The 142,450-nt window shown below is 40.1% G+C and overlaps 11 protein-coding genes across 22 annotated transcripts; 3 read left to right on the forward strand and 8 right to left on the reverse strand.

Annotated features, from left to right (window-relative positions):
• Window positions 1–14,265: 14,265 nt before the first annotated feature.
• LOC124379284 (butyrophilin-like protein 2) lies at window positions 14,266–21,200 on the reverse strand. 2 transcript variants are annotated; one of them, XM_046839540.1, is made up of 8 exons: window positions 21,010–21,200; window positions 20,796–20,846; window positions 20,322–20,642; window positions 19,867–19,871; window positions 18,623–18,641; window positions 17,448–17,452; window positions 16,207–16,222; window positions 14,266–15,145 (listed from the first exon to the last, which is right to left on the reverse strand). In XM_046839540.1, the coding sequence occupies exons 2-8, from the start codon at window positions 20,812–20,814 to the stop codon at window positions 15,141–15,143; spliced, it is 390 nt and encodes a 129-aa protein (XP_046695496.1). In that variant the 5' UTR covers window positions 20,815–20,846; window positions 21,010–21,200; the 3' UTR covers window positions 14,266–15,140. The 2 variants fall into 2 exon arrangements, with proteins under 2 accessions (XP_046695496.1, XP_046695495.1); XM_046839539.1 differs by lacking the exons at window positions 14,266–15,145; window positions 16,207–16,222; window positions 17,448–17,452 and having other exon boundaries at window positions 17,461–18,641.
• A 2,757-nt stretch (window positions 21,201–23,957) lies between these two features.
• LOC124379287 (immune-associated nucleotide-binding protein 13-like) lies at window positions 23,958–28,080 on the reverse strand. The gene is given in 4 exon segments (XM_046839544.1): window positions 23,958–25,910; window positions 25,913–26,862; window positions 27,378–27,449; window positions 27,714–28,080. Coding segments are annotated over 4 exon segments (1,776 nt in total). The 3' UTR covers window positions 23,958–25,523.
• A 40-nt stretch (window positions 28,081–28,120) lies between these two features.
• LOC124379239 (interaptin-like) lies at window positions 28,121–32,611 on the reverse strand. 3 transcript variants are annotated; one of them, XM_046839471.1, is made up of 5 exons: window positions 31,772–32,611; window positions 30,969–30,984; window positions 30,570–30,604; window positions 30,059–30,119; window positions 28,121–29,430 (listed from the first exon to the last, which is right to left on the reverse strand). In XM_046839471.1, the coding sequence occupies exons 4-5, from the start codon at window positions 30,081–30,083 to the stop codon at window positions 28,121–28,123; spliced, it is 1,335 nt and encodes a 444-aa protein (XP_046695427.1). In that variant the 5' UTR covers window positions 30,084–30,119; window positions 30,570–30,604; window positions 30,969–30,984; window positions 31,772–32,611. The 3 variants fall into 3 exon arrangements, with proteins under 3 accessions (XP_046695427.1, XP_046695426.1, XP_046695425.1); XM_046839470.1 differs by lacking the exon at window positions 31,772–32,611 and having other exon boundaries at window positions 30,969–31,695; XM_046839469.1 differs by lacking the exons at window positions 30,969–30,984; window positions 31,772–32,611 and having other exon boundaries at window positions 30,570–30,772.
• Window positions 32,612–32,845: 234 nt separating this feature from the next.
• LOC124379282 (butyrophilin-like protein 1) lies at window positions 32,846–46,037 on the reverse strand. Of its 5 annotated transcripts, none has more exons than XM_046839534.1 (7): window positions 45,845–46,037; window positions 45,631–45,681; window positions 45,163–45,483; window positions 44,706–44,719; window positions 43,468–43,483; window positions 34,324–34,328; window positions 32,846–33,022 (listed from the first exon to the last, which is right to left on the reverse strand). In XM_046839534.1, the coding sequence occupies exons 2-7, from the start codon at window positions 45,647–45,649 to the stop codon at window positions 32,993–32,995; spliced, it is 405 nt and encodes a 134-aa protein (XP_046695490.1). In that variant the 5' UTR covers window positions 45,650–45,681; window positions 45,845–46,037; the 3' UTR covers window positions 32,846–32,992. The 5 variants fall into 5 exon arrangements, with proteins under 5 accessions (XP_046695490.1, XP_046695491.1, XP_046695493.1 ...); XM_046839537.1 differs by lacking the exons at window positions 32,846–33,022; window positions 34,324–34,328 and adding exons at window positions 36,478–36,732; window positions 38,687–38,691; XM_046839535.1 differs by lacking the exons at window positions 32,846–33,022; window positions 43,468–43,483 and adding an exon at window positions 41,206–41,221 and having other exon boundaries at window positions 34,049–34,328.
• Window positions 46,038–46,795: 758 nt separating this feature from the next.
• Window positions 46,796–50,250, reverse strand: armh3 (armadillo like helical domain containing 3). Its single transcript, XM_046839453.1, has one exon. It carries the CDS (start codon window positions 50,110–50,112, stop codon window positions 48,046–48,048), a length of 2,067 nt encoding a protein of 688 aa, XP_046695409.1. The 5' UTR covers window positions 50,113–50,250; the 3' UTR covers window positions 46,796–48,045.
• Window positions 50,251–50,319: 69 nt separating this feature from the next.
• Window positions 50,320–60,609, forward strand: zgc:163098 (uncharacterized protein LOC100037380 homolog). 2 transcript variants are annotated; one of them, XM_046839425.1, is made up of 24 exons: window positions 50,320–50,458; window positions 51,333–51,421; window positions 51,542–51,653; window positions 52,204–52,310; window positions 52,786–52,853; window positions 53,409–53,503; window positions 53,602–53,666; window positions 53,809–53,974; window positions 54,156–54,361; window positions 54,889–54,932; window positions 56,480–56,584; window positions 56,897–56,963; window positions 57,212–57,378; window positions 57,474–57,636; window positions 57,799–57,878; window positions 57,961–58,048; window positions 58,136–58,264; window positions 58,659–58,854; window positions 58,950–59,027; window positions 59,111–59,144; window positions 59,253–59,409; window positions 59,507–59,617; window positions 59,760–59,980; window positions 60,187–60,609. In XM_046839425.1, exons 2-24 carry the CDS (start codon window positions 51,344–51,346, stop codon window positions 60,311–60,313), a joined length of 2,664 nt encoding a protein of 887 aa, XP_046695381.1. In that variant the 5' UTR covers window positions 50,320–50,458; window positions 51,333–51,343; the 3' UTR covers window positions 60,314–60,609. The 2 variants fall into 2 exon arrangements, with proteins under 2 accessions (XP_046695381.1, XP_046695384.1); XM_046839428.1 differs by lacking the exon at window positions 50,320–50,458 and adding an exon at window positions 50,575–50,914.
• Window positions 60,610–61,227: 618 nt separating this feature from the next.
• Window positions 61,228–71,279, reverse strand: wdr44 (WD repeat domain 44). The gene is made up of 19 exons (XM_046839440.1): window positions 70,956–71,279; window positions 70,050–70,083; window positions 69,308–69,373; window positions 68,086–68,605; window positions 67,827–67,960; window positions 67,606–67,698; window positions 67,389–67,525; window positions 66,578–66,661; window positions 66,130–66,388; window positions 65,863–66,001; window positions 65,700–65,764; window positions 64,783–64,902; window positions 64,579–64,701; window positions 64,298–64,489; window positions 63,730–63,831; window positions 63,519–63,634; window positions 63,291–63,418; window positions 62,689–62,823; window positions 61,228–62,593 (listed from the first exon to the last, which is right to left on the reverse strand). The coding sequence occupies exons 1-19, from the start codon at window positions 71,030–71,032 to the stop codon at window positions 62,505–62,507; spliced, it is 2,613 nt and encodes an 870-aa protein (XP_046695396.1). The 5' UTR covers window positions 71,033–71,279; the 3' UTR covers window positions 61,228–62,504.
• A 1,655-nt stretch (window positions 71,280–72,934) lies between these two features.
• klhl13 (kelch-like family member 13) lies at window positions 72,935–111,441 on the forward strand. 3 transcript variants are annotated; one of them, XM_046839455.1, is made up of 8 exons: window positions 72,935–73,040; window positions 81,787–81,878; window positions 98,300–98,441; window positions 101,679–101,811; window positions 102,560–102,756; window positions 103,975–104,770; window positions 107,529–107,642; window positions 110,006–111,441. In XM_046839455.1, exons 2-8 carry the CDS (start codon window positions 81,814–81,816, stop codon window positions 110,497–110,499), a joined length of 1,941 nt encoding a protein of 646 aa, XP_046695411.1. In that variant the 5' UTR covers window positions 72,935–73,040; window positions 81,787–81,813; the 3' UTR covers window positions 110,500–111,441. The 3 variants fall into 3 exon arrangements, with proteins under 3 accessions (XP_046695411.1, XP_046695412.1, XP_046695410.1); XM_046839456.1 differs by having other exon boundaries at window positions 72,968–73,040; window positions 81,787–81,866; XM_046839454.1 differs by lacking the exons at window positions 72,935–73,040; window positions 81,787–81,878 and adding an exon at window positions 87,639–88,230.
• An 18,403-nt stretch (window positions 111,442–129,844) lies between these two features.
• LOC124379267 (leucine-rich repeat neuronal protein 4) lies at window positions 129,845–135,219 on the forward strand. Of its 2 annotated transcripts, XR_006924394.1 has the most exons (3): window positions 129,845–129,992; window positions 131,529–132,321; window positions 134,285–135,219. XR_006924394.1 is itself a non-coding variant. In XM_046839512.1 (2 exons), exon 2 carries the CDS (start codon window positions 131,534–131,536, stop codon window positions 132,251–132,253), a length of 720 nt encoding a protein of 239 aa, XP_046695468.1. In that variant the 5' UTR covers window positions 129,845–129,992; window positions 131,529–131,533; the 3' UTR covers window positions 132,254–132,930. The 2 variants fall into 2 exon arrangements, 1 of the variants encoding a protein (XP_046695468.1); XM_046839512.1 differs by lacking the exon at window positions 134,285–135,219 and having other exon boundaries at window positions 131,529–132,930.
• A 2,607-nt stretch (window positions 135,220–137,826) lies between these two features.
• LOC124379490 (ribonuclease-like 3) lies at window positions 137,827–138,261 on the reverse strand. The gene has a single exon (XM_046839856.1). The coding sequence runs from the start codon at window positions 138,259–138,261 to the stop codon at window positions 137,827–137,829; it is 435 nt and encodes a 144-aa protein (XP_046695812.1).
• A 2,639-nt stretch (window positions 138,262–140,900) lies between these two features.
• LOC124379278 (ribonuclease-like 3) lies at window positions 140,901–142,311 on the reverse strand. The gene is made up of 2 exons (XM_046839527.1): window positions 142,176–142,311; window positions 140,901–141,755 (listed from the first exon to the last, which is right to left on the reverse strand). Exons 1-2 carry the CDS (start codon window positions 142,283–142,285, stop codon window positions 141,308–141,310), a joined length of 558 nt encoding a protein of 185 aa, XP_046695483.1. The 5' UTR covers window positions 142,286–142,311; the 3' UTR covers window positions 140,901–141,307.
• Window positions 142,312–142,450: the final 139 nt, after the last annotated feature.

Raw genomic sequence — 142,450 nt, forward strand, 5'->3', positions numbered from 1 at the left:
AAACTTCTATGGGTTTGTGAAACACTGAAGAAAGAAAGAGCTCACTAATTAGATTTATGATGACCTTATTGACCCTCCAGAAGCTTTGAGATCAGCAGTATTTTCATGACAGCATTAATAATGACAAAGTTTCAAACAACATGAAGTCAAGAGGACAGCACAGCTGACTTTTCTAATAAATCTCTGGTGGTTTAAATAGGCAATTCATTGAGACTAGACAACATAACATGTTCAATTTTTAGCAAGCCTACATATTGTGTATATTGTTGAAAAGGTTAATTGTTTTGGGTTAAAATGGATTGCACCTGTGGGAGAACCTTGAGACTTTTGAAAATGTTTTGATTGGAACCATCGATTGAATGTGCATTAACTTGATTATCCATAAAATCTATCTATCTATCTATCTATCTATCTATCTATCTATCTATCTATCTATCTATCTATCTATCTATCCTTCTCTTGTATTTTTTATTCCATCTGTGTCATTTATTTATCTATCGATGTAGTCATTCATACACATCGAGATTTAAATAATAATGTTCTACTACAGTATGAGTCTAGTGGCCACTATTCGAGGTAAAGCTGTTGAACTGTTCTGCTCTGTACAAGTGCAAATGCTGCTCCCTTGTGGACGACCTAAGTTTGGGCATCATAATGTTTAATGATTGTTATATTACGTACAGCCAAGTGGTTATTTATGATTTGTTTTTCAATGTGAAAAGTTTTACTTAAATATTTTCTAAGTTTGTGTTTTCTCTTTAGTTCGAAATCGAATTCTCAAACCTACAATGTCTTACAACTGAGTACAAATTTCTCTCTTTTAGCAAACAATAATTTGATAAGTAAATCGTATAGTAAATAATAATTTAATATCGATCATTAATGTCTAATTTTCTAGTAGAATATATAAAGAGCTAGCATACAAACCTATCTATCTTATAATTTATTTTCTAAAACGTTGAACAGTCTTCTTCTATCGCTGTAGTTCTGCTCTGTACATGTGCAGGTGCTGCCCCCTTCTGGAGGATCTAAGTTTAGTTAGTGTTATTTTGTTACAATTGTGTATTATTAACCATACAGTGTGTATTTATTTTTGTCTTTATAATTAGGAGATGTTTTATATTATTGTAAAAGAGCGTCGCTTTTTTAAAATTACGATTCAAATTCACAACATTGTGTGGTATTAAACCTGAGCTTAGAAACCCAATGCCCACCTTATTTACAGAGACTTTCACTTCGAAACTCACGCGAGATTTCACGAGAGGCATGCTCCGAGACGTCGGTGCGGTTGCCACCTGCTGGTGCATAGTTGAATTGCAGAAACAATAACTGTTAAGAATACATACGTATTACTTCTACCTGTTTTAGTGTCACACTGGTAACTGGACCTCACACATATATTGATTGATTGATTGATTGATTGATTGATAGATAGATAGATAGATAGATAGATAGATAGATAGATAGATAGATAGATAGATAGATAGATAGATAGATAGACAGACAGACAGACAGACAGACAGACAGACAGACAGACAGACAGACAGACCCAGCCATTAGGGAGGCACAAGCCAGTGCATTCTCAGTGCCAGTCCCAAGCCCGGATAAATGGGGAGGGTTGCGTTAGGAAGGGCATACAGCGTAAAACGTGCCAAATCGAATATGTGGACTACAAATCAGAATTTCATACCGGACCGGTCGAGGCCCGGGTTAACAACGACCGCCACAGATATCATTAGCCGACAGGGTACGGGTGGAAATTGGGCTACTTATTATTTATCAAGTCAAGTCAAGTTTATTTGTATAGCGCTTTTCACAACAGACATTGTCTCAAAGCAGCTTTACACAAATCAACAGTGATGGTGAATGGTGTGCATTTGTCCCTGATGAGCAAGCCGTGGCGACTGTGGCAAGGAAAAACTCCCTTAGATGTTATGAGGAAGAAACCTTGAGAGGAACCAGACTCAAAAGGGGAACCCATCCTCATCTGGGTGACATCAAGAGTTTGATCATAAATCTTTCAACAATACAGAACACTGGAGAGTGAGAACTAACATGATTACTGGAGTATAAGATTATAAGTAATGTTCTTTCTGCAGTCTTAAACAGTCTATATGGTTAGTAGCTCCGAGTTTTATAAGCTCAGCATTTGTGATCACCACAGATCCAGCATCAGCTTCTCCATGCCAGAGCCTTTAAACACTCCAGGAGGTCCAATGTCAAAACTCCACACATGTAGCGGGATCCAAATGGCACTGGTACGTCTCTAGATGGTTCAGGATGTTTGTGAGTTCGGCATCTACTTCTTTAAAGGTCCGTAATCATCACGAGGTGGGAGGTGACTGGAGCTGGAGCAACCTCAGGATGCCTCGGGATGGGGAGAGAAAGAGAAGCAGTGGAGAGGAATTAGCGTAGCTGCTGTTCATGATATTAACAGCACAAGTTGATAATGTGCATGTGATCAGATGTTCTGGAGCACAAGGTTATGATGTGATGTGTGTTATGTGTAGGCTTTGCTAAAAGATACGTTTTAATCTACACTTAAATTGGGTGAGTGTGTCTGAGCCCCGAACACCGTCAGGAAGACTATTCCAGAGTTTAGGAGCTAAATGTGAAAATGCTCTACCACCTTTAGTGGACTTTGCTATTCTAGGAACTACTAGAAGCCCAGAGTTTTGAGATCTCAGGGAGCGTGGCGGATTGTAGCGTGTTAAAAGACTGGATAGATACACGGGAGCCAAACCATTTAGTGCTTTATAAGTGAGAAGTAATAGTTTGTAGTCTATTCGAAACTTAACAGGAAGCCAATGTAGGGACGATAAGATCGGGGTTATGTGATCATATTTTTTTGACCTTGTAAGAACTCTGGCTGCTGCATTCTGGACTAACTGAAGCTTGTTTATTAATGAAGCAGGACATCCACCTAGTAACGCATTACAGTAGTCTATTCTGGAGGTCATAAATGCATGGACGAGCTTCTCTGCATCGGATATAGACAACATATTTCTTAGCTTAGAAATATTTCTAAGGTGAAAGAAGGCTGTTTTGTAACCTGATTGATGTGATTTTTGAAAGACAAGTCGCTGTCTAAAATAACACCCAGGTCTTTTACCGTTGAACTAGTGGTTACAGAACATCCGTCTAAATGCAGGTTGAGATGCTGGAGCGTCTGTATACCAGTTTTTGGGCGATGAGCAAAATCTCAGTCTTATCAGAATTTAAAAGTAGAAAGTTATGGGTCATCCAATCTCTTAGTTCCTTAACACACTCAGTCATCCGGGTTAATTGAGCTGTATCGCCTGGTTTAGATGAAATATATAGCTGAGTATCATCAGCATAACAATGGAAGCTAATTCCATGCCTTCTAATAATATTTCCTAACGGAAGCATGTATATTGTGAAGAGCAGGGGTCCTAGAACTGAACCTTGCGGCACGCCATAATTTACTTGCATTAGCCTGGATAGCTCTCCATTCAAATCTACGAAATGGTAACGATCGGACAGGTAGGATTTAAACCAGCTTAATGCCTGTCCCTGAATGCCGATGTAATTTTGTAAGCGATCTAGGAGGAGATCATGGTCTATAGTGTCGAATGCAGCACTAAGATCTAGTAAAACCAACAGCGAGATGAAGCCTTGGTCTGAAGCTAAAAACAGGTCATTAGTTATTTTAACTAGAGCAGTTTCTGTGCTATGATGGGGCCTAAAACCTGACTGAAATTCTTCAAAGATATTGTTCTCTTGCAGGTAGGAACATAACTGTGCAGCGACAATCTTTTCTAAAATCTTAGACATAAATGGGAGATTTGAAATTGGTCTGTAATTTGATAACGTGTTTGGATCCAGATTAGGTTTTTAATGAGGGGCTTAATAACTGCTAACTTGAGGGATTTAGGACGTGACCTAAAGATAGTGAGGAGTTAATAATATTTAGAAGAGGCTCACCAGTTGTATATAACACTTCCTTCAGTAATTTAGTAGGAATTGGATCTAACTGACATGTTGTCGATTTAGCTTTGGCAATAACATTATACAGCTCTTCCTGTCCTATACATGTAAAACAGTGGAGTTGTGGAGTTGAAGGTAACACTGTCTCAGGAGATGCTGTAAGAGGTTGAACTGCCACAATTGTTTTTCTAATGTTATCTATTTTTCAGTGAAGAAAATCATAAAGTCCTCACTACTAAACTGTGATGGAACACAATTTTCAGAGCCCTGATTTGTAGTTAGTTTAGCTACTGTACTGAAAAGGAACCTGGGATTGTTTTTGTTGTTTTCTATAAGTTTGCTCAGGTGTTCAGCTCTAGCAGCTTTTAGCGCCCGTCTGTAGCTGAGCATACTGTCTTTATCTGTGATTCTAAATACCTCCAATTTAGTTTTCCTCCATTTTCTCTCCAGATTACGTGCTGTTCTCTTGAGGGCATGTGTATGACTATTATACCAAGATGCAGGTGCTTGGTCTCTAACCTTTTAACCGGATGGGGCAACGGTGTCTAATGTGCTAGTGAGGATAAGGTCTATGTTCTTAGTTATCTCATCAAGATTAATAGTAGTTATGGGTTTAGTGAGAAATTGAGATAAATCAGGCAGGTTATTTACGAATCTGTCCTTAGTGGTTGGAACAATAGTCCTACCAGGTCGATAACGTGGTGCAACACGGCTAATCTGCTCTACCGGTAGTGTGTACAGTATGAGGTAATGGTCTGTGATGTCATCACTCTGAGGTAAAATATCTATATCAGTGACGTCTGCTCCGTGTGATATTATTAAGTCTAGTGTGTGGTTAAAGCGATGAGTTGGTCTGGTGACGTTTTGTTTAACCCCAAAAGAGTTTAATAAGTCAACAAATGATAATCCTAGAGCATCGTTTACATCATCTACATGAATATTAAAGTCTCCTACAAGCAGCACTTTATCAAAATTGATCAAGAGATCTGATAGAAAACAAGCAAACTCTTGAAGAAAATCAGCGTAGGGTCCTGGGGGTCTGTACACGGTGACCAGAGCGAGTTTACTATGTATGTCCGAAAGTACAACTTTAAGAACGAGCACTTCAAATGATTTAAAGCTGAATCCTAACATCTGACTAACATTAAGAGAAGCAGTATAAATGGTTCCTACACCCCCACGACCAGTCTGACGGGCTCATGCTTATAAACATATCCTGACGGTGTCGACTGCTTAGACCCATATAATCACCTGGTTTAATCCAGGTCTCAGTGAGACAGAGTGCATCGAGATTATTCTCTGTGATCATCTCATTTATAATCAGTGCTTTGGGTGCAAGTGATCTAATGTTTAAAAGACCAAACTTTAAAACTTTTTGGTGTTTGTTTATCTGGCATTTTCAGTTTTAACTTCAATGAGATTGTTTCTGGATCTTGTGTATTTACTTCTTGGTTTTGCTACACGAGGGATAGATACGGTTTCTATAAACTGGGCTGTGTGTGAACTTGTAACTATTTGGTCTGTTGTATGCGTGTTCTCATTGTCGAAGATTTCCTGATGTCTTACCAGTCAGATGGTGTGAAGTATCCTAGAGATGTTATCTGATAGCACTGCTGCTCCAACTCTGCTGGGGTGCAGGCCATCAGGGCGGAAGAACCTAGGACGCCCCAGAAACAGTTCCAGTTATTAACAAAGAGAAGTTTATGTTCTCGACACCATGACTGTAACCATTCATTTAGAGCTAAAGTCTACTAAACTTCTCAGCCCCTCGCTGGTAAGTGGGAAGAGGTCCTGACACTATGATCCTCGTTGTGGGTGATGTGCTGCGTACCGTCTCCACCAGGATCCTGAAATCCTCTTTAATACCTCCGTTTGTCTCAGCCTGGTGTCGTTCGTTCCGCATGAAGAACAACCGCTCCGAAGTTCTCCTTCAGGACCGCGGGTACCTGCGCAGCGACATCAAGAACACGAGCACCAGGAAAACAGCGAGTGTGCACCTTACCTTTAGCTCCGTAGCGCGGACATGCCGGACGATGGAATCTCCGAGAATCACAGTGTCGCGTTCCGTCTCGCGGAGAGGGGCGGCGGTTCTCGGTCGAGATCTCGAAGGCCTGTAGTGGTGGCGGGGAGACGTCCTCGACCGGGCTTTGCTTGTCTCTTCCGCTGCTGCCGCATCCAGGGTCCATGTTGCACCTTTGCCGGAGTTGTAGGTGCGCTGGGTCTGGGCAGAGAAACACGCGGAGTTGAGGTGCTGGGAGCGTTAGGTTCAACCCGGAATTTACCTTGGACGAGTGCATGTCCGCCGGGATGTTTCCAGCGCCGCTTTCCGCTCTCGCAGCCGGGCATGCTTTTCATGCAGCTCATGAATCTGTTTCTCCAAAACCTCCATCTCCAACGCCACCGTTTGCAAATCGAACGAGTCCTCACCTGTGCTCAAAGTCAGACACACAGCCGGCATAGTGCTCATAATCACGAACAGATTTCGGATACACAAATAAGATAAAGTGAGAGAAGATATAGTGGTAGTCGAGTTTAACTGACTACAGGCACAAGTCAGGAAGACAAACAATTTAGGATTATTAAAAGAGAAAAACACAAACAAACGAATATAAACACATTTATGCCTTATTTGCTTTGAGAATGTTGATGGAGAAGTATAGAGAAGGACAGAAGGAATTGCATTGTGTATTTGTGGATTTATAGAAAACGTATGACAGAGTGCCAAGAGAGGAGTTGTGGTATTGTATGAGGAAGTCAGGTGTGTCAGAGAAGTATGTGAGGGTGGTGCAGGACATGTATGAGGACAGTGTGACAGCAGTGAAGTGTGCAGTAGGAAAGACAGACTGGTTCAGGGTGAAGGTTGGACTGCATCAAGGATCGGCCCTAAACCCTTTTCTGTTTGCAGTGTTGATGGACAGGTTGACAGACGAGGTCAGACAGGAGTCTCCCTGGACTTTGATGTTTGCGGATGATATTGTGATTTGTGGTGAGAGTAGGGAGCAATTGGAGAAAAGCCTAGAGAGGTGGAGATATGCGCTGGGGAGAAGGGGAATGAAAGTCAGTAGGAATAAGACAGTACATGTGTGAATGAAAACGAGGGCAGTGGAGTGGTGCGGTTACAGGGAGAAGAGGTGGAGGAGTTCAGGTACCTCGGGTCAACAGTGCAAAGTAATGGAGAGTGTGTTAGAGAAGTAAAGAAAAGAGTGCAGGCAGGGTGGAGTGGGTGGAGAAGAGTGACAGGAGTGATTTGTGATATTAGGGTATCTGCAAGAATGAAAGTTTATAGGACTGTGGTGAGACCTGTGATGTATGGATTGGAGACTGTGGCATTGAGTAAAAGACAGGAGGCAGAGTTTGGGATAGTAGAGCTGAAGATGTTAAGGTTTTCATTGGGAGTGACGAGGATGGACAGGATTAGAAATGAGTTCATTAGAGAGACAGCCCATGTAGGATGTTTTGGTGACAAGGTGAGGGAGGCGAGATTGAGATAGTTTGGACATGTGCAGAGGAGGGACTTGAGGTATATTTGTAGAAGAATGCTGAGGATGGAGCCACCAGGTAGTAGGAAAAGAGGAAGGCAGAGGAGGAGGTTCATGGATGTTTGAGGAAAGACATGCAGGTAGTTGGTATGGAGACAGATGATCCGCTGTGGTAACCCAGTCTAGGGTGAGGCCGGACAGAGTATTTAGCTCGGGATTCAAAAAAATGGATCTTATAAATTGACAACCAAAACACCCCACAAACACACAAAAAGGTTTGCTACACAGGTGTTGGTTTATTGTAACACAAATATATGTACACAGACTTACAGGCTTGTCTTCAGGGTGGGCCAAAGCAATAAACAAAAAGGACTATTTTGGGGAAGCTACCTTTCCTTAAAACAAAGAAAAGGAAAATACAAACAGCTTCCCTAACTCCCTGCTTCAAAAACAAAGACAAAACAATCCCTCACCCAAAGTAAATGGCAGCCACACCCCTAATGCCAGTGAAATAAATATGTACAGTGCCCAAAGATATTACAATATAATACAAAAGAAATATATACAAACAACAGTAGTCCTAGGGGCTAAACAGGCTCAAAGTCAGTAAACAGGCAGGGGTCAAAATCACAAACATCAACAACCAAGCTATACCCTGAACACCAAAAAACAAACGGTATACATCAATGTGAAATGTTGGGCAGAATGTACAGTAAGTATATAAATATATAAATATACATATAGCTGAAAATAGTGCAGATGTAATAAGGAGTAATAAAGATATACTATGTAATATGTACATTGTATGTACAATTGTACAGTGGTTGTCAATCAAATTAAATATTTAATCGCAACGTAATCGCTAAATGTACCATATATTAATACTTCCTGTTTTTAATTCTTTGAGCAACATGGACATGGAGAAATATGGATGCAAAATAGAGCATGAAGACAAAAAAATTATTGTAAATGTTTTAAAGTAATAATGGTGGTTTAAATTACGTAAATCATCAGGACACCAAACGGAACCTTTGCTATTTTTCCACACGGACAGTTAATGAGGTGATACCAGAGAAACTGCACCTCTTCAAGTCAAGAAGCTTTTTTCATAATCATAGACATTTTACAGAATTATGTATTGTTCTCATCTGTACGATCAATAAAGACAGTAATTTAAGTTCGTTTTGCCATTATGAGGGAAAAGCCCACAAAACGCCACCCAGATGGTTAATTGTGTGAATCATGGCGGATTTGGTGTTTGATTTGAGACTTGGTGCAGAAATGTTTACTGATTAAAAATATTTTTCTGTAAAGTTTATTTATTAATTTTATATCTAAGTAAAGAAAGGATGTTGTAAATAAATGTATGTTTTAAGGTTTTAATTTTGCCTCTTTTATATTTATTTAATTATTTATGTATTTATATTTTTTATAAAAATGGTAAAAAGAGAAATGCTCGCTGAATTGATAGCGTGTTAATAAAATGTAGAGGCATTTAAATGAATTTTTATTTATATATATATATATTTATATTAGGCTGTCAAAATAAAAATTCATCTGCATGCCTCTACATTTTATTAACACGCTATCAATTCAGCAAGCATTTCTCTTTTTACCATTTTTATAAAAAATATAAATCGACATAACCGGGTTCCTCTGTATATATATATATATAAATATATATATATATATAAATATATATATATATACAGTGGAACCCGGTTATGTCGATGTCGAGGGGTCGCCAAAAGCATCGAGGTAACCGATGATCGAGATAAATGAAAACAAAATGGCGGCAGTATATTAACGTGCTTGAAATTTCTTTATGTACATGATGTGCGTTAATAAATGAGAATGTGCATGCACGTGTTTTTGGAGGGGTTTTTACACAACAGCGTTGCCGCGATTTGTTTGATGTAGGCATGCTATAAAAATGTACATACGTTTGTTAACAACAAAAGGCATAAGTGCACCTACTAACAGCAAACATTTTCCAATATACAATACAAACCACCGTCCATTCTCCATACAAACCTTTATTATATTCTCCAACATTATAAACACACAGATCGCTCAAAAAAAAAAAAAAAAACAGCGGCTGCACAGTGCCATCTCACATTTAGTCCACATGTGGAAAGAAAAGAAAAAAAAACAGTAACTAAGTTTCTGAAAACTTATGACCATCAGGCTGAAGTAATCCGCACAAACACACAAAGCAAAGTGTCCGAAAAAACTTACGTCCGCGATGCCAAAGGGGGAGATAAGCCGAGCGAGAGAGAGAGAGAGAGAGAGAGAGAGAGAGAGAGTTTGTGAATGGAAAAATAGGGAAATTAAAAAATACCGGGACCGTTGTTACCTAATGTGTCCAGGCTGAACATCCACATATAGAACACAAGCAGAGAAAAATGATGATGATGATGATGATCAGGTGATCAGGAATGTTTACATCACTGACTCCCTCTGTGTCATCCACATTAGCTTTACTTTTTGTTGCGTTTTGCCTGCTCATTCTTAGCTTCGTAAACTAGTCTATATCTGTGATGAGTGAGAGACAGGTCATTATACACCAGTGGATTAAAAAAGACGCGCAATGACAGGTTGGTAGGCTGAAATCGGCCCGCAGTGAAAAAAAAAATATTGAAATTTCACCAAATCAATGGAATAAAACAAAAGTAATGAGCCGGTTTTGAAAATGTAAGAAATAAAAATTACAGATATTTGTGTAAAAATGTAAGGCGTAAAAGTAAAAAGCAGAGGCGGACAGAGTACACAGCTTCAGTACTCAAATAAAAGTAAAAGTACCCCTTGCTAAATTTTACTCAAGTACAAGTAAAAGTACTACAGTCAGATGTCTACTTAAGTAAAAGTACATAAGTACTTGTTTTTAAAAGTACTTGAGTATAAAGAGTACAAGAGTACATTTTTTAAATATTGCTTTACTACTGCCACAGTGCTTACATTTATGTACAGAAACGTCCTACATGGAGTTATGAAAAATGTTAATGTTAATACCTTGGAGAATGTAAAAGGAATTCAAAGTAAAATCAAGTCATTTTCATTTTTTGATCATGTTGCTTTATTTAACATTTCTCACTTGCACACAAGGCAATAGAACAATGGCAACGCTCCGACAAACCTCGGCTAGAGTTTTAATGGATTTTTTGCACCCACATTTGAACCTGACTGTGTAAAACCGACCGCTTACTCAAGAACATCAAAGCAAATGCTCAGCTTACATTAATGTGTAATATCAGAAAAGAAAATGTGAGTTTCTCTGATGAAAAAACAATCAAATCAATAAACCTAAACTAGCAAAGAAGGCAATATAGCAATGTTGTAACACACCTCTGAACCTGACCGTGTTATACACGGAGCATAATGATTAAAGAAAATCAGCGAATTAGCTGTGTTTAGGTCAACAAACAAAGAAGGAAAAATAAAATTCAGCTCATTTGAGTGACAGTATTAAGCCCCTTCCTCTCACATTGACTTACAGGCAAAGGCAGGAGAAAAAACTTTCAGCTGAATAACACCATTCTCACACACACAATCTATGTGTGACAACTCTGTGTGTGTGTGTGTACTGCACTTCAATTTAATTAAATATCATGAAGTCCCTGTTCAACTTAAAGAGAAGTTGGTTCTCAAAATTCTGTGAATGAATTGATCCCCTTCTTGGGGTGAAAAGCTGAAGCAAACCTGCTATGCTAAAAAGCCTTTCACACGCTGCTGAAGCTGGCAGGGCTGTGTTGAGCTTTAGTGAGAGATTACGCACAGCTGGATAGGGGGCCAGTGTATTCACTCCTTCAGCTGTAGCGGCTAGGTATCCATCAAGTTGTTTACTTATCTCATGGGAATGCATCTGCTTGACATAAACCGGAGAAGACGAGAATTAATATTTTATGAGAGATGTTTTCTATTCAAAATAACGAACGTTTTTTCGTAATTATTTTGCACTCCTGGCATACATTTAGAAATTAATGTTACTGCAAACCAGTTTAATCATAAACAATCAAAATCAAATATCGAAGCTGGAGTCTTAAACCTTTCTTGTGATGCTGAGTTTGTCCAGATCAAGTAGGAGTGTGATGTTTTGACGAGTAATTAATTTTGATCAACAATAATCCGGTAACACCAGTGATCGCTGCCGCTCAAGGGGTTAAGCCTCAACAAACACTATTTTTTTAAAAAGCCAAATAGGGCTAGCTCTAGTTATTCGCTCTGGTAAAATAAGTGAACTGAAAATGCCCTGCTTGCAACTAGCATAGAACTAATTAGGCTTTAACATTATTGTATGGTAAAAAGGACGTTTCGTACTCGAGCTCAGACTAGAAAAGATATGCTCTCTCTATTTGTCAGGGGCATGTCAAAACATGAATCTGAAAGGACTTCAGTTGATTTGATTATTATCTATGTTACACCACGATTAGGCTCTGGTAAAAAGTTGAAAAATAAATAGTGGAGTAAAGTACTGATACCAAAGAAATCTACTTAAGTATAGTAACGAAGTACTTCGTTAATTCCCACCGTAACGCATCCGTACCTGACCTCTGCAGAAGCATCCAATTGCACCAAGTCTTGCTTGACAGACAGGAGCGTGTGCCCAATGGCAGGTAAGGGACCGCCCCTTACCCGAGTGCATAAGGCACCTGCACGCGCTACCTTTCCTCAGTGAGCATATTCGCTTCTCATGCAGCAAGTGGGGCAAACTTGGTGGATCTCCCCACTTGATGTTTCAGAGAACAAAAGGTTAATTTTCTAACCCCGGTTCTCTGAAACATCAAGTGGGCAAGCTTGGTGGATCTCCCCACTTGATGTTTCAGAGAACCAGGGTTAGAAAAGTAACCTATTGTTCTCTTTTATCATCTCATGTTCGAGATCCACCTATGGGAGATATAGACAATTACCCGGTTGCCCAGGGCACAAAGCATTTATCCTCTGGTCCTCCGCAGAGGAAAAAGGAGGAGGGTGAAAAGCGGAGAGTTCAATCACACCACCAGTGTAAGCTGGGAAGCATTTAGGCATGAAGGCCGGGTTAGGCCTAAGCAAAACATTAATTAAATGAGAATTTGGTGCACAAGGAATAAACCGAGAGTGCATGCAAATCACTGACACATTTGGCGAAAGCCAAAGCCAGAAGCAGAGGCGTCTTGAAGGACAGCAGTTTGAGGGAGATATCCCCCAGGGGCTTAAAAGGCCATTGGGCCAGCACCTCCAGCACCATATAGAGATCCCAATCTGGTACTACACTTCTGGTGACTTGTAAGAAGCGGCGAGCACCCTTCATAAATCTATGGATAAGGGGGTGCTGCCCCATCGTAGTGATGCCAAACCCGGTGTTACATGCAGCGATAGCTGCCAAATTGACATTAATCATCAAAAATGTTCTGCCACGATCGATAAGGTCCTGCAAGAAGCCCAGAATATCAGCAACTGAGCACAGATATGAAACGAGCTGGTGCTTCTCGCACCACTCCTCAAAGCACCCTCTGTTGACACGTTTGGCTGAGGCCTGAGACGTGACCCAGAGTGCCTGTCTGGGACTTTGAGGCCCTGGCCGAAGTGGCCCTTAGGTACCTGTCGGTCAAGACCACCTTTCTCTTGGCAATTTCCTCCCTGAAGAGGATCTGGGATCTGCAGGCTCTGTCAGTGGCCCCGTCGTGCCTGAATTTGCCCCTGGCATGGCCAGAGTGTTTCTGTATACAAAACCTGGGTATGTACCTAAGGTGCCTACGGCTCCCACACAACTTGTCATGTTACAGGCATTCTGCCTTTCTCTGTTTCTAGCGCCTGGCCAGGAGAAACAAAACCGACTGTATCCAGTGCGAGCACTGGACACTTAACTCCACAGGATAAGTCCATGGGGGAGGTCGGAGCAGCTGTTCATCTGCTATTGCCCCAATAGGAAAGGTTTCCTAGCCAATAAGCGGATGTTAAGCAGGTGGGTAGTGGATGCCATCCTTTCAGCTTACAAGTCCTCTGGTCTCCCTGCTTCGCTCGGGGTCACTCCACTCAGAGTGTGGCGGCCTCTACGGCCTGGTCCACTGGAGTGTCTCTCCAGGACATTGCGACGCTGCGGGCTGGTCCACCCAGCTGACCTTTGTTGGGTTTAATGGCCTTGACCTGAGAGCCACTCCAGGTTTCTCTGTCCTGTGTGCAGGTGCCGAGGCCCTCACACATTGGCAGGGTCTGGTCAGTGTGGTGTGATTGGACACTCGTTCCCAAAGCGTTTCGATGCAGCTCGAAGTTCCCGAATGGGGAATGTCTCTAGGTTACGTATGTAACCCTAGTTCCCTGAGGGAACGAGACGCTGCGTCTCCGTGCCACATTCCCTGCATCCCTCTCTTTGCAGACGCTAATGTCGGTACCACTGCAGAGCCAGAGAGTGTCTCTCCAGGACATTGCGACGCTGCGAGCTGGTCCACCCCGCAGCGTCGCAATGTCCTGGAGACACTCCAGCAGACCAGTCCGTAGAGGCAGCCACACTCCGGGTGGAGTGACCCCGAGCGGAGCGGGGAGACCAGAGGACTTGTAAGCTGAAAGGATGGGATCCACTACCCACCTGCTTAACATCTGCTTATTGGCTAGGAAACCTTTCCTATTGGGGCCATAGCAGATGAACAGCTGCTCCGACCTCCCCCATGGACTTATCCTGTGGAGTTAAGTGGTTCGGTTCTGCTTCTCCTGGCCGGGGGCTAGAAACAGAGGAAGGCAGAATGCCTGTAACATGACAGGTTGTGTCGGAGCCGTTACACACAGGTGCAAAAAACACCAAAAAAACAAATCAATGCTCCATAAAACCCAACACAAATGATATAGTGATGATGTGCAGACACATTCAGGTCGCGGTGTTAGACCATGACTCAGAAAAGAACCGCTCCTGAAAATCAGTAGTCACATGACTGATGTTCTTGTTGTCATGGTTATTCTATTGAGCAGAATCCATTGAAAAAGATCAACCAGGCTTTTGACGCAAATCCACTTCTGTAAGAAAAAATTTTTTTTTAGTTAAAACAGGAAATGATGCACCGGATGTTTCTGAGGATCAGCATTGAGACATCGACATGGATCCGAGCACCAAGTGATAAAGATCTGACCTCATTCTATCTATCGTTCTTCTACCAGTAGATCAGCCTTTCGAAAAGTCCTTCGTCATGTGACTGATTATCGCAGAGGGTGTGAAGACTTACACGAGAAGCAGGGCAAAGATGTTTTCTTCTCAGGATTCTGTCTTCAGCAGGTCTCCAGGTTGATTATTACATCATCATGATCATGTCTAGAGAAGGTCCCAAGCAGGACAGTAGGTGTAATTGTGGTGGAAAGTTCACATCTTTTAAATCATAATACCTCAAACACTGGGGAATTTTAATTGGAGATTTGTTGAAAAAATGTAGAGCAATACAATTTAAAAAAAAATGTATCACAGCAGGATCAAGCAACGGTGTCTGGTATTACATTTATTGGATTATTATTAAATACACTGATGGCAGAAGAAACAAAAATCAGATTAACCTTTAATAAAAAACAAGAGCAATGTCAACAACCAAACCCTCAAACTGAAGAAGAAAAGAAAAAAAACACTTTTAGTGCCGGGTTTCATCCATGGTGTGATTTCCAGCAAAACATGAAGGACAGACTTGAAGACCAGTAATCACTTGTGACGTGTTGCACTTTGATGGTGTGAAGGTTTCAGGATATAGAAGAGAACAATCTTCACTCTGTGTTTTCAGTACAAAAATGTTTAGCTACAATTTTTATAAAATACAATAACAGACAGTGAATCATTATAAATAGTTTATATGTAAATAATGAAATACTTGATGGAGTGTTTTTTTTCAGTGCAGTAACACAAATCTTTGATCAGCTGTTGAATAAAACAGTCCATATGAAGTGAAAATGCTGAGCAGCACCATATTTGAATCACATTTCTATCTGTATCTGGGAGAAATAAACACAAGTTCTTCTGTCTTCCAGAAATGTCCATGTCTCCATGTTTCACAGAAGTGCTGCTTTGATTTGGATCATTAACAGTTTTCTTTTTCTTCACACTTTCCTCTTTTCATCACTCTGCTACAGCTTAGTCTTTGTCTCATCTGTCCATCATCTACTTTTTATCTAACTGTAATCTGCTCCTTTGTTCTTGAAGTGTATCTGTGTGTTTATCTATTGGATAAAACCTCTGAGCTCATGCTGGTGGACTTTTATTCTTTCTCTCAGAACTCTACACACTTTCACTAATGTTTATGATGAATTGTTCTACATGTTGTATTTTCATTGTGTTAATTATGTATATTAGAGTTGATTTGTCATCAGTGTGACTGTAACAGTTACTGAGTACAAAGTAAAAGAGCAAAACATCTCACTTTCAACAGGAGCTTGTGTTTTAGTTAGCGTTAGCTGTTAGCTCACACTGTAGCTCTGTCTGATTGGATGTGGCAGTGTAACTGTGTTCATTCTGACTGTGTTCATTCACACACAGCACACAGTCTACAGAACAAACCAGCTGCCCAACATTAGTGATCATTGTGTGTTGTTTTGTTTCTCAGTGTTTTAGTGTAATTACTATAACACTAATGATAAACTAGACAACAGCATGATGAATGTTCTGTCAGCGATCACAATCTGTTGTGTTACTACACTATGCTCATGATGCTCATATATCTATGTGCTATTGCAGTCTGAACACACAGCACAGTGTAATCTATTTCATCTGCACAATACATCTATTATTCATGCAGCATCAAGACATCACTATCAGAGAAAAGTCTCTTATACTCACGCGTCAACCTCTCCTCCTGTGAAAGTAAATAAAAGAGAGTGAAGATTTGATGAATGATTATAAATGTGAATTGTTCCAAGTGAAAATGGGAAAGTAACTGTTACTCTGGTTAAAACACAGCTGATGTGTGTCTTAATAAAAAAGAGGAAAACTACACAACAATCAGTCATCACACACAGTAAATCTGTAGAATGTAGCATTGTGCTAATATACCGCTAGTTACCCTTAAAGAACACAAATATCTTGTGATTTATTGAAAATATTAGTTTCTGATATTTGCATGTAATTACCAATATACAGTATGTCAGTATGTGTGCATTTCCCCCTGTGTATTTTACATCTAAACTTAAATATTCTGTAATAGATCTGTGTGTTATTGTAGAACAGCAAGGAATAGACAGAAGACCAGATTCCTTTCATTAAAAACACAGACATTTATCAGTGTAAAAACTGAACAGGTAACAGAATGATGTGCTTTGCTGCTGCCTCGTCTATATATTGGGTACGACAGCATATGATGTCGCAGTAGACTTGGGAAGACGCGTGATCTCGTTCTGTTTTTCTCTCTTTCACTCCTGAATCCCTCTCTCCTATTATAGAAGATTTATAAATGAAGGTAAAGACTTCTGTTCTCAGGTCAGTCAGGTTCTTTATACTGTGTGTATTTACATGGATTACTACAGTTAGCTTAAAGATGCTAAATGCTAAACCGAGTCGACTCTTCAATACTTTTACAGAATATGGTGTGATTGTTATTCAGAGTAAATGATGGTAATTATTCTGTCTACAAACACTGAAACCTGTTACAGCTACGATTTATGTTTATTGTGAAGTGACAGTAAATGTGATGTTACTTTTCATTTCAGGAAGAAAACCGAAGGCTGTAGAATTTTCACTAATCTATAAGATGTGAATAAAAGTGTATAAGATAAGAGAGATTGTGATGGAGTGTGTCATTGGTGTGTGTTATATGTTACATGTTTGTTGTGTCTTTTACTCGACATGGTAAACGTCTCTGCTACATTATTGCAGTACAGTGGGGTTACACACAGGTGCATTGTGGGAAAGAAGCTGACTGATGGAAGTGGAATCTCACTTACTGATCAGATTCCTTCACGTAAACATGATTTGAAAATACTTTTTATCTTTCTATTTGATCACTGGATAAAAATGTAATATATGTGATAAGTTTATAAAATATCAGTTTTTAACATTAGTGTGAAGTCGATTTATTTACTTACCGATACTGAAGATGTCGTGTAGAACAACAGAGAGAGAAATGTAATGTTAGATACAATACAAAGAGAAAAACTTATGATTTACACTCAGAGAAGCTGCTCAACAATCTTCACTCTGTGTTTTCACTACAAAGATGTTCAGCTACAATTTTTATAAAATATAATAACAGACAGTGAATCATTATAAATAGTTTATATGTAAATAATGAAATACTTGATGGAGTGTTTTTTTCTCAGTGCAGTAACACAAATCTGTGATCAGCTGTTGAATAAAACACTTCATATGAAGTGGAAATGCTGAGCAGCACCATATTTGAATCACATTTCTATCTGTATCTGGGAAAAATAAAGACAAGTTCTTCTGTCTTCCAGAAATGTCCATGTCTCCATGTTTCACAGAAGTGCTGCTTTGATTTGGATCATGAACAGTTTTCTTTTTACTTCACACTTTCCTCTTTTCATCACTCTGCTACAGCTTAGTTTTTGTCTCATCTGTCTATCATCTACTTTTTATCTAACTGTAATCGGCTCCTTTGTTCTTGAAGTGTATCTGTGTGTTTATCTATTGGATAAAACCTCTGAGCTCATGCTGGTGGACTTTTATTCTTTCTCTCAGAACTCTACACACTTTCACTAATGTTTATGATGAATTGTTCTACATGTTGTATTTTCATTGTGTCAAATACGTATATTGGAGTTGATTTGTCATCAGTGTGACTGTAACAGTTACTGAGTACAAAGTAAAAGAGCAAAACGTCTCATTTTCAACAAGAGCTTGTGTTTTAGTTAGCGTTAGCTGTTAGCTCACACTGTAGCTCTGTCTGATTGGATGTGGCAGTGTAACTGTGTTCATTCTGACTGTGTTCATTCACACACAGCACACAGTCTACAGAACAAACCAGCTGCCCAACATTAGTGATTATTGTGTGTTGTTTTGGTTCTCAGTGTTTAAGTGTCATTACTATAACACTAATGATAAACTAGACAACAGCATGATGAATGTTCTGTCAGTGATCACAGTCTGTTGTGTTACTACACTATGCTCATGATGCTCATATATCTATGTGCTATTGCAGTCTGAACACACAGCACAGTCTAATCTATTTCATCTGCACAATACATCTATTATTCATGCAGCATCAAGACATCACTATCAGAGAAAAGTCTCTTATACTCACGTCTCATCATCATCTCCTCCTGTGAAAGTAAATAAAACAGAGTGAAGATTTGATGAATGATTATAAATGTGAATTGTTCCATGTGAAAATGGGAAAGTAACTGTTACTCTGATTAAAACATAGCTGATGTGTGTCTTAATAAAAAAGAGGAAAACTACACAACAATCAGTCATCACACACAGTAAATCTGTAGAATGTAGCATTGTGCTAATATACCGCTAGTTACCCTTAAAGAACACAAATATCTTGTGATTTATTGAAAATTTTAGTTTATGATATTTGCATGTAATTACCAATATACAGTATGTCAGTATATGTGCATTTCCCCCTGTGTATTTTACATCTAGACTTAAATATTGTGTAATAGATCTGTGTGTTATTGTAGAACAGAAAGGAATAGACAGAAGATCAGATTCCTTTCATTAAAAACACAGACATTTATCAGTGTAAAAACTGAACAGGTAACAGAATGATGTGCTTTGCTGCTGCCTCGTCTATATATTGGGTATGACAGCATATGATGTCGCAGTAGACTTGGGAAGACGCGTGATCTCATTCTGTTTCTCTCTCTTTCACTCCTGAATCCCTCTCTCCTATTATAGAAGATTTATAAATGAAGGTAAAGACTTCTGTTCTCAGGTCAGTCAGGTTCTTTATACTGTGTGTATTTACATGGATTACTACTGTTAGCTTAAAGATGCTAAATGCTAAACCGAGTCGACTCTTCAATACGTTTATAGAATATGGTGTGATTGTTATTCAGAGTAAATGATGGTAATTATTCTGTCCACAAACACTGAAACCTGTTACAGCTACGATTTATGTTTATTGTGAAGTGACAGTAAATGTGATGTTTCTCTTCATTTCAGGAGGAAAACTGAAGGCTGTAGTATTTTCACAAATACATAAGATATTAATAAACGTGTATAAGATGAAAGAGATTGTGATGGAGTGTGTCATTGGTGTGTGTTTTATGTTACATGTTTGTTGTGTCTTTTACTCGACATGGTAAACGTCTCTGCTACATTATTGCAGTGCAGTGGGGTTACACACAGGTGCATTGTGGGAAAGAAGCTGACTGATGGAAGTGGAATCTCACTTACTGATCAGATTCCTTCACGTAAACATGATCTGAAAATACTTTTTATCTTTCTATTTGATCACTGGATTAAAATGTAATATATGTGATAAGTTTATAAAATATCAGTTTTTAACATTAGTGTGAAGTCGATTTATTTACTTACCCGTCCTGAAGATGTCGTGTAGAACAACAGAGAGAAATGTAATGTTAGATACAATACAAAGAGAAAAACTTATGATTTACACTCAGAAAAGCTGCTCAACAATCTTCACTCTGTGTTTTTACTACAAAGATGTTCAGCTACAATTTTTAATATTTAAAAAATAATTTACATTTAAAAAATGAATACTTAGTTTATTAAAGTGATAGATCACATGAAAGTATTAATTTCTCTTTAATGTATATTTCCACAAGCTGCTGCTTTTAGGTTCTTGTGCAGGTGTGTATCAGAGTGAAAACACAGTTTCTGTTTTATGAGACTAAAATGAACTTCACTCCACATTAGCAGCCAGTTTACTGAACCTCATACTGAATACTGAGTGTGTGTTTCATGTACTGAGATGAGAAGCACAGATGATGATGTTGAGTTTATGCAGTGTGGAGTTCAGGAACACTTACTCATCTGTACTGTAATCTCCTCTGTTCTGTCTCCATCAGTGACCTGACACAGATAATTTCCTCTATCTGAACTTTTACAGTCTCTCAGCTGTAAGGAGACGTTTCCTCTCTCCAACTCCTGAGTGAACAGATTCACTCTGCCCTCGTATCCTCTCCCCTCTGTCACCTGTCTGTTCTTATAGACACAAACACAGTCTGTCTCCTTAAACCACCGGATCTCCATGTTAACAGCACTGATTTCAGGAGACAGACGACATGAGAGAGTGACTTCAGAGGAATTATACTTCTCTCTATCACCGGGACCAATGAGTTTAAACTCATCTGTGAAGGAAACACACACACACACACACACACACACACACACACACACACACACACACACACACAGATTAGATAACTCCACAATAAATACATTGGTAAATATATTAATAAATTGACAATTTGATTACATTTATCCCTGGAAATGTAACTTACTGCTTGCTGCAGTGGCCATCTTTTTCTCTTTCTGTAGAAACTAATAAACTCCTAAACACACACAGAAAGAGAGAATCATCCTTCTACACAACTTAACTCACACAAATCCATGATTATAAATCACAATTCCACAGTGTATTTTGGAGGATTGGTGTTACAGGGTATTGAGTTCGGTGAGTAACATGTACTTTAGCATGATGCTAACTCCTCTTACCTTTTCTGTTCCTCATATAAACATCTCAGCTGCTTTAGCTGAAGTGTGCCCACATTTCACTGCTCCTCATATTCACTATTTACCGCATTACAGATTAAACACTGTGTATAAAATGTTTCCTGTACACAAACACATAAATTGCTTCCGTTATAGTGAGTTACAGCAGGAAGTGTAAAGGAGCAGAGTCTCTGTTTCCGAGTGAAAATTACTTTCACTTTCATCTTCATTACAGAGAACTGAGTCACAGAGCCCCGCCCCTTTACCTCTGATAACCACGCCCCTTTACTCAGCCTTACATTATATTCACACATTTATGTCCTGATTAATAATAATAATAATAATAATAATAATAATAATAATAATAATAATAATAATAATAGAGTCTGGAATCACATTTATACATTTAGGAATCATGTTTTGCGTTCACCCTTTAATGTCTTGTATTTTATATTTCTTCTCTCAAACCTCAAACATTAATACACATTTATCTATTATTTATTACTAATTAAATATTGGGTCTTTGTACATTTACTTGTCATTTAATAAATCTGTCCATTTGAATGAGCACAAGTTTTATAGTTAATAAACTTATTGCATTAATTGTACACTGAGTTTCCCTTAATAAAGATGTAAAATGTGTTAATCTTGATTAATAATCTGCTCGCTGGTATGAAGGAGAAAAATGTTGGTCCTCATCACTATGAAAGTTGCCCATCGCTGCTAGAGATGGTGAAGTGTTTATTCATCATTGTGTTCCCTCTGTCTACTAACATATTAAACTCATCCAGTGCAGGTCTACAGTCCCACAATAATGTGTGTAATTTAGTTTATTTCATTAGTGTGTTCTGGTCTTTTCTTCCATTACACAGTTTATTCCTTCATCTACAAGGATCCTTTGAAACATTTTAAGATCATCGTTAAACATCTGGATGAACAATAAAAACGATCACTGACAGTCTCTTCTTCCTGTTTGAGTTTTTATTTATTTTCTATGACAGTGTAGTGATGATAGTAATGAAACAAGAACATTGTAAGTAGAAGGTTTAAGAAATAAAAACAAATCTATTAGATGATGTTCAGGACAGTAGCTCATTGTGCACATTTGGAGTTAATGTTTAGATTTGAGTTTTACATAAAAAATAAAATCACTTTTCACTGAAATCTGATTTTAAACATTATAGCCAGGAAACTCTGAAATCAAACAGGAAACAGCAACATGATTTATGATGAACAGAATCAGAGAAGGAAAGAAAAAACACCAAAAAAATAACAATGCTCCATAAAACCCAACAGATATAGTGATGATAAGCAGACACATTCAGGTCAGGGTGTTAGACCATGACTCCGAGAAGAACCGCTGCTGAAAATCAGTAGCTCCAAATGTTCTTGTTGTCATGGTTATTCTATCGAGCAGAATCCATTGGAAAAGATCAACCAGGCTTTCAACACAAATCCACTCCTATAAGGGATTACATTTTTTTTTTTCTAGTTAAAACAGAAAATGATGCACCGGATGTTACTGAGGATCAGCACTGAGATGTCTGCGTGGATCCGAGCACCAAGTGATAAAGATCTGACCTCATTCTGCATTTCTTCTACCAGTAGATTTTGAAGACAGGTTTTTATTACTGTACATGTGCAGGTGCTGCCCCCTTGTGGAAGATCTAAGTTTAATCAGTATTATTGTGTTACAGTTGTGTATTATAAACCATACAGGGGATATTATTGTCTTCATGATTGTGAGAAGTTGCATTGTCTCAAACCTGAAATCAGAAATCCAATGCAGTAACTTCTCACAGAAGTCTCTCGTTTTGAAATTCACGTGTGAGTTCACAAGAGGATAAGATTTTTATTGCGTGAATATTAAATATTCCTTAATTTTTTTTCAAACAAAATTTAACTTCAACACTGACAAATGAATTAAAATAAAAACATTAATATTTGCTTGTTCAATAAAGCATGTCTGTACATTAAATCCAGTTAATAAACTTTTCTGACATCCAGATAAAATAAAATAAAAAGATGAATAAAAAAGTTTAAATAAATAAATAAATAAAATAATAATAATATTAATAATAATAATAAAGAGCTCGATTCCTCCACACTCCTAATAACAGGCACTACGGGGTTTCCGACTCAACCCCTGACACTCACTGCATGGGATTAATTTCTAATTAATACAATTACAGAGCGCAAAATCTAATACATTTGAAACAATATATTTACATGACAGTTTTAGAGATTTAGTATCAAACTTTAATACCCAGTTTTCCTGTAAAATAGAGCGCACAAGCAACCATCTTATTTATTTTCTAAAACTTTCTTTAACTGTTTCTTCTTCTACACCTGTTGTTCTGCTCTGTAAATATACAAGTGCTGCCCCCTTGTGGACAATCTAAGTTTAGTCAGCATTGCGTGCTTACAGTTGTGAATTTCTCTACATAAATGCAGGCTCTGCCCCCTTGTGGAAGATCTAAGTTTAGTCAGCATTATTGTACTACAGGTTTTTATTACTGTACATGTGCAGGTGCCGCCCCCTTGTGGAAGATCTAAGTTTAATCAGTTTTATTGTGTTACAGTTGTGTATTATAAACCATACAGTGAATATTATAGTGAGAAGTTGCATTGTCTCAAACCGGAGATCAGAAATCCAATGCAGTGACTTCTCACAGAAGACTCTCTTTTCGTAACGCACGCGAGAGTTCACGAGTGGACTCTTTTTTTAATTTTAACTTCGACACTGACAATTTGAAATGAGAAATTATTTAGATTTATTTCTGAACCTTTATTCAGTCCTTCAAATAAATTAAAATAAAAACTTCAATATTTGCTTGTTCACTAAAACACTCTGTACATTAAATCCACTTAATGAACTTTTCTGACATTCAGATAAAATCAAGCAGTTCACAAGGAACCTAAACATGATTTATAATGAACATTGTCAGGGTGGAAAAGAGGGGAGAAAAACAAAAACAGAACACAAATAAATCTCTTCATAAACTATAAAACAGTTCTTTAAAGCTTCAGAGTCCTGACTCACATTTCCACATCACTGTGATTTGGTACACAGCAGTTTAGACTTTTACACTGAGCTCATAATGAACCTTTCAGACTCGATGTGTACGGAAGTGTAATACAGAGCTGCCAATCAGAACCCAACATTTTACATAAAATGTACAGTAAAAACACCATCCTTTAACTCTAAGAGAAAAAGAGCTTTAAGACAATCGTCATGTAAACATGAATTCTGATTTTATTTGTGATAAATAAAAGTCAGAATTACAGCAGTAAAAAAGTGCAAGACAAATAAACTCCTAATGAGCTGATACAAAATTCAATAGTGTTTAATATTTACATCAATTATTGATAAAGATCTTTTTCTTTGTCTTTTAAAAAAATAATCAGCTCTTAATTTACAGTCTGAGATTCTGTAGCTGGATATTGATATCTATATACAGACATATAAACATAATTACATATACAAATACATTATTCATAAACATATTTACATTTTAAAATATAAATCTTTAGTGAGGTCAAAGTGCATGAAACGACACACAACATCATGACAATAAATTACGGAGTAATAAAAAGAGTTTTTCCACGTGGATGCACTCAGGGAGATTTTGTAAAAATGAGTGAATTTGAACACATTTCTCTTGTATATCAGGGAGGAAGTATGAATGAAATGTCTACTTTAAGATGCTGTTTTGATCAGTAATGTAAAATAGTTTATAGAAAAGATGTATTACAAATATACCAGGATTTATATTTTTCAGACTGTTTTCAGACTTGTACTGTACAGACGGCGCAACACATTATATTTATAAATCTAATAAAAAAGTACAAAAGTACCAGAACAAAACACGGACCAAAACAATCTGTAACAAATCATCAAGCCGTCAGCGCTCACATTTACAATCAACACACTTTCTAACACGTCTCTTCTTTTCAAAAGGAAGAAGAAAAGAATAGGGTAAGGTAAAAAGTGCTAGTTGTTATTACACCAATGTTTAGTTTGAAGATGCACCACATATGTACAGAGTATGTAACTATAAATGGATAAAAAGTATAAAATGTCCTTCTTTAATGAATAAAAATGTGTTTGTTGGTAAAAGAAGAATAAAACACCCTGGTGTGTGATGTGATTTCTTCACAGTGTAAAATGTCCTAAATGATCCCCTCACTATATTTCTCATGTTGTAAATGAAAAGCAGCAGCAGTAATGAGTTTACAGTAAAATGTTCATTTTCTCTGCAGCTCACAGGATTTGTGTGTGTTTACTACATACTTGTAGCCAAAGTAGAAATAAAAAGCTGATTATTAACGCTGCTGATTGAACAGTCTTTTCCCCTGCAGGGTTTCCTGAGCAGATCAGATCAGAACAGTTCAGATCAGTTCATGAGCTTCTCTCTTTAGGTTTACGCTTCTCTCTTGCTCTGTGGTCCACCATCACTGACTGGTGAAGCTCATTTCTGACTGGATGAGAATCTGTGGCTTTAACATTCTGATACTCAGTGAAAAAACTCTTTAAATCTCTGAGAGATTCCCCTCGATGTCTCTCCTGCTCCTGCTGCTCTCTCAGGTTCTGCAGTTCTTCTCACAGTTTTCTCATAAACCTCTTCAAGCACATTGTGAGTCTGTGAGAGCTCTAAAAGTTTCTGTTTAAGAAGCTCCAGCTCTCTGTGCTTCTCCTCCATCTGTCTGCTGAACTCTTCCTGCATCTCTGCTTTTGATGCCAAAATGTTTTTCTGGAGTTCAGGCATTATGATCTTCATGAGTTTTCTCTCTACCTCCATCCTCACCTCTCCTTCACACTCCTCCCTGATCACCTCCATCTCCTGTTTGTGTCTCTCCTCCATCTCTTTTCTCTCCCTCTCTCTCTTTACTTTTAGTTTATTCACCTTCTTCCATTTCTCTTCTTCTCTACCTCTCGTTGCAGCTCCATCTCAAGTTCTTTCTTTTTCACTTCATCCATCTCTTCTTTCATCTTTCTCTCCAGTTCAGATGTTCGGTCATTGAGTTGTGTAATGTCTCCTTCATGCTCCTGGATCACTCCCTCTATCTTTCTCAGAGACTCCTGCACCTCCTTATCTATTTTCTCCTTCATTTCCTTCTCCCCCTCCATCCTTTTCTCTTCTATTTCCTTCAGGATTTTAGTTTCCATTGCTCTGATCTGAGATTCTGTCTCCAGGTAGATCTCACTGCTGTAGAATTTCTCTCTGTTTTCTTCCACCATCTTCTCTATCTTCTCCAGCAGTTCTGAAACCTGAGATCCATCTCCACTCTCCTTAAGGTTGAGACACTGAAACCTGTTCCCACATTTCTCTACAAGTCTCTGGACCTCCTGGTCTCCTGATTGGATAAACTCCTCAATGTTCTTCTTCTGAAGTTCATCAGTGACACTAAATATGATCATGGTGGTTCTCCAAAATCTCTCTCCAAAAATCTCCTCTATCTTCTCCAGCATCCTCTTCTGCTCTCCTGTAGGCTGCTTTACAGGTATGAGCAGGAGGAAGGCGTGGGGTCCTGGAGCAGACAGATGAACACAGAGTTCTACATCTTGTCTCAGCTTCTCCAGAGAGAGTCCAGGAGAGAACCAGTCAGGAGTGTCCACCACAGTCACCTTCCTCCCAGCCACCTCCCCCTGTGTGCTCTCACTCTGCTGGGTCGATGTAGATGTAGATGTAGATGTATATGTAGCTGTAGATGTTGAATCCTGGTTCATCTCCTCTCTGCCCAGGATGATGTTTCCAGCTGCACTCTTCCCAGACCCCGTCCCTCCCAGCAGCACCACCCTCAGTTCTGCTACAGGAACCGACACTGGAGAATGTGGAGTAAATTCTCCACCCACTGAAAATAAACAAGAAAAAAAAATAATTTAACACACAATCACTTACTGCATTATGGTGATTACACTGTGCTCTGGAGTACACTGGTGAACTGATGATCTATTAATGATGAAATCTAGATCACCAGCATCCTTTATATAACTCAAATTATAAAAACGTTCCCACACATTAAGTAACGTTTTGAATTTAACAATGTTTGATGAGCTGAAAGAGATGCAGGAAGTATATAAAGGCCATGATTGGTGAGTGTCACTGTGATGGCAGAAGAGGGTAATGCCATCGATCCCCCCAAAAACAACAGCAAACACACAATAGACTAAATTTTTGTCTCAGTATCCCCAGATATATAAATTATTATTGTACCTGATTTATTTGAGATTTATTATACTGATATTTACATTGTAATCTCATTATAAATTACAGCATCTAAATCTGCCTCACTTTATATTCACTTTTAACTGCTAACTATTGCTACATTACACACTAAACATACAACAAGAAACATTAATCACTTACATAATGGACGAACTTCCTCCATACTGCTTCTTCTCCTGATTGGTGTTTCTGAGTCCTGAGTCTCTCCACTCACTAGAAAACACCAGAAGCATTCAGAATGAGAACGACATTCTACAGAAGGTATGAAGATACAAATGAAATTAAAATTCTTTTATACAATATAAATAATCATTTTCACAGTTTACATTAAACTCACAATATCTGAACAGTTGCACCATTAAGTATCATTACAATATATTTTATGTTCTTACATGTGATTTATTAATGTTTATTCACCTTCTAGAAGTTCTGACCTTTTAAAAAGCTTTTAAGTGATTAATTTAACAAGTTACTCACTAAATGGAGGTAAAACATCCATGCTATTTCTTCTCCTGATGGGGGCTGATGATTCTGGATCTGTCTGTTCCTGCAGCTGTTTAGTTTTCTCCTCTAGTAATCTGTCTTTCTCCTGAAGCTGTTTATCTCTTTCCATTAGTTTGTTTTTACTGGTTTCCAGTTCTTTTAAAATGTTCTCAAGTTTTCTCTCATTGTCTTTTATCTGTTTCTGATTCTCTTCTAAAGTCCTTTTTGATTTTTCACATTCTTCTGTTATCTCTCTGAGCAGCGTGTTCTTCTCTTCCAGTGTTTTCTCCTTCATCTGAAGTCTTTGTGTATTTTCTGTCAGAAGTTTGTCTTTCTCCTGAATCTGTTTGTCTCTTTCCATTAGTTGTTTGTCTCTCTCAGTTAGAAGTCTCTCTTTCTCTTCAGTATGTTTGTTTTTCTGCTAACTCAGATTTCTGTTGCCCCTGTACCATCATTGTCTCCTGTAATTGTCTCTTTGTGTCCTGCAGCTCCTGTTCCAGTGTCTCCAGTTTATTGTTACTGGTTTTCAGTTCTTTATCTGTGTTTTTCAGCTGGGTTTCTTTCTTACTCAGCAGTTTGTTCATATCCTCCAGTTGTGTGTTTTTCTCCTCGGTGTCTCGATGGCTTTTTTCTAATTCCTTAATTATTTTGTGCAGTTCAGTTTGTGTCTCTGTGAGCAGCGTCTCATTCTCTTTCAGTGCCTCTTCTTTTATCTGCAGTGTTTTTACACTTTCATCCACAAGTCTGTCTTTCTCTTGAAGCTGTTTATCTGTTTCCAGTAGTTTGTTTTTACTGGTTTCCAGTTCTTTCACCATGTTCTCCAGTTGCCTCTCTGATTTTTCCAATTTTTCTTTCACCTCTCTGAGCAGCGTGTCCTTCTCTTCCAGCATCTTCTCCTTTATCTGAAGTGTTTGTGTATTTGCTGAAAGATCTCTGCTTTTCTCCTGAAGCTGCTTGTCTCTTTTCAATAGCTGTGTCTCTTTCTCTGTGAGAAGTCTCTCTTTCTCTTCAAGTTGTTTGTTTTTTTCTGCTAACTCAGTTTCCTGATGTCTCTTCAGGTCCTTCAGTTCTTGTCCCAGCGTCTCCAGGTTATTTTGACTGGTTTCCAGTTCTTTATCTGTGTTCTTCAGCTGGGTTTCTTTCTCACTCAGCATCTTGTTCATGTTCTCCAGTTGTGTGTTTTTCTCTTTAATCTGTTCAGTGGCATTTTGAAGTTTTTCATTTGTTTCCATTAAAACTGCATCTCTCTCAGAAAGACTTTTCTCATTCATCTCTAATTGTTCTTTTAGAACCTTCAGCTGTTCATTTCGATCATTTAAGTCTTCATCCTTCTCCACAAGTCTTTTCTCCATTTCCTCCACTTGTATTTGTGTCTCCTGTATCTGTGTGTCTTTCAGGTTCAGTTGTTGATCTCTCTCATGTAGAACTCTTTCTTTCTTCTGTAGATCTTTAGTCGTCTTCTCTAATGTTGTATTTGTATCTTTGAGTTGTGCGTCTTTCTCCTCGATGATTTTCTCTCTGTTTTTCACTTCGGTATCTTTATTTTCTATTTGTCCTTTACAGTTGTCTAACTGTTTGTCTTTATATTGCAGTGATTTATACACGCTGTCTAGTTCCATCTTTGTATTTTTTAGCTCTTCTTCAGTTTCTTCCAGTTTTCTGTTTTTTGTTTTAAATTCACTATAAATAGTTTCATCATCTTTTTTATATTCTGAAAAAAAAGGTATTTAATTGTGATTAACGGTGTTGTAGAATAAATACTATTTCTCTGAAAATAGCAATAAGTAAAACACAATAAAGGTAAAGCAAAATAAAATGTATAATATTTTAAGGGTTACTTCCTTCACTAAGAAATATGATAAAAGAATAAAAAATACATTCAAGCACTGCAAAATCACAGCCGTGTGTTTTCTCGAGTAACTTTAGGATTCTACATATTTGATCTGAATTGTATGTTGTTTTTAAACATTATGACACCCAAATATTTTCCTCTGCGTCTGAGTCCCTGTAACACGAGAGCTGAGTGTGAGGGTGTGAGCGCTTCAGACTCTTCATCTGTATCTCTAACAGCTGCTGTTTGATACTATTGAGCAGAATTACCTGAATTTAATTACAGAAATACTTAATATGTTTTATTCTCAATTACTGATTAATTTTTCACAACCAATATTCTGATTATTCATTATCGGACAATCGTTACAAATAACTGTAGATCATTTTTAAAAAATATATTTATAGAGAATATAAAGAATGAAGCAAGTTAACAAGCTCATTATTGTGTACATCAGGATGCAAAAATTAACAGGTGTGTTTACTTTTGTAGCTCCTTCCATACTCACCAGTCTGTAGAGCAGATTTCTCCATTTTCAGTCTCTCATCTTCTGTCCATTCTCTCTCGCTCTGTTGAAATTAATAAAACATTAAATGAATCCTTACTGTATGTAAAAAAAGTGTAATGTAAACATGACTGTCTGTGTGTGTGTGTGTGTGTGTGTGTGTGTGTGTGTGTGTGTGTGTTTATTTTGGGGTCACATTCATTTTGCCACATAGATTTGAAGAAAAAATGTTTTTATGTAAATTCATTATGTTATTGTAGGGTTCCTGATCTTTAACTTAAACTGAATACATGTTCAACCTTTTCTATAAAACTTTAAATAGAATAGAAGATTTCAATGTGGTGAAGGTGTTTTTATTTCTTTATGTAGTTGTTTGTTTGTTTATTGAAAATATTTGCTTTAACCTTTAATTTGTTTGAATTCCCACTGTGTTTAAACTTACAGCAATAATAATAACAATAATAAAGACAAGAATAACAATTAATTTTCATGTTTTATAACAGTTTATACTCACCTGACAAACACAGACATTCTTCCTTAGAGGAGGATCTGAGAATAAAAAAAAAACATACAACAGAAATGAATTATTTAAAAAAAATAATTTTATTTTATTAGTTATAAACATTCTATAAACACTGTAGCTGTTCTCAAGAAGTCTGTGTTTATCCTCTATGGGCTTCTTTCTCTCCTCTTTCTGACAAAAATGTGAGTGTGTGTGTGTGTGTGTGTGTGTGTGTGTGTGTGTGTGTGTGTGTGTGTGTGTGTGTGTGTGTGTGTGTTCTGTCAGTGATCACAGTCTGTTGTGTTACTACACTATGCTCATGATACTCAGTGGTACGTGTTTGTAAACACATAACTACAAATCATAATTCACAGATTAAATACAGTAACTTTTCATGAATCTCTTTCTCACCTGGTTCTTCTATACCCTGTAGGTGTGAATAATAAACAGTAAATGTTTTGCACATGATGACAGAGTGGAATAATTAATTATAAAATGTAAAATAAAAGTGTTAATCTGATCATAACACAGTTTGTGACTTTTCATAAAAAAAGGTAAAATAATGAAGGTTTTAAAATTAACATCACACACAGTAAATCTACACAACATTCTGTTACACTGTGCTGTTAATCATCTGCTCCTACTGGAGATATTTATAAGTTACAGAAACACAACTGTGGAGGGAAAAGTCATGCAGCCAGAAAAACATTAAACATTAACTTTTTAATTCTATATATTTTAATTCCATCATTTCTAAACAAATAGTAAATTATTCTGTTATTAGAATGTGTAATTATATAAACTTTTATGTGGAGATCATTAATGATTTATTAGTAAATTTAGATCTCCACATACTGAGTTAAAGCTCATTATCAGTGCAGGAGAAAATAAACTGTATAAGATGAGAGAGAGTGTGATGGAGTGTGTCAGTGGTGTGTGTTATATGTTACATGTTTGTTGTGTCTTTTACTCGACATGGTAAACGTCTCTGCTACATTATTGCAGTACAGTGGGGTTACACACAGGTGCATTGTGGGAAAGAAGCTGACTGATGGAAGTGGAATCTCACTTACTGATCAGATTCCTTCACGTAAACATGATCTGAAAATACTTTTTATCTCTCTATTTGATTACTGGATTAAAATGTAATATATGTGATAAGTTTATAAAATATCAGTTTTTAACATTAGTGTGAAGTCGATTTATTTACTTACCGGTACTGAAGATGTCGTGTAGAACAACAGAGAGAGAAATGTAATGTTAGATACAATACAAAGAGAAAAACTTATGATTTACACTCAGAAAAGCTGCTCAACAATCTTCACTCTGTGTTTTCACTACAAAGATGTTCAGCTACAATTTTTATAAAATATAATAACAGACAGTGAATCATTATAAATAGTTTATATGTAAATAATGAAATACTTGATGGAGTGTTTTTTCTCAGTGCAGTAACACAAATCTGTGATCAGCTGTTGCATAAAACACTCCATATGAAGTGAAAATGCTGAGCAGCACAATATAAGTGATCATTGTGTGTTGTTTTGGTTTTCAGTGTTTTAGTGTCATTACTATAACACTAATGATAAACTAGACAACAGCATGATGAATGTTCTGTCAGTGATCACAGTCTGTTGTGTTACTACACTATGCTCATGATGCTCATATATCTATGTGCTATTGCAGTCTGAACACACAGCACAGTCTAATCTATTTCATCTGCACAATTATTTTATTATTCATGCAGCATCAATACATCACTATCAGAGAAAATTCTCTTATACTCACCTCTCCTTATCACCTGTGAAAGTAAATAAAACAGAGAGAAGATGTGATGAATGATTATGAATGTGAATTGTTTCATGTGAAAAAGGGAAAGTAACTGTTACTCTGATTAAAACACAGCTGATGTATGTCTTAAAAAAATAGAGGAAAACTACACAACAATCAGTCATCACACACAGTAAATCTGTAGAATGTGGCATTGTGCTAATATACCGCTAGTTACAGTGGAACCTGGTTATGTCGAAGGCCTAGGGGGTTGCCAAAAAGCATGGAGAAAAACCAATGATCGAGATAAACGAAAACCAATATGGCGGCAATATATTAACGTGCTTGAAATTTCTTTATGTACATGATGTGCGTTTATAAATGAGAATGTGCATGCACGTGTTTTTGGAGGTTTTTTTTACACAACAGCATTGCCGCAATTTGTTTGATGAAGGCATGCTATAAAAATGTACATACATGTTTGTTAACTGTCAGGAATCCACCTGCCACGCCCCCTTCGGCGTAATAGGTGCTTTCTCGGCTGCTTTCTCTGAAGCTCCCGGCTTCAATCGCGCACACCTGGGGCTCGTTTATCATCATCACCAGCTCCTATTTACACCCCTCACTTCCACACTCTCACAAAGTGAAAATTTGGTGGTTTCACTTCAAAAATGTCCAAGGGTTCGACTGTACATCTAGACTTAAATATAGTGTAATAGATCTGTGTGTTATTGTAGTACAGAAAGGAATAGACAGAAGATCAGATTCCTTTCATTAAAAACACAGACATTTATCAGTGTAAAAACTGAACAGGTAACAGAATGATGTGCTTTGCTGCTGCCTCGTCTATATATTGGGTACGACAGCATATGATGTCGCAGTAGACTTGGGAAGACGCGTGATCTCGTTCTGTTTTTCTCTCTTTCACTCCTGAATCCCTCTCTCCTATTATGGAAGATTTATAAATGAAGGTAAAGACTTCTGTTCTCAGGTCAGTCAGGTTCTTTATACTGTGTGTATTTACATGGATTACTACTGTTAGCTTAAAGATGCTAAATGCTAAACCGAGTCGACTCTTCAATACTTTTACAGAATATGGTGTGATTGTTATTCAGAGTAAATGATGGTAATTATTCTGTCTTCAAGCACTGAAACCTGTTACAACTACAATTTATGTTAATTGTTAAATATTAAGGAGCATTTAAATCAATCCAAGTTATTTAATTTGAAATAATTAAAATGTAATTGAATTATACTAGTGTTTGAGAATATCTTCATGTTATTGGGAACAGATAAAGAGAAGTGGTAGATCAGATTGTATGATGTTGGACTTCTGATAAAAAGGTTAGGAGTTCACATCCTATCACTGCCAAACTGCTGAACCTGTGACTTTAACCCTCCACTGTTTAGTTATATAAATCACATCATATAAAGTTCCTCTGTATGAGAGTGTTAATGTTATTCACATGTCAAAATAAGTTACTAGCTGCATATTGAAATGTATTGTAATTATATAGTGTTTCAGTAACGACTGCAGCACTATTAATATTCATGTAATGAAAAAGCAGGAGGGTGAAAGTGACCACAAATTATGTAGATGCAGAAACCAAGAGAATTTTTATTTGTAAAAAAAAAAGAAAAGAAAAGTCAGTCTGATGCAGTTTGTGAATAAAAGTGTATAAGATGAGAGAGATTGTGATGGAGTGTGTCAGTGGTGTGTGTTATATGTTACATGTTTGTTGTGTCTTTTACTCGACATGGTAAACGTCTCTGCTACATTATTGCAGTACAGTGGGGATACACACAGGTGCATTGTGGGAAAGAAGCTGACTGATGGAAGTGGAATCTCATTTACTGATCAGATTCCTTCACGTAAACATGATCTGAAAATACTTTTTATCTTTCTATTTGATCACTGGATTAAAATGTAATAAATGTGATAAGTTTATAAAATATCAGTTTTTAACATTAGTGTGAAGTCGATTTATTTACTTACCAAATCTGAAGATGTCGTGTAGAACAACAGAGAGAGAAATGTAATGTTAGATACAATACAAAGAGAAAAACTTATGATTTAGACTCAGAAAAGCTGCTCAACAATCTTCACTCTGTGTTTTCACTACAAAAATGTTCAACTACAATTTTTATAAAATATAATAACAGACAGTGAATTATTATAAATAGTTTATATGTAAATAATTAAAAACTTGATGGAGTGATTTTTCTCAGTGCAGTAACACAAATCTGTGATCAGCTGTTAAATAAAACACTGCATATGAAGTGAAAATGCTGAGCAGCACCATATTTAAATCACATTTCTATCTGTATCTGGGAAAAATAAACACAAGTTATACTGTCTTCCAGAAATGTCCATGTCTTCATGTTTCACAGAAGTGCTGCTTTGATTTGGATCATGAACAGTTTTCTTTTTACTTCACACTTTCCTCTTTTCATCACTCTGCTACAGCTTAGTCTTTGTCTCATCTGTCCATCATCTACTTTTTATCTAACTGTAATCTGCTCCTTTGTTCTTGAAGTGTATCTGTGTGTTTATCTATTGGATAAAACCTCTGAGCTCATGCTGGTGGACTTTTATTCTTTCTCTCAGAACTCTACACACTTTCACTAATGTTTATGATGAATTGTTCTACATGTTGTATTTTCATTGTGTCAAATACGTATATTGGAGTTGATTTGTCATCAGTGTGACTGTAACAGTTACTGAGTACAAAGTAAAAGAGCAAAACGTCTCACTTTCAACTCGAGCTTGTGTTTTAGTTAGCGTTAGCTGTTAGCTCACACTGTAGCTCTGTCTGATTGGATGTGGCAGTGTAACTGTGTTCATTCTGACTGTGTTCATTCACACACAGCACACAGTCTACAGAACAAACCAGCTGCCCAACATTAGTGATCATTGTGTGTTGTTTTGGTTCTCAGTGTTTTAGTGTCATTACTATAACACTAATGATAAACTAGACAACAGCATGATGAATGTTCTGTCAGTGATCACAGTCTGTTGTGTTCCTACACTATGCTCATGATGCTCATATATCTAGGTGCTATTGCAGTCTGAACACACAGCACAGTCTAATCTATTTCATCTGCACAATACATCTATTATTCATGCAGCATCAAGACATCACTATCAGAGAAAATTCTTCTTTACTCACGTCTCATCTCCTCCTGTGAAAGTAAATAAAACAGAGAGAAGATTTGATAAATGATTATAAATGTGAATTGTTTCATGTGAAAAAGGGAAAGTAACTGTTACTCTGGTTAAAACACAGCTGATGTGTCTTAATAAAAAAGAGGAAAACTACACAACAATCAGTCATCACACACAGTAAATCTGTAGAATGTAGCATTGTGCTGATATACCGCTAGTTACCCTTAAGAACACAAATATCTTGTGATTTATTAAAAATATTAGTTTCTGATATTTGCATGTAATTACCAATATACAGTATGTCAGTATATGTGCATTTCCCCCTGTGTATTTTACATATAGACTTAAATATTCTGTAATAGATCTGTGTGTTATTGTAGTACAGAAAGGAATAGACAGAAGATCAGATTTCTTTCATTAAAAACACAGACATTTATCAGTGTAAAAACTGAACAGGTAACAGAATGATGTGCTTTGCTGCTGCCTCGTCTATATATTGGGTACGACAGCATATGATGTCGCAGTAGACTTGGGAAGACGCGTGATCTCGTTCTGTTTTTCTCTCTTTCACTCCTGAATCCCTCTCTCCTATTATAGAAGATTTATAAATGAAGGTAAAGACTTCTGTTCTCAGTTCAGTCAGGTTCTTTATACTGTGTGTATTTACATGGATTACTACTGTTAGCTTAAAGATGCTAAATGCTAAACCGAGTCGACTCTTCAATACTTTTACAGAATATAGTGTGATTGTAATTCAGAGTAAATGATGGTAATTATTCTGTCTACAAACACTGAAACCTGTTACAGCTTCGATTTATGTTTATTGTGAAGTGACAGTAAATGTGATGTTTCTGTTCATTTCAGGAAGAAAACTGAAGACTGTAGTATTTTCACAAATATATAAGATGTGAATAAAAGTGTATAAGATGAAAGAGATTGTGATGGAGTGTGTCAGTGGTGTGTGTTATATGTTACATGTTTGTTGTGTCTTTTAGTCAACATGGTAAACGTCTCTGCTACATTATTGCAGTACAGTGGGGATACACACAGGTGCATTGTGGGAAAGAAGCTGACTGATGGAAGTGGAATCTCATTTACTGATCAGATTCCTTCACGTAAACATGATCTGAAAATACTTTTTATCTTTCTATTCGATCACTGGATTAAAATGTAATATATGTGATAAGTTTATAAAATATCAGTTTTTAACATTAGTGTGAAGTCGATTTATTTACTTACCGGTACTGAAGATGTCGTGTAGAACAACAGAGAGAGAAATGTAATGTTAGATACAATACAAAGAGAAAAACTTATGATTTACACTCAGAAAAGCTGCTCAACAATCTTCACTCTGTGTTTTTACTACAAAGATGTTCAGCTACAATTTTTATAAAATATAATAACAGACAGTGAATCATTATAAATAGTTTATATGTAAATAATGAAATACTTGATGGAGTGTTTTTTCTCAGTGCAGTAACACAAATCTGTGATCAGCTGTTGAATAAAACACTCCATATGAAGTGAAAATGCTGAGCAGCACCATATTTAAATCACATTTCTATTTGTATCTGGGAAAAATAAACACAAGATCTTCTGTCTTCCAGAAATGTCCATGTCTCTATGTTTCACAGAAGTGCTGCTTTGATTTGGATCATGAACAGTTTTCTTTTTACTTCACACTTTCCTCTTTTCATCACTCTGCTACAGCTTAGTCTTAGTCTCATCTGTCCATCATCTACTTTTTATCTAACTGTAATCTGCTCATTTGTTCTTGAAGTGTATCTGTGTGTTTATCTATTGGATAAAACCTCTGAGCTCATGCTGGTGGACTTTTATTCTTTCTCTCAGAACTCTACACACTTTCACTAATGTTTATGATGAATTGTTCTACATGTTGTATTTTCATTGTGTCAAATACGTATATTGGAGTTGATTTGTCATCAGTGTGACTGTAACAGTTACTGAGAACAAAGTAAAAGAGCAAAACGTCTCACTTTTAACAAGAGCTTGTGTTTTAGTTAGCGTTAGCTGTTAGTTCACACTGTAGCTCTGTCTGATTGGATGTGGCAGTGTAACTGTGTTCATTCTGACTGTGTTCATTCACACACAGCACACAGTCTACAGAACAAACCAGCTGCACAATATTAGTGATCATTGTGTGTTGTTTTGGTTCTCAGTGTTTTAGTGTCATTACTATAACACTAATGATAAACTAGACAACAGCATGATGAATGTTCTGTCAGTGATCACAGTCTGTTGTGTTACTACACTATGCTCATGATGCTCATATATCTAGGTGCTATTGCAGTCTGAACACACAGCACAGTGTAATCTATTTCATCTGCACAATACATCTATTATTCATGCAACATCAAGACATCACTATCAGAGAAAAGTCTCTTATACTCACGTCTTATCTTCTCCTGTAAAAGTAAATAAAACAGAGAGACGATGTGATGAATGATTATAAATGTGAATTGTTTCATGTGAAAATGGGAAATTAACTGTTACTCTGGTTAAAACACAGCTGATGTGTGTCTTAAAAAAATAGAGGAAAACTACACAACAATCAGTCTTCACACACAGTAAATCTGTAGAATGTAGCATTGTGCTAATATACCGCTAGTTACAGTGGAACCTGGTTATGTCGAAGGCCTAGGGGGTTGCCAAAAAGCATAGAGATAACCGATGATCGAGATAAACGAAAACCAATATGGCGGCAATATATTAACGTGCTTGAAATTTCTTTATGTACATGATGTGCGTTAATAAATGAGAATGTGCATGCACGTGTTTTTGAAGGTTTTTTTACACAACAGCATTGCCGCAATTTGTTTGATGAAGGCATGCTATAAAAATGTACATACATGTTTGTTAACTGTCAGGAATCCACCTGCCACGCCCCCTTCGGCGTAATAGGTGCTTTCTCGGCTGCTTTCTCTGAAGCTCCCGGCTTCAATTGCGCACACCTGGGGCTCGTTTATCATCATCACCAGCTCCTATTTACACCCCTCACTTCCACACTCTCACCATCCGTTATTGTTGGTATATGTTGGTTCATGGCGGTCGTTGTTATCGCGCATGCGTATCCCAGTACGTGCCTTCCCACCGGCACTCTCTCAACGGCTGCGCTTTTCGTACCAAAGCGCATCCCGGATTCCCCGCGATCCTGCCGTTGTTAATTCTATGCTTTTGCTGCTCATCCCACGTTCTCCCGTGTGCTGTTCAGCGCCGTGCTTCTACCGAGCGCCGCTTTCGCCTCCCGTTCATCAAATAACATTTAACAACAAAAGGCATATGTGCACCAACTAACAGCAGAGATTCACCAGTATACAATACAAACTGCCGTTAATTCTCAAAACAAACCTTTATTATATTCTCCAACATTATAAACACAAAGATCGCTCACAAAATCACTAAATACGTGCGGGGTGTAGTTCGTTTTTACAAAAAGCTAACCAGTGTCAAAATTAAATTCTCGAGTCATTTCACTGTGACACACAGCTCTGAAAAGTATCCTACAACTGTAGCATCTGTAAGGCTGAATTTTTCCGCCACATTCGCGAGTTCTTGTGCGGCTGCACAGTGCCGATCGAGATAACCGACGTTAGGTGGCAAATTTGCCCCCCTTGTGCTTGAGGTATTAGGGTTCGGCGACATAAATAAATCGACAAAACCATTAAAAAATGCTAAGACAAAGTGAGAATTTGGCGGTTTCACTTCAAACATCGACTTAATAGGGTTGGCAAATTAACCAAGGTCGAGATAAGTGGGTTCCACTGTACATCTAGACTTAAATATTTTGTAACAGATCTGTGTGTTATTGTAGAACAGAAAGGAATAGACAGAAGATCAGATTTCTTTCATTAAAAACACAGACATTTATCAGTGTAAAAACTGAACAGGTAACAGAATGATGTGCTTTGCTGCTGCCTCGTCTATATATTGGGTACGACAGCATATGATGTCGCAGTAGACATGGGAAGACGCGTGATCTCGTTCTGTTTTTCTCTCTTTCACTCCTGAATCCCTCTCTCCTATTATAGAAGATTTATAAATGAAGGTAAAGACTTCTGTTCTCAGGTCAGTCAGGATCTTTATACTGTGTGTATTTACATGGATTACTACTGTTAGCTTAAAGATGCTAAATGCTAAACCGAGTCGACTCTTCAATACGTTTACAGAATATGGTGTGATTGTTATTCAGAGTAAATGATGGTAATTATTCTGTCTACAAACACTGAAACCTGTTACAGCTTCGATTTATGTTTATTGTGAAGTGACAGTAAATGTGATGTTACTGTTCAACTCAGGAAGGAAAACTGAAGGCTGTAGTATTTTCACAAATCTATAAGATGTGAATAAAAGTGTATAAGATGAGAGAGATTGTGATGGAGTGTGTTAGTGGTGTGTGTTATATGTTACATGTTTGTTGTGTCTTTTACTTGACATGGTAAACGTCTCTGCTACATTATTGCAGTGCAGTGGGGTTACACACAGGTGCATTGTGGGAAAGAAGCTGAAGATTTATTTACTTACCCATACTGAAGATGTCGTGTAGAACAACAGAGAGAGAAATGTAATGTTAGATACAATACAAAGAGAAAACTTATGATTTACACTCAGAAAAGCTGCTCAACAATCTTCACTCTGTGTTTTCACTACAAAGATGTTCAGCTACAATTTTTATAAAATATAATAACAGACAGTGAATCATTATAAATAGTTTATATGTAAATAATAAAATACTTGATGAAGTGTTTTTTCTCAGTGCAGTAACACAAATCTGTGATCAGCTGTTGAATAAAACACTCCATATGAAGTGAAAATGCTGAGCAGCACCATATTTGAATCACATTTCTATCTGTATCTGGAAAAAATAAACACAAGTTCTTCTGTCTTCCAGAAATGTCCATGTCTCTATGTTTCACAGAAGTGCTGCTTTGATTTGGATCATGAACAGTTTTCTTTTACTTCACACTTTCCTCTTTTCATCACTCTGCTACAGCTTAGTCTTTGTCTCATCTGTCCATCATCTACTTTTTATCTAACTGTAATCTGCTCCTTTGTTCTTGAAGTGTATCTGTGTGTTTATCTATTGGATAAAACCTCTGAGCTCATGCTGGTGGACTTTTATTCTTTCTCTCAGAACTCTACACACTTTCACTAATGTTTATGATGAATTGTTCTACATGTTGTATTTTCATTGTGTTAAATACGTATATTGGAGTTGATTTGTCATCAGTGTGACTGTAACAGTTACTGAGCACAAAGTAAAAGAGCAAAACATCTCACTTTCAACAAGAGCTTGTGTTTTAGTTAGCGTTAGCTGTTAGCTCACACTGTAGCTCTGTCTGATTGGATGTGGCAGTGTAACTGTGTTCATTCTGACTGTGTTCATTCACACAGCACACAGTCTACAGAACAAACCAGCTGCACAATATTAGTGATCATTGTGTGTTGTTTTGGTTCTCAGTGTTTTAGTGTCATTACTATAACACTAATGATAAACTAGACAACAGCATGATGAATGTTCTGTCAGTGATCACAGTCTGTTGTGTTACTACACTATGCTCATGATGCTCATATATCTATGTGCTATTGCAGTCTGAACACACAGCACAGTGTAATCTATTTCATCTGCACAATACATCTATTATTCATGCAGCATCAAGACATCACTATCAGAGAAAAGTCTCTTATACTCACGTCTCATCATCTCCTCCTGTGAAAGTAAATAAAACAGAGAGACGATGTGATGAATGATTATAAATGTGAATTGTTTCATGTGAAAAAGGGAAAGTAACTGTTACTCTGGTTAAAACACAACGGATGTGTGTCTTAAAAATAGAGGAAAACTACACAACAATCAGTCATCACACACAGTAAATCTGTAGAATGTAGCATTGTGCTAATATACCGCTAGTTACCCTTAAGAACACAAATATCTTGTGATTTATTGAAAATTTTAGTTTCTGATATTTGCATGTAATTACCAATATACAGTATGTCAGTATATGTGCATTTCCCCCTGTGTATTTTACATCTAGACTTAAATATTCTGTAATAGATCTGTGTGTTATTGTAGTACAGAAAGGAATAGACAGAAGATCAGATTTCTTTCATTAAAAACACAGACATTTATCAGTGTAAAAACTGAACAGGTAACAGAATGATGTGCTTTGCTGCTGCCTCGTCTATATATTGGGTACGACAGCATATGATGTCGCAGTAGACATGGGAAGACGCGTGATCTCGTTCTGTTTTTCTCTCTTTCACTCCTGAATCCCTCTCTCCTATTATAGAAGATTTATAAATGAAGGTAAAGACTTCTGTTCTCAGGTCAGTCAGGATCTTTATACTGTGTGTATTTACATGGATTACTACTGTTAGCTTAAAGATGCTAAATGCTAAACCGAGTCGACTCTTCAATACGTTTACAGAATATGGTGTGATTGTTATTCAGAGTAAATGATGGTAATTATTCTGTCTACAAACACTGAAACCTGTTACAGCTTCGATTTATGTTTATTGTGAAGTGACAGTAAATGTGATGTTACTGTTCAACTCAGGAAGGAAAACTGAAGGCTGTAGTATTTTCACAAATCTATAAGATGTGAATAAAAGTGTATAAGATGAGAGAGATTGTGATGGAGTGTGTTAGTGGTGTGTGTTATATGTTACATGTTTGTTGTGTCTTTTACTTGACATGGTAAACGTCTCTGCTACATTATTGCAGTGCAGTGGGGTTACACACAGGTGCATTGTGGGAAAGAAGCTGAAGATTTATTTACTTACCCATACTGAAGATGTCGTGTAGAACAACAGAGAGAGAAATGTAATGTTAGATACAATACAAAGAGAAAAACTTATGATTTACACTCAGAAAAGCTGCTCAACAATCTTCACTCTGTGTTTTCACTACAAAGATGTTCAGCTACAATTTTTATAAAATATAATAACAGACAGTGAATCATTATAAATAGTTTATATGTAAATAATAAAATACTTGATGAAGTGTTTTTTCTCAGTGCAGTAACACAAATCTGTGATCAGCTGTTGAATAAAACACTCCATATGAAGTGAAAATGCTGAGCAGCACCATATTTGAATCACATTTCTATCTGTATCTGGAAAAAATAAACACAAGTTCTTCTGTCTTCCAGAAATGTCCATGTCTCTATGTTTCACAGAAGTGCTGCTTTGATTTGGATCATGAACAGTTTTCTTTTACTTCACACTTTCCTCTTTTCATCACTCTGCTACAGCTTAGTCTTTGTCTCATCTGTCCATCATCTACTTTTTATCTAACTGTAATCTGCTCCTTTGTTCTTGAAGTGTATCTGTGTGTTTATCTATTGGATAAAACCTCTGAGCTCATGCTGGTGGACTTTTATTCTTTCTCTCAGAACTCTACACACTTTCACTAATGTTTATGATGAATTGTTCTACATGTTGTATTTTCATTGTGTTAAATACGTATATTGGAGTTGATTTGTCATCAGTGTGACTGTAACAGTTACTGAGCACAAAGTAAAAGAGCAAAACATCTCACTTTCAACAAGAGCTTGTGTTTTAGTTAGCGTTAGCTGTTAGCTCACACTGTAGCTCTGTCTGATTGGATGTGGCAGTGTAACTGTGTTCATTCTGACTGTGTTCATTCACACACAGCACACAGTCTACAGAACAAACCAGCTGCACAATATTAGTGATCATTGTGTGTTGTTTTGGTTCTCAGTGTTTTAGTGTCATTACTATAACACTAATGATAAACTAGACAACAGCATGATGAATGTTCTGTCAGTGATCACAGTCTGTTGTGTTACTACACTATGCTCATGATGCTCATATATCTATGTGCTATTGCAGTCTGAACACACAGCACAGTGTAATCTATTTCATCTGCACAATACATCTATTATTCATGCAGCATCAAGACATCACTATCAGAGAAAAGTCTCTTATACTCACGTCTCATCATCTCCTCCTGTGAAAGTAAATAAAACAGAGGCGATGTGATGAATGATTATAAATGTGAATTGTTTCATGTGAAAAAGGGAAAGTAACTGTTACTCTGGTTAAAACACAACGGATGTGTGTCTTAAAAAAATAGAGGAAAACTACACAACAATCAGTCATCACACACAGTAAATCTGTAGAATGTAGCATTGTGCTAATATACCGCTAGTTACCCTTAAGAACACAAATATCTTGTGATTTATTGAAAATTTTAGTTTCTGATATTTGCATGTAATTACCAATATACAGTATGTCAGTATATGTGCATTTCCCCCTGTGTATTTTACATCTAGACTTAAATATTCTGTAATAGATCTGTGTGTTATTGTAGTACAGAAAGGAATAGACAGAAGATCAGATTTCTTTCATTAAAAACACAGACATTTATCAGTGTAAAAACTGAACAGGTAACAGAATGATGTGCTTTGCTGCTGCCTCGTCTATATATTGGGTACGACAGCATATGATGTCGCAGTAGACTTGGGAAGACGCGTGATCTCGTTCTGTTTTTCTCTCTTTCACTCCTGAATCCCTCTCTCCTATTATAGAAGATTTATAAATGAAGGTAAAGACTTCTGTTCCCAGTTCAGTCAGGTTCTTTATACTGTGTGTATTTACATGAATTACTACTGTTAGCTTAAAGATGCTAAATGCTAAACCGAGTCGACTCTTCAATACTTTTACAGAATATGGTGTGATTGTTATTCAGAGTAAATGATGGTAATTATTCTGTCTACAAACACTGAAACCTGTTACAGCTACGATTTATGTTTATTGTGAAGTGACAGTAAATGTGATGTTTCTGTTCATTTCAGGAAGAAAACTGAAGACTGTAGTATTTTCACAAATCTATAAGATGTGAATAAAAGTGTATAAGATGAAAGAGATTGTGATGGAGTGTGTCAGTGGTGTGTGTTATATGTTACATGTATGTTGTGTCTTTTACTCGACATGGTAAACATCTCTGCTACATTATTGCAGTACAGTGGGGATACACACAGGTGCATTGTGGGAAAGAAGCTGACTGATGGAAGTGGAATCTCATTTACTGATCAGATTCCTTCACGTAAACATGATCTGAAAATACTTTTTATCTTTCTATTTGATCACTGGATTAAAATGTAATATATGTGATAAGTTTATAAAATATCAGTTTTTAACATTAGTGTGAAGTCGATTTATTTACTTACCGATTCTGAAATCCCTGTGGAGAACAACAGAGAGAGAAATGTAATGTTAGATACAATACAAAGAGAAAAACTTATGATTTACACTCAGAAAAGCTGCACAACAATCTTCACTCTGTGTTTTTACTACAAAGATGTTCAGCTACAATTTTTTATGTTCAAAAAATAGTTTATATTAAAAAAATAAATACTTAGTTTATTAAATTAATAGATTACATAAAATTATAAATTTCTCTTTAATATATATTTGTACAAGCTGCTGCTTTTAGGTTCTTGTGCAGGTGTGTATCAGAGTGAAAAACACAGTTTCTGTTTATGAGACTAAAATGAACTTCACTCCACATTAGCAGCCAGTTTACTGAACCTCATACTGAATACTGAGTGTGTGTTTCATGTACTGAGATGAGAAGCACAGATGATGATGTTGAGTTTATGCAGTGTGGAGTTCAGGAACACTTACTCATCTGTACTGTAATCTCCTCTGTTCTGTCTCCATCAGTGACCTGACACAGATAATTTCCTCTATCTGAACTTTTACAGTCTCTCAGCTGTAAGGAGACGTTTCCTCTCTCCAACTCCTGAGTGAACAGATTCACTCTGCCCTCGTATCCTCTCCCCTCTGTCACCTGTCTGTTCTTATAGACACAAACACAGTCTGTCTCCTTAAACCACCGGATCTCCATGTTAACAGCACTGATTTCAGGAGACAGACGACATGAGAGAGTGACAGCAGAAGGATTATACTTCTCTCTATCACCGGGACCAATGAGTTTAAACTCATCTGTGTAGGAAACACACACACACACACACACACACACACACACACACACACACACACATATATTAGATAACTCCACAATAAATACATTGGTAAATAAATTAATAAATCGACAATTTGAATAAATGTATCCCTGGAAATGTAACTTACTGCTTGCTGCAGCGGCCATCTTTATCTCTTTCTGTAGAAACTAATAAACTCCTAAACACACACAGAAAGAGAGAATCATCCTTCTACACAACTTAACTCACACAAAGCCATGATTAGAAAGCACAATTCCACAGTGTATTTTGGAGGATTGGTGTTACAGGGTATTGAGTTCGGTGAGTAACATGTACTTTAGCATGATGCTAACTCCTCTTACCTTTTCTGTTCTTCATATAAACATCTCAGCTGCTTTAGCTGAAGTGTGTCCACATTTCACTGCTCCTCATATTCACTATTTACCGCATTACAGATTAAACACTGTGTATAAAATGTTTCCTGTACACAAACACATAAATTGCTCCTGTTATAGTGAGTTACAGCAGGAAGTGTAAAGGAGCAGAGTCTCTGTTTCCGAGTGAAAATTACTTTCACTTTCATCTTCATTACAGAGACCTGAGTCACAGAGCCCCGCCCCTTTACCTCTGATAACCACGCCCCTTTACTCAGCCTTACATTATATTCACACATTTATGTCCTGATTAATAATAATAATAATAATAATAATAATAATAATAATAATAATAATAGAGTCTGGAATCACATTTATACATTTAGGAATCATGTTTTGCGTTCACCCTTTAATGTCTTGTATTTTATATTTCTTCTCTCAAACCTCAAACATTAATACACATTTATCTATTATTTATTACTAATTAAATATTGGGTCTTTGTACATTTACTTGTCATTTAATAAATCTGTCCATTTGAATGAGCACAAGTTTTATAGTTAATAAACTTATTGCATTAATTGTACACTGAGTTTCCCTTAATAAAGATGTAAAATGTGTTAATCTGGATTAATAATCTGCTCTCTGGTATGAAGGAGAAAAATGTTGCTCCTCATCACTATGAAAGTTGCCCATCACTGCTAGAGATGGTGAAGTGTTTATTCATCATTGTGTACCCTCTGTCTACTAACATATTAAACTCATCCAGTGCAGGTCTACAGTCCCACAATAATGTGTGTAATTTAGTTTATTTCATTAGTGTGTTCTGGTCTTTTCTTCCATTCCACAGTTTATTGCTTCATCTAAAAGGATCATTTGAAACATTTTAAGATCTCCATTAAACATCTGGACGAACAATAAAACCGGTCACTGACAGTCTCTTCTTCCTGTTTGAGTTTTTATTTATTTTCTATGACAGTGTAGTGATGATAGTAATCAAACAAGAACAATGTGAGTAGGAGGTTTAAGAAATAAAAACAAATCTATTAGATGATGTTCAGGACAGTAGCTCATTGTGCACATTTGGAGTTAATGTTTAGATTTGAGTTTTACATAAAAAATAAAATAATTTTCCACTGAAATCTGATTTTAAACATTATAGCTGGGAAACACTGACATTAAACAAATCAAACAGAAAACCGCAAGATGATTTATGATAAACAGAATCAGAGAAGGAAAGAAAAAACAAAAAAATAAAACACCAAAAAAAAAAAAAAAACAATGCTCCATAAAACCCAACACAAATGATAGTGATGATGTGCAGACACATTTAGGTCGGGGTGTTAGACCATGACTCCGAGAGAAAACCACTCCTGAAAATCAGTAGTCACATGACTGATGTTCTTGTTATGGTTATTCTATCGAGCAGAATCCACTGAAAAAGATCAACCAGGCTTTCGACACAAATTCACTCCTATAAGGGATTAAATTTTTTTAGTTCAAACATTAAATGATGCACCGGATGTTACCGAGGAACAGCATTGAGATGTCAGCATGGATCCGAGCACCAAGTGATAAAGATCTGACCTCATTCTGCATTTCTTCTACCAGTAAATCAGCCTTTCGAAAAGTCCTTCATCATGTGACTGATTATCGATGTGTGAGCAAAGACTTACACGAGAAGCAGAGCAGAGATGTTTTCATCTCAGGATTCTGTCTTCAGCAGGTCTCCAGGTTGATTATTACATTATCATGATCATGTCTAGAGAAGGTCCCAAGCAGGACAGTAGGTGTAATTGTGGTGGAAAGTTCACATCTTTCATATAGTAATACCTTCGAGTGAACACTGGAGAATTTTAATTGGAGATTCATTAAAAAAAATTAAAGCAATAAAATAAAAAAAAAAAGAATCACAGCAGGATCAAGCAACGGTGTCTGGTATTACATTGATTGGATTTTAATTAAATACACTGATGGAAGAAGAAACAGAATTCAGATGAACTTTTAATAAAAAAAACATGAGCAATGACAACAACCAAACCCTCAAACTGAAGAAGAAAAGAAATAACAAAAACAAAAACACTTTTAGTGCTGGGTTTCAACCATGGTGTGATTTCCAGCAAATCATGTAGGAAAGACTTGAAAACCAGTAATCGAGTGTGACGTGTTGCACTGCGATGGTGTGCAGGTTTCAAGATATAGAAGAGAACTCCTTCAAGAGAACATCCTGACTCAGAGTGTTGAGGGAAACATTCTTCCTGACGTTCAGACTGATGGATCGCACCAGATCCTTAAAGAAAGCCGTCTCCTTGGGCTGCTCCGAATATCTCTCGTACTGGTCCAACCCATCCTGCAGCTTCAGGGTCAGCGTGTCGTAGTTGGAGCGCACCACCTCCAGGACCTGATCTTCAGAAAGCTGGGAGATGTGGTTCACGACGGCGTAGGATTCGATCTTCGGGTTGAAGTGGTTGATGATGGCTCGGACGTTAACCAGCGCGTGGGTGACTTTGCTCGCCGGCTCCTTCCACTGGCCCGCGTTGGTGGAGACCCGAAGCACCATGCAGTAGAGGTTATCGAAGACCTGGTGCATGCGTATAATCTCGTAATACAACTCGTCGTAGCTGCTCGGCGTCGGCAGGAACGTGTCTCCGTACGTGATGAACATGTTGAAGAGATGGACCACCTGCAGCACCAGGTAGAAGATGTTGTGTTTGGACAACAGGCTGGTTTCGTTCGACAGCAGGAACTTAAGCAAGTTGATGAGCGCCGACCAAAGTTCCCTCCAGGTGTAGTGCAGGCGAATCCGGCACTTCTTCTGATAGCAGATTAGTTTGTGAATAATCTGAACACAGCGCATGTAGAGATCCATGGGAAAGTCCTTCATCATGTGAGTGATGATGAACTCGACCATCAGATCCAAGACGGCGCAGGCGAGAGGCCGGGACGGGATGTTCTTGTCCGCCGCTTTCTTCCTGTGCCTCATGGGCATGCGGTGCAAGTTGACGCGGAAGTTCATGTTGTCGTCGTGGAGGAAGGCGTCGGCGTACTGGTCCTCGGCGATGCACGTGAGGATGATGAGGCACAATCGGGCGCTGTTGAGACGGTGCTCGTCCTTGGTGTCTTGCATGACGATGGAGGAGTATTTCAGAAACGTGATCAGCAGGTTGCTCGTTTGGAGGTTGGGGTCCAGCGGCAGCTCGGGGTTCTGCATCACGTCTAAAGAAGGAGGCGTGGTTCCGAGAGGCGTCGTCGGCGTCGTCGGGGTGGGCGTCACGGGCGACGCCGCCATGTCGATCTCCGGGTGACTTTGCGCAAGAACCGTGATGAAGTTCCGGTTCAGGTGGACCGCCTCATACAGAGCGAGCAGGATGGCTTCGTTGGTCTGCACCGACAGCTTCTCGTCAGCGTCCGCGATGAACATGCTGCCCACCATGCTGCTCAGTGTGGAAAAAAATCCCCCATGGTTGTCCTCCTCTTTATCCTTGTACTGCCGGTTGTATTCTGTAAGAGCATGCTGGATAACCATACCCATACCAGCCAGGGTCGCTTCATCATCCACTATGGACAACTTCACAATGTAGGGGTTCACCGACTCGTATTTCCGGTAGTTCACCAAAAGAGCCAGGAGAACCACTGCGTCGTAGCCGTGCTGCCCTCTGCTCGAGACGTCAGACAGGATCTGTAAAATGGCCTCGAAGATGCTGTTGATCATCACGTACTCCAGGATGGTGTTCTGACTGATATTGTCAGTCACCGTAACCAAACACAGCAGCAGCTTGAGGCAGAGGCTCTTCAGGCTCTCAGAACCATCTCCACACAGCAAACTGTCCAGGCTCTCCATGAGATCCTTCATCCTGACTTCGGCTTTGTCGAATCCCACCAACATGTTTATAATGTCGAAGCCCGTGGCCGATTTGTTTTTCTGATGCACCCCTCGGAACAGGGCGCACAGTGTCTGCAGGGCATTCACTACCCGGATCTGGTGGTCTTCCTCCAGCGCCTGGACGCAGTGATGGAACAGGCTGTTGATGTTATCCTTCATCATCATTACTTCATCTCCGTCCAGGGCTTCCAGCTTGGTTTCCAGATACTCCAGATTCACCTTCATCAGAAAGAGCTCGTCCCAGAAGCGAGGGTTCGCCTTGGCTGGGTCGACTTTCGTGAATATCTCATCGTACATCAACACCACTTTCTCCTTCAGCGGCTTCTTAGACGACGACGTCCTTTTTAACAGCCCCGATTTCTTCTCCTGAGCCATTTGATCTAAATTCTTTACTATATATTTTTATTTAGTTTTATTTAGTTTTTTACACGATTAAACTTCTTGAATCATGTCTAGCGCTCACTCAGGCGCTAAATCTGTCTCGACGCAGCATATTTTTTTAATGTTTTTTTAGTTTCCACTTCCGGCGCACAGAGCGGAAGATCGCTCTTCTCTGATTGGGTGGCCGCTCAGTGACGTAATCTTCCCGCGACTTTTGCTGCGGGACGCTTCAAAATGGCGGCTTGCGAATGAAAAAAAACATTTCATCGCTTTTATTATTGTTATTATTATTATTAATATAATTATTCATTTGCCGTCGTCGTTGATGGAAAACTTGCACGTAAGTCGCGTGGCTTTTAAACTCACTAACGATACAAAAAATATTTAGCTCTTTTATATATAATTTTTTTCTCGTGGGCGTATTTTTTTCTTCCGGAAGCATCAATCAAAAGCAAAGCTCGTGCGAACTCGGTTGCTAAGCTAGCCTGCTAAGTTCGTTAGCATCATTAGCTCTTCGTCACGAAAATATTATTTTTTTCTCCTATAAACTGGTTTTATGCAATAAAAGCAAAATGTTATCATTTTGAATTATTTCGAGCTTCCCAGCTTTTAGCTCGGCGTTTGGTAGTTGGTTAGCTAGCTAGCTGCCTTGCTAAGTTGCTAATGGGATATTATCCGAGGGGATAAACAGTTCATCACAAAATTGCTCCGCATTCGCATCATTTCTTTTCACTGCACCTGGAAACCGGATCCCGAGCTGATGCGTTGATTCGTTTTCTTGAACAGCAGCTCACAGGTTTCTATCAATGCATTTATTCTAATTCATTCTTGTTTCTATAGTAACAGCTGCCATTGGGGGTTTGTAACTCCGTCATTCTGCATAAACACTTTCAATATTACGCTTTGTGGAAGGAGTCTCCAGTGTCAGCGCTTTGTAACAGTCCTCTGAATACATCCTCACACGTCAAACAACACAAGGACAGAGGAGGTTTCTGTTTTTACATTGCTGAGGCTTTACAGATGTTCCACAGTGATAACTGGAACTATGAGCTGAAGTCAAACTAGAGCGTGAGAAGTACGAATCCTGGCGCTTTCGTTTTCTTAAAACACATCGTTTTTACTTCGCAATTCGAAGGGTTTTATGTTTGGTACAGTGATTTATCTGTCCCCAGTCCTAATAGACGGTGATGGTGACAGTGTTGCTGTGTTTTCAGTTTCGGTCATTATGGCAGACAAAAAAAGCAAGCCGGCGGCTGTGAAGAGGGTGCTGACGAAAAAGGAGCAGGAGGAGATCAAGAAAAAGGTCGGTAGCGTGAAGAGTCTCTCCTCTGGTGCAGTGCATGTTCTTTAGCTGGAGGATTGTAGATTATTATGTTTTTATTATTTCAAGGTATCTCACAGTCTGGTGTATTTATTTATGCAGGAGGAAGAGAAGGCCGCGGAGGTGTTCGAGGAGTTCCTGGCATCGTTCGATAGCAGTGAGAAAAGCAACGTGAAGACGTTTGTGCGAGGAGGGATCGTCAACGCCACTAAAGGTGAACTGGTGCACCGTAGAGGATATGATGTGAGAAACAACCTCCAGTCTTTTCAGTTAGCAGCACAAGGCCACGCCTCTTTCACTGTAGTTAATGCATGCAGGCCACACCCACTTTCCTGGGCTGACCAGACCCCTTTAACTGTGATGGGAGGTCGTAGGTTGGTCATTAAGGCATTCGCCTTTTGGATCTGAAGGTCATGAGTTCAAAAAACTGCCACTCCTGGGCCCCTGAGCAAGGCCCTTACCCCCATAATATCAGTTAAGTAAATGTAAGTTGCTCTGGATGGGCATCTGCCAAATGCTGTAAATGTGAGTGACACACAGAGGCCACGCCTCCTTTTTTCAGACATAATCTGTAGTCACACCTTCTTGATCTGGACTGGTAGGTTGAATCCACACCCCTTTCTCTTTGACTGACAAACACTGAGGCCACATCTTCATCTAGACTGCCACGCTGAGGCCATGCCTCTTTTACTATGACACGTCACATGTACTTGAATATGAATAACTCCTGATTTAGATCCATGTCTTTCCTGTTTCCTCTACAGATGAGGAGGCAGCAGAGGTGAAGAAGAGTAAACTCTACAGACCCGCCTCGAAATTCAGTTCCTCACCCCAGAATGTTTCGCCCTCGTCTGCAGAGTCCAAACGATCCGTGAGTATCTGCAGCTACATCCTAGCGTTTTGCACATTCTAGCTGTTGTTGAAAATGAGAATGTAAATTAGAGGAGTGGAGGAATAACTGATATGTAAATCATGAAGATCAGCTCGAGCCAAACAGACACCAGCAGGTAGAGTCTGGATTTCACTCACTCACATACTGAGTGAGAAGAGCTACAGCTCTCAGAAACCTGGACATGGGATTTGTAAAAAAAAAAAAAAAAAAAGTAATGCTGTGACATCAGATGTTCCACCAGCAGAAATTCTTCAGAAGGGTGGATTTTTGTTCACGGTTTCTTGTTAACAATCAAAGGGTGATGACAGGATCCTTATAGATGAGTCTCGCGGCATTAACCGTAGCTCTAAACGGATAAAAAAAAAAAAAAAGCTCAACCATGAAGTGTTTAGTTCTTATTTACATGTCTGCCGTGTACATGTTTATCATACAGTGTATTTTTTCCCCATCGCAGGCGGTTAAAAAGAAGGCTGAGGAGAAGAAGAAGAGTAACCTGGAACTATTTAAAGAGGAGCTCAAGCAGTGAGTTTCTTCTAAAAACACACACCTGCCTTTTCCTCTTTCTCTCAGCATTCCTTCTGTGTTCAAATAATGCAATTAAATATATAAATAAACCATGCAATTAAATATTAATTGAATCTGGTTATGAAACCCCCCACCGCAAAATACCCCACCCTCATTTTTTACTTGCTCCCAGGCTTTCCTTTTTTTTTCTAACCTCTCAAAGCTCCCTATTTTTTTTTTGGTTTGTTTATTATTTTTTTTTTCTTACTAAATGAAAATTCTGAATGATTTCAAGGAAAGAGCTGCACTCACTTCAAAAGAATCTCAAACATTCAAGCAAAACATTAAATTAAAGACATGGTAATAAACAACATTTTGCAGATAGAATTACATAGAATTTTAGACTTATAGATTATAGACTTTGTTTTTTGGACGATTTCGCTAAAAAAAGACAAAAAAACAAAACAAATTTTACTTAGAATAAAAGCAAGTTGATATTTTATGAATAATTTTGTGTGAAAGCTTGAAGTCATATATTGTAATTAATGGAAATCTCACTTTTGTCTGCTTCAGGATACAGGAGGAGAGAGAGGAGCGCTACAAAAGGAAGAAGAACGACCCGGGAGGAGCGCACACAGATCTGGACCTTCCTCTAACACGCCGGTCAAGTGAGACCCCACGCTCCTACTTTTTATAATTATACTGATTGCTGATATACTGATTAATCGAAAAAAAAAAAAAAATCTAATTTGGCCTTTTTTTTCAGTATTCGATGACGATCCCACTGTACCCACTACAACCAACCTTTACATCGGCTGCATCAACCCCAAGGTAGGGGTCTGATTGATCACCCAGTAATCAGGGTAGAGTGAGTGGTTGCTATAGAAACGGTGAAAGATATTAAAGTAGGTATTTATATACTTGGGTCAACAATAAAACCTTCACGTGTGATTGGTTGCTGTGGTTTGTGTAGATGACGGAGGAGATGTTGTGCAAGGAGTTCGGGAAATACGGCCCGTTAGCCAGCGTTAAGATCATGTGGCCTCGCACGGAAGAAGAACGGACTCGCGTGACCAACCGCGGCTTTGTGGCTTTCATGACGCGGAAGGATGCAGAAAGAGCGCTGGCTGCTTTAGACGGTACCTGGTTTTATTTCACTCACACGTAGGCAGTCAGTGTGTTTATGAAAGCGACTAAAGATTCCAGTGGGCATGCTTTTTGGACATGAAGACAACGATAAGTGCATCAATGATCAACTGGAACCAGTGTGAAATCAGAACCCATCACATTACCCCTCTGTGTCACTCTGTTTCCCTGCAGGTAAAACAGTAATGGGCTTTGAGATGAAGCTGGGTTGGGGGAAGGCTGTGAGAATCCCACCACAGCCCCTGTACACTCCCGTAGGAGTGCTGAAGCCCACAGCGCCGCCTCCTCCCTCAGGCCTGCCCTTCAACGCCCAGCCCCGAGATCGCTTCCGTAACGACTTCTCCAAATCCCGCGGCCGCACGTCTGATGACTTCTACAAGGTAAAAACAACAAGTAAAGAAACAGCTCAGGGGTGTGGCACTAAACATGTCATGCCTCTTGTACTGTTCAGTGCTTTTAATTATTTTTTGTTTTTGTTTTTGTTTTTTTTTTGTTTCTTCGTTCATTCGTTAAATTCTTAGTGTCAGAAGTAGGACGGATGCATGTATCTTGAAACAGGAAGCTACAAAGCTTCAAATCATATATACATTCTAACATATGATACAGATATAATATAAAGCTGAAATCAGGCATCTTAGACACTCGATGCTCTTTTATAACTCGTACAATAGATAATTTATTTATTGTCTTCAGTGCATTTCTCTTTGCGTATAAGTGCTCCCAGTTGTTACCCTCCAATCAGTAATACCTCTAATCTGGACAGGATGACGATGAGAACAGTGAGGATGTGTTGCAGTGTTGTGTAATGGTTATTTTTATTTATTTCTTTTTTTAAATAATCATTTAACAAGGCATAAACTTACGTTATTGTTTGTATCTTCATCACGTGGTTTGACGTCACGAACAGACTCTGTACGACGCCGTAGTGACAGTGGTTATCCCATCAGAAAGGTACACACTCTTTATCCATTTAATATCACAGCATGACTCAGAAAAACAAAGCACACTTACCCACACACACACACACATTTAGAGAGAACAATAGTCCCAGATGGCAATGACTAACACTGAAGGTAGTACATGCTGTTTATATAATGACTTTTAATTACTATAGTAGTGTTGCAGTTTACACAACACACATCACGTGTGAGTCAGGCGTAGATAACCTCATTGTGTTACACTGTTAAAGTAAAGAGGACTATACATCGATCCAGACACACATTTGTTAACATCAGCCTCATAATGGATTCCTGAATGTCCTTGAAATGTTAATTATTTATAATAAAGCTTCTGAAATCACACCTGCCGTCATTTTAACTGGTTTTTGGACAGGAGCTGCACACTTTTCAAACATCTGTAAACGTCCCTGTAATGCGCATGAGCCGAATGCAAGACGCTTCAATCCACGGCATTTATTTACTTTCCCGCTCTTTTAAATCTTGCTGCAAGAATTAAAAATGCATCATTCGGTTTCACACACAGTCCACACCACGAAGCAAAAACAGCGTTTTCAAATGGATCCGCTTTTAAAAAAACAAACAAAAAAAAAGATTTCTGCGATTTTGTTGACCGAGAACGGAGAGACAAATATGCATTTTCAAACAAGAACATATTTGTGTGGGCAGGGCCTAAATTAAATGGCAGTTGAAGGTTTTGAACTTTTCCAATATTAACTGATACCAGTAAGCTCCGCCCACTTCACCCCAGCTCACACCGGTGAACGCTCCTCTCAGTTATTCTGTTTAATGATTCGGATTCGCTCAGGTTCACTAATGAGAAATAATAACCGATCAGTGTTCGTTTGACTTGCCCTGCAATAAAAGAAAACCAAATTAACATTAGATCGCTATATTTTCTAAAAATTCCATCCGGTTCCATGATCTTTGAAAATAGTAAAAATAAATAAATTATTTTTTCTTGTGCACAATATAAAACCAACCCAAGTAAAAAAAAAAATTGGATTGCGGATTGTGCTAGAAGAGAGAAATAATTTAAAAGGTGGTGATTATAAAAAAAAAAAAAAGGGGGGGGGGGGGGTGGTATAAATAAATAAATAAGAACTTTGCCTATTTTCCTGGATACACCCACAATGTATTATTTTCATTGAAGCTTAAAATGTTTTGTGGAGCATTTATATAAAAATAAAACATTTGGAGTAAAATCGTCCCACAGATTCACTCATCTACATTTTTCTCACTTTAAATACACGCAGAGGCTCAAACATCGATTAGGAAAGATTATACAGGGTCATTATTACAACGATAAAATCCCGATTTATGACTCTCTTTATCACCTGGCTGATGGAGCGAATGGGAATCCGAGAGCCGTGCTTGTTCCAAAATCATCTTAAATCCTCATCTGAACTGAACTGATGTTTGAGGTAATTCAGGGTGAAACAGGACTGATATCTGTAGAGGACTGGATGGAGGAGAGAGGGAGAAAGAAAGAGCATGATCACTCATTCATGCTCTCATATCCTTTGTCTTTTGTGCGGCCAGGAACCTGCTGTGCCTCATCCACAGGATGATTGAGTTTGTGGTGAGAGAGGGACCCATGTTCGAGGCCATCATCATGAGTCGAGAGAAGAACAACCCAGACTTCAGGTGTGTGTGTGTGGGGGGACGAAAGATCGATATCGTTTCTTCACTTTCTTAATTTCAATAAAAATACTTCCTGTATTTTGTTGTGGGCCAATTTAATTACATTAGTAACCTCAAGAGTTCCTGCATGTGTAGGAGCTCCTTTTGTAGTGGGAACACTGGTCCCGGTGTGTTCCCAGGGTGTAGTGGGAACACTGGTCCCAGGGTATAGTTCTACACTGAACCCATTTTTTTACTTCATGAATATCACTTGTATTTATAGATGAACGGGATGTTGAGGTTTGTTTACTCAGTGTGTGCTGTTTGTTTTGACAGATTTCTGTTTGATAATAAGTGTCAGGAGCATGTGTACTACAGGTGGAAGCTCTTCTCTATACTGCAGGTATACACACACACACACACACACACATTTACAACCAACCTTCATTATTTATTTTTCATGAGAGACTCTTTCTGTGTCTCTCGCTCTTTTTTTTCGCTCTGTTCTTTGTCCGTCGTTCTCCATTTCTCTTTCATTCCCTTCCTCTCTTCACCTCTATTATTCATCTCTGTTATTCTCCCTCTGCTTCTCTCTTTCTCTCTCTTTCTCGACACCTCTCTTCTCTATCAATCTCTCCGTCTCGCACTCAGGGTGAAAATCTGAACGAGTGGAAGACGTCGCTGTTCCGAATGTTCCGGGGCGGCTCTCTCTGGAGGCCCCCTGTCCTCAATCCCTATCTCCATGGAGACGAGGAGCCCGAGGTGGAGCCCACCGTTTGCCAGGAGGAGGAGCTGAAGAAAGGGCAACTCAAACCCGAGTGGGTGTTCCATCATTACGGCTGCGTGAAATCAGGCACTGGTGATGGAGCGAGATTTGTGATGCAGTCTGTGTGTGTTTATATGTGTGTGTCAGGCACAGGGAGCAGTTGGAGGTGTTACTGAGGGGTTTAACCCCCCGTAGGGTGGAGATCGGTGATGCCATGCTCTTCTGCCTGGAGAGAGCGGAGGCTGCAGAGGAGGTGGTGTCCTGCATCTCTGAGTCACTCTCTATGATACAGACACCACTGCAGAAGAAGGTACACACTGCAGAACACTTTTATGAAAAATCATACACATACTCCTGGAAGTCAGAGATTCTGTCTCTCTCTCTCTCTCTCACTCACTCACTCACTCACTCACACACACACACACACACACACACACACACACACACACACACACGTTTTTTGTCCGTGCAGGTGGCGAGGCTTTATCTAGTGTCGGACATCTTGTACAACTCCAGCGCCAAAGTCTCGAACGCTTCCTACTACCGCAAATAGTAATCTCTTTTCTCTTCCCTATTACACGCTCCATACACACGTCAGAAAACTTTTCGAAAACGTCTTTTTCTAATCCCGCAGCTTTGAGTCGAAGTTGCCGCAGATCTTCTGCGACATGGGCGAGGCGTACCGGAACATCCAGGCCAGGCTGCAGGCCGAGCAGTTCAAGGTGAACCATGGAGACACGGAGAAACAATTTCAGGTCATTTAAAAAAAAATATTCACCTTCAATAACACATGCTCTGTATCTGTATAGCAAAGGATCATGACTTGCTTTCGCGCCTGGGAGGACTGGGCCATCTATCCCGAATCCTTTCTGATCCAGCTGCAGAACATCTTCCTGGGGCTCATCAAACCGGGAGAGGAACTGCCCGAAAGGACAGAGGTGACCTGCAAACTCTATTCCTCATTCTTCCACCGTCACACTCGGGGTTCCTACGCATTTTGGACAAGTATGAAAAAGTGTAGAATTTGATTTGAGTGAGCCAAAAGATCGGCGCTAGACTGGATCTGCACAGAACATGCCGTGGTGGTAGAGCGCCCCCCAGTGTGCGACTAAACACATGGAAAAAATCAGAGATTGTAACATAACGCATGCTATATTTGAAATTAAAAATTGTTAAGTCTGGTCTTTAGGGAAGTCTGCACATTTGGGTCTGGAAATGAAAAATGTTTAGGGACCCTGCACACTGTACGTGAGTCGTAACCGAGTCGTACGCTGTAGATGGTACACGGTAAGATCCTGCAGTATTTAGGTAACGTGACCTTTCCCCTCGTAGGCTGCTTCTCCCGATCTTGACGGCGCTCCTTTAGACGGAGTCCCCCTGGACGGCATAGAACTGGACGGGACGCCGTTAGACGACCTGGACGGATCCCCCATGGCCTGGGATCCATCGGCGATCGACGGCGTCCCCGTGGACGACATCGACGGCGTCCCGCTCGGCCCCGTGCTGGACGACATCGACGGCGTTCCACGTGAGTGAAGCCTGGATCGCTAGTTAAAGCACGGAGGTTTGTTCTTCATAATGAACGAACAATAAGAATTTATTTTCTCTCTTTTTGTCTCTCAGTGGATGATGGCTTGGACAAGACGTTACCCAGCATTGCTCTGTCCAAGTGGGAGCGAGTGGACGACGTGGAACATTCCGGTAACCACAAACACAAATCACAAACACCTTCATTTCTGTTACATGACTTGCTGAGTTTCTGATTTTCCCGTTTGATCCCACAGCGAAGTCCAACTCGGATGACGAGAAGAGCGCGAGGTAACAATCAGTTTTCTTCACAATATAAAGCACTTTTTATCGGTTCTTAAGAAACCCCTCCCCTCCCCCACGCTCCTTCTTAAATTCCTGTTCGTTCCCCTCTGTCAGCGGCGTGAAGGAGAACGAAGCCGACTCCGAGGACGACAGCAGCAGCGACGACGACGAAGCCGCCAGCCCCAGCAGGTTCGAGGGGGCGGAGTTTAAAAGCAGCCTGCGCAACTTTGAGATGTCGGAAAGCAAGAGGACGCGACTCAGAGAGCTGGAGGTGAGGAGACGCCGCACACACACACGGAGATCAGGACCACAAATGGGATTTGAGACCAAATAGTGCATTTTGGCAAATGTGTGTGTGTGTGGGGTAGGTGAAGGTGATGAATTTTCAGGACGAGTTGGAGTCGGGGAAGAGGCAGAAGAAATCTCACATGAGCCTTCAGCAGCAAGTTCAACACTACAGAAACAAACTGCTACAGAAGGTATACACACACACACACACACACACACACGTCTTCACTTTTATGAAATTTGTGTGGCAATTTTTCAAATAAAGGAATTATTCATCTAGATTGATACCAAAGCACAAAATGCATTTGTCCTCCGTTTTCCTCCGCTCCACAGGAGTTCGATAAGGACGAAGAGGAAAAGAGAGAGAAGCCTTCGAGCAAACAGAAGGACAAGGTAAAGAAGGAGGAGCGAAGAGACCGAGCAGAGGACAAGAGCAAAGGGAAAGAGAGGGACAGAGAGCGGGACAAGGACCGAGACCGGGAGAGGAGTAAGAAGAGCGAGGACCGAGAAAGGAGCAGGGGGCGGAGCCGGGAAGAGGAGGACAAGAGGGAGAGGTATAATTACACACACACACACCACTATACAGCAACCCATTAATACTATATAATGATGGAAAGGTTTAAACACCTGGCTTCATTTAGTCATTTAGCTTTTGTCCCATGAGTTCTAGATTCTGATTGGTCAGAAGATATTGATTGAATTATTTTTTTCATATCACACACACACACACACTAAACGTGTTCGGCTTCTGTGCATTCAGGACGAGGTCACGTTCCCCACGCAAGTCCAAGCGTTCCCGCTCTCCATCTCCACAGCGCCGGTCCAGACGCTCCTCATCCCGATCTCCACACCGCTCGCACAAGAAATCCAAGAAGAGCAAACACTGACCTCCGTGAGCTTCTGCTTCTCAACGCAGCTCGATGGAATGCACCTAAGAACTGCTCACCATCTCACACACACTCAAGTTGCTCTCTGTAGGTTTCCCAGAATCCTCCTCTTCGTGGCTGCTGATTCCGATTCTAGACGAGACGTCGGCCCAAGGTTTTTTTTTTTTTTTGTAAAATGAAGTTGAATCGTTTCTTTGTACAGTGTCTTAGTTTTGTTCTTTTAAGGAAAGTCTCTGTAAAGATTTCTGAGCGCTCTTCTAATCTTTACAATAAACAGCTCCTGGTGGTAACTGTGATCCAGACCATGTGGAATCTCATCTCACACTCCAAACAGAAAACACAATTACAAGTGTATATCAAAAACTATGCAATATTCAAATTCGAATCCCCCCCTGACCTTCAATGATTGTGTCCATCAAAATTGATAGATTATGAATATGCAAACTAGTAACTCCTCCTGACCTTCAATGCTCCACCCATAGTGTCCATCAAAAATGTATATGACTATGCAAATTAGACCCTGACCTTTACTGCTCTAGAAGTGTCCATCATAAAATATACATTATGAATATGCAAATTAGAAACATTTGTTCTGAAATTAATGTTTTGGTGATCGGGTGCTCGTTGACTGATCCTACAGAAATTAGGATGAGTCCCGTTCCTTGTTTTTGTTTGCATACACACCTGATCTATTCTCAGACAAACTAGACACTGTGGAATGGGTGTGGTCAAGTGCATAAACGATGACGGGTTGTGAGATGGAGAGCGTATTAATCATGAATTGTGCTCTTTTCTATACCTGCTATAGCACAAATTTCTTTTCAGTATTCTGAAAAAGTTCTGACTCCTGGGTGCAGGATGTCTTAATAAACACAGGATAAAGACCGAAACAAAGAACCACAAACGTCCTCGAATACCTCTCTCCCGAGACGTCCTCATCCGACCTGGGAAAACCATCAGACTTTATTTCTTTAGTGAATCATTTTCTTAAAAAAATCAAAGTGGTTCAATGATATCTTACAAGCATACAATAACACTGATACACACTCAACTGAAATGGTGCTGGAGCTCAAACAAGACGAATAGGAACCGATTACGATGTGTGTGTGTGTGTGAAGAACAGTCACTTTAGGGTCGCTAGCTCACGTCACCGATCGGATATGGATGTGTAACGATACGTGTCTCATATTTAACATTTAGCACAAAAGCAATACAGAGAAAATGTGAAACGGCAGGCAAAGAAAACGTTCACTGTGGCAGAGGGACAAAACAAAAGAATGTAACTTTTGCTGTATATAATGACAATTTAGTTCTGATTGGGTGGGTTGTATATGACTTCACATCTCAAATGCAATAAAACCCAACAAGCTTTTGGTAATCAGAAAAATCTGCTGAATTGGGATCCAACATGCAGCTGAGAGCGAGCTTTCATCTGTAAACACTGCAGCACCTCGAAGCCGTGATCACGTGTCTACAGCGCGCTCGTGAGGACTAATCACCGGCCTCCATGCAGATGATCACCTATACTGTAGTTTTGTTTTGTTTCTGGTGTTATATACACACACACACACATACATGTATATGCACAAGTCACCATGTCTGAGCTGAATTGCTGGAAAATTTGGTTCTCGTCCTCTTTTACTCTCCCTCGCTCTTTCGCCTTTTATGGATTTGGTGGGCGGGGCTTAATGCGAATGAACATGCCAGATTATTTCCGAATAACTGGTGTTCATTGGCGTGATGCTTGTGCGTGAAAAGTCGGTGGCGACTATAGGAATTTAAGTTCCTTGAACAGAATGTTAGGACTGAGAAATGAGTCTGTTACTGCGTAGGAGTTTCATCTCTGCGCTGCCTCCTGCTGCTGGGGGAAGAAAAAAAAGAGCGACCAAAGATAAAACAAGTGCATCGTGTTCTGGAAACGCTCCTTTGATCAGTTTTCCATCCTGTTCCTCGCGGTCCTTCACCACCTCCACTTCCTGGGTCCCTGTTCCCTGTGCAGAGAGGGCGGGGCTTAACCACGTCCCCGCTTTTCACCCCCTAACAGAGCACTCACCGGAAGCCGATTGGTAGATGGAGAAGGAGCTGGAGGCGGGGTTTATAGCCCTCTGATATAGAAAGATTTACAATAAAGTGATACTCTTTGTTCCTTTTTTTTCTTCTTTTTTTTTTCTTTTAAGTCTTTTAAAAGCGTTTAGTATTTTTTGACGTTGACGAACACTTTGATGGCGCCGGTGAAGTCGGCGGAGAGGAGAACCTCCGTGTGGTCTGTTTTTAAAGCTCCTGAGGAGAGAGAGGGAGAGAGAGGTGTGAACAGTTTAATATTGTACATGCAGCAAAAGCTGGGCCATGCAGGTCGCCATGGTTACCGGTGCTACCTGATGGGATGGGCTCCGATTCGTCAGAGACGTCGCTCTTGCACTCGGGCTCGGGTTTCTCCGTTCCCGGCTCCGGGGGCACAATCAGATCCGGGTGCGGTGCAAAGATGGCTGACGTCACGACTGCGTTATGGGCTGCGAGACAAAGCGTTTATCGTGATCGCCACGCCAACCTCCAATTATATTGGCACCCTTGGTATATGTGAGCATATCTCATGGATATCAAACACCGTTTTATACAAAACAACATAATGGCACTCTTTTAGTCAATACTTTGTGACTTTGCCAAGATAACAGCTTTAGATCTTCTATAATTCTTGATGATTTTGGAGAAAACATGCCAACGGACCTGAGACCATTCCTCCAAATATGATCTCTCCAGACCCTTCCAAATTTTAAGGTCCATGCTCTTTTGTTCACCTCATAGATTTTCTACAGTGTTCAACTCAGGACCTTTATGACCAGTAAACCAAATTTTCAGCTTTTCGTGCTCATATTTACCACGGGTGAATAGCTGGCTGGATGAAGAAGGTTTTCTGATTAAAGAACGTCTTAGCCGTTGTTAGAATCAAACGTCAGCGTTTGTGGTTTTTTTTTTTTACCTTTAATTCCTTCCCAGAAGTCGTTGCGGTCCCTGCGTACAGAGGTGAATTTGCTCAGGTCGTGGTACGTGCTCCAGATGTACACGTATTTGTCTTCGGAGCCGCTCACGATGAACGAGTAGTCGTGACTAGGAGAGGAGGAAACGTGCGTCACTTCTCTGCAATGTCAAATGACAAAATACCGGAGCAAAAGCGCTGGAGCTTATTTTACAGAGCGTCGCTCCTCACCTGAAGCTCGCTTTGATCTGACTGCTGCTGTTCACGTAGCCTTTGTACTTCATGGACAGGGACAGGTCTCGAAGGTCGTACAGGCGGATGCGCGAGTCGTTTGACGTCACCAGGATCTGTTAGGGGTTAAAAAATAAAAATAAAAACTTTTAAAAAATATATAAAGAAATTATATTATATATATGAATGTGTGTATGATACATGCTGTGACCTTATTCTCTCCAGGCAGAGGCTCGATGCCGGTAATTTTGCGCCCCACGCGGTTTCTCCCCCTGGTGGAGCGCACGTGGATCTGCGTGTGGTACTTAAGGCGCTGGAGGGTAAACGAGCATGAGAGGAAAAAAAAAAAAAAAGAAAAACAATTTAGTATCGTCTTTATGGTCAGTTGCCATGAAACCCACACGCACCTGTTACAGAATGAATAACGTGGTGATTATGAGTAACAGAAATGTCGATTCTGACCACATTTTTTGGCTGCGTCATACGGTTTTTTTTTTTTTCTTTTTTTCAGAAAGTGTGTGAAATGTATGTGAAATGTCCTCGACCCTGTTGAACACCTTTGGAATGAACTGGAACTAAAGCCTCGGGGGGACTGATCTCACTGATGCTCTTCTATCAGAATAACCACAAAATCCCCCTCAGACTCAACCCTGAATCTAATGTAAACCCTTCAGAGAAAGTACTAAATAAATCTAGAATGGGGTTTAACAGCTGTGATGGTTAGGGGCGCACAAATTTATAGCCACACACTGAAGACCGTAGTGACCTCAAACACACACCTCTGTGTCATAGAAAATGCAGCGTCCGTCGTAGGTGCCGATGACGGCGTATTTGCCGTTCTGGCAGAAGTTGGCGGCGGTGATGAGGCGCGTCTGGCCGTCCACCTCGTTCCACAGGGCCACCTTCTTGTCAGGAATGTTCCACAGACGCAGCTTTCCGTCGAGCGAGCCGCTCAGGAAGTACCGGTCGTCCTGCACAACACAGGTGCACACATGAACGCGAGGTCACTCGCTTACGCGGGCCGTGACGGGTGTCGGGCGTGGAGCGGATGTGCACTCACCCTGGGGTGGAAGGCGATCGCCGTGACGAAGTCGATGTGCTGGAAGCAGCAGAGGCACTCGCGCCTGGATATGTGCCACAAGCGAACCGTTTTATCCATGGACGAGGACAACAGGAAGTAGTTCTGCAAAGAGACGGGAAGGCGTCAAACAGTCTGATCAAACCCGTACGTGTAAATATTGAGGAGCGGATGTCCGATGCTCACCTTTGACCAGGAGAGATCCAGAAGGTCGGCTGTGTGGCCTTTATACTTGCAGAAGGGAACCTGCCTGAATGGAACGTTTTTGTCCTCGTGGTCCGATTCGTCCGCCGCTGCTCCTGCCAGCTGACGCACACGACAGAAGAATTCATATTTACAGCTGTTCTCACTTATATAATAATAAATTAATACAAGTATTTACAAGGAAAAAGAATCCACTTTATTTACCAACACACAATTATCTTAATGCATAATCAACGGTACGATACGTTAAAGGTACGTACTAAGCATCTCTCGACGCAGTGCGATCCGGTGCGATTAAAAAAATATTCAATATGGTACAGATAGTCCACTTTTATTTCTTTGCTTCGGACAGACAGCAAATCATCAATTTATTAACTGCCATCAAACAGAAATTTATAACAACAATACGGTCTTTTTCTGTTCTGTGTGCAGGAAGGCACAGCTCTACCTCTGCCATGTTAATCTGTATTCTATGTGACTCTCAGGACACGTCTCGGTTTCTTGACCTGGCAGCAGTGGTGCTGAGAGAACGTGCTCAAGAAATTGAGGAGAAAATATTGTTCACTTTCTGAATAGCTAAAAAAATAATACATCTACTAATAGTTAAATAAAAATTGGGTTTTTTTCACCGATGAAAAAACGATGCATCACATCTTTTATGGCGGTTATTTATTTATTACTTTTTTTTTTTTTGTGTGAAGTATAGGGTTATGCAACTGATTGGTGATTCATTTCTCACTGATTTGACGATAACGTTTACTGATTTGCCACTTTAATAGAAAAACCATACATGGTAGCTTCTCTTACCCTATTTGGTCAGGTAAACCAATTAATACATCAGTGTGTGTGTGTGTGTGTGAGAGTGTGTGTGTGTGTGTGTGTGCAGCACATTTTCTTACCCCTCCTTCAGTGTCAGACTTGGAGGAGCACAGACTCTCTTGAGATGGTGAAGGTGAGACACGACCTACAGCATAAGAAAAAATACAATATACGGTATATGTAATGAATAATACACTGTGTGTGTGTGTGTGTGTGTGTGTGTGTGTGTGTGTGTGTGTGTACCTTCTGTGTTGTATTTGATCCTCATGTTGTTAAAGTAGTCATGGGCGTTTTTTAAGACCCAGATGCGAACCACGTTGTCCTGACCGGCTGACGCCAGGAGCCGTCCACAGTGAGAGAACTTCATCGTCCACACCGCTCCCTGAACACACACACACACACACACACACACACACACACACACACACACACACACACACACACAAGTACAGCATTCTCATCAGCATCAAATATCAGAACTCCTGAGATTGAATCTCCTCTCCTGCTCACCATGTGCTCCCCGCTGAGGTCCTGGACCACTCGGATTTGGTCGAAATCGAACGGACCCTTAAAGCCGTGCGCCGCTTTGAATTTGACAGGCCGCGTGTACGGCATGCCCTCGTCGTCACTGGAGGACGGCTCGTCCTGCTCCGAGTGGAACACCTCGTCCCGCACGCTCTTCACCTTGTTCACCGCGCGCTCGCCGTACTCCTCCGCCAGGTGCTTCGCCCGCTTCACCGACTTCCCCAGGAACTTCTTCAGCTGCGTGCTGCACGGAGAGGAGAACACGCCGGAGTGTGAGGGGAAACGAAAGTAAAAAAAAAAATAGAAATAGGAAGGGTGAAGAAGGTTCGCAGGAAAAGAAACACGCCGAGAAAAAGAACAAACACGGAGGACAATGAACAAGAATAACAAGGCGAAGAAGCGATCAGAAATTAAACGCAGCGGATGGACAAACGTTTTCTGCTTGAGTTTCCCTCCGTCCGTGTCGGTGAGCGTAGACTGGCTCTTATCGTCGTCGTCTGACTGAGCGGCGTCATTCCTGCATAGAGAGAGAGAGAAAGAGAGAGAGAGAGAGATGCCGGTCACACTACGGGAATAAACCTTGAACACACAGTACAATAAAAATCGCGCCAAGTTGTCCTTTAGAAATCCTTCAGTGGCGTTTCAATACGAGAAATAAAATGAAAGCGAGAGAAGGAACGAGAGAGAGATGAGATCAGCAGCAGCGCTCCGCTGGAAAACGAGGACAGATGGGAACGTGGATTATGATATAGGTTTCGCTCCGGCAAAGGACCCTGGAGACACGGTGCAGCAGATACATGGCGTGACGGAAGATTAAATAAATAAATAAATAAATAGATCTCTCTGAGAACTGACTGGAAGTCACGTCCTAGGAGGAGTGCGTATTTAAATGAATGAATAAATAAATAAATAATTAGAATAAAATCTTATTTATTTGCTCCACATGACCCAGGCTTTGCCATGTGACCTTTTTACTGCACAGAAAAAAGTGGATTCAAGCACTTGATTGGATGTGTTTAAAAAAGAAAGTGAAGTGAAAATAGACGTGAGTGCTTGTATAATTATACTTCTTTTGTTTATTGAATTTTTCTACATTTCTACTAATATCGTCAGGATAACAATTTAGGGACAAAAACTAAATTCTGAAAGACTTTCAGAATTCAGAAAAAAAAAAAAACCTGGGACACGATATTGACATGATATAATCAAGAACACGTGAGCATGGGTAAACGTGATAGACATACGTGATGTACTCCTTGGTCCTCCTCATGATGTGCAGTGTGAGTGGGTTAATTCCAGCTGGGAGTTTCTCCTCAGCCTGGTTCAGTGGGATCTCCTCACCTGTGTCCAGGTTCTTAATCATCACGCTTGCCAAGATCTCCTGCGGAGACACATGAAAGCCTGAATCAATGACTGGAGATCGTACACACCTCACACACACACATACACGTGTAATGGTACCTCATCAGTGAGCTCTCTGCCGGAGTTAGAGCGCGGCCTCTGGGGTCCAGGGGTTTCACTACCGCTTGGACTGGGCTCTCGCTCATCAGATTCCTACATACACACACACACACACACACACACACACACACATCAACATAGACAACACAATAAATATAATTATCTTCATTATCTGTCAGCATTTGTTATAAAATTGTGCATAATATTTGGGATCATCTCACCTGTGCAGTTACCACTTTATCCCCACTGGTGGCGCTAGCGAGGTCCAAAGAGTGCTGCAGCTCTTTTGCGAGTCCTCTCACGCTGGAGTTGGGACTGACTAATCCGCACGGCTCCTCTGACCCCTGTCCAGACACTGACCAATCACAGCACACCTTATTCTAACGTCAGATCCGCTGACTTCCGTAAATGACGTTAAAAAAAAATCACACGTGGTCGCAGTATAAATGTACGAATAAAGAAATGAAATGGACGTCTTACCCTCCAGCCTCGTAGGCCGTAAGCTTTCCTGAGACTTTTTACTGCCGGGAAGAGAGGGGCGGGAGGGGGGCGGCGGCCTGGGAGGCGGAGCTCCGCCAGGAGGCGGCGGTCTCGACGGAGGCATTTTCTTTGTGCTCGCGACGATATCCGGCTCCACCGTAAACTGCCTGGGAGGCTTCGATGGCCCAGAGGAATCCGACTCGGGTTTGTCTCCGAGCGGCACCTGGTCCAAGACGTCCTCGTCACCCGGTGCAGACGTCCCCAGGGCGCGTGTGATGTCCGGAGGAGGAGCTGGGGGAGGAGACGTTTCTGTTCGAGATGCTTGAGCTCCATCAGGTGGCGCTTCCCGTGCGTCAGGTGCGTCCTGCTGTTGGACATCAGGTTCAGAGGAGGCTGCAGGGAGATCAGGGACTACCTGAGGTTCAGAAAGTGAGGGGGTGGAGCTTTTTTCCTTTCCGCCTAAAAGATCTTCCTCAACTCCGCCCCCTTTCTGGCTCTCTTCTATAATACTGTCGATTATCTGTGCAGTGAAAGAGAAAGAGCCGAATTAATACAGATCTCAGAAGGAAGATGTTTGAAATAAACTGGATAACGAGGGTTTCTGCAACAGCGGGGAAAAAATCGGGATACGACATTTTTTTCCTATTTGAAAGCAACAAGTCAATAAGAGAAAACAAACCTCTGACTTGAGTTTCTTGGACAAAATAAAAATATTTGATTTCATTCTCATGTTAAAGTCATTAATAAGGCAGAACTGCTCAGTGGTAAATTGTGCCAACAATGGATTCCACCCACAATATGTGATCAGCGTCACACTAATCACGCATGCAGGGGGGTTTATTTACTCATCCCCCATGGGAAGTGAATTCTTGGCCACGTTGCTGCGTGCTGGGACACGGGACGTCAGGAGCACAAATACAGAAGCCTGGGTTTTTTTTTTCTTTAAAGGAAACACTGCTGTGTGTCTAAAAGCTCTGCTGCAGCAACAAACGCGTCTTTTGTTCTCAAACGAAGCGAGCGAGTTTGGAACTCAGCCAAAGCACACACACAGAGAGAGAGAGAGAGCGAGAGAGAGAGAGAGAGAGAAAGACCAGAGTCCACGCTGATAAGGGAACGGCTCTGTGGCATGACGATACAGAGCCTGTAGCACCATGTAAATACAGCCTCACACCATTCTGTTCATATCACACAGACAGAGATAAAACAGAGAAACGAGTGTAACCTGAAGAGAGTCGTCATGGCGAGGCTCCGGCGCTGATGCTTCTGCCTGTACCGGGTTCTCAACACCCTACAAAAGAAAAGTGGATTCAACACTAAAACAACAAATCAATCAAGATCGGATTACAATACACACCACCTGTCACACACACTTCCACCAGTCCAATACGGTTTACTTATTTTTTATCCAGAGTACTCCAACATAATTTATCATCAAAGCAGTCTTGCCATGTTCAGCCAATCAGAACATAAATCTGAAATGACTGACAGTTGTGCGAGTGTTAAGAAGAAAGCCCCGCCCCCTTCTCTTACCCCTCCCAAGCTCTAGTCTAGACTTACAAGCCGTCCTCCCTCTCAGACAAATGAGTCCATTAACGTGAAATAAATCTATCAGTGCATGTTGTAAATGGACTGAAATAACAAAACACCCCACCCAGTGATGGAAAAAACAAACAAACACAAAAGCTTTAAGCCACGCCCACTTTATGGTCATATCCATATACAGATACAGTGTAGATACAGAAACAGGCATTATGTTGTATTAAACACAAACATTTCTATTGATTTGCTGTACATAGACTTACATATTTGTCTGCACTCGTCAGCTTGCACAATCGCTACAATTTGCACTTCTGGTAGATGCATTTCATTGCTGTGTACTTGTAATTTGCAATGATCTATCTATCTATCTATCTATCTATCTATCTATATATCTGAGAAGGTTTTGTATGTGACATGGTTCGTACCTGAGATTGTGGAAGGACAAACTTCGCCGGTGACCTGAGGAAAAGAAAAACCTCACCATCATCAAGTGGCACAAAACAGCTGAACTTATAAACACATGCAGTTGAAGTGGTGAAGAATTTCCTGTAACGGAAGGAGTCTCCAGTGTCAGAGCTTCGAAAACAGCACTTTCTCTCGTTATTGAGTAAAAGCGAGACAGATTGAGAGGGATGTGAGAAAAAAAGGGGGCAAAAAAAAGACTTAATTTTATGTGAGCAAGTCGAGTAAGACGGTTCCCTTTAAAAGATCCGACTCAATGAACCGACTCCTTTGACATATCACTAGTAACAACAATAAGGGTTGTTATAAACGTATTCCTATAAACGTAACGTGTGTTCCAGGTTATGCAGTTTATTAACATGGAAAACTATGTTTTCGTGCACACACACCATTGTTTTGGTATTCAATCGTTTTTTTATAAGAGAAATGAGGTTTTATTTGTATTTAGTTAACCAGTAACGTGTCAGGTGACATGAAGACTGATAAAGACCTACACGACAGACAGCTCGAAAATGAATATGTAAATACATAAATAAAGTCAAGGCTCAAAAAGTGACAATCATGATATTAGTGAATATAAATAAATAAACCACAAACCACAAGCAGGAAGTCCCAAACAGTTCGTATGCATGACAAGCACAAGGGCTGTGTTACAAATTCCTCTGCAACGCACACCAAGTGCACTAGATCGTACGCGGACACCCTGATGTTAACCCCTAAGTAGTGCAACTAGATACAGCCTAATGATCGGTTTGATACACAACCTGGCTAAATCCTCCTACAGCTTGATTAGCCGCTTTTTTTCCATGATAAACATCGCTGAGGTTATTAACGCTTTCCTGGGCTCATACCAGGACCCTTGTACTTACACTTGCGGGGACGGGGACAAGTTGACATCCTCCGCCGCGTCATAAAACTCCTCGGCATCACTCGTATCCGACGCCATTTACAACTCAGCTAGCTTAGCTCCGTGCTAGCTAGCTACACTAACCGAAGCCTCTAATTGGCTTTTAATGCGATGCTCGATTTTAAAAAAAACACACGCAAAAAAAGAAAATGACAGGTTCTGACAGGTCCTCTGACTCCCAGGCCGTCTGCTGTGAACTAGCTAGCGTTGGCGCAGAACTAGCTAACAGCTACAACATCACCCAATGAAAAATAATGGGAGAGGCCGCTGTCACTGCCCGATATGCTCTGCGCATGCGCGCAACGTTTTCTTGTCGCCTGCGCACGCGTGAAACACGATCACTAATCAACTAATTGGCGTTGACCCGGTCGCCATATTGGAAAGGAGACTTTAGATTCTACTGTAAACGAATGCACACGTGCAGGGCTGTAATTCGGATTATATTAAGTTAATCTTTTGCTCAAGATTTGCTCTGTTTCATGCCTTTTCCATCATTAGGATAAATAAAATAATTGCAAATGAGAAAGGATATGACTAGCAAACATTGTAGATGAGAACTATTGATTACAATTTAACAAATGGTGAAATGTTTTGTACATTAAAGCAAAATAAACATAGATAGATCATGCAATATAACAATAAATGAAAAAAAATCCCAGATGTTCTATTTAAGTCAGGGTCAGCGAGACCTTCTCTAATGGGCTAAATACTATCACAATCACTAACTTGTGTATATATTTTTATGCAAATATGTATCAAGTTATTCCCAATAGTTTATTCTCTTCATTTCATAGCTTTTCTCTTAGTTGTGCTACTTCTGGGAGTGTAAGTTTAGGTTCGAGATTTTATTTAATCACGTTGCTGCCTTCACATCATGTGTTGCCAGAGTAAAACCTCCCATGAGCCCTTCAGAATCAGTTGTGTGGGTACCTTTAGGATAAACATACATGTTGTTTTAACCAATCAGATTTTGAGTTGGCGAAACCAGGGCCCTTTAGCCGGCGTACAATAACATCTGCATTTTCACATCCTTTAATCGGATAATGTGGGCATGCACTAGTGCGAAACTCTGCACTTTGTAGCGCAAATCGTCCATGGGGCTTTTCCCGGTAAAAGCATTTTCCTGTAAACGGTGCAAAGATTTGTAAAACAAATTGGTATACATACGTTCCCTGCCTTAAGAATGAGTTACATTCCGAACGACCGTTCGTACCATGAATTTGTTCGTAAGTTGTTACTGTGTTCGTTATTGACTACGCATATCTCCTAATGATGTAAGAGCTATAAATACTATCAAATAAACAATAAAATTTACTAAAACAAATGTAAATAATCAAAATACTGTATACAATATTTGGTATTAAGTAATAACACAAAGAAAAAGGAAAAGAAATTCATTCAAATTAGTAAAGTGAATGTTGATAAAGTGGGGAGCGTCTGTATAAAAGTTAAGTAGGTGGAGCTAAACATAAATGGACTCCGCCCATATATTAATCTATTTACCACAACCCCCTCCCACATTTCATTTTATTTTACCGCGGTTCATTTAGAGATAAAATAAAAAAATAATAATAATTGAGAAAGTATTTGAAAGCCGAGGTACGACTCTATAAACATATAACTTCTCCTTATAATGATTTATAAGTGTGTAAATAAGCGATCATAAAATAGTGGGCGTGTCTATATAATGATTGACGAATAAGCATTCAGGACCGGAAGATAGTCCGGTGTGTTTTTTTTTTAATATGTGATAACGTTTTAAATAATGGTGTATTAGCAAAGAGCATTAACAATAAATTAAAATATCAATGTTAAATGAAGGAGTTTTTTTTCCTTTTCGGCGCTCAGCCAATCGCAGTGTTCCTTTCTGGCAACGGAAGTGTCCGGGAGGTTGTGGATGATCGACAGCTCGGAGAGCCAATCCGCGACTCCTTTGTCACCCGCACGCCAATCAGGATAAAAGAGGGCGTGTCCGGCGGAGGGTCCACGAGTGGAGTAGGTTGGAGGGGTTTAAAGAAGAAAACAAGGGCGAACCCCGTCGCTAGAGGTAAAAAAATCCGCATTTATTAAAGTTTCGGTTGTTTTTGTTTTGTGTAAAAGAATGTCGGAGGTTTATTCGCTCCCCGCTGGGCTCTGTGTCGGTTTGTTCACGGCGCTAATGTGCTACAGAAGCTAAAGGATTGATAGAAACCGGGGCTGTGTTTCACACCGAAACCCTACAGCGCGAGCTCCAGGCGCACGTGACCCACTATAATCTAGCTAATAAACTACTTTAATACATGTTTTTATTTATTATTATTGTTATTTACTATTGTTAGCATTATTCTGATGATGTCTGACTGCTGGTCCGGTTAGCCTAGCCTGCTAACTTTGAGAAGTTAGGAATAAACCTGAACAAACACTAAGAGAAGAGAGAAGCATCAAATAATCCCGATTTTATAGTAAATAAAAAGGAGCAGAATTTCTGTCCCGGATGTCAGACATGATCCGGGTGTGTGCTGTAATGTTTGTAAGAACAAAAACATATAAACAAAGTAGTAGAAGAAGCTGAAAGTTTTTGTAAACATGGAGGTAGATGTGGAGCGGTTTGACTGTTCTGCCAGGAGATCTGGAGCATCAGGAGAACATCATGTCTGCTTGCCTGAGCATGTGAGGGATTCATGTACGGTTTAGAGGAAACCAACAGTCCACAAAAAAAATAGACAGTGTACAGCAACTGAAACAAGACGTAGACTAAAATAACCATGATTACAACTAATGACCAAGCGTAGAGGACAGGACATGTTGGTCCAGGACAGAAAGACAACTAACTCACAATTGTTGCTTGTCAGACGGTATGAACCTGATTCCCATGTCGCGCTGTAGGAGCTCAGTTGTCATGTCAAAAACTGACATAATACCACATGATTAACTAATGACCAATCAGAGCAGATGGGACACATTAGTCAGAGACAGAAAGACAACTAATGACCAAGCATGAAAGACTGGACACGTTGGTCTGAGACAAAGATGCTACGTATTGGTCTGAGAGAGAAAGACAACTAACGACCGATCACAGAAGATCGGACACATTGGCTTGAGACAGAAACGCAGCTTGTGACCCGAGCAAAGAAGACGGGACATGTTTGCGTGACACTGAAAGACAACTAATGACTAAAAGACAGGACACGTTCACCGGAGAGACAACAACAAAAAAATTTATCAATACTACACAAATATCTATCATTAGTATTTCTTCCAACCCTGAAAGTCTACTATGGGAATCCTGATATTAGGTTTCGTCATTTATCGCGATATTAATCTCTCCATATCATCTGATATCTGTTACACTTCCTCGTAGATCAGAGGAGAACAAACTTTCTCGTATGAAGCGACAAAAATAAAACCTGATTGAGGAACCTGAGATGAAAGTATGTTACATTATGCCAAACTGTATAACATTAACAACGAAAGTTGCCCTGAAGAAATAGAACACAGTTCCAATTCTAATGCAGTTTTACTTTCAGAAGTTTTAGTTCAATGAAACTTATTAGTACAATATGAACATGAAAACAATTTCATTTATAGTATAATAGTTTCCCAGGCTCGAAGTTATTTCTCTGTGTACTTGTAAAATCACCTTAAATGACAGATATGAAGCAGTTTTACACAAATTCAAATCTACATATTCGCTCTATGTTTCATTTCTTGCAGCTTAAAAACAATACAAAATGTTTAATTAATGATTAGGTTATAAATAATCTGTATAATAAGTCATTACATGCCATGTGCTTTGTGTCCTGTGTGTACGTCCAGCTGTAGCTCACCTGACATACACTTCGCTTTTCCAAGTTTTCTACGAGTGGTTACGTTTTAGTGCAACATGGTGATTACAGTAAAACAAATTCACTTCTGTAATTACCTGGAGTACAATTACGCACAAAATGGTTCCTGTATTTTTAGTTAAAAACTGACTTCTGGTCTGAAATTAATCATGTGTTTGGATGTCACTTCATTTATTGACTTTCTGCTATATATGTATGGTCACATTAGCTATTTGGGGGCGGAGCTCCATAATAGTTAAACCAGAATCGTTTACACGCGAATCATTACAGCGTCGTTGCGATGCGCTTTAAATCCGAACACAGACTACACGATTTCCCCTATCGCCGGCTACCTCGTTGCGCGTTTCCATGGCGACCGCTCGTGTAGTCCGGTTCGTGAAGCCTGCAAGCTGTTGCTCACTATGTTCAAGCATGTTTGATCTCAGCCATGAGTCTTGATGGATGGAGCAGAAGGTGAAACGTAGATACTAAAAAATAAGAAGGAGGAAGAAACAGAAGAAGCAACTAAATTGAAGTTCCAGTTCTCTTTGCAGAACAAAGTTTTGCTGCTTCAGTCCTTCCTCCTTAAAGCTTTTCTCTTTTATACCTCGTTTCAGTATGAAATCTACTAAAGCACGTCAGAAAAATGTCACATGATTTGGCAGCTCTGCTTTTTGCTTTTCCGTCAACAGTAAGACATTAGGACAAGATTATTAGATTTATACCTCGTGTTGATTCGATAATTTCCGATATCGTCAAATGTTTTCTTTCCATTGAAAGAATATTATAAACTCGCAGGAAACAGCTGGGGTGGGTTTATTGGTCAAAAATAAAGAAGTGTAGTGAATTTATTATAAAAAATAGATGAATTAAAAATAGATACATTTATTAATACAAAAATATTTATTAATAAAAATAGAAGTAGAATTATTCAATCAGAAATCAAATGTACCGAATTCTGAAGGAAAAAATCAAGCCTTTTTTTTTATTTATTTATTGCAATTTTGTTTTTTAAATATGAAAAAATTCTATCAATAATATAAAAAAAAGTTTTAAGTAAATGTACTAATAGGCTAAATACATATTTATAACACTGATGTTTTGTTGGTATTTTATACATTTTTTTACATAATTTATAATCCAATATGATACATTTTATTTGATTTTAAAATTTTGTAATTTTTTTTCAGACTGAATTACAGAGAATTTATTTATTTAAAGAAAAAAAACAACCTGTAAGTAAGTACACGACCGAATGAAATGCAATACATAGGGATCACATGACCTCGTCTGTCCCTGGGGCACTGTACTGAACTGCAGGAGTGATGGGGATAAATATAAAACGTCCGTCACCTCTGCTGGTGATATTTTAAAACGCCCGTGACGATAATAATGCGAGTTAAAAATATCGGCGGTAAAAAATAGTGCCGTGCAGCGCGGGCATATGTATTTCAAGCGTGACAACACGGTAACCCTGCAAATCTATAAGCGAGTCGTTCTCATAAATAAGACCCAACACCGTCCTCCTAAACGGGGACGAATCTCCACCACCACATCACTGCCTTCAACTGGAAATCATTAATCTCTTTCTCAGAGAGTGTTTGCTCTCCTGGACTGGATGGAGAGAACAGATGATTTAATCAGAAACATGTTGAAAACGCCATATTGATTTTTTTATTCATTTAGCGTCTAAAAGCATTTACGGCAATTCGGTGAGAGGAAAAAAAAGTTTCTGAATTGCTTTAAAAAAAAAGTGTTTGCATAGTAACACAGCTAGTTTGGTTCCAAGCTTTGAGGGGGTATTTGTTACGATATCGCCGTGTCGCACGTCTCGAATTAGCCGCGTCGGATATTTAGTCTTCCTCTTTCTTGGTTGTGGCCGCTTATGTAATCTGTGCTCTCGCAGTTGCCATGGGAGTGAGCGGTGTTAAAGGCACTGGCCTTCGTTACCTTGTTGTCCGAGCTTTAAGTGTGGCAGCTGGTGCCGTAACCCGGGCCACGTGGCCGTGTCCATCAGTGAGCGTGTTGCTGGGGAGAAACGGACAGGCTGAAAGTGGACATGGAGGCATGCGGGGTGATTAAGTACAAGCCTGTTTGTTCTCCACTGGTGCACTATAGGAACGATTTCACGTTCTGTAGAGAACAACATTTTGGCGCAAAAATGTAAGAATTAAATTCGTAGTCAGATTTTCGATACGATTTTATCCACCGTTCTGAGGAAAACGTTCACACACTACTGCATAAATGAACATTTAATGTATTAAACAGACACCCCTTGTCCAGAGCAACTCATAATTATATCCTATTCATCTAACCAGTTCACAAATAAGGGCCTTACTCAAGGGCCCAGCAATGGCAGCTTGGTGGTATGGTTTCAACTCGCACTCTTCTGATCCACAGTCTTTACCACGTTCCCGCTAGCAAGCTCATATTCCGTTCCTGGTTGCTAAGCAGACCCTGCGTTCTCACGGCAGTGCGGAATGAAAAACCTCATGCTACTGTTACTACGAGATGGCTAGCTAATGAACGGTTAAGTATTTTAGATACACGCGCTAAGCACATCAGCTCTAAATACACTTGATCTCAAGGTGGGTCATGTTTATTCACTGTGCATTGCATTACACGCTTGTACTATGTATAGCCGTAGTAGCCATCCATGACAACTGCACGCGGTTATTTAAAGTGAAGGAATAAAAGTAGATATGTTATATGATAAGTTCTACTGTAGGTTAGCTAGCGGTGTTTTGTGATTTAATATTAAAAAATAAGGACTGTCAGCATCTTGGGAGAACATTTCCAAGGTGTTTATTTTTTTTTTCTTGGAGTAATAATTACTTCATTGGTGTCTTTAGGATTAGAATGACTGTGGGTTTGGACAATGGTTTTCACCACACGGATTGGAATCTAAAGCCTACCAACATGTAACTGTAATCCCCACCCACAAACAAGTTCCTGAGTCACTCCTGAGTGGAGAACATTTGAGTATTTCAAGATAATATTTGAATTTCCAAAAGACTCAAAGGTTCCTGGTTTTATTTCTTTAGTTAGTTGAAGTGTAGTTGAATTTTAATTGTCTATTTAACAACTTGTCTTGAGTTTTTAATGTCTTTAAAGCACACCATCTTTATTAGTTAATGTTAGTGAAACACTTGCCATACAGTGCATGTGTAGTTCTGAGAACAATTTTCTCAGGTTTATTTTGTGACTGCAGTCCTGAGGAGTCGACAGCATACGTCGTCCATCACGATGATGGATCGGAATGATGACGTCTTGGTATCGACTTTTGTATTGAATGTGACAGGGGCGATGTCTGTCATATGACTCATAACCTGAAGGCAAATAGCAGTTCAATTCAAAGTGTTTTTCCGTGTTTAGTCAATATCATACGGTGCAGCCACATAATTTCACTGTAGAACTTTTCCAGTTGGATTAAAAAAAAAAAAAAAAGTGCCTCAAGTTTGGTGTCAGGCCACGTTTTTGGTCTCAAGTCCCAAAGTGTTAATTTGCATGAAAATTCAACATTAAAAAACATCCAGTACAATGGACTAAAGCTCGTAATATTTGCGTTGCTTAATAGGATGCAGCTCATACCGGCTTTAGGCACAAATTGGCATTGCTAATGCGTATAATCTCATTAAAAAAACATTCACAAAATCTGCCAAGTTCGACACGAGTTTGTGTCCCGAGACATAAAATAGCTATAAAGGCATCGAGTTTGTGTCACCAGCTAATGAGCATCCTTTCTGTCTGTGTACTCACAAGGCTTGGTTTTGTCTGTCACAGTGCAAACAAAAAAAGTGAGAGGGAAAGCATATGCAAATGTGAATTGAGCTCTAAGACTTTGTGTTCAGAAAGGCAGATATCTGAACTATGAGGGTGTGTGTGTGTGTGTGTGTGTGTGTGTGTGTGTGTGTGTACAGACCATGCATGTTTACATGCTCGTGGTCCAGCTTGTCTATCCGGTATCCAATAATAAAAAAATAACTAGCTGGCAGGCTTGTCAAGCATTGGCCCAGTCACAGTAATGTGGTTAAAGCGTTAATGTCCTGTGGTAGTTAATGCTCTCAGGTGGTTACAAGATGGCAAGGTCCAACTCCAGAGCTGACCTAGAGTAGGGTCCTTTATCGGCTTGAGAATCACAGGCACTCCAAATTCGAAAATATATCGACGTGTGGCTTCAGCTGATCGTAAAGAGCTATTCGACTCCCACTCCTCCACAGAGACTTGAGAAGCTGGACAAAATCCTGGTAATGATGGAGATGAAAGTTTTGTCCCAGGAGTGAGGACATAACTGTTTAAGTCTGTTTGTAAAGCTGATAACAGATTTGATGACTTTCAAGGACACCGTTTGTAGTCCCCATGGACCTGGTGACACATTTTTTTACCCAATTTTTTTACCCACACATCTGTGTATACACTTTTTCTTGTATCAGTTCCTGTGTGGAAAATAAAGTTGTGTTCAATTAAGCTTTACAGAGCAAGTTTGCAGTCTCTGAAATTGGGAGAAAAATGGATCTTAAAGCATACTTTATCTAAGTTTTTTGTTTGGGCCCTCAAGTGGCACCCAAGCATCAAGTTCAATTTCAACAGACAACAATGTCCAAGAGCTCAAGGTTGCCCATGCTCACAGGTTTGGAGTCATGGTACACACACTCTCAGAAAATGGAAAAATAAATTAAACAGGTATAATTTGAAATGTCACTCAAATTTAATCTTCTTGAGTTATAGATGGATATTCACCATATTAAGTAGATGGTAATGTGTAAGGGCATAAAATAAAATAGTGAAAATTGATGCAATTTACTTTTTTTTATTATATTGATTAAATTGGCCCAAATGAAATTGATTTAATAAAAGTAAAGTTAAGAAAAATTCAATTGAAGGGCTTACATTTTTCTTATTTAGGGTTATAAGGTTTATATAAAAGTGTGTTTTACATTTAATATAAAACGTTCTACTTAACTGTTGTACTTATTTCAGCATACTTTAACAAATATCTGCATACAAGAAACACACAATATTTATTTACTTATTAATTCAATGTATTTATTCAGAAACGAATTAATCCCTCCTTCATTCATTCTTTCAATCACTCCCTCGATATGCGGAAAAGAGAAATTCTAGATGCTGTACATAAACGCAAAAAAATCCTTGTTGCTAGTCATGAAAACGTTGGCAGGAAGTGGCAGTGATTTTGCGCACACGCTGAACACAATCAGGTTTTTAATATGTTTGTGAGGGAATTCGGATCATGTTTCTTATGTAAAACAAGGATTTTATTCAGTACACATGCACTGAACCAAAAGTTCTGTTCTGAAACGTTGTTCTGAAATGTTACATCCCGTAGTAGCAAGCCGTGTCTAGAACTTGCGTATTTTGTATTTGATCTTATCAGACTTTGCTTTTCCCCCTCGGTGACCTTATTTAGGACTTGCTCTGGACTCCAGTCCGAGCACAGACCTGCATCTGAGCTTAAAACGATACCCCCATGAAATCATCTCGAAAGAGCTGCTGTCTTGAGACTTGACCTGGACCAGTGGAGCAAGTTGAACGATACATCTATTACCACAGATTACCTCGCTGGCACATTCTGACACCTGGCTTCCTATTCGATCCCGAACCCGTGTCGTTTTACCTTCCTCTAGCCAGAGACATGGATTATAAATAAAGCAGCCAGTTATAACTGCTCATAAACACACCTTTAAACTTCAGATTATCACCAGGCATTCAGAGGGTCAGAGGTCAGGACCAAAAAAAGGCAACAGGAACCTATTGGTGCTAGGGAAAGACCCGGGGCATTGTACATTAGAGTACAGTGTTTCCTTGCTGACCAAATGGTGGGAAAATTTTTTGATTTGAAACTTGGATGTGCTGTAAATAGAAAATCTTTGGCCAAAAGTTGTAGTTCAAAGCATTTTTAGTATCATGGTCTTATCCTCAGCTGGTGATTTTCCTTGCCACTGATTATTAGCATCTGCACACCTTCAGACTTCTCTCGAATTTATGTCGCGTACACTTCGAGCAAGTCCTAACCGAATCCAAGTTTCACTTCGGTCTCTTGGCTTTGCTCGATGCTGATGTAATCCACGTTTACTGCTTTTTAGCCCTTTGCTTAATTACTGCAGAGCTCTCAGACTCTATATTTCCAGAACCTCGCTTCTCTCTCTCTCTATCTCTCTCACTCTTTCTCTCTGCTGAACCCTGCTCGTGTAACCCAGCAGGGTGTTCGGACTCCCAGATGGCAGACAACGCCTCGAAAGTATGAGCTGCAGCAATATTAATAGACGTGCCATATGCTGTCCAGGCTTCCCGAGTGAGCCGAGACGTAAAGGGGAAAGAGATCAACGGGAAGGAATGGTGAAGTCAGAATTGTTTGTGGTATCATGATGATCTATAGTAGATAAGTGAAGTGGGAGAAGTTTTGTGAAGGTCTGGTGAGGTGGCCAGTTTGAGGCGACTTGAACCTCGTTGTAACAGACGGCCTTGAGGTCCTTCCTGCTCATATTCAGAATTTTTCTAAAGGCTGCCAGTGTTAACTCTTAACCAGTAGGTTTCTCTGATACAATGGCTTCTGGTAGAACATTCAAGTAAATTTGAATTCAGAGTCCGGCAAGGAACAAATTTGTGTTGCTTCCTTTAGGTTCTTGAGCATATCACACCTGGTTAATGATGTAAAATCCACAAAAAGGATTGAAGATCTGTTGTTCACAGGCCTTTCCACCGACGTAGAGAACGAAGAAATGCTCAACCGCCACAATTTTCTCGTCATCAGATTTTCTGACTTCTTTTATACCTAACGCCTGGTGTATCATTTCCGGTACGTGATTCAGAGCATCTCTGGAACACAACCAGATAAATTCTTTGATAATGTTTGTTTGTCAAGTCTTTAATAGCCACGAATGCTGAAACTAGCAAGCGATTGGCTGGTGTTTCTTTTTTTATTTTATTTTTTTATTTTTTGCGAGTTCTCACTGGCGTTTTCTGTTGCAGTGGTGCGCTGTGGCTGAGTGCGCGGGAATGGACTACCCTGTGCATCGAGGGGACACCATGGCCATGGGGCTGCACGACAGGTACTGTGCAATGTATGTCCTTTTTTTTTTCTCTCTTACTTTTTCTTGACATTCAGCTGCTTTTATATTGTGCAAAATTAAATTTTTCCCTGTATGCCACCCATGTATGACGATTTGACGATGGTCAATGCTACCACGTCAGTTTCACTTTGAAGGAAAATGTTTTTATAATAATCAATCAGACACACAAACAATTGCAGTTTTTCAGTCACAGGTCTTTCATGAGAGGATCTTCGTTTGAAATCTATCACAGTTTTTGTTATTCATAGAACACAGCCAAGATTTGTCCTCATTCAGACACAAGGCAGGTACTGATGTAGGTGAGGTGAGGAGGCCTGTGGTGCAGTCAGTGTTTACATTCATCCAAAAGGTCTTTAATAGGGTTTATAGCCAGAGATCTTCCACTCCAACCCATGGAAAGCAGATCTTCATGGATTTTGTGCATGCTGGATCAGGTTTGGGTCTCCTAGTTCAAATACACCCTGTACTGTGTCCTCCAACAGTTTGAGGAAGAACCACATATGGCTGGAAAAGGTGCCCACTGTACCCACCTGATCAACGTTTGAACAATTAACAGTGAACTTCTGTGAAATGCTCTCTCTAGAACCTAGAGCAGGGGTGGCCAACCCGCGGCTCGCAAACCGCATGCGGCTCTTTGGCTGGTTTCATGCGGCTCTTACGTTCATATCGAAGTTTGTGTTTGTTTGATTTTTAATGTGCGTGTTCGCTTTGCTTACGTTCAATACGGTATTTTTAAGACTTAAATTTGCTTGCCCCTACTGGGAAACTTTTGCGGTAGATCAGACCTTGGCATGAGGCCAATCATAAATCACAGGGATGCACCGAAAATTTTCGGAAATACCCAAATCACCGAACCAACACGGCAGAAACACAATTGTAATGACGCAATAAAAAAAGCGCAGCAGCACACGGGTATCTGGATAAGAGCAACATGTCTGCAGTGTGTGGAGAGCGATGTGCAAAACATGCAATGCTAAAGTTTCAAGAGGGGGTGTATCTGCAAAGAGTTTCTCCAAGTCGGGATTAATTTATCACCTGAAATCCAAACATCCCGATTGGCATTCTAAATATGAGAAGAACGCGGCGCAGAAAAGTAAAGTCAATCCGAGCATGCGCACTCCGTCTGTAGCGGACGTTTTTGAAAAGGCAGGAAAGTTTTCCAGTGATGATGCCAAGGCAAAAGGCATAACACAAAAAATTATATATTTCATTGACTTTTGAATTGAATTTTCATTTCGGTGCATCCCTAAAATATTATCGTTGGTGTGGCCCTCTGACACAATTCGGGTTTCTCATGTGGCCCCTTGTAAAAATTAATTGCCCCCCCCCCTGCGGTATATTCATCTCACGCACATGCGCATTTGACGAAAATACCGTATTGAACTCAAGCGAAGTGAACACGCACATTAAAAAACACAAAGTCTGTGTTTTCTACCCTGAAACACGTGAAATCAAAGCATCGATCTGTTCTGACTGACACCCATGTGAAAGAATTGCTTCGAGAAGCAACAACGGAATACGAGGCAGATTTGAAGGGAATTGTTCAAGGCAAGGAATGCCAAAAGTCCCACTAAGTAACATGCATAGTAAAAGAAAAACACTATTGTAAATTATTATATTTTGTTTGTGGACTTGGTTAAACAGAGTTTGTGTGTGTGAGGCAGTGCAGTGTTCATTGTTGAAAATGACTGTCCTGTGGTTTTAGAACTGTAGTAGTCAATTTCTGTCATGATGTTGGTGTGTGACATTTACAATAAATCTGGCTGAGCAGAGATGTGTGTGTGTGTGTGTGTGTGTGTGTGTGTGTGTGTGTGTGTGTGTGTGTAAGAGGAAGGGATGGGTGATGTTCATGTGTGCCCATGTGTATGATGTGGCTCTTTGCGGTAACACAGTCAAAAATGTGGCTCTCGGTCTCTGACTGGTTGGCCACCCCTGACCTAGAGGTTGACTAATCAGCATCAATAATTGATTGCTTTAACTATCGGCTATCGGCAAAAATCCATACGGATAGTTTTTCCGGTTCGCTGTCATTACAAGAGTGGCCTCTAGAGACCACACACCACGTGCTGTTTGTTTTTACATGCCAGACTGCGTGCTGCACTGAGAGCACTGTATTATGATGATTATTTATCATCTATTAATTATATCATTATATTTATTAATTCATATATTCATATTTACTTTCGTGAGCAACTTTTTAATGATTCAGCACTTTTATTTTTTTAAATAAAATCGTACCGTTGCTTTCTTTCTCTTTTCCATTTGACCATAATTGTTAAATAAAAGTTTTCATTCAATATTAAATTACCATCCCGATTTTTTTATTTTTTATTTTTTTGCATTTTGATTCCCGAGAAGGCGGAATGTCGGGCGTTTATTTGAACAAGGCTCAAGTAGATTGAGTCTCAAAGCGCTGATTACTGTTTATCCTTTCCAGCCCAAGATGTTCTCCAATGTAGGATCCATGTGTGGGTCTTCCTTTTTTTTTTTTTTCCTTTTTCAAGTGGTGACTCAGACCCTTGAGTGGGATGATGAGTGTGTGTAAGTGTGTGTTTGTGTGAGCGTGTGTTGGATTATTTATATTTTAGGGCATTTAGTGTGTGTGGGTTGGAGGAGGGGTTTCAGCAGAAGGTATGCAGTGTGTGGACTGATTAAAATGGGCAGTTAGGTGCTACACCTCTCATCTTGAGGTACTACAGAACACGATGTTTGGTCCTCATTAGGTTATGAGTGTGGCTTTTATGGGACGTGGCATCTTGGCAAAAGTTCCTGTGTATGTATGTAGGTGAGGTGACATGAGGAGGTCAGAGCTCTAAATAGAGTTCTTCCACACACATGGAAAGCAGATCTTCATGAAGGTGCTTCGTGCACAGCGGCATTGTCGTGCTTGTGTGCCGCTGTTTTGTATATTTTTTGTGGCATAGAAAAAAAAAACATGACTTTACTGCAGCACTGTATAACTGTATAAGTAACAACGAAGGAGAAGGAACCATGCTCCCACCACCATGCTTCACCTTTGATGCTCTCCTGGTTACCAATCAGGTCTTTTTTATTTCAAGGTAGCAACGCTGCAAAACATAGAACAGCTCATGGTGCTGAAGGTATATGAATATTTATGCAAGCCATTTTTCTTTTTTTTTTTTCTTCTCAAAAGTGCTTGCTCAAGCTGAACGAAAGGGCTCCTGTCATCACACGGATGAGTCTCTCTCTCTCTCTCTCTCTCTCTCTCTCTCTCTCTCTCTCTCTCTCTCTCTCTCTCTCTCTCTCACCACCGATCCACTTTTATAAAATGCTAAACGCAGATTAATGGAGGATTTCCTTTGAGCACTGCCAAAAATACTCGGGGCGGAGCAGTCGCCCAACACACCATACGTTCCCGCTTTCCTAATGCGCTCCGATTCCTGGCTTCGTTTCTTCACGTGAGGAACGTGCCCATCTTCCTCTTTTACCACATCACTTCACTTTTTTTTGTTTGTTTGTTTGTTTTTTGTTTAGGGTTTCTGATAAAAAAACGGATCAAAAAACTGCTTTCGTGTTTTCATAGTTCCACGCTGACTTTTCAGGTCTTTGTCAATCTAGTTCATAGAACATTTCCAGAATATTATTCAACATATGAATATTATAATATATTGTTTGTGTGTATATTTACATACACAGATGAATCAGAGTTTTGACGATTCGACTTACGATTTATCAAGCTCACGACGACGATCGCAATGTAACAAAATTGTAGAAATATTAGAAGGTTTGTACGGCGGGCAAACGTAACCGCGTATCCTCGGCCCTCCAATTAACATGGATGGATGGCTGTATAGATATAAATAGATAGTTATAGATTGATGGTAGGGGTATAACAGTAAAAGGGGTTCTGTTTATTTATTCAATTACTTATTGGACCAACAGTAGATGAACCACACCCACACGTATTCCCATAATGTGCTTGTGTGTAGGAATCTGGTGTATCTCAGGTGTTCCTGCTAATTCGCAGTCCTGGTTTGAAGAAGTCTGTGTGGGAAAAGGACAGAGTTTTCGAGTCCCAGCGTGATTCCGTGTTTCCTTTTCTCCTGGGTTTTCTCACCGCCATGCTCTCCGCTCTTAATTACCCCTAATAATAGACTGCTAGGAATAGCCGAACCTCTGCACACCGCACATTTAGCACTTAATTAAACGGGAGTGGACGCAGCACTGCGTGTGTCTCCGGGACGTCGGTGTCTCGTACGAGTGTGTCTGAGTCCTCAGTGCCTTGGACGTCCAGCAGAGGGTACAAGCTCAGAGTGCGTCTGGAGCCTAGGCAAGTGTGTGTGTGTGTGTGTGTGTGTGTGTGTGTGTGTGTGTGTGTGTGTGTGTGTGTGTGTGTGTGTGTGTGTGTGTGCACCTTTTCCCCTTTTAAGCCTCTTTAAATGTATGATAGTGTCCTGTCTTTCTCTCTTTCCGTCTTCCTCTGTCTGGAAGTCAAACCCACATTTGTGTCTGCTCGCTGTGTGTCTCATCTCTGCACAACAACTTTACGTTGATCCAAGAGAAAAAGCGAGAGAACCCTGACACTCGTCACGTCACACTCCCGTGGCTCGCACTCCGAGCAGCGCCGTCTCCCTCGACGTGTTGTCAGCTTCTTCAACGGAGACGGACATAATCGCAGAAATGACTTCTCGTCCTCCTGCTCTCTCTCTCGCGCTCTCTCTTTTTTTTTTTTTCTGCTTGTTTCCTTTCGTCTTTGGAAGAGCACTGACCCGGCAGGAGAGGGGAAAAGCCCAGAGGCGGAGCTCATGTCTTCGTTCCGCGTGTCCAACAAGGCAGTTCACTCCCTCTGTCTCTGTCTGTCTCTCTCAGGCACTCTGATAGAGATCATCCATCCATCCATCCATCTTTCCATCCACCTATCTGTCTGTCTGTGGAGTCATCATGAATAAATTCTTCACATAATATAAATTTATTAATTAATATTTATTTCATCACTAATTATTTATTCATTACTAATTAATTATCACTAATGTAATAAATGGGTCAGAAATTAAAGTGGTGATAAGTAACATAGAGAATGAAGGAGCATGAAGTGAACATCAGCTTAATAAAAAGTGGACCGATATAAATCCAGAGTCTCTCTAGCTATTTATCTATCTTTATCGCTCCTACTCTCTCTCTCTCTCTCTCTCTCTCTCTCTCTCTCTCTCTCTCTCTCTCTCTCTCTCTCTCTCTCTATTTGTCTATCTTTATCTCCTACTCTCTCTCTATCTATTTATCTATCTCCATCTCTCCTTCTCTCTATCTCTCTCTCATTGACTATTTTCTCTTTCACTCTCTCTGACTCATTTACTGTCTCTATCTATCTATCTATCTATCTATCTATCTATCTATCTATCTATCTATCTATCTATCTATTTTAGTCTCTCTCTTCCCTCTCCTTTCCCTACCTCTCCTCTCTCTCTCTCTCCCTCCCCTCCTTTCCCTACCTCTCCCTCCCTCCCTCCCTCTTTCTCCTCTCTTCCTCCCTCCTCCCTCTTTCCTCTCTCTCCCTTCCTCCCTCTCTCTCTCTCTCTCTCTCTCTCTCTCTCTCTCTCTCTCCTCTCTCTCTCTCTCTCTCTCTCTCGTGCTCTCTCTCTCTCTCTCTCTCTCTCTCTCTCCTTCCTCTCTCTCTCTCTCTCTCTGTCCCTTCCTCTCTCTCTCTCTCTCTCGCTCTCTCTCTCTCTCTCTCTCTCTCTCGCTCTCTCTCTCTCTCTCTGCAGTCTGCTCCTCCTTCACTCACACTGCCACTCTTCCTATCCTCTGGTACGCGCTCGGCTGCAGCGCCGCTTCTCGTTGATCTTCCGGCTGCGCTACGGGTTTTTACACTGTGTATTTTACACGGTCTTCTCCTCGCTGTTCCGGTGGACCTGTTGTTCTTCAGGAGATGTTCAGAGATGTTCGGGGCGTTTGTGGGTTTATTTTTTATGCTGTCCGGACCTCAGTGCTGCGCGTTCGGCTAATGACTAGCCCGCGCTGCTAAGATCGGAGCGGAGCCGCCTCTCCTTCTCTTCTCCCCTGGCCTCGGGCATCAGCACCACAGCGCACTAACACAGTGTACCGTCTTCCATCTCCTCCTCCATCATCATCATCATCATCCTCCTCTTCTTCTTCTCTCAGCTTCCTCTCGGCCCGGGCTCGGTGGGATGGAAGCCCTCCCCGGAAGCTTGTTCTCAGTTCGGATCTCGTGATACATTTAGAAATAAAAGCAATAATATACTGATTATTATTTTCTCCACCGAAACATGCCGCTGAAATGGAAAAGCGCTTCTCCTGTGAGCTGGAAATTTCCCGTGCCTGTGCTTAAGACCTCGCGCTCCTCTCCGTTATCCCCGGCGTACATGTGAGTAGAACCCCGTCACATCACATCACATCACAGCGCAGTGCACCGGGGACTCAGACCCTCTCCTCTCCGTGTGTGTGTGTGTGTGTGTGTGTGTGTGTGTGTGTGTATAACGTGAACACATTTATTTTTCGTTTAGATTTATGTCGGTGTTTATATTTCCGGCCTCCTCTCCGTTCCGCCGGTACCGGAGGAGGATGAAACCCTGCCCCGGGCTGAATGTGAGACCGAGGGGGGGGGTGGATGGGGACTGGGGTACAGGGGGACAGGGCAGCGATCAAACTGGTACTGGTATCTATTGCATAGTATTCTATTAGTACAAACTGGTACTTTCCCTCTGTCTATCTCTCTCTCTCTCTCTCTCTCTCTCTCTCTCTCTCTCTCTCTCTCTCTCTCTATCTATCTTATTCTGTCTGTCGCCTGGCGCTCTCTCTCAGTCTCTGTCTTTCTATCTGTTTCTCAATCCCTGGACAGATCTCTACCCTTCTCTTCTCTTTTTTTTCACTCTCTCTCTATTTAACATTATCTGCCTTTCATTCTGTCTGTTTGTCTTGGTGTCTTTCTTTCTCACTTTCTCTGTTTGAGACACAGACAAAAAAGCAATCACTTTATGTCTCTGCCTCATTTTACTCTCTCTCTCTCTCACTGCCTCTATCTCTCTTTCTTTTGTCTGTCACTTTTTCTCTCCCTACTTTTCTTTCTTTCTGTACTTACTTCTATTTCTGTTTTGTCAGTGTCTCTCTCTCTCTCTCTCTCTCTCTCTCTCTCTCTCTCTCTCTCTCTCTCTCTCTCTCTCTTTTTTTTATTACTCCATAACATTTCCATATCATACTTTCACTTCTCAGACATGGAGCGTAGCAGCAGCTCGTATCCGAACCCCAGTGCGTGGTGTTGATTTCAGAATTGTGTAGGAAAGATCAGTGTGTCCTGCTGAAGTCCATGTGTGGCTCCATGTAATCGAACATCATCTCAGCAGGACAGATCAGCATCAACTATATAAACGTTCCATATCTAAACAGGATGTGGGCGTGTCTGGCTCTTCAGGTGCAGGTGTCGAGAGATTTGTTTAGCTGCTCGCTCTGTTGACAGTGTCAGGTTGGATAAGATTCACCAGGGCCTGTTGGTTGTAAATGGTTCAGGCATGTCGCTATGACTTCCTGTTTCAGCTCATTCTGCATTTTCTGCGGTTTGTAAAAAAAAAATATACAATGTAAAATATTTATATCTTATTAAAAGAATATGGCGTAATGCAGTACTTATTCGATTCCTCTCGATCCTGGATCAGATTCATTGGAAGGGACACATGATGTTGCATCAATGTTGACCTTATTCCAACCCCACTGGAAATGAGTGGGCGGGGCTTTTGGTTTTGGAGGCGTTAATTAATATTAATCCGCAGAGTTCGCAGCAAACGTTCACCTCAATACCTGACTATTGGCTGGTTGCATAAAAATATCTTGTCCTTTGACATATGCTGAGGTGATTTTCGCTTTCGCAAATTTGGCGGCGTTCTACTTGCTGGTTTAGCTAGTTTTTCGTACATGTTGGAATCCTGAAGCTAAGACTCGTGCATTGAGGAATTGGTTGCGTTCTTTATAATTTTACTGCAGTCTTCAGATACATGTAAAACCCCGACATTCATATTTATAGATTGTGTTGTGTTTACACAATTTATAGATTGTGTGTGTGTGTGTGTGTGGGGACAATACCTTTTATGAACGCAACTATTGTAACTTTTGTCAAATGCAGGGAATAAAATATTTCAGGATCACTGTGAATGGGGCAGTTGGTGATTGTACCTTGTTTTTGTTTTATTTTGAACTTGAAACGGATAGGACCGCCAGCATGGAAAAATACAGACCTGGCAACCCCAGTACAATCTTACACTCCCTTCCAATTACATTATTGGCTTAGTAATGTATTTAAACCTGTGTGTGTGTGTGTGTGTGTGTGTGTGTGTGTGTGTGTGTGTGTGTGTGTGTGTGTGTGTGTGTGGGTGTGGTGACTCTGTATCAGGGACTTGCTCAGATCAGCTTTATTCAGCAAACCCAGCTGTGGCCTTGTCGCTATTTGTGTGTGTGTGTGTGTGTGTGTGTGTGTGTGTGTGTGTGTGTGGGTGTGAGGGTGTGAGGGATTGAGAGTTCTGCTGTAGGGTGCTTTTGTCCTCTTACTGTGTCTCCTAACATTCCCTCTAATGCTGGTGCCTACCCTGTGTGTGTGTGTGTGTGTGTGTGTGTGTGTGTGTGGGCGTCGTAGGCAAGGTAGGCTATATTTAGAGAGCTCAATCTGCTGGATCCGTCTCCGCACTTCATGTACACGTGGCTGAATTAATTCTCTTCCTCTCTGTCTTTCTCTCAAACACAAACACTGCAATAAAACATTAACCACCTTCGAAATGAGTGTCATAGAGACAGCGTGTGATATAAACCACCTCTGATATACAGCATTATGTACGTACACACACACACACACACACACACACACACACAGACACACACAGACAGGCGGGTAGCTCTATTTTTAGTCACCAAAACCAACTCTGAATTCCTACCGAACCAGCACACATTCTTCTCTTATTGTTCTTATAAAACACGCACACACACTCACACCCACGTATAAACACATACACACACTATAATATTGCAGTTGTCCCCCAAGATTCATGTCAAGAGATCAAACGTGTGTATGTGTGTGAAAAAGCATAGTTAACGACTGTCCGAGTCTTGTTGCTAGGCAACCTGGTGTATATACCTTTAAACCATTAGCTAGTTAGCTAGCTAGTCGTTTCTTCAGACGAAGGCACATGAAAGGCCGAGTGACTATGAAAACGTGACAAAAATGTCCGGCCACATTTCACTCATATGTCGATACGTCATTGATTAAACCACTCCGTATCACCACAGTTACACCGTCAATACACGTAGCGTTGTCTGCTCTGTGGATTGTGACGAAGAGTCGTAATATCTAAATCTACCCATAAGCAGGAGTGTATGAGGTATTGCACAGTCGGATATGATATTGTTGACCCATGGATGTGTTTTAATAAATACCACGTAATAAATACCACAAATGTGTTTTTCGAGGGTTTTTTTAAAATCATACTATGTACCAGTAAACATCTATAGTATAATCAGTATGTTTCTGTATGTCCCATAATTCTTGAGCTTTTTAAAAAATGGTGTGGAAGATTAGTTTCGGGGCAAATAATGAAAGAGTTACATCTTGTTTACTTATTGCTTTTTGTCAGAATTTCCCTGTTGAAATATCGATCGAGCGATTTTCGTTATTAGCTCGTCAGCCGATGCTTTCTGTATTCCTGTGAGAATTTAGCGCTTTGCTGAGTCAGCGGGCGTGGTCAGCGTTCACCCTGGGTCCAGTGATCGTCGAGCTACGAGGTGAATCAAGGCGTGGTTCTTGAATCAGTCATATTTTTTTCATTTTTTTTTTTTTTTTTTTTACGCGGAATTATGGGTAGGGATCCTCAAGCAGCTCAGGATAAAATGTGGACAGAAATAATGAGACACCTGACTTTTAGGATCATATGTGGTTCTTCTCATAAATTTGAAGGCACACCGTTTGTATCGGACGTCTTTGGATGCATCAAATGTTCCCTTTTTCACATTGAGATCCGAACCCATGCCAGCATTGCATGAGTTGCAATGGAGCTCCAACTCGACTTGAAGAACTTTTTGGATGAATGCGAACGCTGTCTGAACCCCATGCTTCCAAACATTCTCACCTATACTACTTTACTAACACCTCCGTTGCTCAAATCTAGTGGAAGAACATCTCAGAAGAATGGAGGATGTTATTCAAACAAATGGAGTGTAAATGTGACTACGTGAACATTTCCTAGCTAGGCGTCCTCCTGCCAAATGCAGGGGGGGGTGGGGGCGGCGCCACGTCTCAGTTAACTGACTGTCACATAACCATTTTAGCATAATTGCCATAACCGTAACGTGTCATCCGTTTTTGTCGCTTCTTTTGCCCTCGTACGCCGTTAAGTAACCGAAAATGGATGTCATGCGAGCAACAGCTGTTCTCTTACACACCTCATTTTATTCCTCTAAAAACACATTTATCATGTAATGGGTCTTTCCTCCTCCATCATTTCTCCAGCAGGAAGGAGAAAGGAAAGAGAGACTGCGAGGAGAAGGAGGACGTCTGATGCATCACACACACGCACACACATTTTACACTCCGCTCTGGCGTCATGGACAGAGGTGTTTAATCTTGCAGTGATAAAAGGAAACACAGGGATTTAATTTTCACCTCAAACCAGTGATGCTGAGATCAAACGACAACACCAGACAGTACAGATTCTTACATTTTACATGGAAAATAACCACACCGTGTCTCGGTCTCACTTTGCACGTGCAAGCGTTCTAAACGCACGTGACCGGCACGATATTTTGAGTTTTGATACACAGAGTTTTTCGGGTTTTCTAAAATATAAAATTAAGAATTTGTAGAATTTTTTTTTTTTTTAAAAACAAAGGCTAAAGGCTAAATTCGTCCACACTGAACAGTCTAAAAACGCTTGCATCCTTGTAAACCAAAAAAAAAAACCTATTCAACGTGCATCATTTCTGCCCGGGGTTTATTTACTTTCCGGCTTTTTGAAACGTCTGCGTTTTCAAATGTATCCATTTCGGAAAACGTTTTGGAAAAACTGATGGCCAAAGAGAGAAGGAAAAATATGCGTCTTCAAATGAAATCATATTAGTGTGGACATGGCCAAAAAGTGTTTTTCTTAATGGACCTTAGTTCTGTTTTGTAGTTTCTTGGGGAAATGTGCACGAACAATCCTTCTGGTGCCGTAGGATTGAAGGGTTACAGTATTAAAAATGAAAATGATGAACATTGCCCTTTATAATATGGTCAGGAAGTCTGCATGTATGAGTGTGAAGAAATCTGATGGAACCCTGAGACGAGCAACTTGTGCATTTACTATACTAATGGACATCTCGATTTTTATCCGACTCATGGAAATTGTCAGCAGGGCCGTTTAGCTCCTTTAATAAATTGAGTAGTTAATTAAAAGATACTAAAGATGCAAGTTTATCTAACGACAGATGGAAAGGATCGCCTTAATAATCTTCTTGTTCTGCTTAACGACAAACAGCACATCCGGGAAGCCTTGATGTTTCAGCCTGTGACACAATAAGCACATAGTAATAACCACCTTGGCAGGCCATAAGAACAGCGTTGATAAACACTGGCCTGTTGCCAAAGTTAACTGCTGACCCCTGGTGTACAGTTTCTTTGTACAATTGGGCCCGAGTGAGACATTTAGCTTGACAAGCTGTTCGAATTAGAGGCGCTTTGTGGTCAAATTACACCAAAGGTTAAAGACCTGTCACAATTTATAGGCAGGTACCATTGTAGATCACGGCATAGCCAGGTTTTTGCCTCAGCGTGCACTCAGACAGCAGACAAGCCACAACTCTTCCAGCCTGAAAGTTAAAGTTCTACTAAGAAGTAATAAAGTGGATCAGATGTTGGACTTCTGACCAGAAGGTAACGGGTTAAAATTCACTGATGGGTCCTCAAACAAGGCCCCCAATTGCTCAGCTACAGATAATTGCAAGTGGCTCTGGATAAGGGTGTCTGGGAAGTGCTATAGTGACTGGTTTAAATCTCGGTGGTTGCAAAGATTCACTATTGGGTTAAACCTTTACTAGCGCAAGCTTATGTTAAATTGGATTGGCCAATTCAGTGAATAAATTGAGTTTTGGAATAACCAGAATTTGAGAAAACATCCATAAGCCACAAGCTTCATCTTCTTTCTAGTTAACTTTCTATAAATTCCTACCACCTCCTACCTAACAACTCCTACCCAAGAGCTCTTAGTGGGCAGCCTGGTCATGTGTAAAAAGTGGCCAGAAATATAGTTCTCAGCTTATACAGTTCCAAAATTACTCACGTCGGGTAACGGGGTTCAAATCCCACAGTCACCAAGATGCCACTATCGGGTCCTTTACCAAGACCCTCAACCTCTAACTGTGCAGTTGTATTCATGTGAAATGTATCGTCGTTGCTCTTCTGTAAGTCTCTGGATTGCGGTATGTGCCAAATGCTATGAATGTAAATCATCTGCAGATGCGACAGTGTTTGCATCAAAAGTCAAACGCAAACTGTATCCTTCATCCTGGTGAGTTTTCTGTGTGTGCGTTCAACGGCATGATGGTAAAGCAAAAATGGCCTGTCATTGGTTTTGCAGTAGAATTTTCTAGTACATTTTGTTTTGAAATACATGTCTATAATCATTTCAGTTTGTACCGTTTCAGGCAAACAAAGTTTACCACTTTAGTGTGGGGTTTAAATCGAGTGGAGCACTGCTCATTAGTTTCTGAGTGGTGGATGTGAAAGAGAATGGTGGGAGGATGAAGGGAGCTTATTGAATGGTGATACATGAAAAGAGCATCGAACGTGAAATGTCATGGTGACGAGATGAAGTGGAGAGCACTTGAGCCTCATAACGGTTCGCATTAACATGTGCGTCTGGGAACAGTGGCTAATCATGTTAGTACTTTAATTTAGTATAAAAGGGAACACAGATCCAAGTAAACATTACACCTCTGAGTAAATATGTTTGGAGGTCTGAGTACTGAGAAAGTCACCACTACGAAGTGGTTTTGAGACTGGTTAGGTAACACGCCAGCAGATGGCAGCACGAGGCTGCACACGCAGTCACAGGGAGCACGGACCTTCATAAGTCAGTGTGCCAAAAGGCATTGTCCTGTAAGCATCGGGAGCTGTGGAACTGGTGCTATTTTGACCATTTGAGTTACAACGTCTGCAGTTCTGACCACGTGCACAGCTCTCTCCGGAAACAACACAATCTCGCTTCTACACCCACCCTACTCGCCAAACGTGTCTCCTGAGGATTTTCCATTCTTTCCGAAGATGAAGATGCATTTCAAAGGCTGCCGTTTTGACACCATTGAGGAGATCCGTCACAAATTGCAGAAGGTCCAGAAGTGTCAGGAACGCTCTGAGCGCTGTATTGCTGTGCAAGGGCACTATTTTGAAGATGCTTGTGTGTAAATAAAGTACTTTTTTGTAAACAGAGCGAGTCTCAACTTTTTGATACTACCATGTAGTTTCTCTAACCTTCTGATGGTTCTCATCTGACCCTCTTCCATCATCTGATTGATACCATCTCATACAATTAGCAAAAAACCTAAATTTGGTTTTCAAATTAGATTTATTACTCTATTTTAGTTTGAGGTTGTTTTGTTCAAAAAATGATGCCCATTTCTTTCTTCTGCATTTTCTACCCCTTATTTTTTTCCAGCCTTAAAGGCAAGTGCTTACTTTTAAAGGCTTAAAAGCAATAGTCTAAATTCTATTGAAGAACCTGTCTTGTGTACCACTACTCAAGATAAATGGAGCCCATCAAACCTTCTTAAGCACTCGCATAACCAGTCCCCGAATACACATAACGCCCCCCATTCAAATGTCGATGGAACTTGTTGGACTCAGATTGCCAGCTCAGAATGCAGCTCTTAGTCTGTAATGGAGCAGAATTCATGAGATCGAGCACAAAAGTGGTTGAAATGACCGTCCTTTTTCAGTTAAACAAGTGAAGCCAAAAAAAACTATGAACGTTCTACTCGACAGCTATGGTAACCATGGTGACTGATCATCCAATTTGAATATCTGTTGTTACTCAGCAATAGGACTTCATCACATCACAGATCATCTGATGAGACATCTAATGTGGCTTCTGTGACCATCATCGGTTCGGCCAAGGAAGGCGACTTCTGTTTTCCTTCTGAACCAACGCTCATTGTTTTTGTCTGTTCTCAGTGATGCGCTTTTTTTTATGGTCATTTACATTTACAAGACAACCATCAAACACGTTGACATTTTGCTTGGCGAACACACGGACCCGGCTGGTTGAACCTCGTCTCATCGCCTCGATTTTGAAGAGAGAAAAGAGCAAAAGGTGTGTTTGTGTGCCCGAGCTTGGAAATGTTCCAGCCGAGTTGAAAGTGATGTCGGGTAATAATAGCGGAGTGTGTCGAGGTCAGTCTGTGTGTGGTAATAACAGATGTTCTTTTGACCACTACTTGCAGCACCCGTCCTGCACCTTCTAATGACGCTCTGGGTGCAAGTGTCCCTTAATGATGAATTATTAAAGGAATATTTTATGCTAATGCCACAGTGGTAGAGCAAGATAGAGTGACTCCGAGAGAGAGCGGGAGAGGGATCTCGTTTCGACCTCTATTCATCTTGACCAAGAGTAATTTCCCTGCTTGTATTTCCTTTCTTTATCTATCTCACCCTGTCATCAACAGAAGAACAGCAATCGTTCGCTATTAGGCATGTGCCGAATATCGGTTATACAATATTCATTCTGCGCTGTCGTATCATTAGGACTGACCTGGGCAGCATTGTGCAGCTTTTGAATATTCGTTGGTAGTCATGAATATTTACTTATATTTACAGTAAACCTTTGGATGGATTAGGTGTGCACTGGAAACAAGCCAAGATTTGTCCAAGAAAGCAACAAGCGCAGTCCGGTATACATTTCACCAATGTTTTTCTTTTATTCCTTTATACCATGGGTCTTCCCCTGGTGGTCTGTGGTGGTACTACAGGGTGTTTGCTAATTAATGCTGAATAAAAATAAAACAACTTAATAAATTGTGATTTTAATTGCTAAATATATTTGTCATTTTTCCTTAAGATTTGAAAATATATGAAAATTTAGAATCATACATGTACAACAACAGTTGTCTTAATGTATTATAACTAGCGTAATACTTTATTCAATATAAAAGTGTCCACAACTGTGAGAAATGTATTCAGTAGTCCTGTTTGTTCAGTGTTAGAGGGGAAAGTCCTTTTCTACTTTAACAAGATTTGTCCTCTAGTACATACGAAGCCCTTTACACTTGAGCGCTTTCTCCTATAGTGTACCCTAACAAAATATGTCTAATAATATTAAATGGAGATCTTTTATATCTTAACCAGCTAAATGATACGGACATAAAATCGCTCATCTTAGCCACTCTTTTCTTTCAAACTTTTTTGTTCCAACCTAATGCTTTTTTTTTTTTTTTTTTTTTTTAATATAACAGTGCTTTGTTATAGCTGCTGTATTTCTTTCCTTTTTTATTACTATGGACTTCCTTTAGGCTTGCAGATCATTGCACTCACTCTTTAATGGCAAACATAGAATTGCACAGAGGGAAGGAAAAAAATAGCATGTTTCAACAACCTCATTATCGATCCAAATGCTTTCTTTGTCGGTATAGAGGGGGACGATGCCGAACTCCGCCGCCCATAGCTTCACTTAAGATTAGGCTCAGTATTGATGCTCCAGGCAGCCATGCAAGGATTAATGTGGATTAAATGTCCTTGCTAACATCATTAGGGCATTATCTCAGTATTACTGTAATGCTCCGAGCAGGACTGACTTTATTTGTATGGAACCATCAATAGCACCATCTGTCGATTTCGAGTCTATCATGCTGCTGAAGTATTTCATCAGCTCGACTCACTAGTGAGGAATTGAGGCATGTGTCTGCTTTTGAGATGATACGCCAGATGAAAGATGGATAGAAAGTTCTCGGTTCGATGTATATGTTGCCGCTTCGGTTACAGAAAGGAGTGGACAATTTTCGTTACATTTCTGGCAGAATTTCCATGGGAGCTTTATTTTTGAGAATTTTGGAAAAAGTTGGAAACTTACCAGGAATGTATGGGAATTCATTGGAAATTTGGGGAAATGTGTATATAAACTGTGCCGGGTTTCGAGACTATATCTTCACTAATCCGAATACATTCGTCTGAAACCGCTCATGTGCAGAACAGCGACAATTCGTAATTCTCTATGAAAACGTCGCTTTTTGAAAACGCTCTCAAAAGTGAATAAATTGCTCTTGAAAACCACTACACGTTTCTGGTCATTGCCACGATGTTTCAAAGAGCCTATAAAGTAAATAAATTCGCAGGTGGCAATGACTAGAAAAGCTGCGTATTGGGTGACTACAAATATTCGTTTCCAATATTCGTGTGTGTGTGTGTGTGTGTGTGTGTGTGTGTGTGTGTGTAGATCCCTGGTGGAGGATGATGATGCTCATATGAAGGTGTCCCTCGGCTGTGGTGAGATGGGGCTCTCCGCCCACCTGCAGGCGTCCAAGACGGGCAACACTCGCTTCTTCACCAGTAACACGCACAGCTCTGTCGTCCTACAGGTAAGCGTGTGTGTGTGTGTGTGTGTGTGTGTGTGTGTGTGTGTGAGAAAGAGACCCCACTAGAAACAATACGTCTGTGTAGACCAGAGCTCCCGGCTTATGAGGACTTATTTTGTCTCTTACTCATCCGCATCACATCCGGATTTGTGTTGTGTGTTTGATCAGCGTGAGAAACGAACCGCTGTGGCAGGACGTGTCTCCGGCGTCGCCATGAGCTTCGGCTCTAATTAAACGCAGTGTCACAGCGAGCAATGGACAGAACGCTACCATCTGCCTTCACGGGCATCCGGCCACAGGGACATGTGTGTGTGAAGGTCGACACAGTGTGGTCTGGCATCCCGATGCACATACACACAACCGTTCACTCAACTCATCACTATCATCATGGCTGGGTGGCACATGAGAAAGTTCATTAGCAACTGACAGCAGGTCACCTGGCAGTCGTGTGTGTGTGTGTGTGAGAGAATTGTGATGAGGTCAGGATGAGGACACTTGATGGCCTGTAGTGTGTGTTTGCATGCATGTATCTAGAAATCTAGTTGTATGATCAGTCTAAGATTTGTGTGAGTAGAGAGAGCGCGAGAGAGAGAGCCTGCCCTCAGGCGAATTATGGGTCTGTGTAATTTCCTCATAATGTCATTGGTAGCGGCGGTGATGAGATCAGGCTATCGATTCGCCGTGTCCAAAATCATGATGGACAGAATGGAGACAGACGAGAGGAAGTGAAAACCAGATTTAGACCTTCCAGGAAAACGAGTAGGCGTGGCCTGTGTATGTTTATTTAAGCAACAGTGAAATAAATTGAAAGGAGGCGTTTTTTTATTTTTTATTAATCGAGTTCTGTAAGGCTGCGTGAACGTTTTGGTGTCAAATTCAGTAAAGGAGGCGTGGCTTCACCTTGGCCTCAGTAAAAAAAAAAAAAGAAAAAAAGCCTTGGCTTCTGCTTGATCTCACTAAAGGAGGTGTGGCTTCTGTTTGTTGATCTCAGTAAATGTGTGGCTTCTGTTTCTCGATCTCAAGGTGACCGTGACCCTGGTGTGTAATGTTCTCAGCGATGGAGGTGGGGCCTTCATTAATTAGACTTAGATCTTACTGAAAGGGGTGTGGCTTCTGTGTAGCAGTCTCTGTGAAGGAGGCGTGGCCTCTGCCTTCCTCCCAATTAATTAACATCAATTCACTTAATTGCATCACACTAAAACCTTCAAGATGATCCTTGTCCTGGATCCTGAGATACACCACTGCACTGTGTGTGTGTGTGTGTGTGTGTGTGTGTGTGTGTGTGTGTGTGTGTGTGTGTGTGTGTGTGTGTGTGTGTGTGTGTTAGAGAAGAGACTGATGTGGGCTAATGAAGTATTGCAGCTAAGCTCCGAGTTTGCACATAATTATTAACTGGTTAATCAGAGTTTAATTGAATCAATAATAATCAAGAGATTTAACAGCGTGTGTGTGTGTGTGTGTGTGTGTGTGTGTGTGTGTGTGTGTGTGTGTGCGCACACGCGTTCGTGCTAAGTTCAGCAGTTTATCACAATTGGGAACAAAATGGCCTACATATAAAAACAAACACACACGCACATGCACACGCACACACACCTCCCATGAAAAGCAGTGATGCGCTGGCTATGCCTGAGCTGTATGTGTTTCCTTTCTTTCTCTTTTCCCATCTTCATCTTCACGTCTTCACGTGCTCGAAATGTAACTGTCTTATACACTAGTCTCCATGTCCTGGTATAATGCGTTCAACTCTTCTGGTAAGGTGTTTCACTAGATTTTGTGGAGATGTGAGTGAAATTCATGCAGATATAAAGGTGTTAGTTGTAAATGTAAAATGTAGTTGAAGTGAGGATGCCTGAGGTGTAGTCAATGTTCACATTCATCCCAATAGGTTTGGAGCTTTATAGCAGGAGATCTGGAGATCTTCATGGAGCTGGCTTTGTCCACACGGGCTTTGTCATGCAGGTTTCTTAGTTCAAATAAGTGAATAATTTCATGCTTCTGCATCCAAGACGTCATATACGATTGTGTAGAACCAGAACCTCATGGACTGTAGTTCTGCCATAGTCCTGTAGGTCCACCACGTATTTAAACTTCACATACACATTGAGAGGAACGCACAGAAAGGAGCTTTTCTCCATTTCTCCATTTTCTCCATCAGCGATGTCCTTTACTTTCCCTTTTAGTATCTGATTCTCATCTCATCATTTTCCTCCATCACACAATCCACAACACGGAAAGAAACAAAGGAACGATCCTTGACCTCGAGTCCTGCGGAGGACAAACGGAAAAAAAGTGCTGGAAGGAGTGTGCAGTGATGGAGGGGAAAGAAAAGTAACCATGACAACACTATTACCAGTTCTATCTATTACACCAGCCCTTCATCCTCCACGTTTCTTTCCGTTTTCAACTCAGTTATGACTTTTTTTTTTTTTCTCGTCAAAAGTTTTTATTTTTATTTATTTATTTCTTTTATATAAAACTCTACACTCGTTCTTGAATCTTCAGTGTGCTTTCCTTTCGTTCAACTCCATAACTTTTTCTCTCTTACTTTCCAACGATGACACGCAAACTGGGTCATCTGAATTATTATGATCTCGTTTCCAAGGTGACGCAATCGCCGGGAAAAAAAAAAAAAGGAATTGGGCCAGGAGCTTGTGAACGCGCAACACTTCCTGCTTCGTTTTTTAGCCAGCGGGAGAGAATTTTTACACCTTCGCCGAGGTGTAGAGCGAAAAAAGCTTTTGACCTGAAATAGACCCCAAAAAAAAAGATTTAGTATTTAACCTTAGAGAAACGTGTGTGTGTGTGTGTGTGTGTGTGTGTGTGTGTGTGTGTGTGTGTGTGTGTGTGTGTGTGTGTGTGTGTGTGTGACATCCTGTTTCACTCAGTGCATAGGGAACAAACATGGTATTGTATTGTAATGGGGTCCACAGAGTAGGTGGTTCTTAAGTTAGGAAGAAACTGTATGGGCAAAAGTATTCGGACACCAGACTTTTCCACGCATATGTGGTTCTTCCCCAAACTGTAACCACACATCGTCCTTGGATCCATGAGCATAAAACTTTTGCCTTCACTTTCATGGAGACCCAAACCATGAAAATCTGATGGAATTTTTTTCCCTGTAATAAAATTCTGTCTCTGGTATCCAGTTTTCTCTTATTGCTGATTGGTCAGATTTATTTTCAGGTTTATCTTACTCTTTTTTTTTTTTTTTCCCCTCTCTTTCTTCTTCCATCTTTGCAGGGTTTCGACCAGTTGAGGATAGAAGGGCTGCTGTGCGACGTCACGCTTGTGGCCGGAGACGGAGACGAGGCCTTCCCAGTCCACCGAGCCATGATGGCGTCATCCAGCGACTACTTCAAAGCCATGTTCACAGGTGAGCGATGGATGAAAGGACGATGGGACGGAACAGACACGAAGGCGGTCTTCTGGAATTCTGCTTCATTCATAATTAACATGTCTCTTCTCTTCGCAACGCCGCTGCACACAATGGAGACAGAGCTCCTCCCACTGGGTTACGACCAGCTAATTTCTATGGCTTTCTTTTTTTGTTTTTTTAAGCTACTCCTTGATTTTTTTTATTTTTTTTGTTGTGTGTGTATACGGAGAAGACAGCGCTGTGATGCGACGTGAAGTGATCTCAGCCTGCTTTTGATGAATAATAAAATACAGGGTTCACTTCAGAGGCCGACTCGTTCTTCTTGTCCCTGTCTAGAGCCGAGACACACCAATCGCTTATTTCTGCACTTCCCTCGTTTCACTGTGGAATTATTATGCGTAATATCTGCTCCGATGATGACAAGGAGGAGGATGAAGCATTTATGGAACAAACAGTGAACTGAGACCAGAAATGTTCATGATAAAAAAAAAAGAATGTGAATTTTGATCTCGGATGATCTATCTACAAGATATGGCCAAAAGTTTTGGGACTATCTTATGGTCAGGTGTCCACAATTGTTTGGTCATACAGTATTGATTATTGATTCTTATTCCTACAGTAATATTTGAATTAGTATTTGGTTTTTTGGAATTGTATGAATTCTTGTACACTTTTTCCTAATCGATCTTTCTCTCTCTCTCTCTCTCTCTCTCTCTCTCTCTCTCTCTCTCTCTCACACTCCAAGGTGGGATGAAGGAGCAGGACCTGATGTGCATAAAGCTGCACGGCGTGAACCGCATCGGCCTGAAGAAGATCATCGACTTCATCTACACGGCCAAGCTCTCGCTCAACATGGAGAACCTGCAGGACACGCTGGAGGCAGCCAGCTTTTTGCAGATCCTCCCTGTTCTCGACTTCTGCAAAGTGTTCCTCATTTCCGGGGTACGAAGAGATGAGGGGGAAATGTGGGATCTATTTATCTATTCATCCATTCCCACCATACATTTATCCATCCACCCATGTATCCCTCCATCCTTCCGTTCATTCCTGAATTCAGCCATACCTTTATACATTCATGCAGCCCTCCATCAAGCCTTTCATAAATTCTTTAATCGTCCATCCATCCCCTCCATGCATCAATCTATTCAGCCTTTCATCCTTCCATCCATCCATCCCGCCATGCACGCCTGATGTGCTCGTTCTGCTGTTACATGTATGAAGGTCTATACACATGAGCGTAATCAATAATATAAACCCACATCCTGGAAAGTGAATCAGTTTCTTTTGAACCAATCAGAATGCAGAACACCCTTAACAAGTTTTATCTGGGTCATCAGCTAATTATCGAGCGCTCCCTGAGCCGAGGCGGATCATTACATACACACACACACACACACACACACACACACACACACACAAAGCTCATGTTTATGCAATTTTATTTCCTTTTTTTCCCTCGCTACATCTCAGGGTGCGAGGGTGAGGTTACACGTGCACACGCGCGGCGCATAGGGCACGTGCGCCGAGATTACGATTTCATCTCCAGCACTGCTTTTAATACAGCTCTGGGTCGGGACGCAATAAATTTTCACGATATGAGCTGAACAGCGGCCATGGCGATAATTAGGAGGAATTTATTCGCTCGCCTTTCGCTTCATTATCCGAATTCGTTTTCTCGTAAGAGCGATCCAAAAACACGCAGCGGGGAGGTTTCTGCAAGCAGCAGCAGACGAGAGTTCTGTATTTGTAAATAAATATAAAGGAAAATAGTGAGTTCCATAATCCTGAAAAAAGAGTGCAATTATTTGTATTCCACTTAATTACCCTGCACAGCGCCATGGAATTCTCTGTTCTGATTGGTTCAGGAGGTGTTCATGGGGTTTCCCTGTAGATTCCATCCAGTTATTCATCCATTCATCCATGATGAACACCATGCTGAAGTTATATAACGCACACAATTGATGAACAGTTTACTGGAACGAGTCTCCACTATCAGCGTTGTTGACGTTAATTGTAACTAGAAATCGAAATTTCTTTTTAATGCAAATGTATAACGTGAGGTCAAAAAAGATCCCAAATTTATTTTTTTTTTACTGAAGGCAGGAAGGACTTCTCCTGTATGGTAACATAGCCCTGTTCATCTCTTTCCTGATCCTGCAGGTGTCTCTGGAGAACTGCGTGGAGGTGGGGCGCATCGCCAGCGCGTACAACCTGGCCGAGGTGGACAAGTATGTGAACAACTTCATCCTGAAGAACTTCCCGGCGCTCCTGGGGACGGGCGAGTTTGTGAAGCTCCCGGTGGAGCGGTTAGCCTTTGCGTTGTCCTCGAACGGCCTGCGGCGCTGCAGCGAGCTGGAGCTGTTCAAAGCTGCGTGCCGCTGGCTGCGGGCCGAGGACGGGCGCATGGAGCACGCGGCGCGCCTCATGCGCAACGTGCGCTTCCCGCTCATGAGCCCGAGCGAGCTCATCAACCACGTGCAGACGGTGGACTTCATGCGTACGGACAACGCCTGCGTCAACTTGCTCTTGGAGGCCAGCAACTACCAGATGATGCCCTATATGCAGCCGGTGATGCAGTCGGAGCGCACGGCCATCCGCTCGGACAGCGCGCACCTGGTGACCCTGGGCGGCGTCCTGCGCCAGCAGCTGGTGGTCAGCAAAGAGCTGCGGCTGTTTGACGAGAAGGCGCACGAGTGGCGCGCCTTGGCGCCAATGGACGCTCCTCGTTACCAGCACGGCATCGCTGTCATCGGGAACTTTCTGTATGTCGTCGGAGGCCAGAGCAACTACGACACCAAGGGCAAGACCGCGGTCGACACGGCGTTCCGCTATGACCCGCGCTACAACCGCTGGATCCAGGTGGCCTGCCTCAACGAGAAGAGGACCTTCTTCCATCTGAGCGCACTCAAGGGACATCTGTACGCCGTCGGGGGCAGGAACGCTGCTGGAGAGCTCGGTGAGTGCCAGGCTTCTTGAATTTGTGGGTGCTAATCAACATTGTGATGTCGCAACATTCCGCCCAAATATGGCAAGATCTCAACTATAAAGACCGCTTAGACCACAGGTTATACCCGGACCCTGTTCCGGACAACGTTTCACTTCGCACCAGCTCGCTCTACACCCCCTGGAGGGCGTCCACGGTCGCCATGGTAACTTAGAGGTCGTTGTAGTGAGGACACAGGAGTGTGAGGGAGGAAATGTCAGAATTTAACATGTATCTGAAGGACAGATACATTTCTCACACACACACACACACACACACACACACACACACACACACTGTTCTGCCCCTCCTGTTAAATTACACCACAACACTTTAGAGTCCACAGAGAGGAGCCAAGCAGCTAAATAAAGGACGGAGAAGTTCTCCTCAAAGCACACACACCATAAACACACAAAATATACACAACATTTCCTCCTGTTCCACCGAGCTACGGTTCCATAGTCTCAGTTACCATGGCAACCAGAGTCATGCTGGTCAATTGGATTTTATTGCTCTGAATTAAATTAGTTTGTGTTTTCTTTTCTTCTTTTTTTTTCCCCCACTTTCATACTGTGAACTTGCATGCAGTCACACCGTCTCTCTCTCTCTCTCTGTCTCTCTCTCTCTCTCTCCCTCACGTACGCAGCTCACCAGTGATCACATCTTATTATTGTGTGTTCTGCATGTGGAGCAAAAAATCACACCAGATGCCTTTAAAGTAGAAGTGACTTCTATTTTTCTAAATAATATAAAAACATTTTCTTGGTGAACTTTTCTTTTGTTATCTCTTTTTCTATTTCATCTAATGTTTATTTATTATAGAGCAGCATGTAGACTTTTTCTTTTAGAGTTATGATTACTGGTGTTTACTCCTGTTTCTCACCATAATCATTTGTTCCTCCAATATGTGTGAGTGCTTTTGAATACATGCGTCTGTGTGTGAATGCAAATGACCATATGCGGGCGAGTGCTGTGTGTGTGCGTGTGCGTGTGTGATATGCGGTCGAGTGCTGTGTGTGCGCGTGTGTGATATGCGGGCGAGTGCTGAGTGAGCGTGTGTGTGGGCGCAGGCGCGATTGGTCAGCAGTGTAATATGAATGAAGCATGTCGTTGGTAGGAGCAGATTTCCAGGTCATTACACTGAGATTTAAGCAAAGTTCAGAGATGACCTTTACTGTAATGGACACATTTCCCTCATTCTCCTAAACATCTGTAACCATCAGTGTTCCATCAGCACACATTTACACCACAATCAGGAAATCTCACCAAAACTCTACACTCAAACCATCTGGAGGAAAACGGTGAAATGTAAAAGGTAGTAATGAAGATGTGAGATCAGGGAGGTTGAGGTCATCAGTGTGGGACAATGGCAGCGTAGTTGAACACACTCTGCTCCTGCTTGCTTATTATTAATTATTTATTTAAAACCACAGATCTGTCGATTTCTTAAATCAGATTGGATGGACGATGTGTCTGTTTTATATGACAGCACAGATAATAGCAGAGACTGAGGGAGAGGGAGAGAAGGACTGAGAGAGAGAAGCTAGAAGGAAATGTTCTTCCTGAAAGTGAGGTGTTCATATCTGTTCACATTTATATGTTCAATAGGGTTGGAGCTCCATAGCAGGAGATCTTCCACTTACTCCCAACCCATGTAAAATATATCTTTATGGAGCTGGCTTATGTGTACAGGAAAATTGTCATGCTGGAACCGGTTTGGGTCTCCTAGTTCAAGTGAAGAGATCTGAAGATGTCCTACACAAGTGTACCACATATGGGTGGAAAAGTCGGGTGTCCCAATACTTTTGGTGATAAAGTGTGTCGTTTGGGAGCCATTAGAAAGAACATGGGTGGGTTTAGTCGCTGTCCATGGTTCTGAATCTCTGCTGTCATAATAATAGGGTATATAATATGGCTGTATTAGGGCTAAAAAAAAAAATGTATTTATTGCAGCTGTATATCTCTCAGCTGATGAATATCATTGAGTCATTCTTTACTCTTTATCTCTTCATTTCATCCTCAATTGTTCTTTTTTCCCTACATTTTCTTTCTCTGTTTGTTTTTTTTTATCTTTCTGTTTGCTTGAACATTTTATTCTGTCTTTCTTTTATAATATTAATGCTTTGATTAAAAAATATATATTTTTCAATATTTTCTTTTTTCCGTAAGAGTTAACAAAAATGAAATGAGCCTCGGAAATTGATTTCTCTCTCTCTCTCGCTCTCTCGCTCTCTCTCGCTCTCACTCCCAATGATTCAGCCTTTATTTCATCCTTCATTTTTATTTTTTTGTCCACTTTCTTTCTTTCTATTTTTGCATCTTTTTCTTTGTTCTGGCCTCCTTTTTATTTTCTTAAAATCTTTTTCTTCCTATTTTTCCCCGAGACCATAAAATAAGACCATGATGTTAATTTCTTTCTCTCTCTCTCTCTCTCTCTCTCTCTCTCTCTCTCTCTCTCTCTCTCTTTCAAATCTCTCACTGATTCATCCTTTATTTTATCCTTTATTTTTCTTCATTTTCTTTTCCATCAGCAGCTCTCTTTTTTTCTGTTTACTTTTTTCCCCCTAATTGCCTGAACATTTTGTTCGGTCTTTATTATATTATGGGTTTTTTTTTTTTCTCTTATGAATTAAAAAAAATGGAATGAGACTATAATGTTTATCTTACTCTCTCTCTCTCTCATTCTCACTCACTGACATGCTTCTCTCTCTCTCTCTCTTTACATGTCCAGCTACAGTGGAGTGTTATAACCCCAGGACGAACGAGTGGACATACGTGGCAAAAATGAGCGAGCCGCACTATGGTCATGCAGGAACTGTTTACGGAGGATACATGTACATTTCAGGTGACAATCATATCACAAAACACACACACACACACACAGGTTAGTTCATCTGTGGGTTTAATGTGTCAGTATGCAAAGTCATAAAGGGTTTTGGTCTTGTTTCTATTTGCATCTGTGTTTGTGTCTGCAGGTGTCTGTCTTTGTGTCTCAATTTCTGTCTTTCTGTCGGTAGCTCTGTGTTGAGTCTTTTTGTGTCTGGGGGACTCTGTGTTTGAGCCTCAGAGTCTGTTTGTGACTGTTTGTGTCTCAGTGTCTGTGTTTTTGTCTGGTGGTCTGTGTTTTGTCTGGTGGGGTCTCTGTATTTGTGTCTGTGGATTTATGTGACTCATTGACTTTGTGTCTAGGGGTCTCTGACTGTATTTGTGTCTCAGTGTCTATACATATATGTGTGTCTGTGTTTCACTGTCTGATGTAAATGTGTGTGTTTGTGTCTGTGGTTGAGTGCCCACACAAAATATCTCAAAACTCTCACTCTTTCTCCACACACACACACACACACACACACACACACACACACACACACACACAAAAACACCTGGAGCTATCAGGTACAGTGACTTTGGCAGGATGTATCTAGGAATGTAGAACAATTTTCTGTTCTCTCTCTCTCTCACACACACACACATTAATCCTATCTAGGTATAAATAATATCATCTATTGTTCCATTTGTTGGATTGCAACTTAAATCCTATGTTAAACCCCTGAGTCCTACTTTCTGCATCTCTCTCTAACACACACACACACACACACACACACACTCACCAAGAGAGAGAAGGAAGGATGAAGGGATAGGAAAGGAAAGGAGCCTGAAGGAGTGGGATGAGAATTGCTGAAGTGAGATCGAACACTGTGTGGGAGTGTGATTGTGGTGATGTGTGCGCGCACACACACACACACACACCTGCATGTGCACACTGGAGCATGTGATATCCTGTTAACGCAGCTCAATTTAGCATGAAGCCGCTTCGAGTGCGAGAGAACGCGAGCGCAGACAGGAAGTGCATCCAGGAACCCAGGACTCATGTTAACACACACACACTTGAATGTCGCTTTTTCGTGTTTTTAAAATGTCCTGAAGCCTGACGCGAAGCGATGCAAAAGGAAAGCTGAGAGAGAAATAAGAACGGGGGTGACGAGGCGAGGCCGCTCGGCCAGCACCCAGATGCCTGATGGGAAAGTTCCGCACTTTTATTTTCAGCCCTCCCTGCAGACATGTCCCGTTTTCTTTTCCCTGTGCAAACTCTCTTTATTTCTCTCTCTCTTTCTCTCTTTCTTTGTCTTAGTCAGTCTGCAGCTTCGTCTTGAGTGAAGGACGAGCGCAGAGGGGATTGTGGGAGAGCACCAGGCCTGTTAATGCATTATTTATTATTGCCTTTACACACTAGCGAGAGGTGTGTGAGTGTGCGTATGTGTGTGTGTGTGTGAGAGAGAATCCTGTGGTCTAATGGCTTTTTCGTTCTCTTGGACTATTAGCCTAATGTTCAGCCTGGAGTGTGTATGGTGTAAGCAGCAGCCATGACCAAACCCTGGGTTTCTGCCTAGTGAAGCCTTGATCACAGCAGAACTTCACTTCCTGTTTGTTCTTGTGGCACTTATGGGGCATGCTCAGTTGGATACAGGTCAGGTGATTGCATAAACAAAATAAAAGGGTTCTTGTCCATCTGGACCATGAGGTACCCTGTAGATAATAAAATATACTACATGGTGAACCGTTTGTAGACATTTACATGACCATAAGGTTGGTGTGCCCTTTGTGAGCATCTCGTTCCACATTGAGTCTCCATTTGCATCTATAATAATTTCCACTCTTCCGGGAAGATGTTTCACTAGATTTTGATAAAGTCAGGGCCTGATGTAGGTGAGGTGAGGAGTTCTGAGGTGTACTCAGCATTCACTTTCATATCAATAGGGTTACAGCATGAGATCTACAAACTTCCAAACCATGGAAAGTAGATCTTCATGTAGTTGGCTTTGTGCCTTGTCATGCTGGAACAGGTTTGGCTCTCCGAGTTTAAATAAAGAGAAAATTTCATGCTACCGCATCCAAAGACATCCTACACAATTGTGTGTACAAGTAGGAACAGTTTGGGGAGCAACCACAAGTAGCAGGAAAGTTCAGGTGTCCCATGTGTACCTAGTGCTTCTGAAGCTTTATTTTTTTTTTTTTTTTTTTTTTTTTCTTGATTATCTTTGACCTTGATGGTACCTACCTTCTGGAAGGAAGGAAAGTCTGGTCATTATTTTGTCCTATTATTCTTTGAGATTGTAAAAAAAAACAGTTTCTAGTTGTAGTAGCTGTAATTGAAGTGAGAACCGGAACTACCTCGATTCAAAGGGCCTAATATTTAATTTTTTCCTGCAGGCGGAATCACACACGACACGTTTCAGAAGGAGCTGATGTGCTTCGACCCAGAGGCGGACCGGTGGACGCAGAAGGCTCCTATGACGACGGTGCGTGGGCTGCATTGCATGTGCACGGTGGGCGACCGGCTGTACGTGATCGGCGGCAACCATTTCCGCGGCACCAGCGACTACGACGACGTCCTGAGCTGCGAGTACTACAGCCCGGCGCTGGACGTGTGGACTGGCATCGCGGCCATGCTACGAGGCCAGAGCGACGTGGGCGTGGCCGTGTATGACAACAAGATTTACGTGGTGGGCGGCTACTCGTGGAACAACCGCTGCATGGTGGAGATCGTGCAAAAGTACGACCCGGAGAAGGACGAGTGGCACAAAGTGTTCGACCTGCCCGAGTCGCTGGGGGGGATCCGGGCGTGCACGCTTACCGTGTACCCTCCAGACGAGCTGGCGCTCACGGGGTCGCCCAGCCGAGAGTCGCCCCTGTCCGCCCCTTGAAAACGGAGGGGGGAGAGATGGAAAGAGAGGGAGAAAGACGTTGAAACAACAATACTTGGACGCTTCGAGGGACTCGCGGTTTTTGCTCGGTTCAAATCTCTCCCTCCATGGAATCTATCTTTTTCTCTCTCTCTCAATTTCTCTCTCTCCGGGAAAAGAATAATAGTTTGCACTTCGACCCCCACCCCTTTTTTTTTTTTTTTTTTTTTTTTTTTTTTTTTTTTGGTGATGCCCTGCCTTTAATGCCCCCTCTTTCTCTTTCCAACTTCTCTATGCTGAAGACCCCTGATTCCTTTATCCCTCCTTATTTTTGAGATGGGAAAGAAAAATTGGGACACGGGTTTGGGCAGCCTAATTATACCTTGGTGTTCCTTTTTTATTATTATTTGTTTTTACTCCTCAAATTATTTGGCAGGAATAATCTTGACTTTGGGGGGAAATGGAAAAACTAACAAAACAAACAACAACAAAAAAAAAAGACAAATGACTTTGCAGTTCAACTTTTCTACCTGATGCCTCTGGAGTTTTCAGTATGCTGGTATCGTTGTCTGAGACCCTGAGGTCCTACTCTACAGCACATACCACCCTCATCCCTTCTTTCCACTATCGTTCGGTTTTCTTTTCCTTTTCCCTTCTTTTGTACTGGCTCTCTCTTTCCCATCACTCAGTCTTCATAGGATCATCTCTCCCTCTCATATCACATATGTGTAAGCTGTTCGGGGGGGTTAGTTGACCTTTGACTTCAGGAAGAGGAAACGGATTTCAACTCAGGGGCTGGCCTGCCCCCCCCCGCCCCTTGTTCCCCCAGAACACTCCCTCGTTCCCTCGACAAACAACTGCCCTAAAAATGACATTTCATGACATTGTTCCTGCTGTTGTTATGAACCATTAAGGGGAAAAAATGGTGTTTTCTAAAATTTAATAAATCAGATTTTGAGCAAAGTGCGTCGCCGCGGTGATCGGGTCTGTTCAGCCTCCACACCTGTTCTCATTTTCTACCTCCATTTCGGTCTCGCGCTCACGCATTCGGGGCAACGGCCCGGTCGCCAAGGTGACTCCCGCCATCTGTCCCCCTCGCGTGTGGGCGGCGGCCTTCGTTCAAGTGCATATGGTCACTAATCTACAGCACACACTCAACCAGAGCGTGTGGCACACACCTTATGGTGCCCTCTGAAACTGGGTCAGGGACCAGCTGCGTGTGTGTGTGTGTGTGTGTGTGTGTGTGTGTGTGTGTGTGCGCTGAAAGGTAGGTGTGTGTAGAGAGGACAAACACGCAAATTCTCTTATATCATGATATTTCCAAAAATATGATGCATAAGCTAATTTCAATTCAATTCACTACAGAGCCGATATAACACATCTCCACCGATACAAACTATCTAAGCACTGATGCCATTTTGCCACTCGATACAGCACTGATGCCATTCTGTTACTCGATACAGCACTGATGTCATTCTGCTACTCGATACAGCACTGATGCCATTCTGCCACTCGATACAGCATTGATTGCACTTTGCCATTCGTAATTAGATTTGGCATCACTATGATCAGATTCTGGCTCAATCTAATGCTAATCAGTATCAGAGATTTAGTTTTTGTCTATTTTCCTATTTAAGTCTAATTGAATTAATGCTGCCATGCTTTAAATAGTTGAACCAGATTTATTTATTTTTCTTTACTCCCCTACACTGTAGGTTCATCTGTTCCTGTATACAGTGTAACAGTGTATTATCCCCTAAACCCCATCAACCAGTAGAAAAGCTGCACCACTGAGGTGGATGGTGATCTTATATACACTTATTTAAAGTGAGCTGCCGGGTGATGAGTACATGTACGAGTTGAGTGCACACAGGCTTTCATGCCAATGTGGTTTTTGGTTATTTTATAGCAGGACAGAAATCGCTTGTGTTCCATGTTGTTTGTGTAGCACAAGTCTTATTGAATCTATTGCTCCAGGGTTTGTTCTTCTTCCTGAATATTGTCTGTGAAAGGACAGTGAGTGGGAGAGTGTAAAGCCTGTTATTTTTTTATTTTTTTCTTCTCTCTCTTTTGCTGATTATGGGCCTGATTATAAAACGCTGAAAATGAAGCAGGAAAGTTTAGCTGAGGACATCAGGGGTTCTTCAGGGTTCCTCGGCCTTTATGAAATGCAACATCCAATATAAAATTCCATATTTTTTTTTTTTTTTTTTGGAGTGGAAACAAAATTTATATAAACCGTGCCCACAGAGATGTTTTTCTGCTCTATTTTTGGATTCATGACTTCAGGAATTAAATAAATCTTTGTTTTCAAATGATGACATACACTGTATGGCCAAAAGACATCTTGTAGACCTGATTATAAGATTGCTATGTCTCCATTTGCTGTTCTAGTAACCTCCACACTTCTGAGAAGGTGTTCCACTAGATTTTGGAGATCTGCCTTTCTTGTATTTATATATTTTTTGTGTTTTTTTAATACATAAACAAGTTTAATTGTGAAAGTGTTTTTCTGTTAATATAGATTGATACTCAGGATTTCTGTCTTCCTTACACAAGTGAAATCTTTAGTGTATCTAAAATGCCTTTAAAAACCCACCCGGGTTTACGTCTGTAGTTGTGCACTTGAAGAAGTCGGTGTGTGTTGCCGAATTTTTCCGTGTCACATCTTTAAAATGGCTTCGATCCAAAAGCGCAGGGTAAAAGACCTCCCGAGCCCCAGAAGGAGAACGAGGCAATTACAGCTCGTGATGGACTCAGACTGATCTCAGCTGCTTTTACGGTTCGGGTTTCAGGTCCGATGTGAATAAGTTGGTAATTGATTGATTGTTTTGGGCTCGCGGCCTGTTTTTTTTTTGTTGTTTTTTTACATTTTTGTTGTTGTTTTTCACTGTGCCGTGTGATGTATTCGTAAACAGCCCATTAGAATGGATGTAATGCTAATGAGAGAGGTTAGGCTGATTAGCATAATTAACAGTGAGCAGAGTAAACAAAGACTCGCTGTGTGTTTAATGAAAAGGTAGAGTGGCAGGAGTGCACTCAAGCAGGGCAACAGGGGAATTCATCAGCATTGAGGTGGTTGAGGAGAGGGTGGAGTGCTGGGGGAGGGGGAAGGGTTACAATTATACATTTTTTCTTCATTGTGAAAATATCTAATCCTCAACTGATCCTGTGTGCATGCGACCGTTTATGAACTGATCCTTTGTCCGTGCAGTCGATTGCTGAACTGATCCAGATTTTAAACTGTGGGTACGTGATCGTTAGTGAACCGATTGTTTGCCTGTGGTTAATTGGTGTACCGATTAAGATAATTAGCAAACTGATCCTCTGTGTTTACGATCGTTTGTGAACTGATCCAGATTGCTAACAAACTTGTCCCTTGTGAATGCTGAACTGTTCGCGAACTGATCCTATGTACATTCGGTCAGTGGTGATCCGTTCCATATTATTACTGATACTGGGTGCATGTGATCGTTCGTGAACTGATCTATTGCAGTGATGACTACCGAACTGATCCTGTGTGTGCGAACTGATCCTGTCTGAGTGCGATTATTAGCGAGCTGATCCTCCGCACATTGTAGTTTAGCAAACTGATCCTATGCTCAGCCAGTTAATTATTGAACCTTTCAGTGAACTGATCCAGATCATTAGCGAGCTGATCATCGTAAGATCGTGTGTGTATATTCCATCTTTGATGAACTGTTCCAGATTATCGGTGTCCCGATCCTGCGATTGCGCACACAGTCCATTAGAAATGTGTTCTGAAATGAGCTGTAATATCTTGAGGGGTTTTTGCAGGCGGTGTGACGGCACGGTCCGTCGCGTCTCTGATGTTAATGGAACATGTGAACACGCAGATGAATTGGGTTGGTGCTAAGGCTTCCACTCTCTCAGCTCTGCCTCACATATTGACTGTTAAATACACATGTCGAACATGGTTTAGCGCTGACGCTCGTCTACGCCACGGAGCTCATTCCCACCATGTGACGGAAATCTCCCCGAACCCCTTGTGATTCCAGCCGTTTCACTTTCACAGGGCACAGCGAAGTTCCTGCTTTCACCCAGTGGCGAGCCATAATAACCCCATTTCTAAATAATTACCCGCCACAGCACATGATCACACATCAGCCCTCGAACCTCACAGCTGCTGCTCAAATTCAGTGTAAATGTGTGATATGCAAGCATGTCTTTCTTCTTTCTTTCTTTTTTATTTCAGTGCATTCCTCTTTTTTCTTTCTTGCTTTCTTTTTTATTTAGGTTTTCTTTTCTGCATTTCTCCTCTTTTCTTTTTTTGCTTAATTGATTTAGTTAATTTTACTGTCTTAGTTAGTTAGTAAGTCTTTCTTTAGTTTACTGTCTTTCTGTCTGTCGTGTGAAATCTCTGTGCTATTGCTCTTATTTAGTTCCAAATCTAAGTTCCACCGTGATGCCTGTTTATTTAATATTGGAATTATATTTATCATTAATAGAATTAATTAATTTATTACTTTAAAGAGTTTCAGTGCTGCTGTCTGGGAGAAAATGTAGATATTTATTTAATATGATATTGATATTTTTTCCTTCAGTCAGGTTTCACTTGAAAGGTTCCTAGACGTTGCCTTGACAGGAAACAGAGCTGAAGCAGATGGAGAGATGGCAGAACGGAAAAAAAAAATTAGGATGACATTTGGAGGATGGAGGATGGGAGATATAAAAAGCCTCCTGAGATATCTCAGATCTTTCACTTGTAAATGCAGCCTGACACATGACACGGCGGCTTATATCTTATACACACACACACACACACACACACACCGCCTACCACATTCCTATACACCTACAGCACCTGCAAAAACATAATAACCATCTGCTTCATCACTGCATCACTTCAGCGCCGATCAGGAACGAGTTCTGCTTTACCCACAGCCTATTCTCCAACTTACGCATTCTTACTGATCTCCTGAAACTTTTTTTTTTAAGTTTTTCTTTCTTTCAGTCTTTCTTTCGACAATCAGAGGTGCTGATTAGTACAAATGAGAGCCACTAAAATGGTGGCAGTAGAACAGAGGTGTGCAGGGAATTAAAAAATGAGGTTTTGTTTTTATTATTATTATTACATTATTAATATTTGACCATCTGCACAGCTCCACAGATCGATCCTGAGTTATTAATGAATCCTGTATTTTATTTATTTATATATTTCTCAGTTTGGAACAAAAAACTCAATTTCGCTCAGCGTGTCGCGATCAGCGCTCAGTCACAGAGGCGTTCGCTCCTACATGTCGCTTCTCCCAGTTCGAATCGCTCGCTCGTCCTCCTGCTGCCTTCATTACACGGTTGTGACAAATGGCTGGTTGGTGTGGCCTAATGTTCTAATGAGCAACACTGACCGAAAACGATTCGCGAAGTCCGTGTTGGGTTTCGCCTTTCGAGCAATTGCGAAACCCATGATCACGTGATTGTTAAGCTAATGGACACTCGATCAGCACGAGAATTTTGTTTAATTCCTTGCGAGCATCAGTGGCGTTCGCAATAAAACGTCTAGACGATATTATTCTCACTATTCTTCAAATGAGGAACCTGATCACAGCCCGAGTCGCTAATTACTCTGACTTTATTCTGCGCCGTGGCTCACAAGCTCGAAGTTAACGATTTTAATGGAGCTCGTGATTTTGGCTTCCCTGGGGATTGGAACTAGGCTGTTTTAATTTAATTTGTGTGTGTGTAGTGTAGCAGCATTGCAAAAATCCAGGATTAAGTCTAGAACACTAATGAGCAAGCCAGAGGCGACAGTGGTAAGCTGGAAAGGCAAAAAAAATCTTCAGACAGAATGAGGAAGAAACCGAGCTCAAGTTCAAGCTCATTTATGTGGATGATGGGTTGCCAGGTCCACGTATTTATTAAATTATTGTTATTTTGTGTGTTGTGGATTTAGAGAAAGTGTACAAAAGGGTGGAGAGAGAGGAAGTCAGGTGTGTCAGAGGTATGTGAGAGTGGTGCAGGACCTGTATGAGGACAGCAGTAAAGGGTGCAGTAGGAACGACGGTCAAGTCTGAGCCCTTTTCTGTTTGCAGTGATGATGGACAGGTTCACGGACGAGGTCCGACAGGAGTCTCCGTGGACTATGATGTTTGTGGATGATATTGTGATTTGTGTTGAGAGTAGTGAGCAGATGGAGAAGAAGTCAGTAGGAGTAAGACAGAGTAAATGTGTATAAATGAGAGGGAGGGCAGTGGAGGGGTGCGGTTACAGGGAGAAGAGGTGGAGAAGGTGGAGGAGTTCAGGTACCTGGGGTCAACAGTGCAATGTAATGGAGAGTGTGTTAGAGAAGTGAAGAAAAGAGTGCAGGCAGGGTGGAGTGGGTGGAGAAGAGTAAAAGCAGGAGTGATTTGTGATAGAAGAGTATCTGTGAGAATGAAAGGGAAAGTTTATAGGACTGTGGTGAGACCTGAGATGATGTATGGTTTAGAGACAGTGGCATTGAGTAAAAGACAGGAGGTGGAACTGGAGCTGGAGGTAGCAGAGCTGATGTTGAGGTTTGCGTTCGGAGTGACGACGATAGACACGATTAAAAATTAGTTTATTAGAGGGAGAGCGCATGTAGGACGTTTTGGGGACAAAGTGAGAGAGGGCCGATTTGGGATGGTTTGGGCATGTGCAGAGGAGGGACATGGGGTATATCAGTAGGAGAATGCTGAGGATGGAGGAAAAGAGGAAGACCAAGGAGGAGGTTTATGGATGTGGTGAGGGAAGACATGCAGGTTGTTGGTGTGGTAGAGGACAGGGGGTATGGAGAAGGAGGATCCACTGTGACGACCCCTAATGGGAGCAGCCGAAAGTAGAAGACGACGAAAAATAATCGTTTTTGTTGTTACGTTTGTGGTTAGAAGTGCAAGCAGCAAAGGTTTTTTCTTACATTTTTATTCTCCTGCTTCTTCTTTTTCATCATCATAGTCTTTATTTTTCAACGGCAGCCCGGAGAACCATCTGGTAAAAAGTTGTGAATTTTGGCGCCTCGATCGAGCTGGGACTAAAGAACATTTGGGCCAAGTGCTGCCAACGCTTCAGCACCACCATCTGCTGCCCATTTGTTCATCAAGACCTTTTCCTCCTACTGTCCGAATCTTATACGCTGTGAGTCAAACTATAGATCACTCTGATATTCAGTGAATTAGTTGTAGGGCATCTGTGAATGTGTGAGAACCTGAACCCCAAAAATCCTACATTCAGCTTTTATTATTATACATAATTTAATAGTTCTCTTTTTGTACTCCTGTTAAGATAAATCTCATTATAGAAAGCTTCTTATCCTGATGTTTGTTTACCCTGACTCCACAGGACTGACCTTTGGGATGTCATCATTTTCCCAGACCCCCAGCGGCAGGTTAAACGTCAGGGGGAACATTCTGCTCTTTAATGTAATACTTGCCATGTGGTTGTTTTCAATGACCCAACACACTGCAGTGTTTCATTTTGTGTGTGTGTGTGTGTGTGTGTGTGTGTGTGTGTGCGAGCATGCTTAGCTGACATCTTTATTTTCTGTTCAGAATCACTGATTCAGGAAAAGACAAAAAAAAGAAAAAAGATTGACTGACAGACAGACAGACAGACATGGAAAATGAGGGTAAAAGAAAAGCAGATATGAAGAAATGAAAAGCAAATTGAGATGAAATGATAAACAGAGATAAACAAATGGAAAAAGTAGTGTTTGTGTTGATTTGCTGTGCACTTTAATGCTTGTGTCTGTGATTTTACCGTCACACAGTTAAACATGGAGCCTCTTTTAGATCTGTAATAATTGGAGTTACTGTAAATAGCTGAACATGCTGAACATGGCCATCATATCAACTACAGAGGTCCTACAAGCATCGCTTATCTCCAGTTTTACCTTCTGTTCCATGTGATCTAGCTGAGACTAAGACAGAGAAAGACAGAATGCAGTAAATGGAAATGGAGAACTTTGGTTTTTGTTAAGATTATACACGTAAACTAAACGCACACATCTCAGTCGGGTGGTGTTGGAGGAGAACATCTCACACTGCTTCTGGGAAAAATGAAGCAGCGAGTCTACTGCCACCTAGCGGCAGCCGAGAGGAAGTTCCTCCAGCTGCTGACCTGCTTCCGGGGAAACGTTGTGTGTTTCTGGTGTTTTTTTCCCCCCACTGTTTGTGTCTGGTGTTTGTTTTCAGTGTTTTCTATTTTCGGTTTATTATTTTCGTTTATGTATTTAAAACACAAAAAATGTGCGTGTTCCCCTCTGTCAGAGGATTCACTGCTATTCTATAGATGTTAATCTGCTGCCGCCTGGTGGTCATATAGAGGAGCGTTAACTTTGATGACGGGAACATTATTATTATTATAATAATTATGATATTTTATTATCATTATTATCATCATCATCAAACACTCTTGGGCCAAAAGTATTCGGATACCTGCCCTATCCAGCCATATGTGTTTCTTCTCTAAACCAAAGACAGTTACCAAAGACAGAGGAACACAATTCTGTAAGTCTTCAGATGATGAAGCTTAACATTTTAACCCTCACTTGAACTAGGAGACCTAAACCTGATCCAGCATGACATTTGTGCACAAAGCCAGCTCCATGAAGATATACTCTCCATGGGTTGTAAATGTGTGGAAGATCTCCTGCTATAGAGCCATGACCATATTGAATATTTTTTTGGGGGGGTGAATGTGAACACTGACTGCACCCCAGTCCTCCTCAGCTCACCTACATCAGTACCTGACTTTACTAAACACCATTGTAGCTGAAGAAGCACAAATCTCCACCAAAATCTAATGGAACATCATCTCAGAAGACTCATAAACAGAATTTAAATGAATCATAAAGATTTTTAAATTCTGTTAACATTTTTTTTATAACTAAACAAGTGAGCTGCATGATTAAATAAAAATAATCTCTTCTCCAATATATTAACTATTCTAATCGCTTCATTATATCAGCAGTATCACATTGACTACTGTTTCAGCGTTGAGAAATCGTGTGTTGGAAACGCGCTGTTTATACGGTATGTAATTAGGAAGTGACGCTGGAGTAACTGCATTCCACATGCCTGAACATCTGAGATGATTTTTTCTTTTTACTGCAAGTGCTTATTAGTATGGTTGTCTGGAATCCTCTCAACCCTGGATACACTTGGATACAAATCATCATGATGTAGAACTTTTTCTCTCCACTTTACATGCTCAAGTGTCTCTGACAGAGCTGCAGTCTGGGCCCGGTTTGTTTTCGCCAAACATCACAACAGACACAACAAATTCCAGTAAAATGGACATCGAGACTAATGCACAAGGAATTTCACTCCCACCTCCTGTTCTTGTTATCTGCAGGGTTAGCATATGGCCAAGCGCTAATGCAGTCATTTTTAAACAGATGCCAGATTGCAGTTATTAGCGATCAAATGGTTGCGATTGCAAAACCTCGGTTTGAGCCAATTATATTAGGGTGAATTGGTACAAATAATAGGTGGGTTATCAGTGGTATTGGCCCCAAACCCTAATACAGTTCTTCCCAAAACTAATATTTACAGCATTAGGAAAAAAAAAACAAATTTGAACTTGAATTAAACAGTGAAACTTATGAAAACGTATATAGCTGTATTTTAACTTTAAACTCCATAAATGTTTTTTTTTCTTCAGATTAGCTCTTGAATAGAATTATCACTTTTACCACAAACCGAACCACTTTTCTTTTTTATCACTTATTTATAAAAAAAAAAAAATCTTGATTTCTTTCATCTTTATTACATTATAACCATCAGCAACCTGAAACTTTATTTGTATTAATAATCAGTTATATACAAATGTATCTATATAATATCTAGCTATTACAGATATTAGCTAATAACCCACAGCGTGCTATGTTGGGATGGCATGTTGTTATTGAAAGCACTTACAGCCGGAACTGGGGCTGAAACAACCAGGAGATTGTCTGCTTTGGGGCACTTGTTGAGGACTGAGGAAGACCAGGGGTTGTGGAGGGTAAACTGGAATTAGCCATAGCATCAGGAGCACTAGGCTATAAAACCTATTCATAACATACACCAAAGTGTAAGAGACAGTTAAATAAAGTGTAATAAAACAAACATTTGTTAGCTGCTGCACAACGATCACAAACTGAGAAAAGTCAGAAACGTAAAAAAAAAAAAAATTGTCTCACACACCACTCAACAGCTGGATTTCTTTTCACATTCTGTTTAAAGACTGTTGTTTAAGAGGTTTGACGGACGTCTTCAGGTCCTGAAAATTCCTCAGAGCGAGCAAATGAGTCGATGTGAAATTTGACTTGATGTGTTGCTTGTCTTGTGTATGAAAGGGCAGTAAAGCAGTGCATGGATGAACACTTATTAGGTCAGAGTACATGGTTTATGGCACAGCAATAGAGCAAACAGGAAGTCCCTGTCTACTCCCTCTGTCTTTTATTCTCTCTCTCTCTTTGTGTAGACCTCATGATTCAGACCGAATGAATCGGGTCGACACGCCTCAGCATGTCAGCACGGTGTTCAGTCCTGTCTCCCTCTGTGTCCGTCTCTGTCTCTGTGTCTGTCTCTGTCTCTCTGTGTGTCGCTGTCTGTGTTCCCCGACATAATGAAAACTCCTGTCCTACTGTGACTCACTAACATGACTGTGGAACTCGGTCACTGCTTAAAGCTCCCTTCCTAATCACACTCTTATGAAGCCATCAGCCTTTATAATTAGCTTCATATGACTCGCGCTCCCTCGGGGGGCGAAGCACTTTCTGTTTTTCATTCGTTCAAGTTTAAATTTGTTCTTTTGTGTTCAGAGGCCATTAGGATCAGTATCAGTCACCCGAGCAATTCAAAAACCTCGTTCATCGCCTCATGAGACACATCCTGAGAGTCAGTCTCTTTCTTTTGCTACGTTTTCATTTATTCATTCTTAATAAGCGATTTTCTAGAGCAAAGTTGAGGGTTAAGCGCAGTGGGCCACATTTTTTCCTTTCTTTAATCAGGGTCTGGGTCAGTCTGACAAATAGTATTATTATGTAGATTTTATTATGATTTTAAATGTATTTACTTTGTCTCAGAATGCAAGATTAGTTTATTATTTTGTTCTGCACCATACAGACAAATGAGCATTTCATTTTTTTAAGAGATATATCGCTTATGAAATCAAAACCTTTACTTACTTATGCATACACTTGGTGAGTAAAACTAACAAATAATTAGGCTACGTTTATAACTAGAAGTCAAACAATCATGGATTTTACAGATACCAATTGAAAGATTGGATCATACTTGCTGATAACCAATTAATCATCTGATTAAAAAAAATAGTACTGGACTTAATCACAAAAATAAAAAAATCTGTACTAAATCATGAAAAGGTGCTTAAGGAAATAAATATAATTATTTTTATTAATAGATATAATGAATAAATTGTGAATAATACATATTATATAGCGCTCTTCGTGCACCGTGCAGTCTCTTGTGTAAAAACAAACAATGTGGTGTCAGTGATTCGCCACTAGAGGCCGCTCTCAAAATAACAGCGTACCAGAAGCTGGAAAAACTATCAACATGGATTTTCATCCATAGCCAATAGTTCCAGACCTCTCTTAAAAACTGAGGGGAAATTTTTGTTTAAAGTCAACTTTTATAGATATTAAATGAGTAAAACATATATCTAAAATCACATTTTCGAAGTATGTTTTTGGCATTGTTTGAGGGGCCATAGTTTGGGGACACGTGATTAAGAGGTTCGCTCAGGGGACAACAGTGGCAGCTAAGCTTCTGAGCCACCACCTCCTTTTTATCTGGGTCGGGCTTGTGTCAGACCCAGAGAATAGTTTCCTGGAAACAAGACCTGGGAATGCAAGTCCAAATGGTTTTCCAGTAAACAGCACACACATATTCAAGTACCTAAGGGGTGACACTATTCAATCCACTTCCTAGCAAAACTTGAGACAGTATTTGATTCCCTTCATAAACAATAACGCGTTCAAGATCCAAATCCGGACAGCTAATTCTTTAGTTTTAGATTTTCAGATCAGCTGATTGCATAATCAGTGCAATGCAGACTAACAGGTTTCCATGGCAACACTTACTATCACTTGAACTAAATGAAACAAAATTGTAAAGTTCACAGCTTTTAGGTGGCCCCATTTTTGGATTTTACATTCAATAAACAGCTAAAAGCCTCTGAGGATCTGTTCCAAGGGCGTGTAGAAAGCAGCGCTGGAACAAACCGACATTAATTTGTCATTTTCGCATTCCAAAGAAATGTACTAATGCTAATACCAATAATCGTCCACGCTAATGTGCAAGCTTTTGCACATAACCCCTGAATGCCCGCGTTATGTCAAGCGCACAGCACACGGTCTGTAAATTACGCCCAGCTCCTCATATCCCAGCAGTGGATCAGGAAGTGTAAAGTGAAGGAATTTTTCCTACAGCTGGGCCCGACTATCACACACACACACACACACACACACACACACACACACACACACACACAAACACCCACCAGCTAACCACTCACAGATGTGCTGACAGGGTGGGGGGAAATCAAAACGGGGCAACTAGAGTGATGGAGACAGATGTGCAGAAGGACAGGAAGGAAGGAAAGAAGAAATGAGGTGAAAGCTGGAGTTGAAATTGTAATGAAAGATTCAGAGAGTATGAGGGAGTTCATGCAGACAAAAAAAAGAGTGGTCTGTTTAAAAGAAAAAAAAAATTCTTTTTCTGTTCAGTCTCTTAAGAAACAGCCATAATAAAATGGCCTCCAAAAAACAATTTCGATTTGGCTTGTGTTCAAAGAAACAAATGTGCCCTAAACTATTTCCGTTCGTACTCCAGGCATTCTAGAAAACTGAAATGGGTCCGATGGGTGTTTGTACTGTTTACTAGTTTAGCATCGTTCTTTGAACAGACATACATGACACATCCTCTGGGGATTCTTTCTGGAGGTTTGGAATATCCCGGACTCCTCCGCGTCCATCTGTCTACCAGGCCTGCTTTCTCACAGAAACCTTGCTGCTCTCAGGAGAACGTGGCTCAATATATGGCTGGGTGAAGACATTATTGTACAGCTGTCCATTTTGAGACCAAAGGTTGACTTGCAAATATGGATTCTAAACAGGGATGGTATTTACAGGGCAATGGAGAAATGATTGTTGATCGCCAATGTGGAAGGACAAGTCTGGAATGTTGTGTTCAATTTCTGTCCAATTCCAATTGTGGATAATCTCATGTGGATACTGCAGATTTACTGTCCTAATCACAAAACTGATTACCCTTTCAACACACTAGTACTGTTTGCCTTCACTCCTTCATTCCTGTGTGCTGTAGTTGTGTATTTAGTAATCTCACCCAGAAAACAATGGTTTCCTTTTTCAGACTGGTTCCTCTCAAGATTTCATCACCATTATGTCGTTCCAGGGAAATGTAACCTCACCAAGTTCACCTCTGGTTCGCTAGATAGGGATCTACACAGAAATATGCTTTGTGATTATGTTTAAAAATAAGCTATCTGATCAAACCTTTATGGTGTTCTTCAAGGTTCCCATGTTTGCGTGTTATGGTAGCTTTTGATACAACCAAGAGTTTGCTAATGAGTGCTACATAACATCAAAATATCTATTTCTGATCAAGGTTTATGGTCAGATCAGCCAATCTGTTCTGTGCTGTTCCAAACATTTTTTCCATTCTACAGTTGGAATAAACGATTGTTTTTCATGGCAAAAATTCAGAATGGTCTTTCATCTGCTCCTAAAACAAAAAGTTTCCACTTGTAGCATTGTGTCTGCTAGGTCCAAACCAATTCTTCAATTTAACCCAGACTTTACATCACATAAATATACGCTAAAGTCTATTACTACACACTTCAAAGCAACATTAACCAGCAGTTAGCTTTCAGCTTGTGCTCCACATTGGAATAAACCCTGCAATTAAGGGTGAGGCAGTTGGGGAAGTTGACACGGCTCCAGCCCAAAAATGGCCAGACATTATGTGCAGCGGAACCTCAAGGACTATTAGCTTTTTCTTTTACTTTTCGTCCATCATGTCTAGCCACAGACTGTAAAAGAATCACTGCTGATACTCCACTTCTGTTGTGGCAAGCCAGCCAGGAGTGCAGCGTCTTTACAACTGTTGATTAAAAAAAGAGATCCAAATGTTTTAAAATGTGATTTTGTTGGATATTATGACACATAATTTTTTCTGTGCTCATGCTTATAAGCTTTATCCCAATCAGGGTTGCAGTGAACCTGGAATAGCTAATCTCAGGTGTGCAAGGCAAAGCAAGTCTGTACACAAAGCAGAACCCGGCCCGTCGCATTCACATTCTCAATTTAGAGTCACCTGGGGGGCAGTAGGAAATCTGAGCTCCACAAGAAAACCCCTATAAAAGAAACTTTTCAGATAAATTAACCCAATCTAGAGTCTGAGGATTGAACCGTGGATCTCTAAGGCATAAAATATTCGTCTTGTGTCCCAACACACAGAAGAAAAAAAAAAGAAAAACAGCAGCATTCCATTGTGCTAAAGTTCAGAAAATAGAACACTGTGTGGTCAATTATCAGGAAATGTCACAGGTGATATTTTTTAAAGTGCTCCTGCTTAAGCAGGTCCATTAGCCACTTTTTGTTGGGGCATGTTGCGGGTGTGTATATGAACTTCATGGCTGAAAGACAAGCACGCACACTTGGCACACTCGACACACTCGACACACAAGCTCACACACCTCCCCCTGAATGGTTGTTGATATTTAGTGGTCTGAGTTTCAAATTGTGTTTAGAAAAGCATTGGCAGGGATGAAGAGACATTTGAGAACAGCACTGGAGCAAAAACAACAACGACAACGGCTCTGGAATGGAAACATGTTGCTCATCGGGGTGTAACGAGCCAACGATGTGGGTTGATGCGTCGCTTTCAAGAGAAATACTGTGTAGAAATATTCATTACTGATGTGACAGAATTCAGGTGTCTTCAAATATAAAATCATTGCAGTATGCGGTTTTGAGGTGGTTTCATAACGAGAACTGTGTAACTAGCCTAGCTTATTTCTCAAATAGCTTTATTTATTTCCAGCAATGTAAAAGAGACTGGTATGACAACAAAGTTTTTTGTCTTTACTGATATTCTAAAGGTAGAAGAACAGGTTTTTTTATTTGAAGAAATGTAGCAACGGTTAGGGCATGTGTACTGTTTCATCTTGTGGTGGAGAAGTTTTCCCCAAACTACACCCACTGTTGTAGATGGAATATCAGCAAAAAGAATCTATTGTCAGAATATATCTTCTCTCTTTGGCTCCCTATCTAGACGAATTGTTTACATATGTTGTAGTTACTCATCCTCATCCTCTGTCTTGAGACTGATTGGTCAGGGGGTCAAGGAAAATAAAAATTCTCTGCCAAATTCGGCCAAATGTAGGATTGTAGGACTCCTGGTGTAAATTGTATCACAGAAACATCCTTAACGTGAACAAATCCTCATTGGCTATTGAACAGTTTCTTTGAATAGATTAATTGAAGCAGAATTGTATTGTATGGAAGCAGATTAGTGATAAATAGATACATTTCCAGTCGCATGTCCATTACAGCACAATTACATTTATTCTTCACATAGCTAAAAATTTTTTACATTATTAACAAATTATAGACTCTCGGGTAGGCTAGGCCATGTCTCGACATGTCTCGACTTTTCAAATACAATGGGGTCATCAGAACACATCTCCACTGTAAGTTAGGGAATATCTGCAATGGAAATTATAAATACTATAATAGATAGAAATAGATGTGTTATTGTCGAATATCGAATTGTTTGTAACCCTGAGGTTTACCCCCCGAGTTAGTCCCAAGAAAAAGAGTTATACGGAACATACTGTTCAGTCTAGATATCCAACCCAACAGCCAGTTTTATTAGCAGTTGGCATTTTTAAACATCTACAAACAAATACAAGCATGCTAATCCTTAGACAAATCCCTTATTGGCATACTATCTCAAACACACTATAAGGACCACCCGGTTTATCCATTAGAGTGTCGTCATTTTAAACATTTCAGGACTGGATGGATGAAGGATGCCGTCTGCTAGTAGTCACACATCCACATGAGATGAGCAAACCGAGATCTTTTGTTTCCAGGATGATGCAGCAAAGCATGACATCGACATGACAGATTATGATGTGGAACCGTTCTGTGCTATGACACACCCCAGCACCCCAGGACCTGGATTGAGCAGTCCAGTCATTGTTATGTGATAACATCTTGTCCAGGTCAGCATGTTCTTTCATAACCTCTCATTCTCTCTCTGTATCCCTTTCTTTTTTCCCTCTTATTCCACCTCATCTACAGCGCACCAGTTTTTCCAAGCATTAAACAAAAGACTAAAAGTATTTGACCCTCAGTGACCTCTTTTTGGGTGGAAACGGTTCATGTCTGGAGTATTGTTGGAAGCATTTTTATATTTCAGTGCATGGTCAGTTGACTAATAATGAAACACCTCACATTTCTCAGATAGATCTTGCAGATTCATATCAGGAACCCCTATCCAGACTCCATCCACTACAGAGATACACACAAACTCTAGCTGATCCAGGGGTCTTAGCAGAATGGAAACAAATGAGATTAGTTTGCAAGCATCGAGTCAATGTGGTGAACCAACACTCTCAGGACTTCCTATAATCGCTGAGGTAAAAAAAAATCCTCAAGATCTTAAACAATCAAAAAAACCCACAATGACGCGGGTAAAAGAAATGACGTGGCATTTGTAAGGTACCACTTCCTGCCATGAGTTACTGTGTGAGCGCTTGCACAAGTAATATACAGCAAGAGCAGAATTTTTTTTAAAGAATGCCTTACAATAATTTGCATAGCAAGTTACTAGCCTAGCTTGTTTCTTAGCCTGGATTTACTATCATTAGTATTGCAGATGGAATGGTACAACAGCCTTTTAGTGCTACGTTAAAAATATAAAATAAAACAAAGATTACAAGATTAAAATCATAGCAATACAAGAATAAAGTCGTAATATATTGAGAACAAAGTTTCACGCCGGTGTTGAACTCCTTGTTATCGAATTTCTTCACCCTCATCGTCTCTAGAGAAGCAACACATGCTCTTTGAATAGTACCTCGGTATCCTTGGAGTCGACTACTGGTCGCTATTTCAGACTGCACCAAAGAAACAATTACCTCAACATCTGTATGATTCTTTCTTCTGAAAAAAAAAAGTTTCCTACAGAACCGCTGCAGTGTCCAGTTACTGATTATAACTCCGTTTTGATGCACCAAAAGAATTTCCTTATTGCTAAATCCTAATCCCTAAAATAGGATTTATTCAAATCCTCCACATCCATTTTATGCAAAACAGAGAAACCTTTTTTCTTTAAATATTTCCACTTTACTCTTGCATTGCTGTTGAAATATTTCAACTTTATTCGTATAATTTTTAATTCATTCCTGTATTGCTTCAACTTTAATCTCGTAATGTTCGAATTCTATATTTTTTTTAACACAACACTAAAATGCTGTTGTAGAATGTAGACTGATGTAAATAATGATGAGGAGGATGTTGGGCTGCTGATGATGAAGTTGGCTAATAATTTCAGCTGGTATATTAACAATGAAATATTTTTTAGTCACACTGAGTCTCAGTTTTTAACTCCCTTATGTTTCTCTTCATTGTACTTCATATTGTGACCAGAGATTCGAAAATAAAATGTATAAAAAGGCTTTTTGAAAAAGAAACAAACAAATGATAACCTCCTAGATAAAAATATCCTTTATCAGATCTATTTTTATATCTATTATAGATATTTTGTTCAGTTTAGTAAATCCATTTGGTGGAAACATGACACCAGACAACCACCCATGAGCTTGAGTCATAGGCTGGTAGTAACTGGTAGCACATTTTGGCTTCTCCGTTTTTTCTTTATCGTGCTGGCAGAGCTAAAGCTGGCTCATTCCGGTACACTCTGCTGAGTGAGATGAGCCATGACCTTGAGATGTAATGCATTGCTGTAATCTTTTCCCAGTTATTCTGGTGCATTCTAGATTTTGTCACCAAAATATTTCCAGGTGATGACATTTTTTTTTACTTCAGTGCTTTGATACTGAACTTAAGTAATTTTTTTTGGCTACTTTCTAGTTTTAAGATGTATCAAAAATATAAGCAACTTTTACTCTCTACTAGACTACATTTATGATTCAATATATGTACTTTTTACTCCACTATATTTTAATTGACAGTGATCATTTTTGACCCTCTTTTAAAGATGTCATTAAGGCTCAACATACCCAGACTCTGCTGGCCTCAGTTTAAGTCTAAAAAGAGCTAAATTACAAAAACATTGAGAAACAGAATTTTGCTTTTTTTTATCTAAATGTATTCAGACAAAAAGGTTCAAGATTGTATCTGTAAGCTATCTGAGTAAACTTCCATGGTGTTTGGTGAACAGTGCGAGTTTTTGCTTCATGAGAAATGTTTATACAGGACTTTGTATTTCATCCCACCAAGTGCCTTAAGATACACATTCTGGACTCCTTCTTACTTCCTGCATCCAAATCTGTTTTTGCACTTAGGTTTCTGTTTCATATAGTACTTTATCAGACTTACAGTCCAGGTCTGGTGCCCAGTGTAGCCTCAGATTCCTGTTTCTCCTTTGGTTCGAGTAGAAGCCGGTAGGATCTTCTCCTGTTGTATCTCATGTTTTGAGATGCTTTAGGCTCACCACGGTGCTAAATCGAGTTACTCTAGGCTTTCTGTCAGCTCTAAACCATTCTTAACCGTTCTCATTTGACCTCTCATATCAAACACAATGCTAACTGGATGTTTTTAGTTTCCACACCACCATGTTCTTCCTGGAAACTCTACAGACAGCTGTACAACTTCAGAAGAGCTTCTAAAACTACTCAAGCCAGGCCAACTGGCATTGAAAACCCTTGGAGGATTTTGACACAGTGTGCTGTTTTCACATCTGAAGATTTCCTGGATTATCACGCTGGCAAACGTGAGAGATTAGCAATAAAGCCATTGCTAGCTATATAGTATTTAAGTCATACCTTTCTACTGTAGCTTACTTTAATGCTATCTATCTATCTATCTGTCTGTCTGTCTGTCTGTCTGTCTGTCTGTCTGTCTGTCTGTCTGTCTGTGTGCCTGCAGCAGACCTGCAGCCTCTGGTTTTGCTTCCAACACAGGAATGTGTGTGTAAATGATTGACGTGGAGCTTTGCTAATCATCACACACATATACACACACACACACACACACACACACACACCGTGCCCTTGGTGCGTTGCTAAGTGCAGAACTGTGGAGCTTCACAGTGAAAGGATTGAGAGAAAGAGAAGTGAGAGGGAGAGGGAGGACTCATGGGGAGGACGAGGGAGGAGGAATATAAGGAGGCGATTGTTGGGGAGACGTTTATAAAGACTGGAATGAGAGAGAGAGAGAGAGAGAGAGAGAGAGAGAGAGAGAGAGAGAGAGATAATCACCTCACGCAAAGAAACAAGCATTATAGAAGATTTCCTGGACTTCATACAACACACAGGTAAGTCCATCTTTTCACCCTTTTATTTTACTGAGAGAAGGAGAGAAAGATCCATTTGTACAAAAGATAAACTAGTGCACATCTACTTATCTTCTACCAAAATCATTTAATTATTACATTTTTAAAGACTTTTTTCAACTAACACTAAAAGCTCTGCCTGTGATTTTCTAACACACACACACACACATGGCTTTCTTTCTTGCGCAACACGTGCTGCAGTTTAGGGCCGGACTTGAGTGTGCTCCTTGAATCAATTTTCTGTAAACATCTGGTGGGGGTTGTGTTGCACAATGAGGCATAAACACACCGCCGAGCTTCTGTACAGCACAGAATGCACATCTGGAACATCTGTACATTTTTATTTAAAAAAACAAAATGTTTGTTAAAACAGGAATCACCATGATTTTTTTTTCTAAATCATGATTATAGGTATAATTATAGGAGTGTTGTATACTCTGTGTGTTATGATTATCATTGTAACAGTTACAGAGATGCAGTAGATCTTGGAGTCAATGGCATGTAAATGAAACGTGCTGAGCCGAGGTTTCATTGTGTCACAGGGCGTAAAAGCTTTTAATTAAAGCTGACTTTTCCACTCATAAAACCCAAGCCACATGCTATTTTTCCTTTTTATTTTCTTTCTACTTTCTTTCTTTTTTTAATAGAAAATTAAATTCTGACTTTTTGTACCACGGATATATTTATCTACTGTGTATGTTACAGTAATTTCTTTTGCTCGTCTGTGTAAACGTGTGTATTCAGAAGTAATTTAAGTCTAATACAATCCTGACATTCTGTACTAGGTTCGTTTTTTGTCACACTTTGTAAAATTGAATTTTTAGAAGTATTTAGAAGTATTTTCCTCAGTTTTATGCTGAAAAAAATGCTGGATTTTTTTAAAGCAAAAAAACACTAAGCATTCTAAGAAGCATTCAAAATAAGGTGATGTGTAATTGGATTTAAATATGTTAAGAAGGTCTTGAATGGGGATGAAAAATAAATACGCCAGTGAATTGTTTGGAAATGTGTGTTCCATCTCTTTTTCTCCTTTGGTTTGTTGGTCTGTATGAGGTAGATGTGTCGAAAGTAGTAGTAGGGTTCAAAATCCCAGGCAAGCTGCTGCTCCTGGGGCCGATGAGTAGAGCCCTTACTCCTCGATTCCTAATTCGCTCTCTGTATTAATGATGTCAAATGCAGACGGATAAATGTAAATGTAAAAGGAAATGTACATGTCGTTTGTGCATTACAATGTATGTGAAAGTAATTGACATTCATTATACAAGGAGTTATACACATAATAATAATAATAAAATGCATTCTAATAATATTTACCAAAATCAAGAAAATTAATTTCCATTTTGCTGTGTATATATATATCTCTCTCTTCTCTCTGTAGTTTATCAAACTCGACACACATTCTCACTTTGTTCCTGCTGTTTCGTTTGTCCTCAATCTTCATCTTCATTCCAAAGCATCCTCATGCTTCTCTCTGCTGTAATTCAAATGAAAATCAAAATGAAATGTTTTTGTTCACAGACACCATGTTGAGAAAGTGTTCTACTCCACCACTCGTCCTCTCGGTCACGCTACTCTTCTCCTTCGTGTCAGCATCATCATCAGTACGCAACACCACCCAGAGAACAGGCTCTCCCAAACCTCGTTTAGTCGGCCAAGGTGATGACTACAATAATTTCTATGATGATCCTTTTACCACGAAAAAGCCCCAAAAGTCCGCAGGGTCTCCACCTCCGCTCTGCGATATCTGCAAGGAACAGCCGGAATCGTGTCAGAAGCTCGCCCAAACATTGTTCTGCTCCTGCCCTGGGATCAGCGGCCCCTTCCAACGCCCGGACCCTCCTACTGTCCACAGTTTGTCTGTTGAAAGTAATGGAGTGGTGGTGTTCCGGTGGTGCGCACCCGCCTCTACGGTCTTGTACTACCAGGTGTATGTGGGGGGTAAAAAAACTGGACACGAGTTGGCGGAGAACCGGAGGATGATGAAGCTGGGGGATGTAGCTCCAGGCACTGAGGTGTGTGTGGAGGCGGTGAACAAGGTGGGTTCCAGTGTCCCCGGGAAACACTCGTGCACAGTGTTTGAACCCAGCAACTCTGAGACCAGACTCATCACCAAGCTGGCACTGATCGGAGCGGCGGTGGTGCTGGTGCTGGTGATCGCATTGGTGCTGTTGCTCTGGTGGTGCAAAAGACACCGTAATGCTCGAGCACAGACAGCAAACCGAGGAACCGCGATGGTGCTCTGAGGAGAAATAACCCAGAAGGAGGCTTATAACTGCAGCTTGAAGGAAACTGTAGAGTTTTTTTAATAATGGTATGGAATTTTGTTATATGTACAAAAGCACTTTATTAACTTTAGTATTATTTGTGTATTATTTTTAGATAATATTTTTTGTAGATTATAATTTGTCTCTCTTTTTTTTTTACATATATATTTTTATTATTTTCTCTAGATTTAGTATTTTGCAGGTTTTAATGTATTAAAAGATTATTTTTGTGTAAGAGGAAAGTCATTAATGAAGATTTTATAGATTTTATATTTTATTTTAAATATAATTAAATTATATTGTCATACTTTTACATCTTTCTTTTTTTACAATGACTTTCAAAGGCTAGATGTGGTGAAGAAGATAAATCATGCCTGAACTTTTTTTGACCTCAATGTAAAAATACAACATGTAAAAATGTTTTTACAATATTTTTAAGTGGTTAACTAATGTAACAAAATCGAGTCAAGTTTATTTCTATAGCGCTTTTCACAACAGACGTTGTCTCAAAGCTGAGATGTTATGTAGATGTTAAGAAACCTTGAGAGGAACCAGACTTAAAAGGGAACCCATCCTCATTTAGGTAACATTAAGAGTGTGATTATAGTCTTTAAAACAATACAGAACACTGGAGAGTGAGAACTAACATGAGCACCTGAATGTAAAATTATGAGTAATGTCCTTTCTACAGTCTTATACATTCACTTAAGGTTATGGAACCAGGAGCTACTGAGTAACTCATAAAATAGCTCAATATTCAAGAATGTCCATTTATTACAATTCCATCTTCCAAACATATGTAGCAAAATGTGAAACACGATGGTGGCAGCATCACGCATTAGGGCTTTACGTCCAGACCTAATGCTTTTATCATGGTGGCTTTGAAGATGATTTTTTTTTAATTTCATTGTAAAGCCTTCAGATGTCTGCCAATGAGGCTGGACATGAAAAGGAATATCACCTTTCAGCACGTCCATGATCCAAAGCGTACATCGAAGGAAACGGCTTCACCGAATGAAGATCGATTTTCTGGATAAGCCAGATTCCTTTTTAAACCTGAAACAACTCAAAATCTGGGCACATGAAGCACTCTTGTACTGCAGTTTGAAGACTCTGGAATGTTTCTGCATGAAAGAGAGGGAACATTTGGCTTAATAAAATCACAAGTTGTTTCAAGAAGGCATTAGTTCATGAGTGTGCCTGTTTATACAATTAACCACGTTATGCAAATATACTGTGTATTTTTTTTTTTCTTTATGCATCAAGGCTTAAAGATTTCTGATACGATTTATCTTCGGCTCTTTCTATTAAGTCACAACAACCTGCCATTTTTTTATTGGCTGGAATGTGATCCATCAGATTTGATGCAATTTCGATCATCTGATTTGTTTTTTTGTTTGTTTGATTTTTTTAATATCTTTAATGTTTTTTTAATTCACAAATGTCCTTATTAGCATGATGTCCAACTAGGGACTAGGTTACAGGGATCAGGTTACAGGGACTGTTTGGAGGTGGAGCTAAGCAGCTTGTGGTGTCTTGAAAAACAAATCTAATATTGCCTGATAATTTAGATATTATGAATCAATGATCACATTTTTTTATGTATATTTGCACCACAGCACTGTTGAAAAGTCCGTTCTGAATGGTCATTAGAATGCAGAAGCTGATTTATCACAAATAGAAGGAGTCTCCAGTGTCAGCTGTAACTTGAAGTTGTCTCTTTGTGGTTTCCCAGTAACATGATATACTGCATTTCTTTAATTTTTTAGAGAGAAAGAATAAAACCGAATCAGTTGAGAGGAAGCCTGACCTGTGAAATTTGACTATAAATACATTAAATGTTGTGAGTTGCTTGAATATGAAGCACAAAATATAAAGCGTTTTTTGTATCACATCATAAGCCTGAATGTTTCTCTTTAAATTCTTGGACTGGGTTTGGGTTAAAATGAGACAAAACATTTCTCTTCCCTCAATTTATTTGTCTGTAATGTCTGGACATTATATTTTCAGACAAATACTGAGGAAAAAAGTTCTGACTCACTAATAAAGTGGTGTGAGGCAGCAGGTTGAGGAAATGTGGACTTCCCATGGAAAAAGGTAAGACGTGTGGCAACACTCTCCGAGCAAAACCAAGTGTGTGTGTGTGTGTGAGAGTATGAGTGTGTGTGAGTAATGTACTGAGAATGGACTTAAGCAACTGTTTTAATGCACTTTAACCACATTCTGAGGAACTCATCAATGCCATTAACCACAAAGCACCACATTTCCGTCATCAGCACATTTTACACAAGCTCACAGACCAGTTTAAAAAAAAAAGATTCAACTCTGCTCGCACCATCAAAATGCCAAAGTTGTCTCAGTGAACATGTCATTTTCTTTTATTTTGCATTTATTTCTTAATATTCTCATGCTTTTCCATCATATGAATCTCTATGGTCGCATCTGTCCAGTTATCTAAATTGGGTCTCTCTTGTTTTTAACTATTTATATGTAATTGCTTTCTGACTGGCTGCCAAAAGCACAACCTATCAGATATTTACTATCTACTGATACCAGACCTGGACACAGCCAAAATACAGCAATTTGCTTTCTAGAGGTACATCTCATCTAAAAAATATTTTTCCAGAACCTCCAGTATTTATATCCAGTATTCTCAAATATATAAACATTCCCAGAATATATGGTAATGGTTTGCTTAATTAGATTCACAGTTTTGCCAACCGTGATTTTTTTGAATCCCTGGAGATGTTCGTGGCTAGTGATATGACAACCCGACAAATAAATCAACATTAACCAGTCAGAGAACCATTTTGCGATGCTTTAGTGATTTAATGAGGAGTACATTTTTACAAAGAAACATGTAAATGATACATTTATTTGGTGAGGTTATATAATATATTCAATTTACAGTGATCGATTTCTTGTACATCACCAAACATGCGACTTTTTTCTTTTCAGTCAACAATGTGATAGTGCACAGGCAAATTATTCTTACAGCCTATTGTAATGTTAATCATGTACTCTTTGCCTTTATAATCACAGTTTGGATATGTTTGATTGGGGTTGCCTTTACACGTGACCACACTGAAAGGAAAGTTGCTTACATAAATATTGCCACCCACAGGCTTGCCCGCTCCAGTACACACGTTTTGAACCAGTTTATCTGTGGCCTTTATGAAGGTGTTTCTTTCTTTGCAGCTACTGTTGTAGGGGCCAATTCCTGGGAGTTTCTTTTCATTCATTACGTTTGTACAGTTAGACTCTGTCATTGTGCCGAGAATATGTTTATTCTTGAAATCCTTCCAGCTCTGGGCTTCAAGAAGCAGTGCACTGCACATCACCAGCAGCAGAACCAGGCTGAACATACGGATCTCCATGTTGATGCTTCTAAAGAGAAGATAAACAAACTGAACAGGGTGAAAAACTAACATGACATGAGAACGGGGCTGACCGAAATCAAACTTTGCACACAGGCAAGAAATTCGATAAAAGCTTTAGTGAAGCCAAAATTCTTTGATTCATTGATCAATTCGTCATCAATTCGTCAGACTTTAACAAAACCAGGTGAATAAAAAACACTTTATGGATAAAAAGAACACCTGAATTTTCTTTAGCAAACTGCCAGCTCCATAAAGATATGCTTAACATGGATGGGACTGTTACAGAATCCATAGCGTATTGCAACAAGTACATTAATATATATCTTCACTACTCTTCGAAAAACTGACCAATCAGAATGCAGCTCTTTGGAATTCCATTGAGACAATCTGTATTAATTAGTGTCAGCTGAGACGAAGCTAAGATGATTGATCTGGTAATATTTTAAATGAAAATATCAAAATATTTACCTCATAAATGAAGGATTCGGGAGACAAATGCGAATCGCTGAGCAAGTGTTTTTCCTCTGGTGCTGTAAATTCAGAAATATTTGTACATGTCTCTCTTCACACCTTATATACCGTTTCATCCATACATTAAACCTATAAGTTATGCGTTTTACTTGTCTAAACATTAATGGGTGGTGATGTTAGTCGTCTTGCTTGATTAATTCTTAGACAAACATTTCACAGAATCCAGGAAGCTGTGTGATACAAAACAAATTACGCAGACGGATATCGAGAACTGCAGCTATTTTCAGCGAATTCCCTGCTAAGACATTGACTGTTGGGTAATTGTTGTTGACAGTTTCAGTATTTAATAAAATCTCTTTGGATTTATACGTTTATAAAGATAAAAACAGATGTTGTGACTGTGGTTTAAAACACCCTGAGGTCAAATTGGATAGATCTTACAGCTAGTTTACAGTAACTGCCTTTCAAAGAAAACACATATTGGTATTTTGCTTAAAAAAACAATCAACTTGAAATACACACAAGGAATGTATATGTGTTTAAATAAAACCTGGTTGGTTTCTAATAATTGCCATCATTAATAAACTAATTGACTTTATGTTTTATTGCTCCACTTGTTCAAATATCATTAGGTGTTGATATTTAATCATATTTCACTTGGCTGCTGTACTTCTTAATCAAATATTTAACAGAATTCAAGTTCCTTCTTCCTTATACCTGTTATTGTAGTGGCTTATCAAGTTACTGAAAAAAAGCATCCTGAAATCCTCCATCACTGCCTGGTTCAGCAATTCTGCCTCACACAGAGAGTGAAAATGAATAAATATTGATAAATAAATATTATTACAATATTGCCTAATAGCAATTCCGACCTTCTTTCTCGCAATTGCGACTATATGTATTGCGATTCTGACTTTATTTCTCGTGATTCAGACTTTTTTCCTTGTTATTTTAACTTTCAGGCCAATCAGGCTGCGTCACCTCCTCTGTAGTGCCAAAGTGTAACTTTACACATTGAAAATAGAACAGGCTACAATTAATTGGTCGATCTGTGAAACAATGGATACAATTATAGAGGACTATTTTGAGTGTGGTTTCAACAAAATGTTCTGTGCCGTACGGTACCTGAACAGACTAAGCTCCTGTCTTCTTTGTACACACACTTGCATTTTTAAAATTAAAACGGGATTAGAAGTGATAGCTTAAGCTAGCTCTTAGTTGTTAGAAGGAAAGTTGCAATTGCAAGACATAAAGACAGATTCGCGAAAAAGAAAGTCAGAATTGCGAAAAAGAAAGTCAGAATTGCAAGAAAAAAAGTCGTAATAAGACAAACTTTTAATTATTTTTGTTTTTACTATTGGTTATGAACACTAGGTGTCACTGTCTCGTTACACAGAAAATAAATAAAGTCCACTGTTAACGATTTTATTTATATCAAAATAAAGAGTATTTCGCTTTATAAATATCGATAAAAGAGGACATTGTCTTCCTGTAATAGTGTACAATGTGATTTGATAAGAGAATATATTAAGCAAACAATTAAGCGAAGAACGGCATACAAATAAATCTACATGTCCCATTCAGAAAAGAGAGAAAATGGTTTTACGATGCTTTATTGATTTAATGAAGAGTACAGGTATTGATTTTAAAATGTATAGATGATCTTTGTAAAAATGGGTTTTTTGTTTGTTTTTTTACTTTTCAGCCAACAACAACTTTGTCTTCTTGATAGTGCACAGGCAACTTATTCTCACATGTTATTGTAATTTTCCTCGTGTCCTCGTTGCCTTTATATTCACACTTTGGATATCTTTGATTGGGGTTGCCGGTACACGTGACCACACTGAAAGGAAGGTCGCTTTTATAAAGTTTACCACCCACAGGCTTTCCCGCTCCAGTACACACGGCTTTAACCTGTTGATCTGTGGCCTTTATGAAGGTGTTTCTTTCTTTGCAGCTGTTGACATAGGGGCCACTCCCTGGGAGTTTCTTTTGGTTCATTACTTTTGTACAGGCATTCTTCGTCATTTTGCCAAAGATATGTTTATTCTTGAAATCCTTCCAGCTCTGGGCTTCAGTAAGCAATGCGCTGCACATCACCAGCAGCAGAACCAGGCTGAACATACGGATCTCCATGTTGATGCTTCTGAGAAGAAGACAAACTAATTAAACAGGTTGCACAAAATAATATATTAGAATGGGGCTAACAGAAATCAAAGTTTTCAAGTTCAACTGACCAGCAGGAAGAGTCTAATGAAAAAACATGTTTTGGTCATGAATCTGAAATTGCTTTCATTAAAGCAGTTTCATGTTCTCACTTACGTTATAAACAGGTTTTCTCTGAACACACCAACTTGTTCTTTTCTCTTTTACACCTCCTAAATTTTTCACTAGGCTAGTGATAGCTGTGGATTAGGTTAGATTAGAGCCCAAGCGCCACTAAGATGCAACTGATGGTCCTTAAGCAAGACCCTTTAACCCTGCTGCTCCATTGGTGCCCCAACATAACCTGAAGACGTTTAACACTGGAGACTCCTTCTACAGATTCCACATTCACTGGAATTCAGTTTAACACTGGAGACTCCTTTCACGGTATTAGGTGAAGAAACAAGCTTCACCTCATCCACAGTTACACACTTGAATCCATAATACCAACAGCTGGGATGAATTTGAGATGATTTGTATGGCAAAAACAAAATGAGAACGACAGTAGAGAGCAAGTGATTCGATATATTTACCTCAAAAACGAAAGATTCAGAAGACAAAGGCGAAAACAAGCGTCTTTCCTCTGGTGCAGAAATGTGTGGTAAAGCACGAGTCTCTCCTCACACCTTATATACCTTTTCCTTTCACCTTATTTACCTGTTTCAAGATTGGTGGTGATAATGAACTTTCAGATAGCAGGTGTAATTCACAGTCAACATTCCCACCTTCCTGCTTCCTTCTTGGCTTAATCGTCCCGTTAATCATTTATTAAATATATATTTTTTAATAACACGCTCATAATGATTTACAGTGCTGCCACTCTAAAACCAATAATCAGCTTCAAGGCTTGATGTGCTTGGTTCCGATGTCTCCGGTGAACAATTGTATTAGAGACATACGTAGATAAAAGATAATGTGTATAAAGTGTTAAAGTGAAAGGTAGCACATATAGAGCTAAGCATGTAGTTATGAAGTGAACTGTGAAACGTGAGTCTGTACGATTGCAGGACGTTTTTTAATCCTGGAATCAGACAAGTACCTAAAATGACTCATATACTTTTAGTAAGAACTTTATCTTGTTCACAGGATTCATTTAATGAGCAATTTAAACAATTATTCAAGTTCACAACACAAATGAAATGCAGACTCAGTTAAAGTTCATATCAGGAGATCGGAATCACACGGAACACTATCTAGAGTTCATACAGAATGTTGTGGGGACAAAATAAACCTGCAGTAAATGATTTATATGAGCGGAAACATCTTGTGGCCAAAGAAGAATGGTCAGATTGCTCTTATAATTACTCTTTACAACCGTACTGAGCAGAAAAGCATCCCAGAACGCATAGCCTGGTGACTGTTGAACTCCAGTAGCTATAATTGTTATGGACATCTTGGAAGATTCCACTCCAGACCACCAGAGGGCACCCCCTTGTTATGGCCACCTGGGACTACATCCCTCAAAGCTCATGTATTTTAAATTTTTTGGTGTAATTCTTGCTTTGACTTCCTTTTATTTGTTTTAGCATTTCACCTGTTCAAACAGCATTGGGTATTGATATTTGTCGTCTTCCACACCACAGCTAAGTCAAATATTTCCCTGGGTTTAGGTTCCAGCCTCCTTATAGTGCACCTGTTAAATGTCCTGCTACTTCAAGTTCATCTCTGTTTGTTTTTTTCTCTTTGTTTGGCCAATAGGACTGGAACAACCATATGTCTTTTCACATCACTTGAACTTGGAAACCAAAACTGTTCCAGTATGGCAATGCCCTCAAAGATGCGAAGTAATGAAATACAAATACTTCGTCACTGTACTTAAGTAGATTTTTCTGGTATCAAGCACAAAGCAGTAAGAAGTCTGGGGTTTACGTGTATGAGACAGAGGGAGTCAGTGATGTAAACATGATTGAGAACAGAAACGTTCCTGATCATCATCATCTTTTCTCTGCTTGTGTTCTATATGGTGGATCTTCAGACTGGAAACATTCATTAGGTAACAAAATGTGAAATTGTTGTGTATTAATATATTAATATGATGTGAGGTTCAGTTACCAGCGTGACACTAAAACAGCTAGCATTAATGACTACTTTTTACTGAAGTACATGTCAGAGCCCAAACTTCTTTACTTCACCTTGAGTCAAAAAGTGCAGTCAGAACTTCAACTTCTACCAGAGTCTTTTAAAACATGAGTATCTGTTCTTCTACCTAAATGAAGGATGTGTGTACTTTTGGCACCTCTGATGCCGTTGTGCAAAAAGCCAGATTCATGAACTTATGGATTAAATGGGTTCAGAAGATCTTGAGTGGACTGCTAAAGAGCTCTGACTTCAAATCTCTTGAACACCTTTGGGATGAATGTTTGACTGCACCCCAGACCTCCTCATCTCACCTATATCAATATCTGACTTTACTAACACCAGTGTAGCTGAATGAATCTCACATAAATTTTCACTTGCACACTCCAAAATCCAGTGGAACATCTTATAGTGTATCCTGCTTCATTATAAAGAATAAAAGAAACTGATTATCTTAAAAACATTAATAAAAGAGGTTGTTTGCTGTTTCTTTACATTTATTTCGTATTTTATTAAAGACCAAACAAAAGCAGGAAAAAATTTAACTAGTGTTTTTCTTTAATGATTTGATCAAGGATATTAGAACTAGATGTACAATTTATTTAAACTTAAATTCATAGAAATTATACAGAAAACTTTTAAATCTTATGCCGTTATATTTGTTAAACAGTTAAACAAATGACTACTTAAAGAGATGTATTGTGTGTGTATGTAGTACAGAGAAATAAAAGATGATCAATAACTTTTCAATGTCTTTATGGCTTCAATACAACCACCACAATGATTTTTACTGTAAAAATTTACAAATAAAAATAAGAACAATAAGCATTAATTGAGGATTGTTATACATTGGTTTGGCTGCAGATTTATCAGATATGCATTCTGAATCCCTTTCAAAATTTCAGCCTACAACAATGTAGCCTTCATTGTAATGCACAGGCCAACCCTGGTCACATGCAATCCGAATGTACCGATTGCTCTTTTCACCTTTTTTGTATTCACAATTTGGCCGTCTTTCACCACTCTTAAGTTTACAAGTGACCACAGAGAAAGGCTGGCCGCTTATATTATCACCTGTGGCTACGCTGCACACGGCCTTGACTTGTTCCTTCGTGGCTCGTATGAAGGTGTTGACTTTTTTGCAGTTGTTGCTGTTACCATCAGTGATTTCCCTACTTCTGATCTCGCTGGTACACCAACTCTCAGCCATATCCCCATAAACATGCTGATTCAGGAAGTTTTTGTAGCGGGGCATCACGTTAGCAGGCTGGGCTTCAGCAAACAACACAGTGCTCAACACCAACAGCGAAACCAGGCCGACCCTCCTTAACATGTCCATGATGACACCTCTGGAGAAACACACAAACAAATGACACAAACTGAGAAGATTGTCGTATCAGTTCCTATGTCCTTTTCCCATCTGTGAATCAGCCTGTTGTTTCTTACATTTAATTCTTTATTTCAATTGTTAATTTTGAGGGACACACGGTACAAAGTGATGTTAAGTGTCTATAACTGAACATCTGACCGAAAAACTCCAGCAATTTATGTGGAGCTATTCAAGTCCCTGTGTGTTTTTTAATATGTGGAGCTTTGCAGGTCCCCAAGTCTGATGTAGAAAAACTGACCAATCAGAATGGATAATTCAAAAACTCTATGAAGCGTTAACACAATCGATAATACCAACAGCTGGGATGAATTTGAGATGATTTGTATGGCAAAAACAATATAAAAACGTCAATAGAGAGCAAGTGAATCAATATATTTACCTCAAAAACGAAGTATTCAGAAGACAAAGGCGAAAGCAAGCGTCTTTCCTCTGGTGCAGAAATGTGTGGTAAAGCACGAGTCTCTCCTCACACTTTATATACCTTTTCATTCCACCTGTTATTTACCTGTTTCAAGATTGGTGGTGATAATGGACTTGCAGATGGCAGGTGTATTTCTCAGTCAAACATTCCCATGAATCCACCTTCCTGCTTCCTTCTTGCACTTAATCGTCCTGTTAATCATTTCTTATGAAAATTCATAATAATTCCACATG

This window comes from Silurus meridionalis, chromosome 25, assembly GCF_014805685.1.
Source record: "Silurus meridionalis isolate SWU-2019-XX chromosome 25, ASM1480568v1, whole genome shotgun sequence".
In the NCBI taxonomy this organism is placed as follows: Eukaryota; Metazoa; Chordata; class Actinopteri; order Siluriformes; family Siluridae; genus Silurus; species Silurus meridionalis.

Bases quoted from the DNA above. Each gene is read 5' to 3' on its own strand.
- LOC124379239 (XM_046839469.1), bottom strand. From the start codon at position 30,680: ATGTTTATAACTAATAAAATAAAATTATTTTTTTTAAATAATTCATTT. The intron at 30,120-30,569 runs GTGAGTATAAAC...TAATTTCAACAG, and splicing joins AGAATGTCTGTGTTTGTCAG to AGCGAGAGAGAATGGACAGA. The intron at 29,431-30,058 runs GTGAGTATGGAA...CTTTTTTTTCAG, and splicing joins GAAATCTGCTCTACAGACTG to AATATAAAAAAGATGATGAA.
- armh3 (XM_046839453.1), bottom strand. From the start codon at position 50,112: ATGGCTCAGGAGAAGAAATCGGGGCTGTTAAAAAGGACGTCGTCGTCT.
- zgc:163098 (XM_046839425.1), top strand. From the start codon at position 51,344: ATGGCAGACAAAAAAAGCAAGCCGGCGGCTGTGAAGAGGGTGCTGACG. The intron at 58,855-58,949 runs GTGAGTGAAGCC...TTTGTCTCTCAG, and splicing joins CGACATCGACGGCGTTCCAC to TGGATGATGGCTTGGACAAG. The intron at 59,618-59,759 runs GTATACACACAC...TCCGCTCCACAG, and splicing joins GAAACAAACTGCTACAGAAG to GAGTTCGATAAGGACGAAGA.
- wdr44 (XM_046839440.1), bottom strand. From the start codon at position 71,032: ATGGCGTCGGATACGAGTGATGCCGAGGAGTTTTATGACGCGGCGGAG. The intron at 66,662-67,388 runs GTATGTCTATCA...CTCTCTATGCAG, and splicing joins AGGACCAAGGAGTACATCAC to GAATGACGCCGCTCAGTCAG. The intron at 66,002-66,129 runs GTGAGCAGGAGA...GTGTGTGTTCAG, and splicing joins ACCTCAGCGGGGAGCACATG to GGAGCGGTGTGGACGATGAA.
- klhl13 (XM_046839454.1), top strand. From the start codon at position 88,133: ATGCCGCTGAAATGGAAAAGCGCTTCTCCTGTGAGCTGGAAATTTCCC. The intron at 88,231-98,299 runs GTGAGTAGAACC...GTGTGTGTGTAG, and splicing joins CCGTTATCCCCGGCGTACAT to ATCCCTGGTGGAGGATGATG. The intron at 101,812-102,559 runs GTGAGCGATGGA...TCACACTCCAAG, and splicing joins CTTCAAAGCCATGTTCACAG to GTGGGATGAAGGAGCAGGAC.
- LOC124379267 (XM_046839512.1), top strand. From the start codon at position 131,534: ATGTTGAGAAAGTGTTCTACTCCACCACTCGTCCTCTCGGTCACGCTA.
- LOC124379490 (XM_046839856.1), bottom strand. From the start codon at position 138,261: ATGGAGATCCGTATGTTCAGCCTGGTTCTGCTGCTGGTGATGTGCAGC.
- LOC124379278 (XM_046839527.1), bottom strand. From the start codon at position 142,285: ATGAAAAGGTATATAAAGTGTGAGGAGAGACTCGTGCTTTACCACACA. The intron at 141,756-142,175 runs GTAAATATATTG...GTGTTTCTCCAG, and splicing joins CTGAATACTTCGTTTTTGAG to AGGTGTCATCATGGACATGT.